At 43.0% G+C, this 119,896-nt stretch overlaps 2 protein-coding genes, 1 long non-coding RNA gene and 1 pseudogene across 8 annotated transcripts; 1 reads left to right on the top strand and 3 right to left on the bottom strand.

Annotated features, from left to right (window-relative positions):
• The first annotated feature begins 3,248 nt into the window (after positions 1 to 3,248).
• Positions 3,249 to 74,688, top strand: LOC125130009 (uncharacterized). Its single transcript, XR_007135623.1, has 3 exons — positions 3,249 to 3,406; positions 4,803 to 5,048; positions 73,620 to 74,688. It is a non-coding gene; the product is annotated as an uncharacterized LOC125130009 (long non-coding RNA).
• Positions 8,616 to 28,532, bottom strand: LOC125130003 (guanylate-binding protein 7-like). 4 transcript variants are annotated; one of them, XM_047785359.1, is made up of 12 exons: positions 28,424 to 28,529; positions 27,725 to 27,812; positions 24,032 to 24,227; positions 20,500 to 20,627; positions 18,547 to 18,656; positions 18,150 to 18,346; positions 16,325 to 16,570; positions 15,147 to 15,427; positions 13,749 to 13,961; positions 11,535 to 11,637; positions 11,027 to 11,220; positions 8,616 to 10,032 (listed from the first exon to the last, which is right to left on the bottom strand). In XM_047785359.1, exons 3-12 carry the CDS (start codon positions 24,219 to 24,221, stop codon positions 9,793 to 9,795), a joined length of 1,902 nt encoding a protein of 633 aa, XP_047641315.1. In that variant the 5' UTR covers positions 24,222 to 24,227; positions 27,725 to 27,812; positions 28,424 to 28,529; the 3' UTR covers positions 8,616 to 9,792. The 4 variants fall into 4 exon arrangements, with proteins under 4 accessions (XP_047641315.1, XP_047641311.1, XP_047641314.1 ...); XM_047785355.1 differs by having other exon boundaries at positions 27,725 to 27,838; positions 28,424 to 28,509; XM_047785358.1 differs by lacking the exon at positions 27,725 to 27,812 and having other exon boundaries at positions 28,424 to 28,532.
• LOC125130008 (guanylate-binding protein 2-like) lies at positions 41,055 to 58,770 on the bottom strand (annotated as a pseudogene).
• A 9,248-nt stretch (positions 74,689 to 83,936) lies between the features above and the next one.
• On the bottom strand, positions 83,937 to 97,013 carry LOC125130002 (guanylate-binding protein 5-like). 3 transcript variants are annotated; one of them, XM_047785353.1, is made up of 11 exons: positions 96,804 to 97,013; positions 93,198 to 93,444; positions 92,229 to 92,356; positions 90,969 to 91,078; positions 90,525 to 90,721; positions 89,914 to 90,156; positions 88,599 to 88,879; positions 86,906 to 87,118; positions 86,018 to 86,120; positions 85,555 to 85,736; positions 83,937 to 84,162 (listed from the first exon to the last, which is right to left on the bottom strand). In XM_047785353.1, exons 2-11 carry the CDS (start codon positions 93,385 to 93,387, stop codon positions 84,049 to 84,051), a joined length of 1,761 nt encoding a protein of 586 aa, XP_047641309.1. In that variant the 5' UTR covers positions 93,388 to 93,444; positions 96,804 to 97,013; the 3' UTR covers positions 83,937 to 84,048. The 3 variants fall into 3 exon arrangements, with proteins under 3 accessions (XP_047641309.1, XP_047641308.1, XP_047641310.1); XM_047785352.1 differs by having other exon boundaries at positions 93,198 to 93,406; positions 96,804 to 97,012; XM_047785354.1 differs by lacking the exons at positions 83,937 to 84,162; positions 85,555 to 85,736 and having other exon boundaries at positions 85,981 to 86,521; positions 93,198 to 93,406.
• Positions 97,014 to 119,896: the final 22,883 nt, after the last annotated feature.

Raw genomic sequence — 119,896 nt, 5'->3', positions numbered from 1 at the left:
GTATCTACTCATTCAGTTACTTAGTTATATCAGTATGAACTCAAGAGATGGTTAGTATTCTATCATTCATTTATTTATCTATGCTCAATTTGTCCTATAGGTCTTAATTCAGAGCTCTTTCAAGCTGGTTTCTGGGTCTTTTTTGCTATTCCCATCACATTCTGAGCAATTCTTTACTTTCTGGTGCCACGAGGTATCCCAGGCCCATCTTGAATTTGCCCTGCTTCAACGCAAAAATCAAGCATTTCTCCAGTATTGCCTGATTCTTTTCATTGAATAACCAACTTATTCATGAAGATATCACACTAGGTGATGCATTCCTTCTAGACTCTCCCAGAGGGCAGAGTTAGGAAAAAAATACATTTATCTATACTAACATACATGTAAATATCTCTATCTCTTTTTTTTTGTCTTTTTGTTGTTGTTGTTATTGTTGTTGTTGTTGCTATTTCTTGGGCCGCTCCCTCGGCATATGAAGGTTCCCAGGCTAGGGGTCCAATCGGACCTGTAGCCACCGGCCTACGCCAGAGCCACAGCAACGCGGGATCCGAGCCGCGTCTGCAACCTACACCACAGCTCACGGCAACGCCGGATCGTTCACCCACGGAGCAAGGGCAGGGACCGAACCCGAAACCTCATGGTTCCTAGTCGGATTCGTCAACCACTGCGCCACGACGGGAACTCCTCTTTTTTGTTCTTTTTACAGCTGCACCTGTAGCATATGGAAGTTCCTGGGTTTTGGGTCAAATCAGAGCTGCAGCTGCAGGCCTATGCCACAGTCATGGCAACACTGGATCCAAGTTGCATCTGTGACCTATGCTGTAGCTCGAGACAACGCCGGATCCTTAACCCACTGAGCAATGTCAGGGATTGAACCTGCATTCTCATGGACACTATGTTGGGTTCTTAACCTGATGATCCACAGTGGGAACTCCTATATTTATTTAACTATCCATTTCTACATATAACCTTGATTTCCTGCTGATATTTCCAATCCAATAAAACACCATAAGGTTTATTCAAGCTTTCTTCTTTCTTTATTTTTAATTCCTTTCTCTTGACTATGAGAAAACTGGCTCTCATTATCCATAATAATTGGCTTATATGTTTCATCTCGGTGTGTAGATTCATAAAGAAGTTTCAAAATTGTTGGTCCATGCCCTGTAATAAGTAAATGTATCCAGAGTACGTTAATAGCATACAGTTCGTTTTGTCTTATAAATATAGTCAAAACACTGTATTCCAAAGTTGCTTAGATAAGCTTTTGTCTTCTTCACTTTCTCCAATGTGGTTAAATTTTCATTTTGATAGGTTTTTGGAGTGACCTTTTTGCAGATAATAAAGTTGTAGCCTCTCTTACTTCTGGCGTCTGCCCCTCTTGTGGCTGAAGTTGGTGTGGGGGGTTGCTGTAGGCTTCCTGATGGGAGGGGCTGATGCCTGCCCACTGGTAGGTGGAGCTGATTCCTATCCCTCTGGTGGGTGGGGCTTAGTCTCTGGATGGGATTAGAGGCAGCTGTGTGCCTGAGGGGTCTTTAGGTGGCACGTTTACTGAGGGGCGGGGCTGTGATCCCACCTGGATTGTTGTTTGGTCTGGGGCTTCTCAGTGCTGACTGATGGGTGGGACCAGATTTTCCCAAAATGGCCCCCTCCAGAGAAAGGCAGCTGCTGGATATTCCCGAGAGCTTTGCCTTCAATGTCTTTCCCTTATGACAAGCCACATTCACCCCTGTTTTCCCAGGATGTCCTCCAAGAACTGCAGTCAGGTTTGACCCAGATTCCTATGGAGACTTTGCTTTGCCCTGAGACCCAGTACATGTGAAAATCTATGTATGCCTTTTAAGAATGGGGTCTCCTTTTCCCCCCGTCCCGTGGAGCTCCTGTGTACAAGCCCCACTGGCCTTCAATGACAGATGCTCCAGGGACTCTCTCTCCCAGTGCCAGATCCCCACACGTGGGGGTTTGATGTGGGGCTCAGAACTCTCACTCCTGTAGGTGAGTCTCTGTGAACCAGTTAGTTTCCAGTCTGTGGAGCCTCCCACCCCAGAGGTATGGGGTTGTTTATATCGCAAAATCACCCCTCCTACCTCTTGATGTGTCCTCCTCTTTGTCTTCTGGAGTAGGATATCTTTTTTAAGGTTTCCGGTCCATTTGGGTAAAGAATGCTCAGCCTTTAGTTGTGAATTCTGTTGTTTTTAGGCGAGAAGTTGAGCTTCAGTCCTTCCATTCCGCCATCTTAATCCCATCACCAATGTGGTTAAATTTTCGTTTATAATACAGTCAGGATCATTTGTTCCTGCTTGTGTTCCAGTTTGTCTTCCATTGCATTGATTGATTTGAAGGATAATTTGTATTCTGATATGTGAAACAGGGTTCTTAAGAGTCAGTGCTTCCGGGAGTTCCCATTGTGGTTCAGTATGTTGAGGACCTGATGTTGTCTCTCTGAGGATGTGGGTTGGATCCCTGGCCTCCCTCAGTGGGTTAAGGATCCAGCATTGTCACAAGCTGTGCCATAGTATGCAGATGCAATTTAGATCCGGTGTTGCCATGGCTGTGATGTAGGCCTCAGCTGCAGCTCTGATTTGACCCCTAGCCTGGGAACTCCCATATGCTGCAAGTGCAGTCATGAAAAGAAAAAATAAAGACTCATGCTTTCCACAAAGGTGTTCTCAGAGAAATTCCCCTTCTCCATTTGACTATTCTGTTCCAATCCCAACTTTCATTCTGTTCTGTCCGCATCATTTCCAATCATGCTGTACAGGTACCCAATCTTGTTAGTTTCCAGTTTATCCTTCTTGTATTTCCTTCCTACAAATGACCAGATACATGTATATTTTCTTATACACATCTTTCTAACACGAAATTCCTCATGGTATAGACATACAGAAATCTGTGAATATTGGAGTTTCTGTCGTGGCTCAGTGGAAATGAATCGGACTAGTATCCATGAAGACATAGGTTCGATCTCTGCCACTCAGTGGGTCAAGGATCAGGTGTTTCTGTGAGCCATGGTATAGGTCGCAGATGCAGCTCATATCTGGTGTTGCCATGGCTGTGATGGAGGCCTTGGCTGCAGCTCTGATTCAGTCCCTAGCATGGGAGCCTCCATATGCTGTGGGTAGAGCCCTAAAAAGACAATAATAATAGTAATAATAAATGAAAATGAAAATTTTAAAAATCTGAGAATATAAATTCAAAGAAAGCTTTTGTAGTTTTTGCAGCTGCTTCCACTGTTGTGTGTCTATGCCAGAGTTCATTTAACCACTTTTCTATGAGACCATTTTCAATACTTTGCAATTACAAACATGCTGCAATGAACAAATATACAAACCTTGTTATGTTTATTTTCCTTTTGTTGCAGCCATTTCTTCAGGATGGATTATCAGAAGTGGGATTGCTGAGTCAAAAGGTAAGAGCCTGTGGTTTTGTTAGATTTTTGACAAATTCCTCTCCGGAAGCGGGTACTGCACTGTATTCCTCTATGGATTTTTTGCATCTCATTCTCCAGAAATTGAATATTTTCGCTCAGTATCTCACATCTTCTGACTTCATCGCAAAACCCACTTTAGAAGCTCTACTTCTTCACATGCAGGTCTTTAGACTGAACAAAGCTGAGCTTTCCCAGGGATAATAATAGGCCCTTTATCTGAAGAAATGCTGTGTCAGACCTATTTCTGTGCTTCGAAGCACAGACCATCCTAACACAGCCTGGGTCCAGGTTTCTCTTGCGTCTACCTGGGCAGGGTCTGGGTCAGGTAGTTCAGACTCCCAGGGGCTTCTTCCTCTCCCTGGACAGCCTGCCCCTGGAGCCGCCAAGGCCCTCCTGTCTACTCACTCACTGGTTCTTAGTCTCTGTTCTGCACCTTCAGCCACATGCTTTTCACCCAGGCCTGATACCTCAATGTGACTCTTACTCTGTTAATTTTTTACTGAATGTTGTTTTTGGATTTTGACCTCCATGTGTTTTTTAATTTATTCTTTATCTTCTCCATATGTATTAGCTTGCATGTGGCTTTAAATTCATTCAGGTAGGAGTTCCCGTCGTGGCGCAGTGGTTAACGAATCCGACTAGGAACCATGAGGTTGCGGGTTCCGTCCCTGCCCTTGCTCCGTGGGTTAAGGATCCGGCGTTGCCGTGAGCTGTGGTGTAGGTTGCAGACGCGGCTCGGATCCCGCGTTGCTGTGGCTCTGGCGTAGGCCGGTGGCTACAGCTCTGATTCAACCCCTAGCCTGGGAACCTCCATATGCCGCAGGAGCAGCCCAAGAAATGGCAAAAAGACAAAAAAAAAAAAGAAAAAATTAAAAAAAAATAAATAAATTCATTCAGGTAATGAAGCTGCCTACCATCATGAAATACTCTCTGATGAGTCATGGCTTATTTTTTTTCCCTCTGACGTCTACTCTCCATTGTGTGTTTGTTGACACAACTGTAGGCGTGGCCTCTTTTACCAGGGCTGGATATTAGTGACTCTTGGTCTTGACACCTTGACGTGATCGTGATGTAACACGTATTAGTTCTTTGAGCCGGAAGTAAACAGAGCACAGGCACCCTAGGTTTTAGTGTTTCCTTATGAGGAAGAATGATTTGCTCTCATTGCAGAGTTGATAATTTCTGACTTGGTCACAGCGAGGTCTTGTTTCTAGTAGGGTGCCAACGCCATCTCCTATTTAGCTTCCCAACTCCTCAGAGGAAAATGATAAAAAAAAAAAAAAAGCCATTTTTCCCCCATGATCAAGACCTGTTTCCTCTTACAACAGACCTATGGGGTTTGCCGGACCAGTTAACAGTCTATTCAATTTTGTAGTGAGTCACCATAACATGGAAATCAGTCTGTGACTGACTCAGAAAACGTGGGCCAGACTCTGCTGCGTCGTGAAAGCCCAAGTGCTGAGAGTGGCCCCAGGCTTCCCTCCGCCCCGCTAAGGCCACAGACGTGTGGACGAGGCAGTGCAAGTTCCCGCAGCCCCTACCACTTCACCGCTAGAATGCAGCCACACAGGTGAGCCCAGGCAGGTCCAGGGAAGGAAAGACCCACTCAGCTCGCAACACGGTGAGAAATAAAGCAATTGCTGCTCTAATCTGGTGGGTTTTGTATGTTTGTGGAATCGACCAGTTGGGGGAACTGTTTGGCATTAGATACCAAAGTGTCACATAAGGACCCAGGGACTTGGCCATTTCAGTCTTAAAGATATTGCTGTCAGAAATGTGTGCACATGTGCACTGAAGAGATAAATATGATTTTCACAGCCGCAGAGCCTGTGATACTTCAGCAGCGGAAGAACCCAATTGGCCAACAGCAAATACATAAGTCAACTGCAGTACTGCAGTATATTTGTGCAATATTACTTGCAACTTGTGATTCCCAGAGGAAGACTTTGAGCATGAAAATGTCAAAATTACAGCTGTATCCAACAGCGTGGATGAATCCCCACTGGTAATATTGAGTGAAAGGAGCTGGACACAGTAGAATACATATTGTTTGATTCTGTTCATGTAAAGCTCATGAACGTGGTGTTAAAGGTCAGGCAGTAATTACTTATGGGCTGGAGGAGGGGTTTGGAGTTCCCGTTGTGACTCAGTGGGTTAAGAACCTGACATAGTGTGTTTAAGGATGTGGATTCGATCCCTGGCCTTGCTCAGTGGGCTAAGGATCCAGCGTTGCTGCAAGCTGCAGCATAGGTTACAGATGTGGCTCAGATCCAGTGTTGCTGTGGCTGTGGTGCAGGCTGGCAGCTTCTGCTCCGATTAGACCCCTAGCCTGAGAACGTCCATATGCTGCAGATGCAGCCATAAAAGGAAAAAAAAAGGAAGGGGGCATTGTTCAGAAGGGTTACAAGAAAAGTTCTGGGTTTGAGATTATTTTGATTTTGGATTGGATAGTAATTACTGGCCTGTGTTCATTTTGTGATATTTCAACCATTGTGCAATTTTGAGCTCAGTGTTTTTCTGTTCCTTTACTGTGTGTTAATTTAAAAAAGTTAAAATCTTTTGGGAGCAGTCCTTAGGCTAATGGAAAAGTCAGTTGAGGCTGCAAATTATCAATGCTTTTTCTCAAAAACAGAGAAAAATTAAAACATGCCTTGATCTGCTCTGTTATAGTCAGGTCAGGAATTTAGATTCTTTTGCAGAATCAGTGGACTGTAGAGGCTTGATCTAAAATTAATTTCTTACTGAAGCTTTCAAGCAAATAGTGTCAGATCCTCAAATGACAAGCGAATGTATCAACAGAGTTTAAGACTGAGAAAAATTGGGCAGGAATGCAAAAATTCTGCCTGTTTCCTCCTTTGCATTTCTTTTCTTGTCTTGTCTGGTTATTTTTTTTTAATGTTAAGGTCAAAAATTTATCCCCACCTTTCTTCGTGCGCATAAAGTGTAGGCTTTGCTGGTTTCAGAACAAAGTGTGAAATTTCCTTTGTGGTTAATATGAGTGAGATTGAAAATGAAAGTAGGAGGAGTTCCCGTCGTGGCGCAGTGGTTAACGAATCCGACTAGGAACCATGAGGTTGCGGGTTCCGTCCCTGCCCTTGCTCAGTGGGTTAACGATCCGGCGTTGCCGTGAGCTGTGGTGTAGGTTGCAGACGCGGCTCGGATTCGACCCCTAGCCTGGGAACCTCCATATGCCGTGGGAGCGGCCCAAGAAATAGCAACAACAAAAAAAGACAAAAGACAAAAAAAAAAGAAAATGAAAGTAGGACAGGACTACTTTGAAACAGGATTAATGCTAAGAAATCAGTTGCTTATTCTCCTGACCAATAAAAGTTATCGTCTATATCAGGGGACAAAAAATTGATTCCAAAGACAATTGAAACTTTTTGTGAATTGTGTACAATATAAAGATAAATAATGGTAGATTCTTTATACTTATAACCTGTGAAAAGGCCAATTTACCCATCTCCTTTTTGGAGGTTTTTTTTTCTTTTTTTTTGAGACAACGGACAAGAGTCCTTTCCCTCCTTTTCCTTTTATTATGTATTTCCTGTGTGCAGTAGTATAATTTGACACTGTATATTCTACAGAGCCATCACTATCACAGGTCTAGTTGCCGTCCACCACGGCCCTTCACTCATTTTAATTACCTCCCACCCCCCTTTCCCTGCGGTAACCACCGATCCTTCATTGTATCTATGAGATTGTTTGACTCTGTTTTGTTTGCTCATTTCCTTTCATTTATTTTTTTTTAGATTCCGCATGTGAGTGATAGCGTATAGTATTTATTTGTCCCTCGTCACCTGACCTCTTTCAGTTAGCGCGGTGAGTTCGAGGTCTAGCCACATTCTTGGAAAAGGGCAGAATTTCAATCTACTTTACGGCCAAGTACCTTTTATTTCATATATACACACACACTTTCTTTTTCCATTCATCCATCAATAGACACTTAGGTTGTTTCCCTACCTCAGCTGTTGCAAATCAGCCTGCAAAGAACATAGGGATGCATATAGCCTTTTGAATTAGTGTTTTCATGTTCAGAAATAGAATAGCCGGGTGGGGTGGGAGTTCTGTTTTCACTTGTAGAGGAAAGTCCATACTGTTTTGCACAGTGGCTGCACCCATTTACTTTCTCGAAAACATTTCCAGGGAGAGAAACTTGAGGCACTCAGGGCACAGGGCATGTCCAGTCTGTGTGAGAGCAGAGCGGCAGGTTCAGATGGGCCTGCGTGTGCTTGGGGCCGGGTCCCTCCAGGACGACTTCCTAAAACTGTCCTTTAAACTGAGACCCACAGGCAGCAGTTAATACAGCAAGGGAGTGGCAATCTGGGGCCCCTTTGGGTGGAAACGCATATATTTATTCACTTACATTTTTTGAACACCTGGGGCTTATGTGATGGGCTTTGTGGTGGGAGCTAAACATACCATGACGATCAAGCAGGCGGGACCAGGGGCAGGAGGAGAGACAAAATGTGCGGAGGTCGTTTCCCTCCCACAATGACGTGAGACGCCCGACAGGAGGGCAGCACAGTGCGAAGGCAGAACCGAGGGTGACACCCCTCCGGGCCTATTCAGAAATGGGAGAGGGTGAGGAGGACCAGACGGGAGCAGATACAGGGGACAGAGGGAGGGAGCCGGGCTGTCCCATGAAGCCTGTGTCCTGTGTGCACCCCGCCCCCCACCCCGCGCCCCCGATTCAGGCGCATGTGCTCAGCTGCAGTATAAGCAAGTGGTCCCCTCTCGCCACAGGGGTCTAGCATCGACAGCTCAGAAGAATTCCTAAAATGTTGAGTTGAAATGGAAGAAAAACTTTCCTTCAAATACCTCATCGTTATAAATGTGCGGCAGGAATCTGAAGACCATTCCAGCCCACATTCCAGTAGACTCTAGACCTAAACCTAACTGAAGGTCTAGAAGTTCGAAGCTTTAGTGAGAGTCCCAGGTGACAACAGAATGGGGATGGGCACTGGCTACTTTCCGATTCCCGCTGTGATACGTAGCTCCTTCCTGTCTAGCTGGCATGGTATTTCTCATGGTATCCAATAGCTCCGTCATGTCATGGGATTTTCCATTCCATGTATCATTGCTTCTGTTTTAGTTTCAGTGCTAATTGCGTTTATTTGTGTTTGAGTAGGTAATAACGCATACAAAATATAAAAGCCACAGAAGAGTGTGCATCATGCGAAAAAGCTCGTTTTCCTCTTAGGTTTTATTTCGAATGTGCAGATCCATTCCTGCGCATGCATGACCAGTTTATTTTGTATTTTCCAGAGATAGATGATAATACACGCCTATATGCATTACGTTTGAAATCAGTAATACAGCTATCCATATTTTCTGCATATTTATTTTTGTTCACTTTTGGTACACCCAAGGGATTTTCGCATAGTTAGCACGAGGGTTTCCCCTTTCATTTGAGTGACTGTAGAACATGCTTTTAAAGTGTGTTTCAGGGCTCTCCCGGGGTGGGAGTGGGGGTGAGGCTCAGCAGGTTGGGAATCCCACATTGTCACTGCTGTGGCACAGGTTCGATCCCCGGCCTGGGAATTTCCGTATGCCATGGGCGTGGCCAACAACCACCGAAAAGTGTGTCTCAGGGTTTATTGTACCAGAATGTGACAGAGGGACTTGAAAGCTGTTTCCAGTCCTTTAGAATCACAACAATCCCATAACAAATATACTCTTACATAGACCACTTTCCACTTGGGTAAATAAATCTGTAAGATAAGTTCCTAGGTGAGGACTTGCTGGATCAACAGGATTTGCATGTACATTTTGGCACAGAGTTGCACCAATTTGTACTTTCCTAGCCAGTGTCAACAGACTGCTAGTTTCCAGGAATTGTTGCCTGCTCGGTGTCCTGTCAAAACAGTTCTTTCTGGCCCATCTGAGAAGTGACAGGTCCCTTCTAATTTGACTTGGTACATCATCGCTAATCCATAAAGTTAGACTTTTTTATTCTTTTATATTTTTGCCCATTTAAAAGATGAGTTGCTCTTTTCCTCACTGATTTTATAAAGGCTCATTACAGCTTAAGGAAATGACTTCTCTGAATATGCATATTATAAATTTTGCAAATGTTCCTCCTCTTGAGGTTTGTTTTTTGTTTTTTTTTTGTTTTTTTGCTTTTCTTGAAATTGTCTACAATTAATCACTCTTGTGCCGCCTGTTTTCCGGTTCTTTTAATTCAAATGAAATGGTTTGTTTTTGGAGCATCAGGCCCTCGTAATAACTTTGGTAATCCCTGTGGTAATTCTTTGCCAATCATGTTTTAAAATTTTCTGGAACAAAACTACCAAGACATACATATTTCAAAAATGAGCTACAGTGTTACACACTTACAACCTAAGAAATCTTTCAGCATATGCTTAAACAGAATTATCAGTCTTTTTAAAAGCATCATTGAGAAGTTTAACTCCCATACCAACAACTTTATAAGGTCCAGGCAGTACTGCAACTAATGCAAGGCTAGCCACGTCAAGGATGCGCGAAACATTTAAAGAGCCTCCACTTTTAGTTACTTCGATGCTTTCTTTGAGTTCAGCTATCTCTTTATTTAACTCTTCAGCTTCCTTTTTAAATCCTTCTGTAAGTAGTTCTTCTTGCATCTGTAAAAAGGAGAGAATCCCTTTTAGAAAATACCCAATTAGCAGCATTTTGCATCTAACAACTGCAGCAGATAAGCAAGTAGGTAAGCGTCTCTGCTACCTTAGATGTTTCTGGATGTTTGTCCAACATTTGCAAACATTTAGACCTGGATAGGGAATGCATCCAGGGTTTATAGCTTCCCATGATCCCTTACCACCAACACCCTGGGTGGGGAGGGGTTGGGCCAAGGTCAGGCCTGAAGTCTACCCCAGTAAGGTGTTCCAGCCCTAAGAGTGCACTTTTGGAGGGAACGTAGGGCAAATCTAAATATTTGTCAGTTTCACTGAGGTAGGGGGACTATACACATGTCACAAATAATGGCACTGCTGATCTCTTTAGAAGTCTGACTGTCAAACTCCAGGATGGGACAAAGAATGCATTGACAGTAGGTGTATAAAATGCAGCCAGCAGTTCCCTGGTGGCCTTGTGGGTTAAGGATCTGGTGATGTCGCTGCTGTGGCTTGCGTTGCTGCTGTGGCATGGGTTCGATCCCTAGCCGAGGAACTTAGGCATGGCTCATGCGTGTGGCCAAGAAAAAATAAAAAGAATCAGGCAGATCTGGAAACAAACGCAGCAAATTTTAGCACTTTCAGCATCCTGGATTTCACACCGTGCACAATGGGATACTTTCAAGAGCAGATGGAACTGTTCCGGGTCTGTGATGGTTGTGCCAAAGGTTCTAAGGACTGCAGGGCTGTAGCCACTTGGGGGCAAATGTGGTCCTATAATCAGCACCTGGCCCGCCTTTCCTGTGCCCTCCAAACCCCAGCACTAGGGAAGGTGTGGAGTCTTACAGATGCAAGAGGTGTACGGATCCCCCTCTCTGACGTTACAGGGACTCATGTATCTTTGGATTTCGCTCTGGGATCTGACACAGGGTCAACTTTCGGTTCCTTTCTTCTTGAGGTGCTAGGGTTGTGTCCCTCACGTCCTGCCCAGGCCCATCGGACTCACCTTCATTTTGTGCTCCAGCATCATTTCCTGCTGCCTCAGATGGCTTTCTCTTTCCTTATCCATCTTCTCTTTCAGTTGGTCTATGTTTTCCTGGAGGCTTCTCTGTTGCGCCTCCATTTTTTGCTCCTCTTCTTTCTGTTTCTCTCTTAGCAGCTCCTGTTCCCTCTCTGCTGCCTGCGTCTTGGCACACTCAACTGTTTCGGGGGGTTTAAAGAGGGAAGAAAATAAGAGCTTTGCGGAGCTGTACCCACCTGAGCCCAGAGACCCAAACGACTCTAAAATGTCAGGGAGGAATTGACTATTCCTGCTAGACACAGAAAACGTGCTTCAGCCTGTGGCGGAAAAGCACTGAGCGGGTGTACATGCCACCCAGACTCCCTGGTTACTTTCAGGTATAGCAGAGAGATTCCACAGAAGAAGAGGAAGCTCTGGTGTCAGGAAGGTTGGCTCTAAACCTGCCGAAGAGCAGCCCAGGAGCCCCTTTCTCTTTGTCAGCTCTCCCCTGTACCTGCCATGGCCTTGTCTCCATCAGTGAGGGCTTTGTCTGCCTGCAGGATGGCCACCTCTATTTCTTCCTGCGACCGTAGGAAGCTCTGGAGGACCTCGGTTGCCTGAGGAAAATAACAAGAAGCAAAGACGTGTCCGGCAGCTAAGATAATCTAGTCTCCTGCTGGGGAAATTACTGGTTAGTAGAATTACAGGTTGGACCCTGAAAAGTCTCCATGCTTTGAAGGATCCCCAGATGGTTACTGACCCGGGAATTAGGTGCAGTCGTACACGCATCCATCCGATGTTGTTTGCAGCAGCAACATCAGTGCGTTGTTTTCCTTCTGACTAGTGCTTATCTATTCTTCCTTTATTAGGATATCATTTATGGATACGTCAACTTGTAGCTTCTACCTTCTCTTCCAGGAAGCTTTCCTAAGCTTTATTCTGAGTTCTGAGTAGCTGTCAAGAACTTAACGGTTGTCCTCTCAGCTCTACCACTTGATGGCTGTGTGATCTTATTAGGCAGCTTAGTAACATCTCCATACATTGTATTTCTCACTTTTCTAACGGGGGTGACAGCAATACCTATTTCGTAATTCTGAGGACTAAATTGATTGTCTAGGCAAAATGGTGGAGCAGAGGACTTCTTGCTGTGGCTCAGAGGGTTAAGGACACAACGCTGTCTCTGCGAAAATGCGGGTTTTATCCCTGGCCTCGCTCAATGGGTTAAGGACCTGGCATTGCTGCAAGCTGCAGATGCAGCTTGGATTTGGCGTTGCCGTGGCTGTGGTGTCATCTCAGCTGCAGCTCAGATTCGACCCCTAGCCTGGGAATCTCCATATGCTGCAGGTGCAGCCATATAAAGAAAAACAAATGGAGAGGTAGAAAAACCTGAAGTTCAGCTCCTCTCACAGGCACACCAAAGCCACAACTATTTGCAAAACAACCATCAAGGAAAATAACTGGAACCCCTCAGAAAAGATCTCCTACAAGTGAAGATAAAAGGAAGAACCACGACAAGATGGGCAGGAAGGGTGGAGTCTTGACATTGTCAAATTCTGTCGCCCTGGGTGGATTATTCACAATCCAGAGAATAATTACAACAGTAGGAGTTCTTCCAGGTTGTGAGAGGCCTGAGCTCCACAGAGGGCTCCCCAGCCTGGGGTCCTGTACCAGGAAGACCATTCTCCAGAGCACTTTGCTTCAAAAGCCAAACTTGAGGGTTTTCCAGAGGGCTGGAGAAGGAGAGTCTTCACTCTGGCGGGACACACACTAAACCTCATGGGCTCTGGGACCCAGGGCAGCAGCTGTCGTTTGATAGGAGCCTGGGTCAGACCTGCTGCTGCCCCTGGAGCGTCTCTCAGAGAGGCAGGACGCCACTGCAGCTCTCCCTGGGAACGCGGACACTGGAACCATCTGTTCTGGGGAGCTCGTTCTTCCACGTGGACACGGGTGCTGGCAATGGCCATTTTAGAATCTTCTCTCGGGCTCATTAGCCCCAGGATGCAGCCCCACCCTGGCCCAGGGTCTGCAGGGGCCTGTTCTGGGGTGCCTCAGGCCAAGCAACTGACTAGGCGTGGACACAGCCCCAGCCACCAGTAGACAGGCTGCCTTAAGACTGCCTAAGCCCACAGCCCCCTCTCCATGCCACGGAGAGGAGGCTTGCTCTCCAGAGCGCCAGGGTCCGGCCCCATGCACCAGTGCACAGGCACTAGACCTGAAATCCTCAGAGCACTCTGGCCAGAGAGCCCAGGACCCAGATCCACCCACCGATGGGAGACACCAGTTGCAGTAAGAACCCCTTAGCTGGTGGACCCCACCCACGCACCAGCAGGTCAGATCCTGCCCTGGGACCAGCTTGGCTCAAGCCTTCCCCAGTGGCAGGTCAACAGAAGCGTCAAGACGCCCCCGGCCAAGCAGCCAACTGTGTCAGGAACTGGCTCTACTCCACAGTGATCCAGCGTGTGCTCTGGGACTCCTGGGCCCTGCACCCAGACTCCTAGACTCAGCTCTCTGGACCTCACTCCACTCACCAGTAAGTGACCCAGAGCCTCTGGAATTGCACAGCCCTAGACCCAAAGCTCCCCAGAATTCCACAGTCAGCCTCCCGGTAACCTGGTCCCACCAACCAGTGGCCACCAAACTCTACACCAGGCGGGACCTGGCAATCAAGTGAACCAACAAGACCTTCTGACTCCAATCTGCTGTTCTCGCCCAACCCCTTACTCCTCACCTTAACTCCTTTCTTGGGCACTAGCTTATAGTCCTCTTCAACTTTGTTCTTTGCATTTAAGTAGAGACCGTGTCCTCCAGGGACGAAGAAAGTTCCTCTCGAAATACTTGTCATTAAGGGCTCTGAAAGCTTCTTAAGCTCAGCCTGACAGCATTTCAGAGATGTATCTTCATTCTTCAGCAAAAAATCTTCCTTTATTTTCTCAATCAGGACCTGTCAGAGGAATGTGGGGAAATCCAATAGAAAGAAACTGTCAGAGGAGAAGGCCACCTGTGATCCTCCTGAAGCAGCCTGAGGACATCAGGGTGACCTGAGACACAGAACAATGGACGTTCAGAATCAGGGGTCCAGTTTTAGTCCCAGTTCTGACTGATTCTTTGTGTGACTAGAGGGGATTCTCTTAACTCGCTTGGGCTCAGTCTCAACATCTGCGATGGGGTTGGCAGAGGCGAACTGCCCCTTTAACGGTAGTAGCATCACGATCCATCCATCAACAGTGAACAATGGAAGCTCAATTATGATTGCCTTGCCAGTAGGGTACCTGCGGCACACTCGGGTGGTATTGATAAAAATACATACATAGCCAATCAGCTGGCTACTAACGAATTAAGTATACACTGCAGAGAGTCTTGAACTCTTTGTGAATTCCTGCTTCATGGGGGATTTGAGTGTGTGAAAATATAGGAACAGAAATTTTTTGCTTGTACTTGTAAATTACAATTGATCTGGTTTTACTCTATATGAACGAAGAGATTTTCCTAACTTGTAGGATGGTCTAAGGTAGACTAAAGGCAAATTTTGGCGAAGATCCCAGTGGTAAGTTGACTTGTGGTGTCCACACGTTCTCTCCCCTGGTGTCCCCATGCCGTGGAGTCCCTGGACTTGTGGCTCTGATGAATGACAGTGCTGTGTTTAGATTAGATGACTGTATGAAATGGAGATGACCCAGGTGGGCCTTACCTACTCAAAAGCCCTTTGAAAGGAGTTTTCTCCAGTTGGTGACAGAAGAGGTGGAGAGATTAGGAAAACAGAGTGGGATACAATGACCCATTGCTGGTTTGAAGGTGGAGAGGGTTCCTCAGAGCCTCCATAGGAGCACCAAGCCCATCTGAATGAACCTTGTATCAGTTTGGTGCCCAGAGCGGAGCAGCCATATACTCTGTCCTGGGATCTGACCCGAAGAACTATATGCTAATACACATGCATTGTTTCAAGCCACTAAGCATGGGGTGATTTGTTTTGCCACAGGGATAGACGGTAGCCTGTAGAGCCCTGTCACTCACAAGAATCCAAGCCCTCTTATGATAAGAAGTGCATGAACCATGGAGTCAAAAGGAGCCAGCTAGGCCCCATCCTAGAAGAAAGGAAACAGGAAGGGCATATTCTAGGGCACATTACCACCAGCTTCTTCTGGAACTCCTGCTTGTCATCCTTGAAGGAGCGCTCCATGAAGGCCGCAATGGCCTCCTTCTCGCAGGCCGCGTGCACCTCCAGCAGCTCCAGGAATGTGTCTGTGGGGAGGCTCAGTAGCCGGGCCATCCGATCGCGGTAGAGGTCGGCTGCCTTCTGCACGGCCGCTGTGTTCTCACGTTCGGCCAGAGTTATCACCGCGTTCTCCAAACAAGGAACTTCTCCACTGTTGATGGCTTCTAGGTATGTCTCCACCAGAGTTGCCAGCCCTGAGGGACATACCGTATTTAGGAAAGAGAGTTTTCACTTGTTTAGCTAGCTTTAGAGATACGCAACCAGCATTCTAAAAATCATGAAAATGTTATTGAACTTGAAGTGTCTTTTAGTCTTTCTTCTCCTCACCTTCATCCTTTTTCCATCCTTGCATTATCTTCCTTTTTCTTTTATGACTCTATTTTTAAAATAACGTCGCTGTGTCTCCTAGTCACCCTGTCTTCCATGGTTCTCAAATTCATCACATCGCAACATCAACCGAATGATCTCAGACAATATGCTTAGGGTCTCCCAGAGCACTTCTCGCATTGTAATAACATAAAGAAGACGTACTATACATGGAAGCACATTACATAACTTGTGGGTACTATTTGTAAATGCAAATGTAGAGCTCCTTGTAAAATGTCATCAAGAATTTCAGGACAGTGACACAAACATGAAACAAAGCAGGGCTCATCTCAGCCCAGGACACTGTGGGACTGCCCAGTGCCAGGTGCATAAAGCCAGCCCTGTGCGTAACTTTGTACTTACATTTGTTGCTTAGACTCTCAATGAGCTTACATGGATTCGTGGCCTACTGTTTATTTTTTCATTTGTGTCAATTCACACACTGCCTTGCATAGCCTAACTTGAAGCACTTACCCCATCAGACAGCTCATTTCCACCCTGGACTCATATCTTTAGATTTATACTCTCGTGAGATTTGGTCGGCTTCAAAAGCACTCATACAGGGAAATTTTAATGATGAGACATGCATTTCCGTGTGAGGCATGAAGATGTGTCTTCCCGCATTGCACAGAGAAGGAGGCAGTTACTGACAAACCCAGAGAGCAAACACAGCTTCCTCACGTGCACTGAGCCCAGAGAGACAGGCTGTGACCGAAGAGACTCACCTCCCCCAGTGACAGTGATTCCGTTACTTAGGGTCTTGGTCTTTGCGTGGTCGAAGATGTAAGAACAGAAATTCTTTGACTGCTCTAGGAAATTCCTATCCAGTTGGTCGTCTGGCAGCTCTTCAATATGGAGCAACTGCTGTCTGTTGTTTGTAGGCCGGTCAAAGACAAAGCACTTCCGTTTCGGAAAAAACTTCCTGATACACTCTCTGGGCATGTTGGAATTTTGGATATTGGGATTCCAGCCTGAAGAAGTGGGAAAAGAGCAGTCACCGAAGGGACAGCCTTCAGGTAAAGGGGCTGAGGACTTTTGCTTCCAGGCATCGTTGCATCACCGTTATCGCCGGAATCATGCAAATCTCTTTAAGCTCGTCTATCTAGGGATGGAAAAGCCCCCTTTTTTTAGTGCAGAGCTGAGAGTGAAGGAAATACTTTCGAGGGGGAAAGGGAGGCATCCATTAGCCAGGGAAGACATTCTGATTGTTTTTCGTAATCTCCCATGGGGTTCAGGGGATCAGCTATTTACTAGATGTTTCTTGAATGAATGATAGATTTAGCCAAGAAATTGTCAGAAATGTTTTTCCGCTATTATAGTCGCCATGTCAGAAATGGCATGTGGGCTGAAGTAAATAAGGATCCTTAGGACACTGCTGGTGAAATAACATGTGGAGGACAAATGACCCAGGACGAGGAAGAAAAATTTTATAAAACCAGATAAAAAGAAATACACATTCTATGAACGTGTTTGGAGATACTTTAGCAGACACCATCCCAGGGTAAGTTTGGCCCGAATGAGACTTGGCGACCTCATCACTCCTCTGCATCGTTTTACCTTGGACGTGAAAATGCCACACAGAGTGATTCTGGGAATGTATCAGCAGCTCAGTAAATAGTGATTGAAAGGATAAATGAATGATCAAATTGAAAATGAACATTGCAGAGTTCCCAATGGGGCTCAGTGCTAACAAACCTAACTAATATCCATGAGGACGCAGGTTCAATCCCTGGCCCCGCTCAGTGGGTTAAGGATCTGGTGTTGCAGTGAGCTGTGGTGTAGGTCGCAGATGTGGCTTGGATCCCGTGTTGCTGTGGCTGTGGCATAGACCTGCATCTGTAGCTTCAATTCGACCCGTAGCCTGGGAACTTACAAATGCTGGGGGTTGGCCCTGAAAAAAATAAAATGAATATTGTTTCTAGGGACCACCCATCATCTGCTCTGCTAAATATAATCTGAGTAATTAACTTATATTAACATGACTATAAGGCTCTAGAATCAGGGGTGTGAAAATATGGGGAAAAGCATGGAAGGATCTGACAGTCTTACTGGAAGGAGATGGCAGTGCTTTTTTTCTGAACTCTTCAGTGTGTAAGTAGCCTGTGTACGAAGGATGTAGCTACACAGGCTAGTAAAATAACACTGCGTGAAAGGTATTTCAAAAATTAGTGCTTTTGTGTACCGACTGCGTGATTCTGTTTACCAATTTCCGATTTGATTGGACATACCTTCCTCAAACAGGAAAAGAGAAGCACTTAAACTGAATATGTAGTGTAAGTACGTGGGCTTTTCTTTTCCATGTATGAATTTTTCTAAAACCACTGGATCGAATATTGGGTTCTAAATTTCCTCTGTGAGCTTCGCTCCAGGCGCTGGAGTTTTTCCAGTAACAAGGATGACCGAGGCCATCACCACCCGTGGTTGACCAAGCGCCCTTAGCATGGCCTCAGCCCCATCTCAAATCGAGACTGACGTCAAGTTCTGAATGTTGAAGCTCTGTTGACCCCACGTCCTACTGAACCTTCCACCGCCCTGGCCGTGCTCTGATACCTGGAATCAGCTTCAAGGCATTCTCCAGGTACTCGTCTTCGGTGATGGGGTATCCATCCAACTCTAGCTCCAGCATGAAGTCCCGAACAGCCCAAACAAAGTCTGGGAAGAAACTCACGAACTTGGCTGAGTCCTCCGCTTCCCCAGAGATGGCAGAGGACGTTGTCCTGATGAGTTTTGTCAGTTCCGTCACGTAGCTGGGATCTGAGCTAAGGAATGAGAAGCGCTGTACGTCGCAATTTCCAGATCCCACCCCCGAAGTTCTATCACCATTCTCTTTGCCCCCTTTTCCCTTCCCATCAGCCCTGAGAAAGGAGTCATGGGAAAGAAGAAACCGTGTCAGTTGCCCTCCCCCCAGAGTCAATGAGACGTGGTGGCTGAGTTCCTGGCAGGATACTGCAGCTGCTCCAGGGCCTGGTGGTTGATGGTGTTCATGCTGTTGTAGACGAAGACGCTGCTCAGGAGCACGGCCAGGGCGAAGATCCACGAGTCGTTCTTAGGGTCGCCCTAGAAAGCACATCACCGCAGGGGGTTGAGGAGCCTTCGCATCCTCTCATTCACGTGTTCATTTACCCTAACAGCTGTCCTGTACCTCAGCCGTAAGGCAGACAGCATACATTTTCCAGACAATGCTGAATTCAAACCTTTCTGGTGTTGGCACTGACCCCTCTTGGGGCCTCGGTTTTATGCGCTGTTAACAGAGGTGAGTGACATCATAAATGTGTGTCATCTCTGTTTGACACAGTGCTTGGAGCACAGGATTTATGCAATAATAAGAGGGACATGACTCCTTGCAACTTTTTCCCTGATCATGAGCCATGTTAGGGACAAAAATACTATTCGGTTAAATTAATCAGCTATTCATTGTGCATTTAGCAAACAGCAGAGTCTGCATTTGCTTGTGCATTTGCAGCTGACAGTCCCTGCCCTAGAGAGATGGCTTTCTGGAGGGGCAGATGTACATGGGAACATGTAAATACAGCCAAGAAGATAAACGCCCAGGTGTGGAACCAAATGTTTTAGTGTAAAAGACACAGGGGCCGCGCCAAAACACAAGAAAAAGTCCCCTGTGAATTCGGAGCAAGATGTGAACCTGTCTGACAGGGACATGATGGCATTAGCTTTACAAGGGCTGGGCTGTAAAGAATTGAGAGGGTGTGGATGTGTGGAGCTGTGGGGGCCACACGGGAGGGCTCACCAAAGCTGATCACAACTGTCAGAGTGGGGCCGTAAAAAGGTATTAATTACATAGTCATTTTCTTTGACTGAAGCAGTGGTTACCCATGTGGTGGTAGATGATAATGCTGAAAATGAGACTTAGGGCAAGTCACAAGTGACTTTGGACTAGAATTAGAGACGACGCCAAAGCACCACATGCAGCAAGAGCAGCAAGATGTTCTGCGGCTCTCAGCGTACAGTCTGGCACGTTCGGGCTCCTCGACAAATGTGATTGCATCTAAGGGAGGTCATGCAAACGACAGTCTCATCGGAAGCAAGAGACCATCTTGGGTTACCACTGAGGTGGTCACTGAATACTTTAAATCTGGATTTTTAAATTCAGAATTTCTGAATTCAGGCTCCAAAGCTTTTCTGCAGTATCAAACGCCAAAGACTCACTGCGACTACTTGCAATTTAGACACAGACGAACACAGATAAGGAGAAAGGCTTGGGGACTGCAAGTAATACTGTGAAGACAGAATTTCTGAAGTTATCCCATTTATATTTTTTTGGCGGGTACATAGCTCATGTTTTTATAGAAGTCATTGACGAATTCCTCTTCTGAGCCCCAGAACTTGGAATAAGACGTCTCTGATATAGCTGAGCTTTTCTGGAGAATTTAAACATAGATTATTCACTGAACACCTGTTGGAATGGTTTCTACCTCCAGTCCCATCAACCCCACACACCTTAGCCTGTGGAGCCTCTTGAGTCCATGGATTATAGCTTCTGCCAGGCTCTCCCCGAACTAGAACAACTGGAGTGGGGTTTCAGTTTTTTCGTCCATGGTTCCCCGTACTGATTACACCTCTCATTTCTTATCTTCCTAACTAAGATCTGGGCTCATATCTCACTCACTGTGATATGTATTGCACTTACCACAAAGCCCTGGAATTCAGGTGCCCAATAAATATTTGTTAACTTATATCTTTCACCCCAATGTTAAAAATAAGAAGATCAATCCTTAATAACCAAAGTATTTATTGAGGAATAAATTCAAGGAAAGAGAATTTAGCCTCATTATCCATAACTGGCTTTGTCATTGACAGGAATCCATTGTAAAATTTGCATTGGGGTGGGAAACTGAAATGTAAGTGGAGCATCAAGATGAAAGACGATTCCGTGCCTTACCTTCTCCACATCGCCCAGGCCCTCGGTGTCCAGAAGGACCAGGATGTGGTCTGGCTTGGAGGGGTGGGGGACACACCACATCCAGATGCCCTTGGTTTCATATCGCACTGTAGAGCCCAGACGGAAACCTGCAAAGGAAGAGGAGAAAGCGACACATAGTAGGAGGAGACAGTTCAGGCTGCCCATGGGTTGCTTTGGGTAAACATGCCTGAAGATGAGCGCTTGCCCAGGGAGGAAGATGCTTCCATCACCAGTTAACCTAGACTGAGTGTGAATTTTGTTTGCTGTTCTTCCTGTGTTGGGACTGGGGTGGTGAGTCACAATTCAGGTGTTTTAACATTCAGAGAAGAGTTAACACCTATTCTTCTGAAACCCTTCCAAAAAATTGCAGAGGAATGGAGTTCCCACTGTGGCTCAGTGGTAATGAACCAGACTAGTAACGATGAGGATGCAGGTTTGATCCCGGGCCTCACTCAGTGGGTTAAGGATCTAGCACTGGTGTAGGTCACAGACGTGGCTCAGATATGGTGCTGATGTGGCTGTGGCATAGGCCAGCAGTTACAGCTCTGATTTGACCCCTAACCTGGAAACTTCCATATGCTACAGGTGCAGCCCAAAAAAGACACACACACACACACCCACACCCCCACACACACACAAACATGCAAAATTGCAGAGAAAGGAACACTCCCAAGCTCATTCTATGAAGCCACCATCACAATGATACCAAAACCAGACAAAGATACCACAAAAAAGGAAAATTACAAGCCAATATTACTGATGACATAGATGTAAAAACCTCAACAAATTATCAGCAAGTCAAATCCAACTATATATTAAAAGGATCATGCACCATGATCAAGTGGGATTTATCCCAGGGATGCAAGGATTCTTCAGTATCTGCAAAACTATCAATGTGATACCACATCAATAAACTGAAAAAGAAAAACCATATGATCATCTCAATAGATGCAGAAAAAGCTTTTAACAAAATTCACCACCCATTTCTAATTAAAACTCTCCACAGTGTGGGCACAGAGGGAACCCATAGCAACATAATGACAAAACCACAGCTAACATCTTTGTCAATGGTGAAAAACTGAAAGCATTTCTGCTAAGATCAGGAACAAGATGAGTATGTCCACTTTCACAACTATTATTTAATGTAGTTTTGGAAGTCTCCTTTCACAACTCTTATTTAATGTAGTTTTGGAAGTCCTAGCCACAGCAATCAGCGAAGAAAAAGAAATAAAAGGAATCCAAATTGAAAAAGAATAAGTAAAACTATCACTATTTGGAGATGATATCTTACTATACCTAGAAAAATCCTAAAGACATTGCCAGAAAACTGTTAGAGCTCATCAGTGAATTTGGTAAAGTTGCAGGATACAAAATTAATACACAGAAACCAATTGCATTTCTATATACTAACAATGAATGATCAGAAAGAGAAATTAGGGAAACTATCTCATTTACCATTGCATCAAAAAGAATAAAATGCCTAGGAATAAACATACCTAAAGAGACCAAAGACTTGTAGTCTGAAAACTATAAGATGCTGATGAAAGAAATCAAAGATGACACAAAAAGATGCAAAGATACACCACGTTTTTGGATTGGAAGAGTCAATATTGTCAAAATGAGTAGACTACCCAAAGTGATTTACATATTCAACACAATCCCTATCAAGTTACCAATGGCATTTTTTGCAGAACTAGATAAAAAAATTTAAATTTGTATGGAAAAACAAAAGACCCCAAATAACCAAAGCAATATTGAAAAAGAAAAACAGAACTGGAGGAATCAGGCTCCCTGACTTCAGACTCTACTACAAAGCTACAGTCATCAAAACAGTATGGCAATGGCCCAAAAATGGAAATATAGATCATGGAACAGGATAGAAAGCCCAGAATGAACCCAAGTACCTATGGTCAACTGATCCATGACAAAAATCAATAAGGACTAAGTCAGGCAACCTTGTAGAAAAAAACTTCTTGAAATAGAAAATGCAAATTGCAAATAAATATGTGAAAATGTGCTTAAACTTATTTGCTGTGAGACAAATAACATGCAATTATACAGACACCAGATCAGCAATAGCTAAATAGCATTTTTACCAAATTTTTATGAGGATGTGGAGAATTCTAAATTACTGCTAATAAACATATACATTGAATATAAAGCTTGAAAGGCTGTTTGATATTATTGAGAAAGGCTGAAGACTCAAAACCCCTTTATTCAGCGATTCTACTTCTTGGTATATCACAAGGAAGTTAGTGTACATGTGCACCAGGATATAGATACAAGAATATTCAAGACAGCACCAGTCATTAAAGAGAAACGTGACAAAGAATGCCAGTGTTCATCAACAACAAATGGATGAATAAATTGTGACAGCCTCTGTCAGCTGCAAAGTATAAAATAGTGAAAATAATTACAGACACCTATGACAAACTGGATGAGCCTCATAAACTTCTCATTGAGAATCTGAAGTAAGTTCTCGGCGAGGATCAGAATGTAACTCCCCGTATCAAGTTTCAGCTACTTTAAGAAATATATACATAGACTGTAAAAACGAGTTTACGAGTGAAAGAATGCACTATGAAAATCAAACATTGGTGAGCTCTAGTGGGATGTGATTTGGGCTTTTGGGTATTGGTGTTTGTATTTATTTATTTATTTATTTTTGTCTTTTGTCCTTTTGGGGTCATACCTGCGGCATATGGAGATTCCCAAGCTAGGGGTCTAATCGGAGCTGTTGCTGCCAGCCTGCACCACAGCCACAGCAACAAAGGATCCAAGCCATGTCTGCAACCTACACCACAGCTCACGACAACGCTAGGTCCTCAACCTACTGAGCGAGACCAGGGATTGAACCCGCAACCTCATGGTTCCTAGTCGGATTCCTTTCTGCTGAGCCACGATGGAAATTCCCAGTGTTTTATTTCTTGATCTGGGCAGTGACTGAATAGATCACCTTTATTATATATATATTTTTGTGCACTCTTCTGTATGTGTTATAGTTCACGTATTAGAAAAGACTAGTTAGAGAAAGAGAAGGGGATAGTTTATCAAAGTTTTGTTGTGAAATTAAGCCCCTCCGAATGGGCGGTAGCCCCACTGAAATGTGGGATATAGGGATTTTGCTGTCTCTTCTTCCTTCCACCCCTTTCAAAAATCAACACATGTTGAACAACATTTGCGTGCTACTTGAGATGACCCTGTAGTTTAGGGCAAAAATGCGGGAGGAGAAAGGAAGGGAGTAATTGTTGAAGATGAGCCCTGAGCAGATGGGAGTGGATGGGATCAGGGCCAAGGAGGTGGGTGTTCTGAAGGGGTTGGGAACTCTCTCCTACTGGACAGAAGCAAGAGAGAGGGATGAAGCTATAAATTTGGTGGTGCCAATCAGGACCTTTCCCCGGTGGGAGGGGTTAGGCTCCTCTTTCACGCGATTGGAGGGGAGGAGGATCAGCAGCCTGTGTTATGGCTACTTCCAAGCAAATGGTCCTGAACCACACTGGTCAACACTCACCATGGTTCTGTCCTGCCAGGCGGTTCATCAGGTAGGATTTTCCTGTCCGATACAGCCCTGCAATGGTCACCACCACCACAGGCTGACATATCTCGCCAAGAACCTTCAGTGCTTTGGGATTTACTGTCAGATGATTGTTCTGGTTCTTTACCAGACAGATGGGGTCCATCGTGGGGGCTCCAGATGCCATGGGAAGCTGTAACACAGAAGAACAACTCAGTAGAACGCAAGATGCCAAAGACGCCTCTCATGGTCACACAGTCACGTGCACATCAGCTTTCTGCTGGTGGAACATATATATCAATTTTCTCTGTTTTGTATGTTTCTAAAAGATGAGTATTTAGCCTAGTATGTCAAGGCCTGGAGCGATACTTCATTACATTCTCTTACTGATCCTTAATTGAACCCTAAAACCACCTTGCCCATGGGATGCATACATTGAGTAGAATGAGAAAACAAAGCACTGATGATGGAGCCTTAAGAACGTTAGCACTGCGGGGTAAAGAGGCAGAATGGGACACGCAGGAGAGGAGGAGGGACCAGAGAGGATTTCTAGAGCCCAGAATGAGTTGGTCTCTCATCAGCTGCGCAAATATTTAGTGAGAACTACCGCCTGCTGGCCGCGGTTCTAGGTGCTTCGCATCAAACAGTGAACAAAATTTCCTGCCTTTTCTATTCTCGGGAGAGACAGACACTCTAGAAGGTGAAGAATCAAAACACATAACGGCATCCCGGAGGATGGTGAATGCTCAGCTGGAAACAGGCAGGGAATGGTGGAGAGAGCGTCGGGGGGTAAACTGACAGAGAAGGTAGTGAGGGGCGACCCCAGCACCACAGGAAAAATGGTACCGCACAAAGCGTTGTGTGTAGGAATTAATTTATTAACTGAAATCGAAGGCTAGTTCTTATTTAAGCCAACAGAGAAGAAAGGCAAAAGCAACCAGGGTATTTTAAGGTCTTTTGGGGTCTCACGTCTGGGTGAGGCTCTACGTTTTTTTTTTTTTTTTAATGATTTTTATTTTCTCCATTGAAGTTGGTTTACAGTGTTCTGAAATGATTTCATCACAAGGATTAGATGTTTCATCACATCAAAAGACAGCCGTCCGCGAGCTTTGCCCGTCCCTTTCTTTTCTCAAAGACAACACTGCGCAAGCTTCACCAGCCTGTGCCCACTGGGAAGATTAACTTCTCCGTGCCTCGCTTTTCCTTCTGTAACGTGACAGCACTAAAAGTAAAAAATCTATTGGCCACTAGGAGGGTTACATATCTCGTGATGACTATAATGCTCTTAAAATGATGCTGGTACCTAGTAAATCCTACGTAGGTACCGTTTTAAAGTTGAATGTCTCTGAAGAGGGTCATTTCTGAATGAAAGTGGAGGATTTGGTTTGGGCCTGAAACAGCAGCCCTCGCCTCCCTGCTGTAAGCAAGTGGGAGAACGAACCCCCCCCCTCAGGGAAAACGGGGGGGCGGGCAGTGTTGCCCAGCAGAACGAGCCGAGAGAGAGGCAGCGATGGAGAAGCAAGCAGGCTGGAGGAACGCTGGGCTCCCCCGGGGTGTCCAAGTTCAGGTTCTGGAGGCTGGCTGTCAGGGTTCATACGAGGGTTCAAGTCACTCCTTGTCTGCCGAGACCTCAAAAAAGGGCCTTCCTTCTAAAGCCCCCATTTTCTTACCAGTTTATAGGTAAAACAACAATTCTTGCTTGGTTCATTATGGTGCAGCTGGTAACAGGCCCTTAGTTATGAAAATAAATTGTCCTGGATTCATGGACTAGTTCCATCATCAGCAATGAGACAAGACAAGGTGTTACAGTGTATCAAGGTGTTCTGTAAGCTGTGGGTCACCAAGAAATATTAGGTATCTGAAATCTTTTCATTAGAAAAATACATGAATTTATTTAACAGACTTCCTCTGTACAATTCCTTCCTTCCTTCCTTTTTTTGGTATAGTGCATTGGGAACAGAGATGGGGGATAAACCATGATCTATTACTGCTGTATTTTGTGCAAATGAAAAAAGGGCCACCTCACTCAAAGGCGCTGGGGGGCGGGAAGAGGGAACTCTCATACAGAAGGACTGAGGTCAGAGAAGGAATTGTCAATTACAGACCCCAAGGGCCGAATCACCAACAGGAAGGAATCACCAGTGACAGCCCCCAACAAGAAAAGGTGTGCACTGCAGCGCTTACAAGAATATGCTACTGGACAACTCAGCCAATGAGAACCACTCAGTACCCTGAACACAAACATTTTTTTTTTTTTTCCAAACCACCCTCCCCAGTGCTCTCCCTTTTTTTTTTTTTTTCCTATAAAATAATCTTTGTTGGACTTGTCTCTGGCTGTTTCTATAGTTTGCTTGTCCCAAATTGCAGTTCCTCTGCTCTCCGTGGATAAACCCATCGTTGCTGGTAAAATAATGGTTTGATTTTTAAGGTGAATAGCTATAAGCAAGAGAAACTGAAAATTTTATTTCTGAGACTGAATATTAACAAATCGTTCTTTGTGTAAGAGTCAATGAGTCTACAAAGATTTTTTTTTTAATTCAAAGTATCCTGAAGTATCAAAACGAAGAAATGTTTAAGCTCAGAACTAAATCAGTAGACTAGAAGAGCACTACTAGATGGTAGAATATGACCAGCGGTTTCCAAAGGTTACTGTTCAGGAGAATTATCTAAAGTGAGAGTTAAAAATACCCCACACCTTGTATTTTCAGCAAGTATCAGAAGTTACCTGATGCAGTTCGTGCACGGACCAGTCATTAAAAACAGTGCAGGAGTTCCCGTCGTGGCACAGTGGTTAACGAATCCGACTAGGAACCATGAGGTTGTGGGTTCCGTCCCTGCCCTTGCTCAGTGGGTTAAGGATCCGGCGTTGCCGTGAGCTGTGGTGTAGGTTGCAGACGCGGCTCGGATCCCGTGTTGCTGTGGCTCTGGTGTAGGCTGATGGCTGCAGCTCCGATTCGACCCCTAGCCTGGGAACCTCCATGTGCCGCGGGAGCGGCCCAAAGAAAAGACAAAAAGACAAAAAAAAATAATAATAAAAAGACAAATAATAATAATAATAATAATAATAATAATAATAATAATAATAAATAAAAACAGTGCATAATAGACAAACACGACCAGACCTTCCAGTTATTATTTACAGCTTTGTTTTTAGTGAGAGTGGGGTTGAATTAGTCCGTATAAAAACAGCTCTGTAGTATTGGGAACATCAAGTGTTAATACAAAAATAATCCATGGCGAATCTCCTAGGATTTAAATTCCCTGTCCAGGAGCATCTTTTCTGCTCCCTCAGTGCCCAGCAGGGGGCAGTCCGAGCTTGTCCGAGGAGGGGAGGAGGGGGCCGGGGAGGCACCCGACCCGGCGCCTCTGGGTGAGGGCGAGGATGGGTCCCCCAGTCCTAGAAAGGCCCTCAGCCCCTTTGCGTAGGTGAGGAAGGATGCACTCGTCCTCGCCCTTGCAGAGCCCTGTGCCGCAGCCCTGGACTGGCGTCCGGGGGACGAGGGCGAGTCTCGCAGCCCCGGGATCCCCACGGAAACGCTGAGCTGTCCAAGCCGCGCGCCTCGGGGGCGGCGCACCCTCCCACCGCGCGCTGCGCCCGCTGCCTCCCCTCCAGCCGGGTGGGTTCGGCGCTGCGGGATTTACTCGTGCTATTTAACGAAAATGAGTCTGGGAGGGGGTGAGCGAACTTACTTGGCGCGGATGCTGCAGCCTCGGACAGGTGCTCTGCGAGCCCGGCTGCTCAGGAAACTGACTCTTCTCTTTATAAGCTGAGGGCGACCTATTAAAGGAGCTCCACTAAGGGGTCTGGTTTATAGGAAAAGAAAGTGAAAATGAAAGGGAGCGGCTTTTTTTTTTTTCTTCTTCTCAGAGGCAGAAACCTAGATGAATTCAGGCAAAAACAGGGGTTCCTCCACTCATCCCCACCTAGCAATCTAAACCCAAGTGCGTCTCTCCTCCGCACGGGGCTTAGTGTCCTTGACCCCACGGTGAACCGTGAACCAAGTAAGGGTGGGATGAGAGCGAGCATTCCACAGCCTGTCTCTCAGGGGTACTTTTGTAAAGGAAGTGGTTTGTTTATGTTTCATAGGTTCATTTTCTTTCTTTTTCCTTTTTAAAAAAAGTATTTTTTTAACTCAATAGGTTTTTTTTTCTCTTAGCAATAGAAGTATGAGTGTGCATAAAATTCTAGATTTTGTAGCCCCGATACATTCACTATTACTTAGTTGCATATACTTAGAATTTTTTCCTTTTCCTTTACTAATGTGGATCCAGATTAGGGTTAGGGCTTGGGAGCTGAGGAGGGAGAACCGTATATAGATTGGGGGTGAATCCAGATTTGGTGGTTGGGAGTTGATTCAGATTTGGTATCCTTTAAATCATTGTACTTACCTGTAGGTTAACGGCTTGGCTGCTGCTGTTAGGGAGTCAGGTTCTTTTACTGGAGGAGCTGCAAACCAAAACGCTGAGACGCTGAGGTTTGCAGCCAAGCAAGAGTTTATTGGCAAAGCCACCAAATAAGGAGGCAGAAAAACGAGCCTTACGTCTGCCTCCCAGAAGGGGAGGAGCTTGGGGTAAAGGGGAGGGGATTGGTGTTCTGTGCAGGTGTTCCTAAGTTACATGCTTCTTCGCTGGGAGCATGCGTAAATTCAGGGGGAGTTGATATGAAACACGCTGGAGAATTCTGAACTGTGATGTCAACATGTCATCCGCGGGATAAACAAGTCTCTTCCGTGCAGACTCTCTACAATCATATTGGTTCTACCCATTTTCACCCAGTTTTTTAAGAAGAGAGTTTTTTGGGGTTTTTTTGTTGGTTTGTTTGTTTTAAATAAGCTGTTTCCTTACCTGCTGTTCTGTAAGATGAACTCAAGAATTCTGTTAGTTACCAGCTTCTGTTACAGGGTTTTAATCCTACAGGGCACAGAGTCACTACCACAGCTGTATTTCAGTTGGCAGTGAGGGACAAGAAGGACGGTAGAATATGATCTCAAAGTTCTAAGGCCAAGAATCACCAAGAGCAGGTGCTTTGGCACCTGTTCCCTCTGCAGCCTTGCCTAGCTGCTAGAAAAAAGTCCTTTGCCCGATTGCTAATAAGTTTATTTCGTTAGACAGAACGATACACTATTTGGAGCTGCAAAGCATGTGGTAACTCTAAAAAAGTATATGCATCCATGTTGCTGCAAATGGCATTATGTCATTCTTTTTTATGCCTGAGTAGTATTCCATTGTGTATATATACCACCTCTTCCGAATCCAATCATCTGTCGATGGACATTTGGGTTGTTTCCATGTCCTGGCTATTGTGAATAGTGCTGCAATGAACATGCGGGTGCACGTGTCTCTTTTAAGTAGAGTTTTGTCCGGATAGATGCCCAAGAGTGGGATTGCAGGGTCATATGGAAGTTCTATGTGTAGATTTCTAAGGTATCTCCAAACTGTTCTCCATAGTGGCTGTACCAGTTTACATTCCCACCAACAGTGCAGAAGGGTTCCCTTTTCTCCACAGCCCCTCCAGCACTTGTTATTTGTGGATTTATGAATGATGGCCATTCTGACTGGTGTGAGGTGATATCTCATGGTAGTTTTGATTTGCATTTCTCTTATAATCAGGGATGTTGAGCATTTTTTCATGTGCTTGTTGGCCATCTGTATATCTTCTTTGGAGAAATGTCTATTCATGTCTTTTGCCCATTTTTCCATTGATTGATTGGCTTTTTTGCTGTTGGGTTGTATAAGTTGTTTATATATTCTAGAGATTAAGCACTTGTCAGTTGCATCATTTGAAACTATTTTCTCCCATTCTGTAAGTTGTCTTTTTGTTTTCTTTTGGGTTTCCTTTGTTGTGCAAAAGCTTTTCAGTTTGATGAGGTCCCATGGGTTTATTTTTGCTCATATTTCTATTGCTTTGGGAGACTGCCCTGAGAAAATATTCATGATGTTGATGTCAGAGAGTGTTTTGCCTATGTTTTCTTCTAGGAGTTTGATGGTGTCCTGTCGTATATTTAAGTCTTTCAGCCATTTGGAGTGTATTTTTGTGCATGGTGTGAGGGTGTGTTCTAGTTTCATTGCTTTGCATGCAGCTGTCCAGGTTTCCCAGCAATGCTTGCTGAATAGACTTTCTTTTTCCCATTTTATGTTCTTGCCTCCCTTGTCAAAGATTAATTGACCATAGGTGTCAGGGTTTATTTCCGGATTCTCTATTCTGTTCCATTGGTCTTTCTGTCTGTTTTGGTACCAGTACCACACTGTTTTGATGACTGTGGCTTTGTAGTATTTCTTGAAGTCTGGGAGAGTTATGCCTCCTGCTTGGTTTTTGTTTCTCAGGATTGCTTTGGCGATTCTGGGTCTTTTGTTGTTCCATATAAATGTTTGGATTGTTTGTTCTAGTTCTGTGAAAAATGTCATGGGTAATTTGATAGGGATTGCATTGAATCTGTAGATTGCTTTGGGTAGTATGGCCATTTTTACAATATTGATTTTCCCAATCCAGGAACATGGAATATCTAGAGAATCTCATACTGAGTGAAATGAGCCAGAAAGACAAAGACAAATACCATATGTTATCACTTATAACTGGAATCTAATACCCAGCACAAATGAACATCTCCTCAGAAAAGAAAATCATGGACTTGGAGAAGAGACTTGTGGCTGCCTGATGGGAGGGGGAGGGAGTGGGAGGGATCGGGAGCTTGGGCTTATCAGACACAACTTAGAATAGATTTACAAGGAGATCCTGCTGAATAGCATTGAGAACTTTGTCTAGATACTCATGTTGCAACAGAAGAAAGGCTGGGGGAAAAATGTAATTGTAATGTATACATGTAAGGATAACCTGACCCCCTTGCTGTACAGTGGGGAAAAAAAAAAGTATATGCAACAATATCAGGGACAGATATTTCTAGAATCCTGAGGCTAACCTTGGCAGATTCAAGGCATGAACCCAAGCTGGGACAATTACCATGGCCCGGGAATTCCTGATCCGTGGAGATTGATTTAGGGGGAGACGGCACATGACCTAAAGCCAAATAAACTTAATCTGTGCTAAGTTACCTGGATTCAAGACATTTCTCTTTTTTCTCTCTCACTCTTGGTCTTGTACTGGCTGTCTTGTTCTCCTCTCTTGTGTTTTCGTTAACTTTTCGTTATTGTGAATAAAGATATGTGTTTTGAGATGAAGACAGTAGCACCACTTAGCTATGCCTGGCTCTAAACCATGACATATGTTATTATGTGCAAAGGGGGAACGTAAATTTGGAGTCTTACTTCCAGCTTGCATTGTTTGTAATTGCTTCAGGAGAAGTACTTTTAAAAAATTCTATTCCATAATTCTTACTCTGCAAGTGTAATATTAGAAAAGGATGAGTGATTAACATGGGTTCCTAACCTGAAGGTGGTCAACAAAGCTTGATTGAACCGAAGTGAACTTTTCTTCATTTCCTAATGATTTAACTCCAGAAAAAATGGTCTACCATCTAACTTCAGAAATTGTGCTTATGTGTCACCTAGTGTCCTCAGCTTCGGGTGTAATGAAAATTCTGAGAGGAAGAGTCTTAATTTTTACATCCTGCTACTCAGAGTTTGGTGAAAGCCTACAGCTGTGGATGGGTGAGCACTCTAAGCAGCTCACCCTTGAAGCACTTTCAGTTCAGAAATCTGAGTGCAGTTCTTCAGGAGAGGAATGTGTGGGTACAAAGGAATAATGGCCCAATAGGGATGAGATTCTTAGGTCTGGGAGCTTTGGAATTGGAGACAGTAGCCACTGCTCCAAAATGTGTGTAAAAACAAGGCAAAAGTCTTGGATAGGTGTTCCTGTCATGGCTCAGCAGTAATGAACCCAACTAGTATCCATGAGGATTTGGGTTCAATCCCTGGCCTCACTCAGTGGGTTCAGGATCCAGCGTTGCCGTGAGCTGTGCTATAGGCCAGCAGCTACAGCTCTGATTTGACCCCTAGTCTGGGAACCTCCACATGCCATGGGTGCGGCCCTAAAAAGACCAAAAAATAAATAAATTAATTAATTTAAAAAAGTAAAAGTGCCTTGGATATTTCTGAGCACAGAAATAAACAGGGAAAGGAGTTCCCGTCGTGGCACAGTGAAAATGAGTCTGACTAGGAACCGTGAGGTTGGGGGTTTGATCCCTGGCCTCACTCAGTGGGTTCAGGATCCAGCATTGCCATGAGCTGTGGTGTAGGTTGCAGATGCAGCTTGGGTCCTGCATTGCTGTGGCTGTCGAGTAGGGTGGCAGCTGTAGCTCTGATTGGACCCCTAGCCTGGGAAACTCCATGTGCTGCGGGTGCGGCCATAAAAAGCAAAAATAAATAAACAAACAAACAAACAACCCCCCCCAAACTTGTCAGCAGCAGTTTCTACTCCCTTCACCTCCAAGTAAGAAACAAGACAAAAAAAGGCAGCAGTTTACTGGATAGACATCTAAACCTCTTCTCATGCAGGCATTAGGTGAGCTAGTATTACGTAGTTTAAGATTTGCACTATAATCCTGTGATTATGATAAGACTATGAGGCTCCAATAGTCTTTCAAAGTAGTGAAAGCGAGTGAGAAAGTAAACACTCTTGGTGAAGTGTGTGTCAATCCAAAAAAATTAGGGGAGACAAATACACTGAATGAGACTCCATCACAATGGATGAATCCACAGACACCTGGAGCTTCCAAATTTTTTTTTCTCACATTATCATGCAAGTTGAACAGTGCAGACTGTTGCCTTTGGAATGGATTGGCAATGAGATCCTGCTGTGTAGCACTGGGGACTATGTCTGGTCACTTGTGATGGAGCATGATAATGTGAGAAAAAATAATGTATACATGTATGTGTAACTGGGTCACCTTGCTGTACAGTAGAAAATTGACAGGACACTGTAAACCAGCTATAATGGAAAAAATAAAAATCATTATATATATTAAAAAACTGCATTGAATTGATGCCCCTCATAATCATCATAACTGAAAAAAAGGTGTGCCATTTTTCAAATGTAAATATTATATCTAGGAGTTCCCATCGTGGCTCAGTGGTTAACAAATCCGACTAGGAACCATGAGGTTGCGGGTTCAATCCCTGACCTTGCTCAGTGGGTTAAGGATTTGGCATTGCCGTGAGCTGTGGTGTAGGTTGCAGATGCAGCTCAGATCTGGTGTTACTGTGGCTCTGGTATAGGACGGTGGCTACAGCTCTGATTTAACCCCTAATCTGGGGACCTCCATATGCCACGGGAGCAGCCCAAGAAATGGCAAAAAGACAAAAAAATTATGTCTAAATCTACTTTTTTTTTTACAATGCCAAACATACGATATAAATGGAGTCAAGCAAAAATAAATAAATAAATAAATAAATAAATAAACGTGTCTTACCAGTAATAGCGAACGTACAGTAAAGGTAGGGAATCATCTGCAAACAAATATGATATCTAAACCAGTAATCATGAGAGGAGGAGAATACAAATGCAGAATGTTTGAAATGCATTTGAAATTAATGATCAGCAACTTATTACACATACACACACATATACCCGACACACACACACAGAGACTACTATATCAAAAATGTAATTGTAATGTATGCATGTAAGGATAACCTGACCCCCTTGCTATACAGTGGGAAAATAAAAAAATTATTAAAAAAAAATCTCATGGTAATCACAAACCAAAGATCTACGATAGATACACACACACACACACACACACACACACAGGAATCCAAGGAGATTGGACAAGATGGCTGAGCAGAAGGACTTAAGCTCACCTTCTCTCAGAAAAACACAAAAATTACAACTAACTTGTGAACAATCATCAATAAATAGAATGGAAACTACCAAAGAAGATATCCTACACCCAAAGACAAAGAAGAAGCCACAATGAGAAATAAAAAATTAACCAGAAGGAACAAATAGCAGATTATAGGAGGCAGAAGAATAGGCAAGGTGGAAATCACTGATGTGGAAAAGAATAAAGAAAAAAGAATGAAAAGAAATGAGGAGAGTCTAAGAGAACTCTGGGACAACCTCAAAGGCAACCTTAAATACACCAACATTTGCATTATAGTGGTGTCAAAAGGAGAAGATAGAAAGTGGCAGAGAAAAATATTTGAAGAGATAACAGCCGAAAACTTCCCTAATGTGGGAAAGGAACCACTCACTCAAATCCAGGAAGCACAATGAGTAGCATATAAAATAAACCCAAGAAGGAACACACTGAGCACAAGTTAATCAAATTGACCATAATTAAAGACAGAGAGAAAATACTGAAAGCAGCTAGAGAAAAGGAACAAATGACATGCAATAAGATTGTCAACTGTCAGACCTACAGACCAATGGAACAGAACAGAAAATCCAGAAATAAACCCAGTCACCTGGGGTCAATTAATCTTCAACGAAAGAGGCAAGACTATAAAGTGGGAAAAAGACAGTCTCTTCAGCAAGTGGTGCTGGTAAAACTGGACAGCTGTATCTAAACCAATGAAACTAGAACACACCCTCACACCATGCAAAAAAATAAACTCAAAATCATTTAAAGACTTAAGCATAGGATAAGACACCATAAAACTTGCAGTAGAGCACATAGGCAAAACATTCTCTGACAGCAGCTGTGCACATGTTTTCTTAGGTCAGTCTCCCAAAGCAGTAGAAATAAAAACCAAAATGAACCAGTGGGACCTAATCCAACTTAAAAGCTTTTGCACAGCAAAGAATACCATAAAAGCAAAACAAAACAAAAAGACAAGCTATGGAATGGGAGAAAATAGTTTCAAATGATGCAACCAACAAGGGCTTAATCTCCAAAATATAAAAACAACTGATACAACTCAAAAGCAAAAAAAACCCAAACAAGCCAATTGAAATATAGGCAGAAGTCCTAAACAGACATTTCTCCAAAGAAGACATATGGATGGTCCACAGGCACATGAAAAAATGCTTAACATCACTGATTATTAGAGAAATGCAAATCAAAACTGCATTGAGGTACCACCTCACGCTGGTCAGATGGCCCTCATTAATAAGTCTACAAATGACAAATGCTGGAGAGGGTGTGGAGAACAGGGAACCCTCCTACACTGTTGGTCAGAATGTAAATTGGTACAACCACTATGGAAAATGGTATGGAGATACCTCAGAAAACTAAATACAGGACTACCACATGATCCAGCAATCCCACTCCTGGGTATTATCCAGGCAAAACTTTCCTTGAGAAAGCTAAATGCACCCCTGTGTTCATTGCAGCGCTATTCACAATAGCCAAGACATAGAAACAACCTAAATGTCCACTGTCAGATGAATGGATTAAGAAGATGTGGTATATATACACAATGAAATACTACTCAGCCATAAAAAAGAAGAAAGTAATGCCATTTGCAGCAACATGGACGGAACTATAGACTCTCATACTAAGTGAGGTAAGTCAGAAAGAGAAAGACAAATACCATATGATATCACTTATATCTGGAATCTAATATAAGGCACAAATGAACCTTTCCATAGAAAAGAAAATCATGGACATAGAGAACAGACTTGTGGTTGCCAAGGGGGAGGGGGAGGGATGGGCAGTGGGGTTAATAGATGCAAACTATTGCCTTTAGAATGGATAAGCAATGGGATCCTGCTATATAGCACTGGGAACTATGTCTGGTCACTTGTGATGGAGCATGATAACGTGAGAAATAAGAAAGCATACATGTATGTGTGACTGGGTAACCTTGCTGTACACAGAAAATTGACAGAACACTGTAAACCAGCTATAATGGAAAAAAATAAAGATCATTACAATAAAATAAACAAAAAATAAAAACAAAACAATATTGTATATGTATAGACTCCTATATCAAAACCTCATGGTAACTGCGAACCAAAAAACTCTAATAGATACACACACAAATAAGAAAAAGCAATCCATACACAACTCTAAAGATATTCATCAAACCATAAGAGAAGAGAATAAGAGAAGGGAAGAAAAAAGACCAATAACAACAAAACCAAACAATAACAAAATGGCAATAAGAACCTAACATATCAATAATAACCTTAAATGTAAATGGACAAAATACTCCAACCAGAAGACATAGACTGGCCAAATGGATACAGAAACAAGACCTTATACATGCTGTCTACAAGTTCTATCAAAAATTTAGAGAAGAGTTAATACCTACCATTTTGAAACTATTCCAAAAAATTGCAGAGGAAGGAATATTCCCAACCTCATTCTATGAGCCCAACAGTACTCTGATACTAAAACCAGACAAAGATATCACAAAATAGAAAATTACAGGCCAATATCACTGATGAACATAGATGCAAAAGTCCTCAACAAAATACTAGCAAACTGAATCCAGCAATACAAAAAAAGGATAATATACCATGATCAAAAGATTTATCCCAAGGACACAAGGATTTTTCATTATCCACCAATCAGTCAGTGTGATACACCACATTAACAAACTGAAGAATAAAAACCTTATGACCCTCTCAATAGATGCAGAAAAACTTTTGAAAAAATTCAACACCAATTACTGATAAAAACCATCCAGAAAGTGGGTATGGAGGGAACCTATCTCAACATAATAAATGTCACATAGGACAAAAGCTCAGCTAACAGCATTCTCAATGGCGAAACACTGAAAGAATTCCTGCTAAGATCAGGAACAAGATAAGGATGTCCACTTTCACCACTATGATTCAACATAGTTTTGGAAGTTCTAGCCATGACAATCAGAGAAGAAAAATAAAGAAATACAAATTGGAAGTTTGTATTGGAAGTACAAATACAAAATTGTATTGGAAATACAAAATGTATTGGAAATTCCAATACAAGTTGAGTTGCAAATACAAATTTGGAAATTCTAGCCATGACAAGCAGAGAAGAAAAAGAAATGAAAGAAATACAAATAGGAAAGGAAGAAGTAAAACTATCACTTTTTGCAGATGACATGGTACTATAACTAGAAAATCTTCAAGATGCTACCAGAAAACTGTTAGAGCTCATCAATGAATTTGGTAAAGTTGCAGGATACAAAATTAATACATAGAAACCAATTGCATTTCTATACACTAACAACAAATGATCAGAAAAAGAAATCAAGGAACCTATGCCATTTACCACTGCATCAAAAGAGAATAAAATATCCAGGAATAAATCTATCTAAAGAGGCAAAAGACCTGTATTCTGAAAACTATAAGATGGTGAAGAAAGAAATCAAAGATGATACAAAGAGATGGAAAGATATACCATGTTCTTGGATTAGAAGAATTAATATTTTCAAAATGGTATATTACCCAAAGCAATTTACAGATTCAACACAATCCCTATCAAATCACCAATGGCATTTTTCACAGAAAAAGATAAAAATATTTTAAATTTGTATGGAAACACTAAAGACCCTGGATGAACAATGAAACCCTGAAAAAGAAAAGTGGAGGTGGAGGAGTCAGGCTCCCTGACTTCATGCAATACTACAAAGCTGCAGACATCAATACAGTATGGTACTGGCACAAAAACAGAAATACATACTCAGTGGAACAGGATAGAAAGCCCATAAATAACCTATGTACCTACAGTCAATTAATCTATTACAAAGGAGGTAAGAATGTATAGTAGAGAAAAGATCACCTCTCCAATAAGTAGTGCTGGGAAAACTGGTCAGCTACATGGGAAAAAAAAATGAAATTGTAACATACACAAACATACATAAAAGTAAAATCAAAATGGATTGAAGAGCTAAATGTTAAACTGGGTACTGTAAACCTCCTAGAAGAAAACAGGCAGAACACTCTTTGACACCAATCGGAGTTATATCTTTTTGGGTCTGTCTTTTGAGAATAGAAATAGAACCCCAAATAAACAAATAGGGCCTAATTTGTTAACTAAATAAACTTAAAGAATTTTGCATAGAAACAGAAACAAACAAACAAACAAACAAACAAAATGAAAAGACAACCTACAGAATGGGAGAAAATATTTGCAAATGATGTGGTTGACAAGGGATTAATCTTCAAAATATACAAACAACCCAATAAAACAATGGGCAAAAGATTTAAATAGATATTTCTCCAAAGAAGACACACATGTGAACAAAAAACATGAGAAAAAATGCTCAACATTGCTGTTTATCAGAGAAATGGAAATCAAAACATCAATGAGATACCACCTTGAACTGGCCAGAATGGCCATCCTCAAAAGTCTACAAACAATAAATGCTGGAGAAGGTGCAGAGAAAAAGGAATGCTCCTACACTGTTGATGGGAATGGAAATTGTCCAATCACTATGGAGAACAATATGAAAGTTGCTTATTAAACTGCAAGTAGAATCACCATATGATCCAGCAGTTCCACTCCTGGGCATATATCTGGAGAAAACCTTAATTTGTGATGATACATGAACCTCAAATTACATGGCAGCACTATTTACAGTTGCCAAGTTGTGGAAGCAGCCTAAATGTTCATTGATAGAAGAACAGATAAAGAAAAAGGTAGTATGTATATAATTGAATATTACTTAGCCATGAAAAGGAAGAAATCATGCCATTTGCAGCAACATGGATGGACCTAAAGATTATCATATTTTGTGAAGTAAGCCCGGGAAAGATGAATATCATGTGATATTGCTTCTATGTGAAGTCTAAAAAAATATGATACAAATAAACCTATATACAAAATAGATATAGACCCAGAGACATAGAAAATAAACTTAGTTGCCAAAGGTGAAAGGGGGAGGGATAAATTAGGAGTTTGAGATTAGCACATATACACACTGTTATGTATAAAATAAATAACCAACAAGTACCTCCTTGGAAGTAGACTCAATATTTTGTAATAACCTATAAGGGGAAATAATCTTAAAAAGGTAATACACATGTATCTGAATTATTTGCTGTACACCTGAAACTAACACAACATTTTAAATCAGTTAAACTTCCATTAAAAATTGAAAATAAAATAGAAAAAAGTTCAGCTGACTGAATACGTGTAGATTTATTTCTGGGTTTTCCAATTTGTTCCATTCCATTGGTCTACAAGTTCTCTTTATGCCAGTACCATACTCTTTTGAACATTGTAGTTTTGTTAAGCACATTCTGAAATGAGGAGGTGTGTTTCATCCAGTTTTGTTTTTCTTTCTTAAGATTTTCTTTGACTGTTGGAGGTCTTTTGTGGTTCTATATGAATTATAGAATTGATCTTTCTTTCTTTCTTTCTTTCTTTCTTTCTTTTTTTTTTTTTTTTGCTTGTTAGGGCCACATTAATGGCATATGGCAGTTCCCAGGCTGGGGATCAAATCGGGGCTACAGCTGCTAGCCTGTGCCACAGCCACAGTAACGCTAGATCCAAGCTGTGTCTGTGATCTACACCACAGCTCACAGCAATGGCAGATCCTTTAGCCCACCGAGTGGGGCCAGGGATCCAACCCCCATCCTCATGGATACCAGTTGTGTTCGTTTCCACTGAGTCACAACATGAGCTCCTCCACTGGAATTTTGATAGAGGTTATATAGACTCTGTAGACCACTTTGAGTTGTATGGCTCTTTTAACAATATTAATCTTTCACCTCCTTGGTAACTGTTACTCCTAAGTATTTTATTCTTTTGCAGTTGTATAAGTGGGATTGTTTTTCTAATTTCCATTCATGTAAAACATAGTGCATGGAAATGCAACTAATTTTTTGATGTTTATTTTATTTTACTATTGTCTTTTATTTTATTTTATTTATTTTTCTTTTCTTTTCATGGCTGCACCTGCAGCATAAGGAAGTTTCTGGGATAGGGTCAAATTGGAGCTGCAGCTCCCGTCCCCCGCCACAGGCACAGTAAGGCAGGATCAGAACCACATCTGAGACCTATGCCGCAACTCGCGGCAACGCTGGAGACTTAAACCGCTGAGGGAGACCAGGGATGGAAGCCCCATCCTCACAGACACTATGTCAGGTTCTTAACACCCCAAGTAACAATGAGAACTTCAGGTTGATTTTATATCCTGCAGCTTATCTAATTCTTCTATCGGTTCTTTAAATTGAGTCTTTATGGAATTCTATGTATTAGATCATTTCTTCTGCCAACATGCATCATTTTTCTTCCTCCTTCCAATTTTGGATGCCTTCTATTTCTCTTTCTTGCCTAACTGCTCTGTCTAGGATGTCTAGTACAGTGTCGAGTGGACACAGTGAGCACTTTATTCCTCGTCAGGCCTGGCTTGGTATGAGAATAAATGGGATCTGAGGGGGAAGGTGGAAGAAAGAGGAGAAACTTTGAATCAAATTTAAGAGGGATATTTTAAAATTTAGATGAAGTTGAACTTTTATTTTGATAAAAGGACCATTCATTAATCTGAAAGTGAGTAATGAACTAATGGTGGGAATTGCCTTTGAAGAAGTTATACTTGGAACCGAGGGAGAAGGAAAACAAGTAAAAAGCAGGGTGGAAGAGGAGAGGCTGGGGGCCTGAAGATGGGGAAGAGGAATTCTCTAAGCAGTATTAGGGATCGAAATGGTTGGCCACCCACTCATAAGTCCTTTGCACAGGGACAAGCCCTTTCCCTGCCAGGGTCCAGGCGGCCTCTCAGTGCCCACAGACAATGCATTCTGCACCCCCTGGGGGACTAACTGCACATCGTCTGCACCCTGGAGGGAATGGTCCCAGGTCTCCTTTCCTGGAAGACATCCTGGGACCCAGTGCCCACTTGGCAGGAGTGATGCTTAACTGTGCTGCAGGGCTTTGTTCACGCCCAGAAGATTTTTCCTATGTTCGCAACACTCCAACTCCATCCCCGGACCAAAGTAAACCCTTGAGTAAGAGCGTATGTCTGAAGGTATCAGAAGGGTGGTGTGTGTGTGTGTGTGTGTTGGCGGGGAGCCTACTCTAAACAGAACCCGACTGACATCTACAAATTGGGTGTAAAATGCATCCCGAGTATACAATTAAAAGTTTCTCTAGAGTCATCATGCATCATTTCAAATACAGGATCCAGTTAGGGATCGTACTAATCACTAATGCTGTAATTAACCATGAATCGAATCACACTCTGCATGTGAAACATGTTGCCTTCACCGTTTATTTCATCCTTGCAGACTTTACAGGTCAACAAAAATGCAAGTCTCAAGATTTCAAGTTTAGTTGAGTGGCAATGGTTTGGCATCTTGAAATTGCTGGTTCACCTTGTTCTTAGCAGATGGAAGCTGGTTAGGAGGTTTTGTTCCTTGGATTTTTACAGAATGCTACACTTTAGGGATAATTCAGCCCTTCTCATCTTAATAATATGTATTTCTTTAAGAAGATTCATGCTTTCCTGAAGGAATCCCTCCTCGAGGAGTTGTTTCTGCTCCTAAAAGGGAAAGTGGAGACTGAACTCACACAATGCAGAACATTTCCCACATTTGCTAAATTATTTCATACCTATATGAGTCCCTCATGTGTTCTGAAACAATGAAAAAAATCTTTTTCTCCCTTAACTTCCATTAGATTATTCTTTCTTGAGTCTCCTATGCCTGTAAAAATTTTTCTGAGCTTTCTTTAGCTGTGGAAATGTTGTAGTCTTACAGTTTCTAAAATGTTAATGGCTCAGAATTATTTTTTTTTTCACCTCATTCACTTAGGTGCAACACAGTCTTTCTGGAAAAACTGTTTTTTCCCACTTCAACTCTGACTGACGAGGTGGGAACCTCCAAATACATATCTAAGGAAAGAAGAATGATGGGTGACCTCCTGTAGCAAGGTTACTGCATGATTCAGAATCACAGCAGATGTTTTATCGGGAAATTAAGTAGCAGTCTCCTAGATCTGGTGGCAGAGATGATAGGAATAAGCTGTGGGGATCAAGCCTGCCCTGGTCCACACTGTCTTTCTGGGTGGACATCCTGACTCAGCACAGACTGGGAGGAGGGCCTCGAGAACAGGAAGGTCCTGGCAGCCTGGGTGTTTAATTACGTGGTTGATGCATCGATGGCCACGAAGCCTTCCTACTCATGCAGGTGCCTCCAGAGATGGCGTCATACCACGTATGTTAGAAACAAAGTCACGGTCGACTCCAGCATGTGGGGAAAACAGGTCCGATATTTTTCCACAAGGGAGGACCCGGAGAAGTTACTCATCTCTCATGAAATTACACTTTCCTATTGGAAACGCAACACTCGAACATGTACCCGACACGTAACAGGAGGACAGGATTACCGAGTATCGGCAACGCCACCCTGCAGGGCCTGGCAGTGAACAGCCCTGGCTCATGAGTGATGTGATAATGAAGGACCCATGAGATTTCGTCCTGCCAGTAGACCTCCTTCAGCGACAGCGTGGACCAGGGGAAGGAGCAGTGAGAGCACGAAATGCCTGGTAGCGTTTGGGCTGGAGGAGCCCTTCCACTGACATAACGCTCCAACTTCTAAGCAGTGTTTTTGATTCAGCACAATGGAAGGTGACAGAAGGGAGGTGACACAGTTAAATACCCGATTTTTAAGTTTTAGAACGCTCTTTATCTCAGCCAGTAACTGAGACCTCTCCTCTTCTATTTTCTGAGTCAGTAGTTCCATTTGCTCCTTGTAACTCTTCTTTTTCTCTTCCATCATCTCCTCATTCTTCTTTTGCATTTCCTCTAACACTTTGTTTGCAACTTCTGCATATTCAGACATTACACGTTCCACTTAGGAAGAAAATCAATCAGAGAAATATGAGGATTAGATTGTTATCGTCTTATTTTGCCTCTCACTATTTTTGGCTTGTCTTTATTATTATTTCATGGAGAAACTTCTTGTTATCGTCTTATTTTGCCTCTCACCATTTTTGGCTTGTCTTTATTATTATTTCATGGAGAAACTTCTTGTGATGATTTTTGCACTGAGTAATCAGAAGACAGGTGATCGTCAATACTAGTTAAGGAAAAACATCCCCTAGAACTATGACCCATCCCTGCTATTCTTTGCTCTACAGCAATATTCCAGTGGACTGCTGGAACCAACATTAGCATGTCTTTTGTCTTTTTAGGGCCGCACCCAAGGCATATGGAGGTTCCCAGGTTAGGGGTCCAATCGGAACTACCGCTGCTGGCCTACACCACAGCCACAGCAACGTGGGATCAGAGCCACGTCTGTGACCTACACCACAGCTCACGGCAACACCGGAACCTTAACCCCTGAGCAAGGCCAGGGATCGAACCCACAACCTCACGGTTCCTCGTCAGATGCGTTTCTGCTGCGCCACATGGGAACTCCACCATTAGCATTTCAAGGGTTTTCCCACTGTCCAGTGTTTTCATCTGTTCTCACCTTCAATCTCTTTTTCTTCTTCTGTAAGTGACGGATCAGTCTGTAGAAGTTCCTCATCCAGTTCCATCCTGGAATCCAAATACTTCTTCAGGGTCTCCTCTGCCTAGTGATGCAGAGAAAGTTAAAATTAGGAACTAGAGCTAAGGGGTAAAGTAAAACCCAACAATGCATCTGTTAGTTTGACTTAATTTTATCACCCATTTTAGAATTCAAGTGCATTTCAAACCAAACTGGTTTAAAACCCAGCTCTGGATGCATCCTTAAAGTTGCTTCATTCCCAATCACCCCAATTTCAGTCATTTAAGTTCATAAATCCGGTCTTCTAACTGGATGGGTTCAAAGCCTTAGAGCTGCCTTCATGTCTTTTTTCTTCCCACGAATCCCACACACCGTCATCAGCTAAAGGCGTTTGCTCTGGCTGCAGCCTGACACCAAGCAGAGCCCGTCCCCGTCACCTGTGCCTCCCAAACACCTGGTCCAACAGCTCATCACCTCCTCCCTGGACCACGGCATGGGCTTCACACCTGGTCTCCCTGCTTCCTCCCACTCGCGCACCCCTAGAGGCTGTTTTCCTCAGAGCAGCTCGTGCTCTTATGTTCCTTCGAGAAAGATCACTTCGCTCGGATGCATGCAACCCTCTGCTGACTTTCCGACTCTTTCCAGTAAAACTGAAGCTCCTTTCAGGGGCCTCTAGGGCACTGCCTTGTTTACCCGTGGCCTCTGAACACCTTTCTCACTGGCCCGGCCACAGTTCCTGCCACGGCTCAAACATAAGCCACTTTAGCCTTCTGGGCCTGTCTGCTGCTTGAAATCTTCTGCTTCTGATGTCCGCTGGACCCCCTCCCGGCTTCTCCGAAGAGTCTGCTGAAGCTGCCTCATCAGAGAGGTCTTCTCCGAGTGCATATCGCACGGGTCACACGTCCTTCCTCTCCTGCGTCTGTCCCCGACGCGTGGCTTTAGTCACTGTGATCGTGATTTCTGGAGTCGCCCCAGCATTTTCTCCTCCTCTTCCTTCGCAAGAGACCTCTCCTGCTCCACCTGAGCCCACTGTGGGCTCATCGCAAGATGCTGCACATTCTCAGCCGCCTCCTTGGCAGCTGCGGTGACCCGATGATGACATTCTCGCCAATACCCCTTATACAGAGGGCACTGGGTGGTACTTTTTGGAGATCACGTTAAAGAGAGTCGACCCAGAGAGCTTTTACTCTTCTGCTTTATCGGGTTTATTGCAGCAGTAACATGGAAGAAATGAGTGAAACCCCAGCACACATCTTAGACCATTACTGACCTTGAGGGTGTTCCCCGGTAGCTCATTAGGTTAAGGATCTGGTGTTGCCACTATTGTGGCTTCACTGCTGTAGCTCAGGTTTGATCCCTGCCTTGGGACTTCTGCATGCAGTGAGTATGGACAAAAAGTGAAAACCATAAATTGACCTTGAAGATGGAGGCTGTGTGCTAAGTGCTGGCGAGGAATAAGGAAGGAGCTTGGAACAGGGTGATTGTGGAGTTGTCATAGCAACATGGACTCCGTTTGCCCTAAATCTCGTCTATAAGAGAGCAAGAATCTTTTGTCTTCTTAATCCGCACTTTTAAAAAACTTTGTTTAGTTTTTAAATAATGTGTACCCAAACCTAATTCTAACCGGTACAGTCTGAGCATAACAGCATAAACAGAGCACAGAATCTGCTACTACAGGGGCTCAATTCCAGCTGTACTACTAATTACCTGTACGTTTGGAGCTGAGTTATTTCACTTTCCCGTATCTCAATTTTCTTATTTAAAAAAATGGGAATATTAAAATATGTCCTTCAGACTGTTGTTATGAGGATTGAATGAGTTAAAAACATTCATTTCCTGAAACAAAATAAGCTTATTGCTGATGAGTACTATGAGAGAACTTAGTTTTTTGGTAGCCCTAACCCCAGACATTTGACAATATCTGGCATATAGTTAGGCCTGAGGAGATAACTGATGGATGACTGAATGTCCAAATTATTGAATAAATCCTACAATCCCTTTGGGGGCTCCATCTGCGCTTCCAAGGAGGAATCTGCGCGGTGTCCTATGGGAGTCTCTCCTGCTTCCCATTTTTCCTATGTCTTCACGGAAGAGAGGAGTGAAAGGCAGAGGCACCGTGAACCAGCCACACTTTGGTTGCTCCCACTCAGCAAGCCCCCAGAGATGGTACAGGAGGTGGTTTACCTGTATCCCCTTTCTGGGGACCTGATAGTACTTATTCTTTAGCTCCTGCCTCTTCCGAATAAAGAGACGAAAACCTCCTGGTTTGAAGAATGTTCCCTGCTTCACATCTTCATACAGAGGCCCAAAAATATCTTGAAGTAAAGTCATACAATAATCTGAGGAGGCTTTCATGTTCTGGTCACAAAAGTCAACTAGTTTTGCTTCTAACTCTTCCTGTGGAGTAAAAAAAAAAAAAAAAAAAAATTACATCCTGTTTGAGCCGTGACGAGGATGCTAACCACGCAGCGAAGACTGGGAAATGCTCCTGCTGCAGACACTGTTGCACAGAACCACGGCCAAGCCCTCCCCTGCTGGGAGAGTCCACAGTGCCCCCCAAACAGTGCTGCTGCTGGGTGTGATTAGCTGAAGCTTTTCTCCCGTATTATTCCGGCTTCAGAGAATGACACTCAAAGCACAGACACGGTCCTCCGTGAAACTTCTCAAGTCTCCCAGGTCAGAAAGAGCTTAGAGCACTCACGTCCAGCAAGGCAGGCCTGCAGGGTGTTCCTGGCTCCACCACTTTGTGACTTTGTGACACTCACCTTCCTGAAACGAGGTTCCTTCCTGGTGAACCGGGGGAAAGTGTACCTATCTCAGAGATTTCACGTCAGGATTATGTGCAGTGCTGCAAGGCATTAAGCCCCGGGACGCCTCTGTAGGTTCTTAAAAAGCGCCAGTGAGAGAGATGCATTCCTTAAGATGGCAGTTAGCATTTCTCTGTGAGACTAATGAAGGGGGTGGACACTGTACCCCAGGGTTTTCTGTGTTGCAAAAGACTCATAGCACATTTGCCAACGTTAAAGTCTTGACGAGAAATTGTACGTCAAGTTGTTTCAGTCTAGAAGGATGTCCACTGTCTGCCGCCCTTCCTTTGCCGTTTAGTTTCACCACAGCCTGTGAGGGCGGGAAGGTGTGATTTGCAAACGCCTGCCCTGCCAGCCACGGAAGGGCTGTCACCGTCGAGTGGTTATTCGTCAGCAACAATCCCTCCTCGACTTGGAAGGACCCAGACGTGTGTCCTCAAACAGCCTTCTTAGGACTGATTTCTCCTTCCTGTCTTTCTGAACGTTTTACTGGGGTCTTACATTAAGCACAAGACATTTTTAGGGTTTTCGAAAAGGAGTGAATCGTCCTGGATCACTAGCGGGGACCTGAACGCCCTGTGTCTTGACTAAATTTAAAAGAAAAAATAGGAGTTCCCGTGGTGGCGCAGTGGTTAACAAATCTGACTGGGAACCATGAGGTTGCAGGTTCGACCCCTGCCCTTGCTCAGTGGGTTAACAATCTGGCGTTGCCGTGAGCTGTGGTGTAGGTGGCAGACGCGGCTCGGATCTGGCGTTGCTGTGGCTGTGGTGTAGGCCAGTGGCTACAGCTGCGATTCGACCCCTAGCCTGGGAACCTCCATATGCCGCAGGAGCGGCCCAAGACATGGCAAAAAAAGACAAAAAAAAAAAAAGAAGAAGAAGAAAAGAAAAGAAAAGAAAAAGAAACTAAAATAATCTTATACCAGTACAGTTTCACGATTTACCAGTTTGCTTAAAATAGTGCACCCAGAGGTGGGGAAATTAACAGAAGCGAGTATTTGCAAACATCGTATTCAGTCACAGTCCTTCAGTTTCTAGGACTAAGGCTGGGAGCATTCTCTTCTTTTTGCAAAGACTTGCAAGTGAGTCCATATTACTGACTGCTGCTGACTTTGGGTCTAGGGTAGATAACTCTTATCAAGAAAGGCCCAGATGGTTCTGTCTGTCATGGATCTGAATACAAACGTACCATTAATTTCTTTTGGAACACTTGGTCCACATCCTTGAAAGACTTGGTCATGAAGACGTCAATGGCCTCCTTCTCGACTGTCCCTGTGCAGGTCCAGCAGCTCCTTCAGGGTCTCCGTGGGCAGCTGCAGCTTCTTCGGCCATCTGTTGCTCATAGTGGGCAATGGCCTTCTGCACGGCGGCCGAGTTCTCGATCTCAGCCAGGGCCAGGACTGCATTCTCCATGCAGGGCAGGTCCCCACTGCTGATGGCATTGACAAAGGTCAGTACCAGGGTCTCTAGACCTGCAGAGGGGAATTTTAAAAGAATAGTGAGTACTTCTCAGCCATAAAAGAGAATGAAATAATGTCATTTGCAAAAACATGGATGCAACTGGAGATTCTCAAACTAAGTTAAGCAAGTCAGAAAGAGAAAGACAGACGTTGTATGATAGCACTTGCATGTGGAATCTAAAATATGGCACAAATGAACCTATCTACAGGCCATAAACATACTCACAGAGGTGAAGAAGAGACTGTGGTTGCCACGAGAGTTGGGGAGCAAGAGGGATGGATGGGGAGTTTCAGGTTGGTAGATGCAAACTCTTTCATTTAGAATAGGATGCGCAGTGTAGTCCTGCTGTACAGCACAGGGAACTGCATCCCATCCCTTGGTATAGAACATTTGGAAGATAATCTGAGAAAAAAGTGTTTATATGTGTATGGCTGGGTCACTTCACTGTGCAGCAGAGATTGGCAGAGAAGTGTAAATCAACTATACTTTAGTACACAATAAAATTAAATTTAAAATGTAGTGACTCTCAGTTGGTGACAGAGAGGAGCAAACTGTATTCTGTTTAGTCCTGAGAACATAAATTTAATTTTTTGATTAAACAACTAGAGGGTTTTGCATGCTTTCTGAGTGTCACAAAGAGTACTTTTAAAGTTTTTTTGAGAAGAATAGTGATGGAATGTTTTGATAACCTCTAGGTTGAGAGGCGGTTGAAGCTTCCCTTTCCTCTGAGGTTGGCATGAATGGATTCGAATAAGGATACTAGGGACAACCTCTTTGATTGATCTTTTCTTGGCCTTCCTGTGTCTCCTGTTTTTTCTGAGCTCCCTTTTCCTCCTCACCTTTCATCTATGAAAAGCTCAAGGAGACAATTTAGTGCAGGAGTGTATGTGCACTCCCATGTGTGTGTGTGAGTGTCTGGGTGCACGTGGCACAGGCCACTAGTCCTCTGTCTGCCTCAATAGGAGGGTCTTCCTAGATACTCTGTCGTCGGAGCTCCATGCAGGGGGATCAAGTCATCCGGGTTTGCCAGGGATTTGCTGGCTTTAGTTCTGAAGGTATTATATACCAGGAAATTCCAGCCTCAGGTAAACTGGATGGTTGGTTGCGTTACCATTGGCAGCAATGAGGTATCTTCTCACACTGGAAAGAATGGCCATCATCAGAAAGTCTACACATAACACACGCTGGAGAGGGTGTGGAGAAAGTGGGACTCTCCTACACTATTGGTGGGAATATACCTTGGTGCGGCCACTATAGAAAACAGTGTGGAAATTCCTTAAAAACTCAAGTAGAACTGTCATATGATCCACCAATTCCACTCCTGGACATATATCCGGCAAAAACCTAATGCAACCCACTGTTCATAGTAGCAGTACTTACAATAGTCAAGATGTGGAAGCAACCTAAATATGCAGGAACAGATGAATGTATAAAAAAGGTGTGGTACCTAAATGCAATGGAATACTACTCTGCCATAAAAAGAATGAAGCAATGCTATTTTCAGCAACATGGATTGGCCTAGAGATTGTTATACTAATTGAAGTAAGACAAAGAAATATGGATGTGATACTGATGTCATTTAAATGAGGAGTCTTAAAAAATGATACAAGTGAACTTGTTTACAAAACCAAAATAGTGTCACAGAAATAGAAAATAAACTTATGTTTCCCAAAGGGGAAAGAAAAGGGTGGGATACATGAGGAATTTGGGATTGACAGCTACATACTTCTATATAATAAAGATCAACAGCAAAGACCTACTGTATAGAACAGGGATCTATATTCAAGACCTGTAAAAACATGTAATGGAAAATAATCTGAAGTGTGTGTGTGTGTGTGTATACATATATATATATATATGAATCAACACCTGAAACATTATAAGTCAACCATTCTTCAATTAAAAAAAAGACAACTGGCAGTTTTGGGAACTCAAGCTTGGATCTTCTCTTTCCATAGTTTTAAGGACCATGATATTTTAATTTCCTCCTTGACTTGATTATTAAGCTTTAGAGTTGTGTATTTAAATAACTGGATGATACTCTTTCTTGGAAACATCAGGGGAGTATCAGCTACTAAATAACCCAACTCTAAACAAGCTCATCTACTCCAAAAAGCTGTTCCTCCTCCAGGTATTCAGGCAGCTATTCAATCATTTGTTTAGGCTCCGAACCCTGGAGTTGGGCTTGACACTTCCTTTGAATTCCTTCCACACAGCCATATTCCCTCCATCATCAAAACGCATGGATTTGACTCTCGAAGCATGTGCGGATTCTGTCCACTCTGACGACCCTGACTGCTGTAGATGCAGCCCAGCCTAATCCCCATTTATTATTGGGATACGGCAAATACCATCCACGCTGTCACTGCCTCCTGTAAATCCCTCCACACGTTGGCTACAAAACACTCAGGACGAACTGTGTAACGTCGCCTCTCTGCCCCTGATTCTTCAGGATCCTCGCGTCGGACTCGAACTCTAATCCCCTGACATCACGCACCAGTCCCTGGAGGTACGGCTCCCTGCACACGTCCCCAGCCCCACCAGCCCGCGCACTCCCTCTGCGCTGCCTCAGGTCACACTGACGCTCTTTTATGACCTTGGAGGTCCAGAGATCTTTCCTGTCTCGGGCCGTCTCGGGTGATAAGGCTCTGTCTGCAGAGCTCTTCCAACGCTTCTTCTGGTCCACTGCTAACCATTGTTAGGGTCTCAGCTTACGTGTCCCTTTCAGAGACAAATATTCTCTGTCTCCAAACACAAATTATCTCCCACCTGCCTCCCGCGACCTCTTTCATGGGAGCCTCTTATTTCATGTATTATGCTTCTCGCTGTTACCATGATTGAATAGTCAAGCACCTTTTGCTCCCATCGTGCTGGAACCAGGGTAGAATTACAATGCTGTGATTTGCCAGTGGCTGGGCACCTGACATAGTTCTGAATCGATGCACAAAAGCCTCACATACAGGGAGGATTTGCCTCTCCCTGAGGTTGTCCATCTTCCCAGCTCTCCTGGGAGGAAATGTCATAAATAGGGAGCTGGCCAGTTGGGGGAGGGGTCTACTACACACAAGCTGGATCCCAGACATTTCTCTTTAGTCACCTTGCTCATGTGACGATTAGGTAACACCAGACCCAGTTCTAGTTCCCTGTGCAATTCACAGTGCGACCCTTGGTGTGTTTCCTTGTCATCATTAGCCTCTATTTATAGTCAGAAGGAACCCTTGTTGGTCCCTCGTCTATCGTCTATGGTGGGCAGTAGGAAGGTCCAGGTGGGGAGCAGGGAGGGAGAGGCACTCACGAGGCCCATTGACGGTGATGCCTCCTGAGAGAGTCTTGACCTTGGAATGGCTGAGGATGTAAGAGCAGAATTCTTCAACTTGTTCTCTGAATTCAGGATTCACTTCTTCTTCCGGTAGCTGCTCCAGGTGGACAAGGTACTTCCTCTGAGCAGGGCGGTCAAAGATGAAGCACTTCTTTTCTGGGAAGAACTTTCGAATACATAACCGAGTTTCATTAAAGCTTTTAGTTTTTTTATCGTTACCTGGAAGAATAAAAATGAGAGGTTTTTTTTTTTTAAATATAATGCCAACTGCTTCAAATAGATGACCCTTCAATTCATAATTGCACTAATCCTTTAAAAACAGGTAAAAATCAACTAATCATTGATCGCATAAAAAATTAAAGGTATAGAGAAATGAACGTTCTTTCCTTCTCGGAGAAGGCAGTCGTTTAACATTACGTCAAGTGGATTGATCCAGAATATGTTCATTTCCTCTTACAGAATAGGCTGGATCCCAAAGGTGTAAAATTATGATTTACAGCACCTACATACAGTGTTCATTCTGATATTAATTTCATTTTTAGTTACAATAATCAGTCCCAATAACCTTGCCTCAGCTTCAGTGAATTCTCCAGGTACTCATCAGCAATGATGGGTTCTGAGTTTGCTTCCAGCTCTAGGGAGAAATCTCTCAGCGTCCACACAAAGTCTGGAAAGAAGCTTACAAAGTCAGCTGAGTCTTTGACCTCATGTCTGCCAGATGAGGATTTTGCCCTGATGCAATCTGTCAGCTCTGTCACATAGCTGAGATGCTAACATAGGAAAACTGCAGAAAAGGAGTAGCACCAAAGTTTATCTCAAATAATTTTCCCTGATTAGTTCATTCCTTCATTCCACCAGCATTCATTGAGTGTGGGGAAACAGTATGAACATGGTAAAGACAGAACAAAGTCCAAAGGAACTCTTTAGAGAAGATGACAAGGATGAAGAGATTTGAGGAATGAGAGTATGATGCTAGAGGATGCTGAGGGTTTGACCATGGAGATTTGTTGGGAAGGTCATGAACCATGACTGCAGATATAATCCCTGAGTTGGACCCTGGCAAGTGAAGGCTGCTCCCCATCCCCCAGCCTTGGGATGTGCACTCCCCTAGCCTCCCCCCTGCTGGAAGCTGCCTAAGGACAACCAGGGACAGGAACGTGGTCCTGAGACCATCTGGACCGTGCACTGGCTGAGCCCAGTGGAAGCCTCTGTAGAAATTCTAAGATCGAGTGCGTGGGTCCAGAAATCTATGTGTTCTCCAGCCACCCAAGACAAGACTCCTCAGTCAATGCTCTCCTTTATTTAGCCTGCCTCCTGCCTTCTGAAGCGATCTGCCTTCTGCTTAGGTCTCTCCCTGCCCTCTGGGAACTAAGATGCGGTTCAGACTCCACACAGGAAGCTCCTGAGATCATTAAGTCAGACAGGGGGCTTAGCGAGCCTTGTGCAGCTGAGTGTCTAGGATCAGGCGGGACCAGAAATTCTTGGGCCTCTGGCGATGACCGGGGTAAACTGGATGCGGAGCATCACTGGCTTCATGGAGGAGGGGGCTCCTTAGTGAGTGCATTCTCCTCAGCTGCCCACATCTGCAACTGGTGACAAAGCGCAGCTGTTCTTTTCTAGACTTCCTGTTGTCTAGACCGCAAAAAGGATACTGCAGCTGGTCCATGGCCTGCTGGTTGATGGTCCCCACGCTGTTGTATATAAGGGTGCTGCTCAGGAGAACTGCCAGGGCAAAGAGCCAGGAGTCATTCTGGTTGTCTCCCTGGAAGTCATTGTAGAAGCACAAGAAGAGTGACTGCGAGCACAGGATTCTGATACAGGTGACAGAGCCTGAACCCAGCTGCCTCTAGTTAACTCTGGAAACTCAACCCCTGTGCAAAATTTTCCCCATCCACACGTGAATTTATAAACCTTAAATTCATGGTGTTGAGAAATTCAAATAAGGCATCGGCTCTAACTGCGTATGAGAGTGTAGAGCAAATGCGGCCTTGATGGTAGTGGCGAGTAGAATTCATCCACATCTCCTGACCTGAGAATGTGATCCTGTTCTGTTCCCATCAGATGTCATGGGGAGGAACCCTTCAGACCGTAGTTAAACTAGTCCCCTTTGACAAGCGTTTTTCAGAAGAGCAATGGTGCAGCTCCTTGATGAGCGAAGCTCTTGTCATCAGATCTCATCCTTGGCTTCTCTTCCGTAGCCCAGCTGTGGACCACCCCATTCCCACCCTCTTTCGGTTCCCAGTGTGAAACGTCAGACGTGTGTGTCGACTGTCCAGTCAGGTTTAGAGGCACCTTCGGCTGCCTCATCAAGACATTTTCCTATGATTTTAAAGGAAAATGACAAAAAAAACTTATTAGCCTTCACGGCTTGTAAGCCTATCAGTGGGCTTTCCTGACCACTCTCCATGCTTCCATGTGGCCGAGCTAGTCAACAATTCTTAAATTAGCCTGTTATTCTCATACTTTGGGTTGACTTTTCCCACTTGGGGCTTGCTCTGGTTTGCTTCACATTGGACCCAGGGTCAAACTGGACCACCACCAAGTACGTAAAATAAAGGAAAAGAATAATACATTAGTAGGATACATTTGAAGCATAAACCAAATTTTGGGAAGGAGGGACCGTGCTAGAAAGGCTCCTGCTCTGATGTAGGTAGGCTTTAAAAGACTTATTTTTACCTTCTCTACATCCCCCAGGCCCTCGGTGTCAAGCAGAACCAGGGTGTGGTCTGGATTCCTGGGGTGAGGCACACACCACATCCAGATGCCCTTCGTGTGAGGCTGCACCGTGGAGCCCAGAGAGAAGCCTGCGGGGGAACAAGACATTATGAGAGGTGGGGGTTTAACAGGAGATGTATCAGGAAACTGAGGTATTAGTTTACAAAATCAAGATTAAAAGAGATAAACGAGAAGATAGTCAGTGTTGATCTTAATGACACCCAGAAGGAGAGGGAAGGAAGAACATCCAGTACGAAGTGACATAATTATTTTACCTTAAATATCATCATAAGCTTAATGTCACTCTAAACACTTTTTAGTAAATATTTTGTTGTTTATTATTATTTATATTAATTTTCTTTATTACTACCTCACTCCTTCCCAAGAAGCACATTTACGGTTTAAAGAGAGAATTAAGGCAAAATGGGGAGAAAGCATTGACTCTTATCATCCACCATAAAGTGAATGTCAGAAGCCCACTCTTGGATTGAAAATCAGCTTTCGACATTCCTCCTCATCTCTGACGTCCCCTCCCGGCCTCCCGGTCCTGCCTGCTGGGAGTGCCGGTGCCCAGCAGGGGCTCAGCCCGGTTTGCTGGGGCCACTCACCCTTGTTCTTCCCAGCCAGCTTGTTCATCAGGTAGGATTTGCCTGTGCGGTACGGGCCCACGATAGCCACCACCACCAGGGGCTGCTCGATGGCAGACAGGAGCTTCAGCGCTTTCGGGTTCACCGCCAGTCGCCCATTGATGTTCTCAACGAGGCACTGTGGTTCGGGCATGTGCACCCCTGAGGCCATGTCTAGGGTGTCCCCTGATCTGCAAGGGAAGAGACTGGATGGAAAACAATGTTTAGTCACCTGAGGGAGAAAGTTACAGTTAGCGCTAAAATTTGGTTTTGTGTCCTTGAACTTTGTCCCTTGTATGTTTTCAAGAGTCCTGTGGCCTCTTTAAGCCTGTCCTATGGACTATTCCACTGGTTCTCTTTAAAGATAATTTTATTTTGAAGGAGCTTAACTGTACACAAGAGTTGTACAACAGGTACAGAAAATTTCTATATACCATTTCCCCTGGTTCTCCTAATGTTAATGATATCTTGTATTACAGAACAATGATTGAAACGGCTTTTCACATTGATATAATAGTATTATCTAAGCTATAAACCTTTTCCCCATGTCATCACTTTCCCCCTTAGTGACTATTTCTGATCCACAGTCCAATTCAGGGAACCTCATTACATTTAGTCACTAACTTTCCTTAGCCGTCTCTCATCATTATGGTCCCTACTTTTTATGTTGTCTTTCATGACCTTGAAATTGTAGAAATGTGCTGGTCTGTCATTTTGTGGAGTGGGTTTTTGTGACGGTTGCTCATGATTAGATTGAAATTCTGCATTTTGTCTGCTAGTGCAGTGGATGCCATGTTCTGCCAGGCTCAGAGCATCTCTGTCTTTTCATTTTGTATAGATTCTGTGGGGCCTCTTTTTTTCAGGTTCTAGTGTTATAGTCTCTCTTGCTTCTGACGTCTGCCCCCCTTGTGGATGAAGCTGGTACGGGGCTTGCTGTAGGCTGTCTGATGGGAGGGACAGGTGCCTGCCCACTGGTAGGTGGGGCTGAGTCTTGTCCCTCTGGTTGTTGTGACTTTGTCCCTGGGTGTGATTAGAGGCTGTGTTCTGAGGAGGACTTTGGCAGCCTGTTAGCTGACGGGTGGGGATGTGTTCTCAACCTGTTTGCTGTTTGGCCTGGGCTTCTCATCCCTGAGGAGTGGGGCCAGATTTTTCTAAAATGTCAGCCTCCAGGGGGCTCATGCTAATGACTATTCTGTGGACCTCAGTCTCCAAATGTGCTGCCCCCTTCTTTTTCGGAAGAAACTCCAAGATCCATCGGTATGTTGAACCCAGATTCTTGTGGGGTTCTTTCTTTGCCCTGGGACCCAGAGCACATGAAAACCTGTGTGCACCCTCCTGGAGTTGAGTCTCTGTTTCCTCCAGTCCTGTGGAGCATCTGGGCACAAGCCCCACTGGCCTTCCACACCAAAGTCTCCAGGGGCTCCTCCTCCCAATGCCAGACCCCCAGGCTGGGGAACATGACCTGGGGGTTGGAACTCTCGCTCATGAGGGAGACCCCCTCTGATAGTTACTTTCCAGTCTGTGGTCTCCCACCCGGTGGGTATGGGATTGCTTATATCTTGAAAGCACCCTCTTACCATCTTCATGTGGCTACTTCTTTGTCTTTGGCTGTAGGATATCTTTCTTGGTAGTTTCCAGTCAATTTTGGTGAAGGTTGTTCAGCAGTTAGTTGTAATGTGTGTGTTTTCATGAGAGAAGTTACGCCTAAGTCCTTCTTTTCCACCCTCTTGTCCTAAATCCCTGATTTCTCATTCTTTGTGATGGGTGGCTACTCCTGTAAGTGCTGTACCATGTTTATTTAACCACTCTCCTGCGTGTGGGCATTTAGATTACAATTTTTTTTCAATTACAAACAATGCTGCACTGAATAACCCTGTATATTCTGAATAGATTTCTGGAAATCACTGCTCAGTCCAAAGACAAGAGTGTATACTTGTGTTGTATATTGCCAAAGTCTTTTCCAGAAGGGTGTGCCAGATGGCATTTCCACCAGCTCATCTTGTCTCCCATTTTACAGGTAATGGAGAGTTTTCCTTGTGTCTCACATGTTCTGACTTGATTATAAATTTCCTTTCAATGCTTTTCACCTTCACATTTGGATCTTTGACTGAGCACCCTGAGCTTCCTGAGTCAGGCAGATAGAGCAGGCAGCCTGCATCTGGAGAATGTTGTGTCAGGCTTACTAATGTAATGTGACACGCAAACGCCAGGCTAACCCAGCCTTGTCTGGTTTCTCCCAAGTCTGTTCCTGGCAGGTCTGGGTCAGATGGAGGTCCTCGTGTCTTCCAGCTGCGCTGCCACAGCCCATCCTGTCTGCCCACCCCCTGCTCCCCTCATCCTTCATCTGCACCTGCATGCTCATGTTTTTCACCCAAGACTGACGTCTCAAATCTGAATCTTACTCTTGATGATGAACTATAATGAAGTTATCACAGTTCAGACAGACAAAACTGGAGTCAAGTGACCATTAAAGATCTAGTCTCAGACACATTCCTGCACCACAGAGAACTTGACTTTTCTCTGAACTGGATCCAACCTAAGGGCATCAGCTGCTGTATTTGGAACAACACCTGCCAGCAGTGTTTCGAGATTCCCTTTGAAAATATACGACCATGTCAAATCCCAAGCTATTCTGTTGTTTAAAAACGGCCCCTACTTTGCCAACTTCAATTATCCTTTTTTTTTTTTTTTGGTTTGTTTGTTTTTTAGGGCTGCACTCACGGCATACAGAGATTCCCTGGCTAGGGGTCGAATTGGAGCTACAACTGACAGCCTACACCACAGCTCACGCAGCGCCAGATCTTTAATCCATGGAGTGAGGCCAGGGATCGAACCCGAAACCTCATGGTTCCTAGTGGGATTTGTTTCCGCTGCGCCATGACGGGAACTCCTCAGTTATCATTCTTGACAAACAGCCTGTGCTCCTCACTGTGGTCTGATGATTTCGAACTTCACAAACTTCTTCGATTATGTCGTGCGGAGGAACACAGTTTAAGTGCTCCCTGAATCTGGGTCTCTCACATGTGCAGTCCTGACAAACCTTGAATAAATGCATCCTTATTTCAATCTGGCCATAGTTTCTGAGATTTTGGGTAACACTCAGTTTATTTTTCACTGAATTTGTTACCAGATCTTGACCTTCTTGTGTTTTAAGATTGATTCTTATTATTGCCACATATATTACCTTGTGTGTTGCTTTTAATTATCTCAGGTCATGAAACTCCCATTATGAAACATCATCTTATAAATCAAAGCTTGTTTTCTCTCTCAGCTCTGCTCTGTATATTTGTTACTATGATTTTAGGCATGACCTCTTTAACTAGGACTTGTTGATTTGAAGATTTTATAATTTCGTAACGTTAAAAGGAGTGAAGAGTCTTCTTTCAGTAATGTCTAAAAATTATCTTTTTAACTTCAGTGTCTCAATGTTTGTAACTTGAAGTGGTCATGATAAAACATATATTAACTTTTTGAAATACTAACAAATATAGACTATAGACCTGCCAATTAATTAATTTTTTTTTCTTTTTTCTTTTTTTTTTTTTTTTTTTTTGCCTTTTGGTGCCATATCCGCAGCATACAGAGGTTCCCAGGCTAGGGGTCTAATCAGAGCTACACTGCCGGCCTACACCACAGCCCACAGCAGCTCGGGATCTGAGCCGCATCTGCGACCTACACCACAGCTCACGGCAACACCAGATCCTAACCCACTGAGCAAGGTCAGGGATTGAACCCGCAACATCATGGTTCCTAGTCGGATTTGTTTCTGCTGTGCTACAATGGGAACTCCCAGTTTTATTTTTTTCTTATAAAAAACTGTGGGTTTGGAGTTCCCGTCGTGGCGCAGTGGTTAACGAATCCGACTAGGAACCATGAGGTGGCGGGTTCGGTCCCTGCCTTTGTTCCATGGGTTGAGGATCCGGCATTGCCGTGAGCTGTGGTGTAGGTTGCAGACGCGGCTCGGATCCTGTGTTGCTGTGGCTCTGGCGTAGGCCGGTGGCTGCAGCTCTGATCGACCCCTAGCCTGGGAACCTCCATATGCCGCAGGAGCAGCCCAAGAAATGGCAAAAAGAAAAAAAAAAAGAAAAAAGAAAGAAAGTGTCAAGAAAGAGAGAATCTTACAATATTCCAGGCTCTGGGTTTAGACTCTGCCTCTCCTGGAACGTTATCCGACGCAGAGCTGCAGCAGCGGGCACTTCCAGGGCCTTCTGCTGCCTGACTACGTTAGCATGTCATCTAGAGTCCTGTGCCAGATCAGGCTCAGCTGCAGCCTGTCTTGGGATGCTCATTTTAGAGAATATTTACTGCATTTTGTACACCTCTTCCCACCCAGCCTTCATCTTACCTGGAGCAGAGATCCTTCAGGGTGAGAAAAAAAAAAAGGACAGCTGCTTCAATGTGAGTTATAGTGTTTAACCTCTTCCTTTTCTTCTGAGTTGAGCTGCCCTGGTTTCTCGGTTCTCTCTCCCTGGCAGTTTAGGCTTTACTTTATTCCTTCCTGGGAATGTCCTGGCGTGGTCTGGGTTTTCTTCAGGACATAATGATAAGAAATACAAGCCAGCACGCAACGCCTGCAAAGAAATAGACTCAAAGAAAACTGAAAGCTGAGTCCAAGGCAATCACTCAGCAAAGGAACCAATGAGAGGTATGCTAGATTAGTCTTGCGTGATTTCTCAACTGGGATCTTTAAACTGTATTATTAGAAGATATCTTTGAGACTGCTTGCAGTAAAAAGTAAAGTCCACTGGATCAATTAAAATAAGCCTATTTATTTCATGATTGGGGCCAGTTTGAAAAGCATGGGGGTGAGGAACACTGACTATTTTCTGGGTCCGACTGCCCTAACTAGCAGGGCAGCTGGTTACTTCCTCATTTTAGCAAGTGAGGAATGTGAGTTGTCAGGGGGAGTGACCATGGCTCACACACGTTTGAATTCTCAGCACCTAAGCCCGGGACTGGCACTTAGTGCTTAAGAAATAATGAATCACAGTGAGGAGAGCTTCCATTTCTTGGCCCACTTGTTTCAGACTGAGTGACAAGTTCTTCACCTAGACTGTCCCCTCCTGGTCTTATTACAAATCCTCCTATCACAACAGCTTTGTGTAGCTACTTTTTCTGCGTCAGTCACTGATTGATTCCTATTTTATAAAAGTGTTATTTCTCATCAGGGAGATTTAATAACTTGTGAAAATCACAAGTGCTGAGTAAGATTTGAACTCAAAAAACCCTTGCTTCAAAACCCATGCTATCAACCACCTCACGTAATATCTCTGTTTACTGAGTTAACAATCATGATAATAATATTTCTTATTTATCAATTGCTTTCTAGTCCAGACTCTTTACATGTGTAGTTTAAGACTCATAAGGCTTTATGAGTCTTATTTATTTCATGATTGGGGCCAGTTTGAAAAGCATTGAACAATTATTACCCTCATTGTTCAATGAGGAGAAAGAGTCAGAATTTAAAAATATGTCGACATAAATATGCTTTGTGTAACTTAAAAATCATGTGCCCACAAATGCTGATTGGAGTGTTCTATGGATATTCACAGAACTGAATAGAAGTGAGAGGAATTCCTTTCTTCGTTTGTCATTCCATTCTCTATCTCTGTTTTTCCATCTGAGAATATAGACAAAATAAATATCTATATAATATAAATATGAGAAAACCAGTCTTATCTGAAGTAGAACTTACCACTTCATTGAAGAGAGACTTGCATAATAAACTACTAAAAAGCAAGATTAGAATCAGCGGAATGAGAAGGGTGAGTGTGGGCTGAAAAAAATTGTAATGCTAACGTTGTGGTGGACGCCCATCTAAAATATTATCCCAGACTTATAGCTAAATGCCAGCCTGATACGTCAACAAGGAGCAGGAAGGCTGGCCAGGGATCACTGAACACCGTTACAGGCAGAAACGACGACTTCGGAAATAAATGGTCCTGGGTCCAATTTTATGCATAAGGAAAAACAGGGAAAGGACTGCAACCACGTGCCATTCACAAAAAGCAACACAAGGAGGATTGCAGAACTATATGTAAAAGGTGAAACCGTCAAGTCTCTTGAAAATAATGTGGAAAAATACTGTGAAATATTAGAGAGTAGGGAAAGTACTTTAGGAAACAAAATACGCTAACTATATAGAAAAGATGAACAAATATGACAATATTAAATTGATATATTGTCAAAATACACCATCATCAAGAAAAAAGGCAATGAAGACTATGAGAAGACGTATGTAATTATAAATGACCCTTTTACAGACTATATAGGTAATTTCTACAAAAACAGGTACTCAATGGAAAAATGGACGTGATGCCCACGCACTTCATAAAGAAGATGCCCAAGTGATGACAAACGTTAGAACAGGGCCTAATATCATGAGTGACGAGAGAAAGACGACGTCACATCATGAAGACACTGCAGGGCACACCCACCCCAATGGCTTAAGTTAGCAAAGCACTGATAACTGCGAGTGTGAGGCAGGCTGTGGAGCCGCTGGGCTTCTCAGACCACACCCCCCGAGGACACTGAGCCCACGCACTGGGCTGGGTTTGTTATTGGTATTGACGGCATCAGGAGGTGCCTCCTGGCGCTTATGCCCTTGTCTGGTCCCGTCCACATCAAGTGCAGGGTTGGCCATGTGACTCCACGAGGATACGTCAGCAGACGGGGCACAGGGATGAGACGTCCTCCTGCGCGGGGCTTGGCTTCTGGAGCCCAGCCTCTACAAGGATTAGGCCAGACCACCGAGTGATGAAAATCGCACGTAAGGAGATTGGTCCCAGGCTTCCAAGCGTCCCCACCAAGACCCGACACGTGTGGATATGTCCATCTTACGTCCTCCACGTCCAGCTGGTCACTCGTACAGTGCGGCCCCATGAGAGAAGCCTGGCGCGCCAGCAGAACAAGGCACCCAACTCGCAAACGTGTGACGAAGAACAGAACTGCTGTTTTGAGTCAGCGGGATTGGAGTGTTTGTTACACGGCAACTGAAAATGGAGTCGCCCCCTCGGGAAAACTGTTTGGCGTCATGTGCAGTGACGCTAAAGCTACGTTCTCCACCGACCGGGCCGTTTCATTCCTCAGTACGGGATCATCAGAGTAAATGCACGTGTTTATCAGAGACATCCGCAGAATGACCATTTCAGCTGTGTTTATAATACCTCCAAACTGAAAACTATTCGAATGTAAATCAGCAGTAAGATGGATAAGTGGTCTGTCTGTCCATTGGGATGCGCCTTGGAGCCTTGAAACTGACCACGCCACCCTTAGACCCAGTGCTGGAGATGAGCCTCCTGGTTGTTAGAGAGAAAGGAGCTGGCCCCAATCATACAGGCTGCCTGCTTCATTCCATTGATGTGAAGTTCAGAAGCGAGCAAATCCAATCGCCGATGTCAAATGCCAGAAAGTGGTTATTCTGGAAGGGGGGGAGGGGAATGACCAGAAGGGGGTGGAGGAAGGCCTCCGGGGTTCTGGCGCAACCCCCGGATCAGGGTGGTCGTGCTCCCTTTGTGATGCCGCACCCGCTGCTGACTGTCAAGCTGAGCCGTTGTCCGTTCCCATCCTATAAATACACGGAATTTTTCAAAAATCTGGGAGACGTCTTTACCCGAAGAAATAAGCCAGCTGGGGCTTCATTTATGACTGTGGTTTCCCCACAACAAAGAAAAACGCAGTGAGTCCACCCTGCACTGCTGCTTCTCCAATGTCACAGTCCTCTGGTAATAGTTAGACGGCTTTGTGAAATAAGGAGAAAATGGCCAGCCAGATCCCAAATTAAGATAAAGTGGGCAACTGAACTTTCAGGAAAATAGGCTCAGGTCCTGAAATAACCAGTCACTGTGTCCACAGAGTTTGGGGCTGTATCACCTCTAATCTGAGGGAAACTGGGCAGGGACCCTCCAACCCTGCCTGTCTCACTTCTTCCCTTCTCTACCTTACTCTGATTAATATTTTGAAAACTATGAGGTCCATAGTTCATCCCTGTCTTGTTTATGACTGTAAACTTGTGTCAATTTAAGGACAAGGCACCTTTGTAACTTTAGTTCCTTTTAGTCAAAGTGAGACTGAAAGTGAAAGGAGGGCAGGGCTGCTTTGAAACAGAGTCAATGCTGAGAAATCAGCTGCTGCTTCTCCAGACCAATAGTCTGTTGTTTATCTGAAACCAAGAAACAGTTCCAGGAGCAGCTGACTCTTCTTGTGAATTTTGTGCGATGCAGGGTAAAAAAAAAAAAAAAAAAAGGTGAATTTCAGCTGCTTGTTTGCTGGAAAAAGCTCATTTCCCTACACCCTTTTCAGAGGGTTTCTTTAGAAATGAAGAGCCAGTGTTTTTTCTCTAAACTTCTGAATGTAAACAAAACTCCAGGGTCTAGGAATTAATCTAGGATTGTCCTAGATTCCATCCTGGCTGTAACCATGTTTTCTCAGGTAGATGAGACATTTTTATTATTCTTTCAGATGAGGGCAGTATCTAAACCATATCTACAGCAGTTTTCATGTGAGCATAGAGTGAGCTCTGTAAAGGATGGGAGAGGTAGCTCAGGACGTCACAGCAGATGTGCCCTCCAAGCCTCAGGGGAAAACAGGATACCATTGATCCAAGGAAACCTGTCACCTCCTGGCTAAAAACTGTACAAAAGGCTCTTACCTGCTTGGCTATAGAAAAACCGTGAAGGAGTTCCTGTTGTGGCTCAGTAGTAACCAACCCGACTAGTGTCTATGAGCATGTGTGTTTGATCCCTGGTCTCCCTCAGTGGGTTAAGGATCTGGCGTTGCTGTGAGCTGTGGTGTACGTTGCAGACATGGCTCAGATCTCATATTGCTGTGGCTGTGGTGTAGGCCGGCAGCTATAGCTTTGATTTGACCCCTAGCCTGGGAATCTCCATATGCAGCTGGTGCATCCCTAAGACAAAAAAAAAAAAAAAAAAAAAAAAAAAAAAGAAAAGAAAAGAAAAAGAAAAGGGTGAAATTTCACTTTGGGTCTACCTGCATGCATTTACTTGCTTCTCTTTACTCAACAATAATCAAAAAGTCCTTCTTTTCTAAGTTGTTATGGAGAGGGTATTCTTTGTTGATAAAAACTTTAATTTACCAACAACATGAAACCACCGAATTTGCTGTCTAACCCACAAACTCCTTTCCAGACAAACTAAAGTTGTTATTCACAATAAATTTTGACATGTTGATTGAGAAAATTCATTTTATGGTAGGTATAAAATTATTCTGCTTATCAAAAATATATAAATGATATATATTAATATAGAAAAGCCTGGAAGCATATATTACTCTCTGATACATTAATCTTATTCATCACTAATTGATGGAATAAGAGATTATTTTTTATTTTTGTGCTTTTCTGCATATTGTGAACTTTCTTCAATGACTATAAGTTATTTTATGATAGTAAAAAACATACACAATAAGAAAGTGATTTTCCTTTTTTTCTTCATGTTTAATCCATTTAATAGAAACCAAGTATCCATTAAAAAGATTGTTAAAGTGAAATAGTGACAGAAAACGATCAGTCATATATTAAGTCAAAACAAAAAGAATAAAAGGGCCTGTATCAGAGGATCTAATTTTTGTAAAATGTGTTGTATTAATTTCCTAGGGCCACCATAGCAGATTACCAATAATGAGTAACTTAAGCAATAGAATCTAGAGGATCGAAGCCCACAGTGCAGGTGTCCCCAGGGCCATGCTCCCTCCGAAGTCTTGAGGAGAGACTCCACCCCAGCCTCTTCTAGATTCTGGTGGTTATTGGCAATCCTTGGCTTGTGACAGCATAACTTCATTCTGTGCCTCTGACTCCTCATTTTTATGTGTTTCTATACCCAAGGTTTGCTATTTTATTTCATTTCATTTTATTTTAATAAGGACATCATTGGTTTTAGGGCCCGTCTCATTATGTCATGATCTCATCTTAAATGATTACATCTGCAAAGACCTTATTTCTTTTTAAAAATGCTTTTAGGGTTGATTTACAATGGTCTCAATTTCTGTTTTGCAGAAAAGTGATCCAGTTATACATATATATATACACACACACATTCTTTTTCTCATGTTATCCTCCTTCATATTCCATCACAAGTGACTAGATAGAGTTCCCTGTGCTATACAGCAGGACCTCATTGCTTATCCACTCCAAATGCGATAGTTTGTATCTATTAACCCCAAACTCCCCGTCCATCACACTCTCTCCCCTTCCCCCTTGACAACCACATGTCTATTCTTCAAGTCCATTAATTTGTTTCTCTTCGGTAAATAGGTTCATTTGTGCCGTATTTTAGATTTAGTGATATCATATGGTATTTGTCTTTCTATTTCTGACTTAGTATGAGAATCCATAGTTTCATCATCCATGTTGCTGCAAAAGGCATTATTTTTTCTTTTTATGGCTGAGTAGTATTCCATTGTGTGTATGTACCACATCTTCTTAATCCAATCACCTGTTGATGGACATTTGGGTTGTTTCCATGTCTTGACTATTGTGAATGTATCTTTTTCAAGGGACGTTTTGTCTGGACATGTGAGCAGGAGTGGGATTGCTGGGTCATATGGTAGTTATTTATTTAGTTTTCCGAGGTACCTCCACACTGTTTTCCACAGTGGTTGTACCAATTTACATTCTGACCAACAGTGTAGGAGGGTTCCCTTTTCTCCACACTCTCTCTGGCATTTGTTATTTGTAGTCTTATTAATGATGGTCATTCTGACCAGTGTGAGGTGGTACCACTTTGTTGCTTTGATTTGCATTTCTCTAATAATAAGTGATACTGAGCATTTTTCCATGTGCCTGTTGGCCATCCATTTGTCTTCTTTGGAGAAATGTCTATTTAGGTCTTCTGCCCAATTTTCAATTGGGTTGTTTGTTTTTTTTGCGTTTGAGTTGTATCAGTTGTTTTTATATTTTGGAGATTAGGCGCTTCTTGTTTGGATCATTTGCAGCTATTTTCTCCCATTCTGTAGGTCCTCTTTTTTTTTTTTTATAGTTTCCTTTGCTGTGCAAAAGCTAGTCACTTTGATTAGGTCCCATTGGTTTATTTTTGTTTTTATTTCTATTTCCTTGGGACATTTATCTAAGAAAATATTTGTACAGTTGATGTCAGAGAATGTTTTGCCTATGTTCTCTTCTAGGAGTTTGATGGTGTCTTGTCTTATGTTTAAATCCTTAAGCCATTTTGAGTTTATTTTTGTGCATGCTGTGAGGATGTACTCCAGTTTCACTGATTTACATGCAGCTGTCCAGGTTTCCCAGAAATACTTGCTGAAGAGACTGTCTTTCCCATTTTATATTCTTGCCTCCTTTGTCAAAGATTAATTCACCATAGATGTCTGGGTTTATTTCTGGGTTCTCTGTTCTGTTCCATTGATCCATGTGTCTGTTTTGGTACCAGTACCACACTGTCCTGATTAATGTGACTTCATAATATTGCCTGAAGTCTGGGAGAGTTATGCCTCCTGCTTGGTTTTTGTTCCTCAGGATTGCTTTGGCAATTCTGGGTCTTTTGTGGTTCCATATAAATTTTTGGATTGTTTGTTTTAGTTCTGTGAAAAATGTCCTAGGTAATTTGATGGGGATGGCATTGAATCTGTAGACTGCTTTGGGGTAGTATGGCCATTTTACGATACTAATTTTTCCAACCCAGGAGCATGGAGTAGCTTTCCATTTCTTTGAATCGTCTTTAATTTCCTTGATTAATGTTTTATAGTTTTCAGCACATAAGTCTTTCACCTCCTTGGTCAGGTTTATTCCTAGGTATTTAATTTTTTGGGTGCGATTTTAAAAGGTATTGTACTTCCGTATTCCTTTTCTAACATTTCATTGTTAGTATGCAGAAACGCAACTGATTTCTGAATGTTAATCTTGTATCCTGATGCTTCGCTGAGTTTGTTGATGAGTTTGAGTTGTTTTTGTGTGGAGTCCTTTGGGTTTTCTATATAAAGTATCATGTCATCTGCATATGTGAGCATTTTACCTCTTCTCTTCTAATTTGGATACATTTATTTCTTTTCTTGTCTGATTGCTGTGGCCAGGACTTCCAATGCTATGTTGAATAAAAGTGCTGAGAGTGGACATCCTTGTCTTGTTCCAGATTTTAGTGAGAAGGCTTTTAGCTTTTCTGCATTGAGTATTATATTTGCTGTAGGTTTTTCATAAATGGCTTTTATTATGTTATTTCCTTTTATAACCACTTTTGTAAGAGTTTTTTATCATGAATGGATGTTGGACTTTGTCAAGTGCTTTTTTTTGCATCTATTGAGATGATCATGTGGTTTTTGACTTCTCTTTTTAATGCGGTGTATGATGTTGATTGATTTATATATGATGAACTATCCTTGTGAACCCGGGATGAATCCCACTTGGTCGTGGTGTGTGAGCATTTTTATATGTTGTTAGATTCAGTTGGCTAAAATTTTGTTGAGAATTTCTTCATCTGTACTCATTGAAGATATTGGCCTATAATTTTCTTTTTTAGTAGTATCTTTGATTTTGGTATTAGGGCGGTGGCGGCTTCCTAGAATGTCTTTGGGAGTACTGTTTCTTCTTCAACCTTTTGGAAAAGTTTAAGGAGGAGGGGTACAAGTTCCTCTTTGTATCTTTGGTAGAATTCACTTGTGAAGCCATCTTCTCTTGGATTTTTTTGGTAGGGAGTATTTTTTTAAATTACATATTCAATTTAATTTCTTGTGATCTGTTCAATTGATCTATTTCTTCTCGATTCCATTTTGGCAGGTTGTATGTCTCTAGAAAGTTGTCCATTTCTTCTTGGTTGTTAAATTTGTTGGCATATAATCATTCATAGTGTTCTTTTATGGTTTTTGTATTTCTGCATTGTTTGTTGAGATTTCTCCTTTTTCGTTTCTTGAGTTATTTCTCTCTTCTTTTTAGTGAGTCTGGCCAGAGGTGTGTCAATTTTGTTTACCCTTTCAAAGAACCAACTCTTGATTTTATTGATTTTTTTCTATTCTTGTTTGAATCTCCATTTTATTGATTTCCTCTCTCATCTTGATGATTTCCTGCCTTCTGCTGACTTAGGTCTTGTTTGTTCTTCTTTTTCTAATTCTTTTGGGTGGTAAGTTAAGTTGTTAATTTGAGATTTTTCTTCTTTTTTGAGGAAGGCGTCTTTCATTCCCAGGGAAGTGAAAGCAACAAAAGGTGGGGCTTGTTTGCAGTGCCCTCCTCTGTGCCAACCCCTGAGATGTTTTGGGCTGCAGGTGGTGCCTGTTCATGGGCCTTGGTGGCAGGCCAAGCTAGCTGTGGTGTGCTGCTCCCTAGCCCTTCAGACTGTCTCCACACAGCCTAATTTTCTCCCCAGAACTAACCTCTGGAGTCTGAGTCTCAGTGCCCATCCCTCTGCTGATTATTTCAGGCTGTGGTGTCTGGGGGCAGTGGTACCAACGGTCTGTGCAGCTCTTTTCTCTCTGCTTTGCCCTCCGCAGTCCAGCTGCCGCACTTCTCTCTGAGGCTTTGAGGTTCTTCTACATCTTGTCTGATTTCCCCACCAGTTAGGTAGCCTCACAAAGTGAGGATTCCTTTCCGTTTTCCACAACTCCCTCTCAGGAGTGCTGGTCCCATCCTAATTCCTCCCCCTGCCCCTCTTTTTTTCCCCTTTTGTTCTACCCAGTTATGTGAAGGGTTTCTTGCCCTTTTTGGAGATTTAAAGTCTTCTGCCTGCATTCAGTAGTGTTCTGTGTGATTTATTCTACATGTAGATGGCTTTTTTTTTTTTGATGTGTTTGTGAGTGCCACGTCTTACTCCTCCACCATCTTGATCCCACTGTCTAGTTTACCTTTTGGAAAAAAAATCATTTATTCAAGAAATATTTTCTGCTAGGTACTGGGTATCACAATCCACTGGTCATTCCTGATAGGGATTAATTTCCAAATATACAAACATCTCATATAGCTTTATATCAAAAAACAATTGACCCAATTAAAAAATGGTCAGAAGCTCTGAACAGACATTTTTCCAAAGAAGACAGACAAATGGCCAAAGAACACATGAAAAGATATTCAACATTACTAATTATTAGAGAAATGCAAACCAAAATTATAATGAGGTATTATCTCACACCAGTCAGAATTTCCATCATCAAAAAGTAATGCTGGAGAGGGTGTGGAGAAAAGAAAATGCTCCTACAACTGGTGGTGGGAATGTAGACTGTTGCAACCATTATGGAGATAGAGAGAGTTTCCTTAAAACACAAAAATAGAACTATCACATGATCTAGCTATTGCACTCTTGGGCATATACCCAGATAAAACCGTAATTCAAAGAGATACATGCACCCCAATGTTCACTGCAGTGCTATCTACATTAGCCAAGGCATGGAAGCAACCAGAATGTGCAGCAACAGAGGACTGATAAAGAAGATGTGATAAGTATATGCAATGGAATATTACTTAGCCATAAATAGCATGAAATAATATCATTTGAAGCAATATGGATGGAGCTTGAAATTATCATACTAAGTGAGGTTAGTCAGATAAAGACAAATATCATATGATATCACTAATAGGTGGAATCCGATAATAATGATACAATAGAACTTATGAAACAGAAACAGATTCAAGGGTTTTGAAAGAAACCTTATGTTTACCAAACAGGAAAAGTGGGAGGAGGAGGGATAAGTTAGGGCCTGGGCTACTACATATAGAGTAGATGGGTAAAAGGGACCTGCTGTACAGCAGGGAGAAATTTACTCAGTGCTTTGCGGTAAACAATATGGGAAAAAATCTGAAAAAGAATAGATGTCTGTCTATCTATCTATCTATCTATCTATCTATCTATCTATCTATCTATCCATCTATTTATCTATATCTGATTTACTTTGCTGTACACCTGAAATTAAAACAACTTTGTAAATCACATATATTCCAATAAAATTAAAAACAAACAAAAAACAATCCATGGTCATTTGAGAGACAGGCATTTAATAAGCAATGATGGCATACTTTAGTGTTCAACTGTGTACAGACAGGCAGTTATATTAAGGTGGTCAGGTGGAAAGACGACTTGGAATGAGGCAGTGTCCTCATCCCTCTGGCCTGGACAGAAACCAGACACATTTGTATAGTTACAGCATCCAGCGTTTTAGCCTGGTGGGCAAACAGGAAGACAGATCATTATATTATCCATGGGGTAATTTACTTTAAAGCATTTAGGAAAAAGCAGCGTGCTTGGCGTACACCCAGTGTGCCTCCAGTTTAAACCCCTGGGGTCACTAACCAGCATGTGATGTGCCCTCATCTGGAACCATCCCTTTAAGAGCTGGTGATTTAGAACAAGTATTCTTTTCTGAACTAACAACAAGGAGCTGGTTAATTGGCATAAAAGTTGGCAGAAATGATGAAGTCATTCGTGTGGAAGTATGTGACAGCTGGGGTGAAGAGAACAGGACCAGACACCCTGCCAGCTGTGCATGGCCCAGGGCTAGAACCTGCGGTCCTGCCTCTCGCCCCAGAGAGAGGGTCCTGTCCCTGCCGCAGAATTGCATGGCACCCACCTTGGGATGAACTTTGCTGCACACAGAGGGACCCCTCCCCCAGGGGGCAGAGACTTTGTTTAAAGGCTCTTATCTTCTTGTTATATTCAAGGTACGTGCATGTGGAAGACTTTAATCGGAGAAGGAGGAGGACGCAGAGTCTACCTGACACTCTTGCCAGCTCTTCGAGTTTCCTTGAGCCCTTTCCTCTATTCTTGGAGAGAGGTCTCCTCTCTTTTTCTTTGCATTTCTAACAATTACCTGCCCCTAATCTCTATTTCAACACTCAAGTGTTCCCTTAAGAGATACACTGATTGAGGGCTATTTGAGACGGGGCTGACAGGTGAGAAAGACAACATCAGGGAGGCAAGCTGTAGACTAAATCTGAGGAAGCAGGGAGAGAATTCTAGAACTGGCCAAGCTGCTAGTGTATCAAAACCACACATGCAAGAATGGTTGTGATCTTGACTTCCAAAAAATTGTTGAAAAGGTACTTGAAATAGATCTTTCTTCCTTCAATGAGTCCATATTGTTTATTAGTTTTCAAGTATGTGGGAGGCCTTTTACCTGGAGCCTTTTCGTGGAGTGTGTGGCAACTGTAACAAATTACGCTTGAACTTCAAACTGGATAACTCGTCCTCTGACTCGGCTTTCTTGTCCTCCGACTCACCCTTGATCCCTTCCTGATGTACAAAGAGCACTAGTTCCACGTCGGCTTTCACGTGCTGAGTGCTTTGCATTCCATTTGCCGGTCCTCGTGCTGGGGAGACGGACAGAGCTTTTCCCTGCCCCTCATCCCTCTCCAGACCATCCAGACACGCTGTCTGCAGCACGTTTCTCTAGGGCATCCCAACGGGCTTCGGGACGGGCTTAGCTGCAGGACTTCTCATTGCAGGGCTGGTTGGAGAAACTGCAAGGTGTCTAAGAATTACCTCCCCCCCCCCCCCCACTCAGGAAGCAGAGCTGAGACATCAGGACTGGCTGCAGAGCTGCTGTCTCATGGTTCAGTGGACAGCGTGCACATTCCACCAGGCCGTCACCCTGTGGGCATCGTGTTAAGTGAGATACGGGTTCTCAGAAAAAGCCCGATTTCATTTCAGCAGAAGCACACTGAACACATTTTTTAAAAACCTGTGGTGGAACCAGGAGGAGCTTTCATGATTCTGGTAATTACTTTACCGTTTTGAGCCCGTGGCAATAGCTTAATTCCTTGCAATTGTCATGGGAGGAAGTTAGAGGCCACAGAGCACATGTGTTTCAGCCCCTCAGGTTCGGAGGGGCATGCTTGTCCTTTCAGCTTCAGGGAGTCCCTTCTGCACTAGTTCCTCAACCTTGTCCAGTGTTCTGAGAACCCTGGGAGAGCAGGGAATGATGTGAGGACATGGTGCACTGAACGGCAATTCCTGGATTTATTCAGCCAACATGAGTTTTTGATACGGTGAGTTCTGCACAAAGAACCAAAGGTATATGACGGTGACCAAATACTCAAGATCAAGGGACCGTAGGAGAGACTCAAGTACGTGGGTAATTTCGATGCCACAACTCTATGAGAGGTGCTATGGTAGCAGGGAGAGCATGCAAGGTACAACGGCAGCACACTGAAGGTCACCTCATCCAGTCTCAGAAAAATAGGAAACAGGACCCTGTCAGGAGGAACAGGGCTTCGAGAATAAGGAGAATCAGATGAGGAAGCAAAAGCGTCTTCTGTGCACCGCGTGCAGAGGCTGAGAGTTAAATCCAGCTTGTAGAACCACAAGCAGTTCATTCGAGCAGAGCAGAGTCCAAAGCAGCAGACAGCATAAAGCATGCCCCCAGGATGGAGCTGATTCAGAAGAAGAGACTCCTTCCACTTCACCAACTTGACCCATGTGGGGCTGGACTGTGGGCACCACCCCAGCCAGCCTCCCACGTGAGTTCATATCTGAAGAGACTGGGGAGCTGCATTTTAAAGCCTTGTTGAAAAACCAGATGCCGATGAGCCACAGTAGAAGCAAAGCCCCACACATACTGAGCCCAGAGGTAGCCTTAGGACAAAGGGACTCCTGGTTCCCAGTGACAGTGATGCCCTCTCTGGGGATCTTCGTCTTGGCAGGCGGTGAAGTAGGAACAGAGGCGTTTTTTCATGCGCCTGGAAATTACTACCCAGCTGGTCCTCTGGCAGGTTATCAATGTGGAGTAAGAGATTTTTTCCCCCTGTCGGCTGGTCAAGGACCAAACCCTTCCAGTTTAGAAAGAACCGCCTGATACACTCGGGGCCCGTTGGAACTGGGGATTTGGAGAATTCTTCCCTGCAGATGGGGAGAACTGGCGATCCCTGGAGGGGCAGCCTTTCGTCCACGGGGAGGAGGCCTTCTGTGTCCAGGACTCTGTGCATCACTGCAGCTCCCATGCCTTTAAATCTTCTTTAACCCAACCTAGCGCTACCTTGTTGCAAATCAAATTTGCACGAATCCTGCAAAGACAAGGAGCATCGTTTTCTGCACAGGCCCAGAGTGAAGGAAGTGGAAGGCGAGGCATGCAGCCCCAGTGAAGGTTGGTCTCTGACAGTAAGGACAGGACCTATTCGGTGAGGAGGAGGAGCAGGTGGCAGTGGACCACCAGCAAGGCGACTGGGAGGGCAGCAATGGAGGATGAGCCAGCTAAGAGGAGGCCAGAGCCACCTAGGATGCCACAGGACAGATTCTAGAGTCAGACTGTTGGGGTTCAAACCTAGCTTTAAATCACGTACAGCCTATGAAAAGCTTAGAAAAGGGTCTTACGTGTTTGAGCCTCCACGTTCTTAACAGTATACAGCTGAAACAGTGATTCCTTCTGGACTTACTACCTTGCAGGGTAATAACAAACAGCTGCCCAATAAACTACTTTTAATTTGCTGGGATTCATATACTATTTCTCCAATGAGCAAGTGAGGCCATGATTTCTTAGGTCAGGAAATCCTATAAGTTGTAAAATGTCAAGAAATCTAGGTTAACTGAAAATCTTTTGTTAGAAAAAAATATAGATTAGCTGAACAGACCTCCTCTGTACAATATATCCTAATTTATTTTATCTATTGGAAAGAAGTATGGAGGGAAACTTTTCTCGGTGTGTTATAACAGGAGAAGTTAAAGAATTATTTGATTAGCGTTAATATTTCAAAAAGTTTTGGGGAGGAGTAGATGAGTTTACAGTTGTGGGTTTGGGCAGTTTTGTTTGCTTGCTTTAATTTTTTTGTTTTTACTGCAAAGAGAACAGTTATCCAGGCAAAAAAGCTTTAAATTTCAAATTAAACAGGTAAAGTGAGATAATTCTGTTAGATTTTTGCAGATGATCAACTCTTTCCAAAAGTTACTCTCCATAAGAGTCATCTAGAGTGATGGTTAAGAATGACCCAAATCCCTATTTGCCACAAGTACCACAGTTAATTTTGATGTAATTTATACACGGACCACGCTTTTTATAAAATATATGTTTATATATATTATAAATATATATATTTATTTTGTCTTGTTAGGGCCACACCCCTGGCATACGGAGCTTCCCAGGCTAGGGAGCAAATAGCAGCTGGAGCTGCAGGCCTACACCACAGCCATAGCCACCACCACGCCAGATGGGAGCTGCCTCTGCAGCCTACACCACAGCTCACCACAACGCGGGATCGTAACCCCCTGGGCCAGGCTCTACTCAGGATGGGAACTCCCTGGACCATGCTTTAAAAACATGCGTGATACACAAAGGGGAGTAAACGTTACCGTTATTCTTAACAGTTGGTGCGTGGAAACGAGACTGAATTATTCCATGTAATACGGCTTTGTCGAATTTTTGAAATTCAGTACAGTTGCAACGAAAATAAGCAAGAAACAATTTTCTGGGATGCAAACCGCCTGAAGGTAAGGACCATCTTTTCCCTCTGCTTCTCCAGGGCCCGGCAGGGGGCAGTCAGGACATCTCCGAAGGAGGGAGGAGCGGGCAGGAGGAAGCCCCCCGCCGCAACACCTCGGCCAAGGGGCTGGATGGGGGGGACCTCAGACGACGGACTTCAGCCCCCTTGCCACGGGCAGGTAGGATGCCCTCGGCCCACGCCTTTGGAGGGCTTTCTCTGCGGCGCTGGACGGATGCCCGAGGAGGAGGGTGCGTTCCGGGGGCCTCCCAAGCTCAGCCCGAGGTCTGACCGCGGCGGGGCGGGTGCGCTGGGCGCTGGGGAGTTCCTCCCGGTTGCGTTTGGTTTCGGGGAAGCGCGGGGATGACCGCATTGGGGAGCGAGTGTGTGCGGCGAGGGCTGCAGCCGGGGGACCCGTTCTCCGTTCCCAGCCGCCTTTGCACTTCCTGCCCCGGCTCCCCCGGAAACCGTGGCTTTGCTGGAGAAGTTAAAATGCGAGCTGGGTGTGAGCGCCTCTGGGGAGATGGAGGAGATGAGCTGGGTGTGAACGCCCCTGGGGAGGTGGAGGAGATGCGAGAGGAGATGCGCTTATTTTGTGGCTTAACTGTTGTGGGTTTGAACCGTTGATGCTTAGTCAAGGTGGGAGCATCCCCTGGGGTGAGCTGGTTGCGGGGCCTCAGCACCTGGCTGGGAAGCCCCCGCCTGGGCCTCTGCGACTTGTGGCTCGGGTTTCCTGCGGAGCAGCAGGCATGAGTGTGAGCCGGTGACTGCAGGATGACACGGTTCAACTTCAACAGCCCATTTCTCTGGGCTGCTCTGGCAGGAAAGAGGTTTGGGGCGTTGTGTGACTGGGTTTGTGGTTTTCTGTTATTTTTTACGTAGGCATTTCTTGGTTTTCTCTTTGCTCTCTCTAGAGCTTTTAAAAAGAGGACTTTTTCCGGTTGACATGGACGCTATTCATGACAAGAAAAATACACACACGTATGCGCATGTAGAAATCCCCTAATACTGAAGTCTGGAGATAAGCACTACGATTTTGCTGCACAGCCTTCATTTTTTCTTTGCTTATACTAACGTATATCTTGGTTTTGATATCCTGAAGCTTATCAAATTTGGGGGTACTGCTTTAACTAGTTGGTTTTGAGATTTTATTTATTTTTTCCACTTGTACAGTGGGGACCAAGTTACACATACATGTATACATACTCTTTCCTCCCATTGTTGTGTTGTAAGTATCTAGACATAGTTCTCAATGCTACGCAGCAGGATCTCATTGTAAATCCATTCCAAGAGCAATAGATTGCATCTGTTAACCCCAAGCTCCCGATCCCTCCCACTCCCTCCCTCTCCCCACCTCTCCCCGCAGGCAGCCACAAGCCTCCAAGTCTATGATTTTCTTTTCTGTGGAAACATTCATTTGTGCTGTATATTAGATTCCAGTTAGAAGTGATATCATATGGTATTTGTCTTTCTCTTTCTCACTTACTTCACTCAGTATGAGTCTCTAGTTCCATCCATGTTGCCACAAATGGCATTATTTTGTTCTTTTTTATGGCTGAGTAGTATTCCATTGTGTACATATACCACATCTTCCTAATCCAATTGTCTGTTGACGGACATTTGGGTTGTTTCCATGGCTTGGCTATTGCGAATAGAGCTGCAATGAACATGTGGGTGCATGTGTCTTTTTCCAGGAAAGTTTTGTCTGGATATATGCCCAGGAGTGGGACTGCTGGGTCACATGGTAGTTCTATGTATAGATTTCTAAGGTACCTCCATACTGTCCTCCATAGTGGCGGTACCAGCTTACATTCCCACCAACCGTGCAGGAGGGTTCCCTTTTCTCCACACCCCCTCCAGCACTTGTTATTTGTGAACTTATTAATGATGGCCATTCTGACTGGTGTGAGGTGGTATCTCATTGTCGTTTTGATTTGCATTTCTCTAATAATCAGTGATGTTGAGCATTTTTTCATGTGCTTGTTGGCTCTCTGTACATCTTCCTTGGAGAACGGTCTATTCAGGTCTTTTGCCCATTTTCCATTGGGTGCTTGGCTTTTTTGCTGTTGTGTTGTATAAGTTGCTTGTATATCCTAGAGATTAAGCCCTTGTCCATTGCATCATTTGAAACTATTTTCTCCCATTCTGAAAGTTGTCTTTTTGTTTTCTTTTGGGTTTCCTTTGCTGTGCAAAAGCTTGTTAGTGTGATTAGGTCCCATGGGTTTATTTTTGCTCATATTTCTGTTGCCTTGGGAGAATGACCTGAGAAAATATTCATGAGGTTGATGTCAGAGAGTGTTTTGCCTATGTTCTCTTCTAGGTGTTTGATGGTATCTTGTCTTATATTTAAGTCTTTAAGCCATTTTGAGTTTATTTTTGTGCATGGTGTGAGGGTGTGTTCTAGTTTCATTGCTTTGCATGCAGCTGTCCAGGTTTCCCAGCAATGCTTGCTACATGGGCTTTCTTTTTCCCATTTTATGTTCTTGCCTCCCTTGTCAAAGATTAATTGACCAAAGGTGTCAGGGTTTATTTCTGGGTTCTCTATTCTGTTCCATTGGTCTGTCTGTCTGTCTGTTTTGATACCAGTACCACACTGTTTTGATGACTGTGGCTTTGTAGTATTTCTTGAAGTCTGGGAGAGTTATGCCTCCTGCTTGGTTTTTGTTTCTCAGGATTGCTTTGGCGATTCTGGGTCTTTTGTGGTTCCATATAAATGTTTGGATTGTTTGTTCTAGTTCTGTGAAAAATGGGTCATTTGATAGGGATTGCACTGAATCTGTAGATTGCTTTGGGTAGTATGGCCGTTTTTACAATAGTAATTTTTCCAATCCATGAACATGGAATATCTTTCCATTTCTTTGAATCCTCTTTAATTTCCTTGATTAATGTTTTATAGTTCTCAGCATATAAGTCCTTTACCTCCTTGGTCAGGTGTATTCCCAGGTATTTGATTTTTTGAGGTGCAATTTTAAAAGGTATCATATTTTTGTATTCCTTTTCTAACATTTCATTGTTAGTATATAGAAATGCAACTGATTTCTGAATGTTAATCTTATATCCTGATACTTTGCTGAATTTGTTAATTGGTTCAAGTAGTTTTGGGGTTGAGTCCTTAGGGTTTTCTATGTGTAGTATCATGTCATCTGCATACAGTGACAGTTTTATCTCTTCTCTTCCTATTTGGAGGACTTTTATTTCTTTTGTTTGTCTAATTGCTGTGGCTAGCACTTCCAAAACTATGTTGAAGAGCAGTGGTGAGAGTGGGCATCCCTGTCTTGTTCCAGATTTGAGTGAGAATTTTTATAATACTCAATTTTTCTCCACTGAGTATTATATTTGCTGTGGGTTTGTCATAAATTGCTTTGATTATGTTCAGGAATGTTCCCTATATACCCACTTTGGTGAGAGTTTTTATCACAAATGGATGTTGGACTTTGTCAAATGCTTTTTCTGCATCTATTGAGATGATCATATGGTTTTTGACTTTTCTTTTGTTAACATGGTGTATGACGTTGATTGATTTGCATATGTTGAACCATCCTTGTGAACCTGGGATGAACCCCACCTGGTCATGGTGTATGATCTTTTTGATATGTTGTTGGATTCAATTGGCTAAAATTTTGTTGAGAATTTTTGCGTCTATATTCATCAAAGATATTGGCCAATAGTTTTCTTTTTTGGTGGTATCTTTGTCTGGTTTTGGAATTAGGGTGATGGTGGCGTCATAGAATGTCTTTGGGAGTATTCCTTCTTCTTCAACCTTTTGAAAAAGTTTAAGGAGGAGGGGCACCAGATCCTCTTTGTAGGTTTGGTAGACTTCGCCTGTGAAGCCATCTGGTCCTGGGCTTTTATTTGTAGAGAGTGTTTTTATGATGTATTCAATTTCATTTCTAGTGATCGGTCTGTTCAGTTGGTCTATTTCTTCTTGATTCAGTTTTGGCAGGCTGTAAGATTCTAGAAAATTGGCCATTTCTTCCAGATTGTCAGATTTGTTGGCATATAGTTGTTCATAGTGTTCTCTTATGGTTTTTTGTATTTCTGCAGTATCCATTGTGATTTCTCCTTCTTCATTTCCTTTTTTTTTTGTCTTTTTTGTTGTTGTTGTTGTTGTTGCTATTTCTTGGGCCGCTCCCGCGGCATATGGAGGTTCCCAGGCTAGGGGTCTAATCGGAGCTGCAGCCACCAGCCTACGCCAGAGCCACAGCAACGAGGGATCCGAGCCACGTCTGCAACCTACACCACAGCTCACGGCAACGCCAGATCGTTAACCCACTGAGCAAGGGCAGGGACCAAACCCGCAACCTCATGGTTCCTAGTTGGATTCGTTAACCACTGCGCCACGACGGGAACTCCTCCTTCTTCATTTCTAATTTTGTTTATTTGGGTTCTTTCTCTCCTCTTCTTAGTGAGTCTAGCCAGGGGTTTGTCAATTTTGTTTACCTTTTCAAAGAACCAGCTCTTGGTTTTATTAATTTTCTCTATTGTTTTTTGAATCTCTATATTATTGATTTCCTCTTTGATCTTTATGATTTCCTTCCTTCTGCTGACTTTAGGTTTTGTTTGTTCTTTTTCTAATTCATTTTGGTGGTGGGTTAAGTTGTCAATTTGTGATTTTTCTTCTTTTTTGAGGAAGGCCTGTATTGCTATGAATTGCCCTCTGAGCACTGCTTTTGCGGCATCCCATAGATTTTGAGTGGTTGTGCCTTCATTATTGTTTGTCTCGAGGTATTGTTTAATTTCCTTCTTGATTTCCTCATTGACCCATTGGTTTTTTTAGTTGCATGTTGTTTAGTCTCCATGTAGTAGGTTTTTTCTCATTTCTTTTCCTGTGGTTGATTTCCAGTTTCATACCATGTGCTCAGAGAAGATACTTGAAATAATTTCTATCCTCCTAAATTTGCTGAGGTTAGCTTTGTGCCCCAATATGTGATCAATTCTTGAGAATGTTCCATGTACACTTGAGAAGAATGTGTATTCTGATTTTTTTTGCATGTAGTGTCCTGAAGATCTCAATTGAATCTAACTCTTCTATTGTTTTCTTTAGGATCTCTGTTGCTTTATTGGTTTACTGTCTAGAGGATCCATCCATTGATGTGAATGGGGTGTTAAAGTCTCCTACTATGATTGTATTCCCATCAATTTCTCCCTTTATGTCTGTTAATATTTGTTATATGTATCTGGGTACTCCTATGTTTGGGGCATATATGTTGATGATAGTGATATCCTCTTCTTGAGTGGATCCTTTAATCATTAGTGTCCTTCGTTGTCTTTCTTTATGGCCTTTGTTTTAAAGTCTATTTCATCTGATATGAGTATTGCAACTCCTGCTTTCCTGTCATGTCCATTGGCATGAAATATTTATTCCCACCCCCTCACTTTCAATCTATATGTGTCTTTTGTCCCAAGGTGAGTTTCCTGTAGACAGCAGATTGAAGGTTTTTGCTTTTTTATCCAATCAGCCACTCTGTGTCTTTTGATTGGAGCATTCATTCCATTGACATTTAAGGTGATGATTGATAGATGATTATTTATTGCCATTTTAAACCTCGTTTTCCAGTTGATTCTATGATTCTCCATTCTTCATTTCTTTTTTTGTTTGGATGATTTTCTGTTTGACTGTTTTTCTTTTCATTTTTTTGGTGAATGTAATGTTTGGTTTCGATTTGTGCTTGCCCTATTTTTTAAGTATGTTAACCCCTTCCTATAATTGTGTGTTTTAGCCTGATAGTCCTGTAGGTTCACACACTTCATTACCATACTAAAATTTAAAAAAATTATAAAAAGAATCTATTTATTTCCTTACTTCCCTTGCCTACATTTTATGATTTTGATGTCTCTTTTTTTCTTTTTAATTTTATTTTGTTTTAAACATCTTCATGATTAGATCTGTATGCTGGCTTATTTGAGTGACTGCTCTCTGATTGTGGTTTCCTCCATCCTAGTTCTTCCTTTTTTTTTTTTTTTGACTTAGAGAAGCCCTTTCAATATTTCTTTCAGAATGCATTTTGTATTGCTGTATTCTTTTAGCTTTTGTTTGTTGGAAAAAAATTTTTATTTCCCCTTCTATTTTAAATGATATTCTTGCTGGATAGAGTATTCTAGGTTGCATATTTTTTCCTTTCAGCGCTTTAAATATCTCTTGCCAATCTCTCCTGGCCTGTAGAGTTTCTGTAGAGAAATCAGCTGATAACCTTATGGGGGGTTCCCTTGCTTTTCTCTTACTGCCTTTAGGATCCTCTCTTTATCAACTTTTGCCATTTTTATTATAATGTGTCTTGGTGTGGATCTGTTTGGGTTCAACTTGTTTGGGGCCCTCTGTGCTTCTTGTATCTTGAAATCAGTATCCTTTTGATTTGGGAAGTTTCCAGTGATAATTTCCTCAAATATATTTTCCATCCCCTTATCTTTTTCTTCTCTTTCTGGAATTCCAGAAAGAATTGGCCCACTTTATATTATCCCGTAGGTCTCTTATATTGCTCTCATGTTTTATTTGGTTTTCTGTCTGCTGTCCTGTTTGGGCGATTTCCATTATTCTGTCTTCTGCATTACTAATTCATTCTTCTGCATTATTCATTCTGGCTTTTACTGCCTTTAGCTCAGTTTGTATCTCTGCAAATGAATGTTCTAGTTTTTCTTGGCTTCTCCTTATATTTTCTAGTTCCTTTCTGAGGGAGTCTGCATTACTGTTCATATCTTCTCTTAATTCCTTCAGTATTTTCACTGTCTCCCTTTTGAACTCCACGTCTGTCAGACTGCAGAGTTCTGTTTCATTGTTGACTGCTTTAGGTGAGTTCTCCTGTTGGTTTAACTGGGAATGATTTCTGAGCTTTTTCATCTTGCTTGTTATTTTCTTTTTCTTGATGGAGGTACACTCCCTGTGGCTGGGCAGGGTTTGCCCTGGCACTGCTGTGGAGTGTTTCCTGAGGGCTGGCGGTGTTGGCCAGTCTTCTTGGAGGCAGCAGGGCAGGTGGGGCTAGCTGGGCCACTGGGAGACAAAGGAGCACTTCCCCAGGACGGACAGGACTGGCAGGACTGCCCCACGATGGAGGCAGACTTCCCGTGGCCAGGCAAGTCTTGCCCCAGTGCTTCTGGGCCGCAGAGCTCTTCCAGAGGGCGAGCAGTGCTGGGCAGCTGCTCCATAGGAGTGCAGCGCCTCCTGAGGGTAGGGGGGGCTAGCCAGGCTGCTGGGAGACAAAGGAGCACTTCCCCAGGGCAGCCAGAACTGGCAGGATTGCCCTGCGATGGAGGCAGACTTCCCGTGGCCAGGCAGAGCTTGCCCTGGCATTTCTGGGCCCAGGAGCTCTTCCAGGGAGTGCTGCTCTGCAAGAGTGTAGCCCCTCCAGAGGGCGGGCAGGCCAGGCCAGAGAAAGTCCCAGAGGTAGTGGGCTTCCTGCGAGTGGTGAGGCCAGCCCTCTGGGATGGCAGGTGGCCTCAGGTCAGCCTCCTGTCCAGGGTAGGGGAAGCGGGGAGGCACTGGGAAGCACTGCTCTCTGCCAGCTGGTGGGCAAGCATGCTCTCTGGGGTGCAAGGAGTATTCTATGGCACCCGCCCCTCCTCCTCTCCCCTCCCCAACACTGGCGCCTTGTCTCTCCTGCAGATCCAGATCTAATCCCAGGTTCCACCTGTCATGGCTTTCCACTCCCTAGCCCTTAGCGTATTGCTCCCTCCACCCTCAGTGCACCGCTTCCTAATCCCCAGGCTGTCTCCACACCGCCAACCCCAGCCCACTCCCCGGGACTAAGCTCCAGAGCCGTGGTCTCCGTGCCCAGCCCCGCCCGAGCTTCTCAGCTTTTGGTGACTGTGACAGCACTTCTGTCCGGCTCTCTGCTTTTCGGATCTCAGACCTGCTGCTGTGCTCTTCTTGGTGTCTGGAGAGCCCTCTGGCTCGGTTGATCTTTCCATCGATTAGGACTTTCCATCGATTAGGACTTTCCAGGGTGTGGGTTTCTTTCCAGGAGTGCCAGTCCTGTCCTGATTCCCCTTCTCTCACGCTCCTCTTTCCTCTTGTTTTACCCAGTTATGTCACGAGATTCTTGCCATTATTGGAGGTCTAGGTTCTTCTGCCAGTGTTTAGTTGCTGTTCTGTGTGAGTTGTTTAACATGTAGATGTGTGTTTTTTGTTGTGTTTGTGGGAGAGGATGAGCGCGTCCCCTACTCTTCCACCATCTGGCCTCAAATCCCTGGTTTTAAGATTTTAAATAAACTGATAAGAAGAAAAATTCAAAAGTGAACATTTAAAATTAACAAATCGTAAGTAGCATTTTCTTCAAGTTGACAGTGCTACAAATTTTATCTCAACCTTGATTTTTTTCTTCTGTTCGAGGACTTCCTGTCATATTGAATTTCGGTGTGAGCATGTATGAAGTTGAAGCATATAGAAGAACCATTCCAATGCATTTTAAAATTTCATTCCATTCACCTGAGCAACAGAATAAGAATTATAATTATCTTTTTACTATAGCTGTTGTCTTCTGGATATAATTAGGAGCTATTTTGCTAGGATAGTGTGTTTTTCTGGTTGATGAGCTATCTTTCTATGTCCATTGTGTTCTGAGTGAATTGAGAAGACATTAAGAGCCTTTTCTAATTTCACCAGTACATTTTTGTGAAATTGGCTCCTTGTAGCAGAGTAAACACTAAGTGCTAAACTAACATTTAGGTGTTGAGATTTACTTTTTGGGTTCTCAGTATGGCAAACTTGTCTCACAGGTAATAGAATAAAGCAGTGTATAAATAGAACTTCATATTAAATTTTTTATTATTGAGTTATAATTGATATGCAGTATTTTTTACCTGTGTATGACAGTGATTCACGATTATTAAAGGATAGGTTCTATTTGTAGTTATTATAAAATATTGGCTGTGGTCCATGTGTTGTTCTCTGTGTCCTGCAGCTTATTTATCTAGCACATAGCAGTGTGGACCTCTCAGTCCCTTACCTCTGTTCTGCCCCTCTGCCCTTCCCTTTTCCCAGCGGTAACCATTCGTTTGTTCTTTATATATGCAAGAATCTTTTGTTGTTGTTGTTATCTTAACTAGTTGGTTTTATTTTTAAGATTTCACATATAAGTGATATACAGTAGTATATTTCTCTGACTTATTACACATAGCATAATACCCTCTCAGTCCATCCATGCTATTGCAAATGGCAAAATTTCATTCTTTTTTTTATTGCTGAGTATTATTCCTATCTTGGCAATTGGCAATTGTAAATACCACTGCTATGAACGTTGTGGTGCATGTATCTTTTTCAATGGGTGTTTTCATTTGTTTCAGATATACACCAAGGAGTGGAATTGCTGGGTCATATGATGGTTCTGTTTTTAGTTTTTTGAGAAATGTCCATACAGTTTTCCATAGTGACTGCATCAATTTACCTTCTGACCAACAGCATATAAGGGTTTCCTTTTTTCCACATCCTCATCAATATTTGTTATTTATGGTGTTTTTGATACTAGCCATTCTGAAAAGTGTGAGGTGATATCTTGTGGTTTTCAATTGCTTTTCTCTGATGATTAACCAAGTTGAACATCTACTCACAAGCCCATTGACCATTTATATGTCTTCTTGGGAAAAATGTCTTTTCAGATCTTTCGCCCATTTTTTAATTGGCTTGTTTTTTGATGTTGAATTCCCCCCCCCTTGTTTTAGGACTGCATTCATGGCACGTGGAAGTTCCCAGGCTAGGGGTCGAATTGGAGCTCCACCTGGTGGCCTATGCCACAGCCCCTGCAACACAGGATGCGAGCTATGTCTGCGACCTACACCACAGTTCACGGCAATGCTGGATCCTTAACATACTGAGCAGGGCCAGGGATGATCCAAGCCACACCTGTGACCTACACCACAGCTTGTGGCAATGCTGGATCCTTAACTCATTGAGCGAGGCCAGGGATTGAACCTGCATCCTCATGGACACTATGTTGGATTCTTAACCCACTGAGCTGCAGTGGGAACTCATTAAAGTCTTTTTTGAGTGATGTAAGTATTGCTACCCTAGCTTTCTTCTGCTTTTCATTTGCACAGAATACCTTTCCCATTCTCTCACTTTCAACCTATGTGTGTCATTTATCTGAAGTGAGTGTCTTATGGGCAGCATATACATGGCTCTTGTTTTTGTATCCATTCAGCTACTTTGTATCTTTTTTCATTACTCAATGAATTTTATTACATTTATAGTTGTACAGTGATCATCACAACAAAATCATAGCATTTCCATCTCAAACCCCCAGCACATCCCCCCACCCCCAAACCTGTCTCATTTGGCAACCGTAAGTTTTTCAAAGTTTGTGAGTCAGTATCTGTTCTGCAAAGAGGTTCATTGCATCCTTTTTTCAGATTCCACATGTAAGTTCAATATAATTATTGTGAAGTTTATTCAAATGGTGATTGTCTCAAGTTTTACAGTTTCATGTTCCCTTGTGTCTTCAGGGAAAGTGAACAAGAAAGGGAAGTTTTTGTGTTTAGCTCTTTAAAGTATGATACATTTATCATCATTTGAGTCATTTATCTGCAGATGCTCAAGCTCATCTTGAAGTCTCTTGTTCTCAGCTTGGGCTCTCTCCTGGATCCTTTTAGCTTCTTCCTAAAGAGTGGTAGAGAAAACCAAACGGCTTTAGAGTAAAGTAATATCCAAGTCATTGGTGGGAAGAGCCCAAATTATTGACTTTGTCTTACTTATTCTAACCTGTCAGTAACAAAAGGCTGTCCCCGAACCCCTCCTTTCCATTTGTGTCTGCTGTTCCTCTCATTCTGGGTTGCCTACTTGTGTAATTCCCTTTCTCAGGCTGCAGAAACAACACCATCTCTCAATCCCTGGGTTACAGAGGTCCTAAGAATTTCATCCCCAGGCTCCTTCACCCTTTTTCCTTAGGCATCCTGAGTCCCACCTTGGCTTCGGTCCTCATTTTTTCACGGAGGAATGCCAGACCTAGTTTTATAGGGAAAGGCTGATACCACAACTGGGTGTCTAGGTGATACCTACAATCTGGCAAGGAGTGTGGACCTCAGATGAGGGACTTTGTTCCAAGCTTCCACAGTCATGGCGCAAAAGCAGAAGGAAAGAGTGAGGAGATTGAGAACCCCAGGTTGAAATTACTCTGCTCCAGTGCAGGTCTGTAATCTCAAAATTGTCTTGGAGCAGTACCTTCCTGGAAAACATGGTAGATGGGCTGCCCTGGGGGGAGGGGTGTTCTCCTAAGGATGCGCACACGAGAATTTCATACTAGGTGTGCGGAAGCACATGCACTGCAGAACCCACTCACTAGGAAGGTGGTTTTGGTAACTTCCTGGTTTTGATGACTTGCTAGGCTGCGTAATATTGGCATTTAATTATCTCTTTGGAACATAATGTTTCTAATCAGAAAAATAGGGACATGATAGTTCTGCTCCACAGTGAACAGATTTGATGAGAGATTGCATGGAAAGTGCTTTGTACAGGGCTTGGTAAATAGGAACTACTAACTGATTGGACTGGATGGAACAAACTCTGCACAAGTTAAAGGCCTTCAGAACCAGGGGCAATTAAGGCAAGTACAGGGGTATAGACACAGTGATACGTCCGGCTTTAATTTAACAAATTGACAAAGTGGCCAAAGGAAAAACCTATCTAGAGCAAGTAACAAGAGGACGAAAAAGACTATAATTACTGTGGGTTAGAAATGTCCTTGGATTTTGCTTAACAAGTTACAGTACTTATGCTGTGCCCAGCACCATTCTAAATACAAATATTGAGTCACTGAAGTATCGAAGTAGCCCTATAAAGTAGTTATTATGGCCATCTCCAAACAGTAGCTTTAGTGAGAGATGGGGCTGGGATTCTTACCCAGGTTGTCTGATTCCAGATTCAGACTAGGTTTGCGGAAACAAAAGCATTCCTTATCCTGAGCCACAGTATTATGCTTCCTGTTCCGTGTTGTCGTCAGTACAGAGAGGAGAGAGAGGAGAAAAACCCAGAGATGAAATAATTGATGAATACCTGGAGATAACGTTCCTGGGCTCTCTGTTGCAATACCTGCTGGTGCAGTCTGTTTATTTCCATTCGCCTCACTTGTTCCTGATAGAATCTTTGCCGCCGCTCCATCATTTGGTGTTGCTGTGTTAGGATGGCTGCTAACACTTGTACGTTAAAGTTTACAGCCTCTGCTTGCAAACGTGCCTCTGAGATAGAAGAAAAGGACAAACCTCTCTAGAATGAAAGTACCCATCCTTCTCCCTCCCACTCGTATTTGTTATTGATGCTACTGTATGGTACCATCCTTCTGTCCAGGTAGTCATCATTGTAGCTGACGGTATATGCCATATTCATAGATGGACTGAGGAGCTAAGAATGGCACATCTTTGCTGTTCTTGCTCTAGTTTAATGATCCCAGGCAAACCAGGCCAATTTAATCTACAATGGGTAGTGTTTCTGTCTTGCACCTTTTCCATTTTCGCCTTACCTTCCATCTCCTTCTCCCTTTGTGTGAGAGCCAGATCTGTCTGGAAAATCGTAACATTCATAGACTCCTTGGACTGTAAATATTTCCGCAGAGCTTCTTCAGCCTGAAACCCCCAAAGTGTGGTAAGAGGTAGGAAGTGGTTAGAAATACTGAAAATCTCTTCATTTCTTTTCTTCCCATCATCTTTTCCTCCCTGGAAGTGCTCAGCCTATATTGAGGGGAGCTGTCAATCAAACCTCTCCTGTCAAGAGGTGGGCACAGGCTTAGGGCTGGCCTATGAGAATACCCAAGGCCACGTGATGCAAAAGATGTGGGTACAGGTGAGAAAATACTGCAAGTCAGGTGTTTTAAAGACTGATGTGGAACCTGGAAAGATGCTTTTCTCTTTTGTGAGACCGAGGGCACAAAAGACAAAATCTAGGAACTCTTGGTGTCATCTTTGCTGCCACCTGAGCTGAGCCTGCCTGAGAAGGAAGCCAATGGGTAGGAAAACAGTACAGAAAGCTGGAGTGAGGGTTGGAAAGACAAAGAAAGAAACGGGAAAACTGATTACATTGATACTTGCAATCGACTATTATAATAAACTCTTGACCATATCCGTTCTTACAACTAAATGTAAACATTTTACTTTTATGTGAGCCAATGAATGATTTTCTTCAGTTAGAGCAATTATGGGGATTCTATCCTGTGTAGCCAAAAAAAAAAAAAAAAAAAAAAACAGCCCCTTTGCTCCTTTGCTGCCAGGCATGTTGATGACTGATACGGAAGCCTGGCGATTACGGTGGTCGTTCAGTTTACTCCCCCAGCACTCCTTCCTATCTGTGATCGCTGATTTCTGGAAGAAGACCCCCAACAGTCCCCCCTAATTAAAGCATAAACTAGGTGTACCTGTAGCCCTTTCCAGGGCACCTGACGGTACACTGCCTTCAGCTCTTCTCTCCTCTGCATGAAGAGACGATGCCCCCCTGGTATTGAATAAAACCCCTGTTTCACTTCTTCTTCTAGAGGTTCAAAAATAACCTGAAGTAAAGATGAGCAACGGTCTAGTGATGTCTTCAAGTTCCTTTCATGAAGTTCATTCTGTTTGGCTTCTAGCAGGGTCTTCACAGGGACAAAGGCCAATGGAAAAGGTGTTAGCAACACAGCAGTATTTCTAGAACTGATTCACAAAACAAATTTTTCTGCATGTGTTTCTGGAAAAGTGAGGGCCACATTCGAGACTCTAGCCTCCCCACCAAACCTACAAAAGTTCCAAGGGTGAAACACCATAGAAAAATGACTTGACTTTTGGGTTTGAAATTTCCTGAAACCACTTTCTTTCGCCTTTTCTGCTTTAGATGTGATCTTCTGACTGCAGATCTGTCATCTCTTGCCCTAATTTTATTATTATTATTTTGTTTTAGGGCCGCTCCTATGGCATGTGGAAGTTCTCAGAGTAAGGGTTGAATCAGAGCTGCAATTGCCCGCCTATACCACAACCACAGCAATGCCAGATCCAAGCTGAGTCTGCAGCCTGCACCACAGCTCACAGCTGTGATGGATACTTAACCCACTGAACAAGGCCAGGGATCAAACCTGCATCCTCAGGGGTACTAGTCAGGTTCATTACAGCTGAGCCACAGCAGGAATGCCAATATCAGTTTTGTTTGGTTGTTTTTTCTTTTTGGGGACACACCTGTGCCATATGGAAATTCCCAGGCTAGGGGTCAAATCTGAGCTGCAGCTGCCGGCCCACACCACAGCTGGGGCAACTCTGGATCCTTAACCCACTCAGCGAGGACAGGAATTGAATCCACATCCTCATGGATACTAGTCGGGTTCTTAGTATCTGCTGAGCCATAAGGGGAACTCCTCTTGCCCTAATCTTAAATGCAACCTGCTGTTTTACAGCCATCTGAATGTCCGTATTATGCTAGGCCTGGGATTCCCAGTGAGGAGGTAGAATGGATAATTGGCCAGTATAATGAGTGTATGCGCTTAAACCTGGGGGCATAATCTTTTAATAGGTCCATTTGGCAATTCTGTATGGTTGATTGAAATAAAGGAAAGTTCATTAGTACTTTATGGATACAATTTTTAAAGGAATAAGATTGCTTAAAAAAATATTGTCCATGGGTGTGACATAGTGAGGTGAGTTGTCTGTGTGTGAAAGCTTCAGAATCTATAGGGTCCAGAGTAGTTTTATGTTTATCTGCTTGCTTTTTTGTTTGTTTATGTTCAGAATAATAGTGATGTCTTGATCCCATAAGTGGCAGTCACTATCTTTCAGTAAGAATTGCCTTTCTTTTTTCGTTTTCAGCCACACCCATGACGTATGGAAGTTCTGGTCCAGGGGTCAAATCTGAGCTGCAGGTACAACCTACACCACAGCTGTGGCAATGCTGGATCTTTAACCCACTGTGCTGGGCCAGGGATAGAGCCCATGTCACCTCAGAGACAACACCAGATCCTTAACCCCCTGTGCCACAACGGGAACCCCAAGAATTTCTTTCCTTAAGTCCTCCTTTTGCCTTTCATAGTAATGCTTTGCCTTGCATTGACCCTAAGCCCCATGAACTATAAGGAAAAAAACATCAATTACCTCTAATTTTTTCTGGAACCCGTGGTCCACATCCTTGAAAGAATTCATTACGAATACTTCGATGGCCACTTTCTTACAGATCCTGTGCAGGTCCAGCAGCTCCTGCAGGGTCTCTGTGGGCAGGTGCAGATTCTGGCCCATCTGCTGGTCATAGTGGGCAATGGCCTTTTTCATTGCAGCCGAGTTCTTAACCTGCGCCAAGGCCAGGACTGTGTTCTCCACACAGGGCAGGTCCCCACTGCTGATGGCTTTGACGTAGGTCAGCACCACTCTCTCTAGATCTTCACAGGAGGAAGGAAGGCTTGAATTAATTGCAGAGGAAAAAGGACATACTCTGCACTGAGTAATTCAGAGAGGGTTAAGCCTTCTACCCAGCGTTCAAGGGCCCCGAGGAGGCTCCTCTGGGAAATTACGTGACCATGAAGGCAGATCTTTCATCCTTTGAGAAAAGAACGTGTTCCAGTGGAACATTCGAGATGCATGTGACCAACCACATTTCACCGTTTTCTTACGGAGAAAGGAGGGGACGGTTGTACAACGTTGTGGGCAGTCATCTGGTTAGAACACTGGAGGCCTTTTGCCTCTTGACTCTTTGCTTTCTTTTTCTCTTCCTCAGGTTTCTGTTCCCTTCCCAGTCCCTTCTCTCCTCCCCTTCCACGTGTGAAGCCGGCATGCTTGTTACCTTCATCAGCAACAGCACAAAGATGGCAAACGAGACCACGTCAGCTGACTCCTTGTTGAAACTTTCTGTTGGACTTCCTTGTCCTTTACATATTTTTTATGCCCCCAACTTCCCTCTAGAGTGCAGCGATCGTTCACCAGGTTCCACGACATGTTTTGGAATAACTGGACCGAGATGTCTGCTTTGATTTCTTTAAGAGTTCTAGACAACTTGGGTGTGTGGTTTTTTTGTCTTTGTACCAGGATGTCCCATTTCTATGGAGAATGTATGTGTCTTCCTTATCTTCTGCCTAACTAAACCCGGGACACATGGCACATACCCGCTGTATGGGCGGAACAAGTATTTCTGACCCATGTGGGTTAGTTACTTCAACAGTGGACCATGTATAGAAAGGACATTTTCAACTTGACCTTTTCCTCAGGTTATCTCCCTCCTTTATTGTGCTTTGCAGGCATGACGAAAAAAGCCTAGAAATATTTTTGGTACTCACTGGAATCGGATACATATGATACTATGCTTTCTTGGCAGGGGCTGACTATGCATTTGCATCGTTGGCAGTGCAAGGAGAAAATTACAGCAGGGTCCCCAGCCTCTAGTTTGGACTAGAAGGAGAATCCCTAAGAAGGTACTCACGGGACCCATTGGCCTTGCTGCCTTCTGGAAGAATTTTAGATTTGGAGTGGCTGAAGATGTAGGAACAGAATTCCGCCACTTGTTGTACAAAGTCCGCTTCCAAGTCCTCATCATGTAGCATCTCAAGCTGGGCAAGCTTCTTCCGATGAGTGGGGGAGTCAAAAATAAAGCATTTCTTTGTTGGAAAGAATTTCTGTATACACTGACGGGGCAAATTAAAATTCTGAAGACTTTTATCAGTCCCTGAGGAAGGAAAAACAGGATTGATTTAGTATAGGGTTAACATTTATTTCAATGTATTTCCCATAAACGAATGTGCCTTCTTAGCTGATGTCATTTATTTTACGACATCTTCGCAAACCCCAAGCGAAAAGTTAAAAGGTAATCAGACAGGGAACGGAAGAGGGAAAAGTAACTTGCTCCAAGACCAGGGGAATACGACAAGTTAATATGAAATCTATTAGTTCACTGTAAATTAATAGTATCAAGTATTTTTGTGGTAGTTTGTCAGGTGAGTACAGGTAGGGAGCTACCAGTTTAGCCAGAAACACAGAAGAGATACTGTTTGTGTTAATGTTTCTCCCTCTTTCCAAAGCTGAAGGCCCTGTTACCTGGCTTTAGCCTCAGCGAATTCTCCAGATATTCATCTGCTGTGATGGGGTGTCCATTTACTTCCAGGTCAAGGTAGAAATCTCTCAGAGTCCACACTAAGTCTGGACAGTTGCTCACAGAGTCCTCTGGACCCGATGCCTCGTCAGCATCAGTTGAGGATACTGTTTGGAGCCATTTGGATAGTTCTGCCACGTAGCTGGGATGCACTTAAGGAAACAGAACTGAACCGAAGCCCTGCTTAATTCCCTGTCTTTCCACACCTTCACATCCATTGTATTGTAACCAGGTCCTCGTTTCCTTATAACTATAAAGACTCTTTCCTGTCCTTTTAGTGCTTACGATGCTTTCATTTTTGTGTTGGATTCACAAAGATTCATGAACATGGCTGGTGAACAGGGGTGCCCCTTCTGGCTTTGGTACCACCCTGCATCTCCAAAGGATACTGCAAGAGGTCGATTGCCCTCTGGTCAATTTTGTTCATGGTGTTGTATACAAAGGTACTGCTCAGTAACAGTGCCAGCACAAAGATCTGGGTGTCATTTTTCTTGTCGCCCTAGAAGTCAGAACACATTTCAGTCATGTCTCATGGCATTCCCAGACGAGCAGTTATTAAAAATTGACCCCTGACCTATAAATCCTAGACAAGAGAACCAAAAATGGGTGTGAGGAACACGTGAACTTGGACTAGTTCTGTCTTTTGCGTTGATAACTTTACACAAAACCGTATATTGTTAACTCATCAATCCCTCTTATAACGGGTTGGGGATTTGCAAATTGATAGTCAAAATTAGTGGGAGTAGCCAGAGTATTTAAAATTAGAATTTTCAATTGTGCAAAATACACTTGGCCTGCATACATAATACACACATCTGCTTTATCGAGTAGCTTTTATACACAGTGCCGTTCACATGACTGATCTTATCGAATACCCTGAACGATGCTGACTTGTGAACTACTGTTTCCATGTTAGAGATGAGGAAACGAAGGCAAAACTGGGTTAGACCATTTTGAATTGCAGTAACTTAAAAGCACAACGAAGACACAAAAACACAGGGGGAAGATCCGGTTTTGTGCTTGAGCCCGAGCCCCTCGGCTCACAGGAGCTGCTCGTGCACATCTTCTCCGCACGCTGAGTGTGGTGCTTCCCTGGGTGGCTTGGAGTCAGCTGTGATGCGAGTACCTAGAAGACTTACAAGTGCTGCAAATCTAGGCTTTATTTTTCCCCAGTGGGCTGGTGGTTGGACACTCACCAGCCTGCAAGTGATAAAGTCTCATGTATCTCCTGCTCAGATGGTGAAATGGATGAAACCAAAGGGGAATCAGAGGATTTAGGGAGACTTATTCTTGCTTTTGTTAAAGTCACAGCGACTGCCCAGTGCCAGGGCCTGGTTTGGACTCAAGTCCTGCTGCCCCGGAGCCCGTTGCTGATCTCTGTCCCCTGCCAGGTCACATTGCTGGCAGCGATGTTGTTTGTCCCATCTTTCTGCGGTTTGGCGAGCTGCCTGTTTCCACATTAGCACAGTCTCCTAGCTACGCTTCTAGTTTGCACATATTTTTTTTTCAGGTTTCCAAACTTGGACCATTAAAAATAGAAAGGGGAAAGAAAGTTATACCCTGATCAAGTGGAAGTATTAAAAAAAAAAAGTACCCTCTGTAAAAACTGTTCAGAGACGAGGAAGTTGATTAAAAAGCATCCTTGTTACCTTCTCCACATCCCCGAGTCCCTCGGTGTCCAGAAGGACCAGGGTGTGGTCTGGCTTCCTGGGGTGAGGCACGCACCACATCCAGATGCCCTTCGTGTGAGACTGCACCGTGGAGCCCACAGAGAAGCCTGTGAGGGGAGAGGAGAGGCTGAAACAGAGGGATCGGGAATGGGAGCTGCCCTTGGCGGTAGACTGTGGTTTAGGGAAAGCACGATGAGGAGACCGCAGAAAGGACAACCCTGTGCCGATCTGAGTTCCAACAGAGGCATGAGATGGCGGGAATGCCACGCACCAAAGGGTGGACATTTGATGTAGTTTTTATTCATAATTTTTAAAGGTTAAAGTATAGTTGATTTATAGTGTTGCACCAACTTCTGCGGGAGAGCGTGGTGACCCAGTCATTCATGTAAATGTGCATATACTATCGCCCATCTCAGTCGATCCCACGAGACTGGATGTAGTTTCCTGTGCTGTTCAGTAGGACCTCATTGCTTAGCCATCCCTAAATGTGAGCGTTTGCGTCTCCCAACCCCAAATTCCCCACCCATCCCACTCAAGTTGGATTAAAGACCTAAATGTAAGGCCAGAAGTTATAAACTCCTAGAGGAAAACGTAGACAGAATTCTCTTTGAGATAAATCATAGCAACATCTTGTTTTTTTGAACAAGAACATTAATGCCACGAAAATTTTAATCATTTAGAGTTTCATATGTAGAAGTTATTTCATTAATGTCTTCCTCCTTGTAATGGAAAAATAGTATGATTTTTTTTCTCAAGGAGATCCTAAGGGGAAAAAAAGAGGTGCTGTGTCAGAAACAGACCTCTCCTTTTTACCTCCCAGCTGTGACCCATACATCAGCTTTCGACATTCCTCCTCGCCTCTGACGTCCCCTCCCGGCCTCCCGGTCCTGCCTGCTGGGAGTGCCGGTGCCCAGCAGGGGCTCAGCCCGGTTTGCTGGGGCCACTCACCCTTGTTCTTCCCAGCCAGCTTGTTCATCAGGTAGGATTTGCCTGTGCGGTACAGGCCCACGATAGCCACCACCACCAGGGGCTGCTCGATGGCAGACAGGAGCTTCAGCGCTTTCGGGTTCACCGCCAGTCGCCCACTGATGTTCTCAACGAGGCACTGTGGTTCGGGCATGTGCACCCCTGAGGCCATGTCTAGGGTGTCCCCTGATCTGCAGGGGAAGAGATGGGATAGACTGGAACTTCTAGACTTTAAGCAGAGAAAAAATCATGTTGCTTCCTCAACCTGCAGATAGGCTCTTTCCTGGCATGGCCTGTGTTTCTGAAGAAATTAACCAACCAACCAAAAGAAGGTAGTAGAGGGAGTCATAGTGAGATAGTGCCAGGCGTCCCAGCATCCTACACAGGCCACCGCACGGGCTCCTGAATGCTTCGCGGGAATGTGGAAAACCGGTTTCTGAGTTGTCTGACTCTTCTCCACTGGTGTTTGGCTCTTGCTCATGTTTCTTAGTTTTTACCTTCCTGAATCCCCAGACTGAGTCTTTGTGATCACTGGTGGTTATATTAAACGTCTTGCTTTCACCTGGTATCAGCCTGCATTTCTCTAATTTAGGGCTCTGTCCAGTCAAAACATGTTATGCTAAATCCTGCCAGGTCATTGTGTAGCAGTACCGAACACATAATAGTTGTTCACTTCTTAAAGTTTTACTTTTTCTTTTTTTTTTTTTATTTAATGGCCGCCCCAGCGGCATATGGAAGTTCTCAGGCTAGGGGTCTAATTGGAGCTGTAGCTACTGGTCTACACCGCAGCTCACAGCAACGTGGGGTCCTTAACCCACTGAGCAAGGCCAGGGATCGAACCTGCGTCCTCGTGGATACTGGTTGAGTTCGTTACTGCTGAGCCACATTGGGAACTCCCTTAAAGCTTTACTTTTAAAGAATTCTTTATATAGCTTTTAATGTGTGTTTTTCAGTCAAAACCTTAGTAAGTGGTCATTTTATGAATGAGAAAGTGAGTGACAATACTTCCTTAAGTAATACTTAACCATTTATTTTCTGATTTCTGGACATCAATTCCTTTACCCTAAAGAACCCCTGATAAAACATTTTTAAGCTATCTGAGCTTTAAACAAATGCTTGCTTTTCTGCCTTGCCTTATCATAAAGAACAATTTTCTTCCATTTTAGAGGCATTTACAACAGAAGCTAAAAATCCACATCCGCTTGCCTTTAAAAAAAAAAAAACCCTGAAGTCTTGCAGTGCAAATATCCGGATTCCTTTGTTAGCTACCTATAAACGTTGCTTTTTTCCAAATTATAAGGGCCATTCTCCATGTTCCTTCATAGCCCATGCCCCAGAGATTAACCAGGGAACAGAGAAAAGAGAAAGTGCCTGGCCACAGTTAAGAGATCCACTGCAAATGGGTGGCACCATGCTAATGCACTTCCAATGCAATACTCGCATCCTCTGGTGGTTGAGTTCTTGCCTCAGATTTGTGTGTAGCAGGAGTCATAATCCTTTTTTGATTAGAGAGATGTAGGGACTCGGCAGTAACGGTCCCAGCAATTAGCTAGAAGAACGGAAGGCACACAATCTGTATCTCTTTGCAGAGCCTGGGACCTCACCAGCTCTTTCGCTTTGGAATGAAGTCACGAATGGGAAAGGAAAAGGATTTGTCTGAATTTTCACACCCCTTAATGAGTAATACTAGTGCTCTGCATCTATATTAATGCAAGTGTTATACAGATTGTCCCCAGATGTCATCTTGGTAACATCTTTCATACTTTTAGGGCAGCTCAGTCTCTAAAACCTCTTTGCGGAGTCAATGAGTTTGAGCCTTATACCTAACTATTGCTCTGCCGTCATAAATCAGTAATGTATGCTCTGAGATGCATTCTCCCAAACTCTGCTAGAGCCCCATAACCTGAAGCAAGACTGCATCAGCATATACACACAATACACGTTTCGGCTTTGATTTCTTTTTTTTCTTTTTTTCTTTTTAGGGCCGCACCCACGGCATATGGACGTTCCCAGGCTAGGGGTTGAATCGGAATGACAACTGCCGGCTACACCGCAGCCACAGCCACGCCAGATCCAAGCCGTGTCTGCAACTTACACTACAGCTCACGGCAACACCAGATCCTTAACCCACTGAGTGAGGCCAGGGATTGAACCCACATCCTCATGGATACTAGGTGGGTTCATTCCCACTGAGGCACAAGGGGAACGCCCTTGGCTGTGGTTTCTAATCTCAGACCTGCACTTGGCTATCTGAGTGACTTTGGCATTCCACTTAGTGCCCTCAGCTCATCTTCAAAAAAAGGAAGTGACTAAATGTTTCTTTATATCTGTATAACTGCTAGCCGAAAGGAGAGCGAGAGCTGTAAAAATATGTAAATAAGGAAAATGCCAAGAAATATAGGCAAAGAGGCTCAAAAGGGCTACTGATAGAGTTTCTAGGAAAACAAAAACAGAAACAAAACAACCCTCTGTTTTCAGCCATACAATCCTAGATGGGTTTTGTGTTATTTTTGTTATTGTTGGTTGCTTTCACTTTGTGTCTTTTATGGTTTGAGATTGCAAGGGAAGGAAAAAGCTCGTATGAAGGAGGAAAATGTAATTCAAACGAGGGATTTTGTGAAGTGTGCGCTGTAATAAGACCTTCAAAGGAGAAGAGAGCTCCACGGAGTAAACGAAATTGCCAGGGAGTATTGAGCGGTCAAGAGGACAAGCGTTGTGTTAAGTGATTTGTAAGAGTAAAGTCAGTAGAGTCATGAGAACAAAGACCACATAAGAGGCCGTAAGGAATGAGTGGGCGCCAAGAAATCAAATCTGGTTACTATTCAGGATTCTTTCTAAAGGGGGAAATCCATCTTCAAACAAAGTACAGGCCTGTGACTAAGATATACGGCTTTTTTTTTTGTCTTTTTTAGGGCGCACCTGCAGCATATGGACGTTCCCAGGCTAGAGGTTGAATCGGAGCTGTAGCTGCTGGCCTGTACCACAGCCACAGCAATGCTGGATCCTTAGCCCACCGAACAAGGCTGGGGACCGAACTTGCATCCTCAAGGAGAGTCGGGTTCGCTACCAGTGTGCCACCACGGGCACTTTGATATGTAGTCATTTCTATGACATGTCTTCATTGTCCACTGTGGATGTCAATTTTCCTTCTTTCTTTCTTTCTGCCCTTAACACTGTAAGCGAGCCCTTTACCTTTCATCTCACTCAGTGCTCTTTCTCATGAACATGGTACAGTCATCGTTCTTGAAAAGGTAAGGCTGCGGTTTGAAGGATCTTAATCAGATCTGTCAAAGACAAAGGTAGCTGAAGTGGCAGCCCAGGTCCCCATGGATCATAAGGCGGTAAAGGAAGAAAAACGGTGTGAAGACCCTTAATGCTCTTTGTCCCCACGTGTGCCTGTGTCTAGTTCACCATGAGCAAAGGAACTGGCATTTCACGAACCCTGCTTCCTGTCTGACGGCACCAAAAGTTAGCCTTTAACGAGGTCTGACTGTTCCCATCCAGCTCAGCTTCCTGAGGTCACGATTACACACTCTGTAAGGCGTCCTGAGCCCAGCAAACATTTTCCCACCCATGCCCCACTCTTACCTTAACTGTAAGGTCAGTGGCGGAGATCTTTTAGACCAAGGGAGGAAGCTGCCTCATGACAACTTGGTGAGACCTGTAACGCTGTCCCTTAGTTTAGCTGTGTTTGTTTCTGATACACTTTAAAGAAAAAAAAGCCTGTCCTGGGCATTTCCTTTCTCTCCACTGAGCTGCCTTCCACAAGGCAGAGGATTAGAATACAAAACAAAACCAAAAGTGGAAGTGTTTTTGAAACAACATCACTACAGGAAACTAAAAGCAGAAGCCATACTTGATGACGGGTTGATTTTCTGGTAGGAGGGCTGGAATGAGTTGGCCTGATGTCCTAGAAACTGCACGTTGTTCATGGAAGAGAACTTTGAAATCATTTGCATTATCTTCTGCTCCAAACTGCCCTTAGCATTGTGAGAAACCATAATTCTACAGTAACAGTGGGTGTAACCCCAAGGTATGTCTAAGTTATGTGACTGTGGCTTTTGTTTTTTGGGGTTTTTTTTTTGGTTGTTTTTCAGGAACCAGCCATCCCGAGCAATTGAGGTCATCTCTTGCTAAGCATTTAGGGATTTTGATAAAAATTTTTTTTCTGAGAAAACTTGAATTTGACAGACACAATAAACTGATGTATAACTTCCATGAAAAATATTAACTTCTGGAGTTCCCGTCGTGGCACAGTGGTTAACGAATCCGACTAGGAACCATGAGGTTGCAGGTTCGGTCCCTGCCCTTGCTCAGTGGGTTAACGATCCGGCGTTGCCGTGAGCTGTGGTGTAGGTTGCAGACACGGCTCAGATCCCGTGTTGCTGTGGCTCTGGCGTAGGCTGGTGGCTACAGCTCCGATTCAACCCCTGGCCTGGGAACCTCCATATGCCGCGGGAGCAGCCCAAGAAATAGCAATAGCAACAACAACAACAACAACAACAAAATATTAACTTCTGGGAGTTCCCTTTGCGGCTCAGCCATAATGAACCTGGGCTCGCTCACTGGGTTAAGGATCCAGCATCGCTGTGTGCTATGGCATAGGTCACAAATGAGGCCCAGTTCCTGCGTGGCTGTGGCTGTGACTGTGGCTGTGGCTGTGGCAGCTGCAGGTCCAATCCAACCTTAAGCCTGGGTACTTCTATATGCTGCAGGCTCGACCCTAAAAACCAAAAAAAGAACAAAATTTAACTTCCTAACAAAGATAAACCAGAGGCTCAACAATTTGAAAGAACTTAAAAAACATCAATCATTAAATGGTCAACAGATTTTTGTAACCTCATCTTTCATCAGTCAGGCAAGTCTTCAAAGCAAACATTTTGCAGACCTGCTACATACTGCAGCATTCAGAATGAAGCCTCTTCATCCCTGTGAGGAGATTTCAGTCTAGCCGAATGCAGGCTGCTGCGTCCCTCGCTTCCCCGAAATCCAGTTCTTCCAAACATACAAATATTTACTTGCTACGTCTTCCTTGTTTTCAGCCATTGTCTGGTAGTGTCGGCACATTGTTTTTCCAGAGCTTTCATGACAGCTCTGCTTAAATCTATCAACCACCCAAGATATCAATAACACAAAGCTCTCTATTTTTTTATTATTATTACTGAAATGTGATGCGTAACATTGTATTTTTTTAGGTATACAACACAATGCTTTGATATATTTACTATAAAAAGTGTCATTAACATCTACTACCACTCAGTTATATGTATTTTTTTCTTATGATGAGAACTTTTAAGATCTACTCTTTTAGTAACTTTCAAATATGCAGTACAGTTTTGTTATCTGCGGTCATCTTGCTGATATGTATATGGTCATCATCCCAGGGCTTATTTATACCTGGAAGCTTGTGCCTTTTGACCACCTGGGTATAGTCCACTGGCCTTCTGCTCACCTCTGGCAACCACTGACCTGTTCTGAGTTCGGTTTATTGTGTTTTTAAGATTCAGAATATAAGGAAGATCACACAGTATTTGCCTTTCTGTTTGACTTATTTCATTTAGCATACCACCTCAAGGTCCATCCATGTGGTCCTTTTTAATGACTGAGTAATATTCCATCACATCTACACACCACATTTTCTCTGTTGTTCATCCATTGATGGACATGTGGGTTGTTTCCACATCTTGGCTAGTGTGAATAATCCTGCAGTGAATAGGGAGATGAATATATCTCTTCAAGGGAGTGTGTTCATATCCTACAGAGATATATCTAGCACTGAAATTGCTAGGTCATGTGGTAGTAGTTCTGCTATTATTTTCTGAGAAACTACCATACTATTTTCTGTGGTAAATGTGTGAAACTTACATTCCCACCAACAGTGCCTAAGTGTTCCCTTTCTTCACATGTGTATCAGCACTTGTTACTTATTTTCTTTTTCATAATAGCAATTCTAACAGGTGTGAGGTGATATCCACTGTGGTTTGTATTTGCATTTCCGTAATAATTAGTGACATTGATCATTTTTTTTTTCATGTACCTGTTGGCGCTTTGTATGTCTTCTTTGGGAAAAAAATGTTAATGGTCCTGTGCCCAAAATTAATCATATTTTTTTCCTTTAGAGTTGTTTGAGTTCTTTACGTATATATTTTTTGTATTAACCCCATCTGATAGATGATTTACATGTATTGTTTCATTCTTAAGTTTCTTTTTCATTTTGTAAATGGTTTCCTTTGCTGTGCCCAGAAACTTTTTCAGTGTAGTCACATTTGTTTATTTTTGCTTTTGGTGTTAAATTAAAAAAAAATCTTTGCCAAGAACTTTGTCAAGGAGCTTATCCCCGTGTTTTATCTTAGGAGTTTTTTGATTTCAGGTCTTACCTTCAAGTCCTTAATCTCTTTTTAAGGATGATTAAAGACAGTGGTTGAAGTTCATTCTTTTGTGTATGGCTGCCTAGTGTTCCCGACACTATTTAATTTATTGAAGAGACTATTCCTTCTCTGTTGCATCTTTTGGCTCCTTTGTTATAAAATAACTGACCATATATGTATGTGTTTATTTTGGAGCCCTCAGTTCTGTTCTGTTGATGCATGTCTATTTTTAGGCCAATACCATACTGTTTTGATTACTGTAGCTTCATAATACAGTTTAAAAGCTAGGGGTATGAGGCCTCCAGTGTTGTTTTTCTTTATCAAGATTGCTTTGGAGTTTTTTGAAATTCTATACAAATTTTATTCTATTATTATGAAAAATGTCATCAGAAGTTTGATAAGGATTGCATTGAATCTGTAGATGCTTTGGTTAGTATGGACATTTTAACAATATTCATTTCCAATCCATGTGTATGGAATATCTTTCCATTTATTTGTGTCTTGTTTAATTTCTTTTATCAGAATCTTAGAGTGTTCAGTGTACAGGTCTTTCACTTGCATGAGATGACACTGTTGCCTCCCAACCACCACACCCCATCCCTGGGTAGGTTGGCCACTGCCTTCCAGCCTGCAGTAGGGGGTCTTTACTGGGGAAGTTAGTTGTTGTTAGTTAATGGGAAAGTGTAGGGATGACCACATTTGGGAGTGAATTTGTGTGGCAAGGGCTGCACCCGGGGGACCAGTTCTCAGTTCTCAGCCACCTTTGCTCACCCCTCATGCACTTCCTGCCCCTGGCTCCTCCGCAAACCAACTCTTTTCTTGAGAAGTTAAAATTTGAGCTGGGTGTTAAAGCCTCTGGGGATGAGGAGAACCAAAAGGAGATGTGCTTATTTTGTGGCTTTAACTATTGTGGGTTTGAACCGTTGTTGCATTTAATCAAGGTGGGAGAATGCCCCTGGGGTGAGGCTGGTTGCAGGTCCTTTCCACCTGACTTAGAAGCCCCTGCCTGGCCTTCTGTGACTTCTGGCTCAGGTTTCCTTGGCTCTGCAATAAATGTGGAGCAGCAGGTGTGAATGTGAGCCAGGTAACTGGAGGACAGAGGATGAGGCAGTTCAACCGTTCAGCAGCCTGTTTCTCTGGGCTGCTTTGTCAGGAAAGAGGTTGGGGGTTTTGTTTGTGTGACTGGTTTGTAGCTTTCGGTTAACGTCTACTTACGCATTTCTTGTTTTTCTCTTTGCTCTCTCTAGAGCTTTTAAAAAAGTACTTTTGTGGTTGACATGGACACTCTATTCATGACAATAAAAATACATATGTGTATGTTCATGTATAAATCCCCTTAATATTAAAGTCCGGAGATAATCACTATGATTTTGCTGCACATTCTTCCTCATTTTTTCTTTGCTTATATTAACGAAGACATTGATTTTGATATCCTGAAGTTTATGTAATTGGGGTACTGCTTTACATAAAATAATAAAAATAAAAATTCAAAAGTGAACATTAAAATTAACAAATGAATCCTAAGAAACATTTTCTTAAATTTGCATTGCTACAGAATTTTATCTCAGTTTTGATTTTTTTACTTCTGTTCGAGTACTTCCTTCCTATCATATTTGAATTTTGCTGTGAACAATACTTCTGGCCTATAAAGTTGAAGCATATAGCAAAGAACCATTTTAACACATTTTACAGTTTCATTCCATTACACTGAGCAACAGAATGAGAATTATAAGTAAATGATCTTTTTATTATAGCTGTTGTCTTCTGGAGAGATATAAGTAGGAGCTGTTTTGCTAGGACAGTGTGTTTTTCTGGTTGATGAGCTATCTTTCTATGTCCAGTGTGTTCTGAGTGAATCGAGAAGACATTAAGAGCCTTTTCTAATTTCACCAGTACATTTTTGTGAAATAGGCTCTTTGACAATAGCAGAGGTAAAAGTTAAGTACTAACATTTAGTTGTTAGAGATTCACCTTTCATAACTTTTATCAAGTTCCTACTATGGCAAACTTCTATCATGGGTAGTAGAATAAAGCAGCATATAAATAGAATTCCATATTGGACTTACTGTTAACGCATGGTGACAGATAATGATCCAGTTTCATTCTTTTGTATTTGGCTGTCTAGTGTTCCTGACACTATTTATTGAAGACTTTTCTTTCCTTGTTGCATCTTCTTGGCTCCTTTGTTGTAAAATAATTCACCAAATATGTTAATTTATTTTGGGCTCTCACCTGTGTCTGTGAGAGCCCAAAACATTTGATCTGTGCATCTGTTTTTATGCTAATACCATAATGTTTTGATACTATAGCTTCATAATATAGTTTAAAATCTAGAAGCATGATGCATCCAGCTTCGATCTTTCTGAAGATTGAATTAACTATATGGAGTTTTTTGAAATTCTATGCAAATGATTTTCTATTATGAAAAATGTCATTGGAATTTTGATAATGATTGAATCTGTAGATTTCTTTTGTTAGTATGGACCTTTTAACACTATTACTTTCCAATTCATGAGTGTGGAATATCTTTTCTGTATTTATATCTTCTTTACTTTCTTTTATCAGTATCTCATATTTTTTCAGTGTATAGGTTTTTCACTTTCCCGGTTAAATTTATTTCTAGGTATATTATTATTTTTGATGAAATCACCAATGGGGTTGTTTACTTAATTCTCTTTGTGCTTGTTTGATATTAGTGTATAGAAACACAGCTGCTATTGCATGACTGTAATTCTGAAATTTTATGTATTCATTAAATAGTTTTTTGGTGGAGTCTTTAGGGTTTTCTTTATATAATAGTGTGCCATCTATAACTAGAGACAGTTTTACTTCTTCCTTTCCTATCTGATTTCTTTTATTTCTCTTTCTTGCCTACTTTCTCTTGCTATGACTTCTAGTACTTACTGTTGAATAAAAGTTATGAGACTGAGCATCCTTGTCTTTTTCTGATCTTAGGGGAAAAAGCAGTGTTTCATCATCAAGTATGTTAGCTGTGGCCTATCATATATGACATTTATCATTTTGGGGTGCATGCCCTCTATACACATTTTATTGAGAGTTAATTAATGGGTGCTGAATTTTGTCAAGTGCTTTTTCTGCATCTGTTGAGAAGATCATATGATTTTATCCTTCATTTTGTTAATGTGGTATATCAGAATGATTGATTTATGGACGTTGAACCATTCTTGTATGCCAGGAATAAATAAAAAATTATCCCTTTAACATATATGATTCTTTTAATGTGTTGTTGTGCTGATTAAGCTTAGAACACTTTGAAGGAGCCTCTGTAACTGAGTGGTCCAAATGGAGAGAGCAACTGGACCAGATTGTGCTATGAGCTAAGCTGTGTTAGTATCTCTTGCAGCCCTTTAAACTTTTTATGGCCCCACCTCACACTCTAGGATCTGTTATTGCAACCAGTTCCACATGGGTAGGAGAGGCTTCTTGCTGATGAGCACTTTGCCCCTGGCCAGTACCCTGTGTCTTTGATTCCTGCCCTGAGGCTTTTCTAATGCTCTCCTGGATCTCCCATGAGAATATACTTAACACTCATACTTGCTTAAATTAGAAGAGAATGCCTTGTGCCACCTCCTTTGTCAATAAAGGATAGGTGCTGATGGATAAGTGCTTTCCTTTTTCAACTTCTTAAGGGAAAAAGTTCTGAAATGCCTTCTGTAATATTCCCCAAAGATCCAGTGGAATGAAACACCTCTATTATACAAGTGCCCAACTTGATAACCCACTCTTTTATTGAATTTCCTTCCTTCCCTATTTCACTGCCTCTCATTACTGCTCCCTGGGATCATATTCTTAATTAAAGCGCCTGTGAGTAGCCTAGGTTTCATTCTTCTTTTAGAGAAGCTAAATCTAAGACAATGTGAATTTATTGTTTTAGATATCTGAGAATACTACCATTAGATAAAGTTTACCAAACTGAGCTCAGAGAATTTTCTTACTTCTCTTTATTCCTCTCAACTTCTTTCACTTCTAGTAACAAGTCTGATATTCATATCAGACATCTATGTGCTTAACTTTATCTAGTGGTATATGTATAGGGAGTGATAATTCTATTTTTACAAAAGACTCAGAAACTGGCCAATTTTCCGCACCCTTCCTGTCTTTCCCCCGGTGTGTCCCACTGGAGGTTTCGGTGGAGATTATTGCAGGAAACTCCAGCAGGTTCACTCTTTGCTTACGCTCTTTCTCTCTTACCCTCTGTCAGCATTCAGTGTGATTCATTTTACAATGAAAGTCAGATACTATACTTTCATTACCCCAGTTTTCCCAGTAACTTCTTAAAACTCAATGCTTATATTTTCTCAGTAACATATGGCTCCATCTCTCTCTCACCTCAACCCACTGCTCACTGCTGCCTCCTTGCTGCTCCTTGAATGTGTCAAAAATGCTCCTGGTTCAGTATGTTGCACATGCTGTTCCTTTGCAGGCAGCACTCTTCCTTCAGAAACTGACATAGCTGTATTCCAACTTCAGTCAAACATCAACTGTCTATCATACTTCCTTGGGCTCTCTAATTGAATTTGCAAATATCTCTCCTCTCCTGACCTAAATTCTTACCTCTCTCCTCTTATTTTTTCCATAGCATTTATCATCGTCTAATATATTTTCCTAATTTGTTTACTTTTTCCTATCTCCCTTTATTAGAATATTCCATATGATAGGTCTCTGAACCTGCTTTGTTCACTGCTGTATCTCCAGCACTACAAATGACACACATCATAAAATGGGTACTTATAAATACTGATGAAATGAATGAACACATGGATAAATGAACAAATGACCTGTGGTATCTACAATATGTATAAAATGTGATACCAATTCAACTTGCACAGTTGACTCAATTACAGCTACTCATAGATCACTTCACCATGGGCCCCAGGTCACTGATACAATGGTGGGTCCCAGACTAAGCTAATTTAGAGGTGCTTCTTTGGTTAAGGATCAATGATCTGGACTTTGAATGACATTATGAAAAGCTAAAGCAACCAAACTTACAAATATAACTAGATACATATGGTAAATTAATAATTCAAAATGGCTTGATTAAGGATAAATAGTTAAAATTGAAAAAGAGAATGAGGCGAGCAGGACAGCAAGTTTAAAAATGCTAATTCATATTCTCAGTGCTAATGTGTGTACCTTTGTTCTAATTAAATGACAAGGCTCTCATGAAAAAAGGACCATCCTGTGACAAGAAGAGAGTCTCAAAATAAAAAGATGGAAATGTTGAGATATAAAGTCAAAAGAAGGTCTGAGTAAGAAGAGTGGATACTGCTCAAAACTGATCAATGATAAGAAAATCAAATCAAAAGAATTCTTGAAAGCAGAGCAAAAGAATAAAGACATACCATGAAAGAAAACACAGAGTGAGTCCACAAGGTACATTATAAGAGTTCCAGGGAATTCTCTGGTGGCCTAGTTGTTAAGGATTTAGCAGTGTCACTGCTATGGCTTTTGGGTTCAATCACCAGCCCAGGAACTTTTGCATGCCATGGGTGCCGCCAAAAAAAAAAAAAAAAGAAAAAAAAAGGTTCCATTTGGGCAGCAAAAGCAATCTACACAAAAAATACTGTAAGGCAAATAATCAGGTTTATCCTGAATCCCAAAGATAAAGAAACTAAAAGTTTTCTAATTGAATACTTCTCATCCATGACACTATAGAAAGCATTGTAAGGTGACTGAGAATTTTTTTTTTTTTTCTGTGCCTGGTATCAGGAAATTCCCAGGCCAGGGATTAAACCTGTGCTGGACAACACAGCACTGGATCCTTAACCACTAGGCCACCAGGGAACTCCAAAGGTGATCTAGAATTTTAAATCAAGAAAAAATACCACTCATACATATGTGCAAAAATAAAGACTTTTTGTAATAATGAAGAACTTAGAAAGTTTATGACACATAACTTTTTGTGGAGGAATTCAAAAGCGTGGTCATCATTGATAGCAGCAAAAATACCTTAAGATCTAAATGGCTCTTGATAATGTATCCATGAACCCTGCTGTAAATGCTAACACTGATGGCTGTGATGGAAAGGCTCTATTTCGTGTCACTGAGGAGATGGCACAAGGTGGTCTCTCTCGAAAGCCTTGTTCTGCCAGAACACAGGGCTGTCTTCTACCACCCAGCTTCCTGTAGCTCTGCCGGTTGGCCCCACTCTCGTTCTTAGGCTCACCCTTACTTCTCTGACCCTGACTTGAAGTAGAAAATACTTCCATCGCTGAAGACCAGCACCTTTCAGTGCTGCCAGAACCCAAGGTTGATCCCTCTGCCTCCTTCCTGAACTCCTATAACCCCCTCATTAGTGCGGGGCCGTGATTAGACATCCTTGTCCTCTGTTCGGAGTCCACGCATCTATCTCTTGATGCGCTGCCCTGGCCTTCGCACAGGTCTCCCGCCAAGGGGCTGGACTCCTGACCGTGACTTTTGTTCTGAGCTCGTTGCTCCGACTGCTGTGAAGACTTTCCACATGCTGAAGACCTGCCTTGACCCTGAGGCACTCTGCACAGACTGTCCACCAGTCCCTTGCCTAGAATGCAGACTTCTACTGCCATAATCCGTTGACTCGTTACTTGGTAAGCCGAACCAGCCTTTGTTCTCTACTCATTCTGTGATTGTCTTTTTGGCCCAGTCCGCTTTTAAATAACCAGGCGTCAACATGATAACCACAATTCTATACGAGCCATTCTTAGTAAATGGCTCTCCAACAATTACTAAATGAATAGCTGCGTTGCAGTACCTGAAAACATTCAGTGTCTCAGCAGTGTGTTTTAAAATGTGGTGGATTTTTTTTTTCAAAATTGAAGTATCTTCTCTGATTTTCAATTGTAAAGTAATTGACTATAACATAAACATATGCTCATTTTAAAAAAATAGAGAGACTCATAGAAGAATAATGGTTCACATCTAATGCTACCTAGAGTAGGATAATAGGTTCATAATATTTTTGTGCCTATCCTTCTGGCTCTTTTTTTATGTGTATTTAAACATTTTTTTTGGGGGGGGCTGTATCCATGGCATGTGGAAGTTCCTAGGCCAGGGATCAAACCCACGCCACAGCAATGACCCAAGCCAGTGCAGTGACAGCTCCCAGATCCTTAACCTGCTGTGCCACAAGGGAACTCCCTAATATTTTTGAAAGCGTTCACTGCCCTGTGCCCCTGCACTGTTCACATAGTATGAGAACTGGACAAAAATAGGTCAGTAATAGGATGTGGTGTCTGTAAAGTCACAGTTATTTTTGTTGTTGTAGTTTTCTGTCTTTTTAGGGCCGCATCTGCGGCATATGGAAGTTCCCAGGCTAAAGGTTAAGTCAAAGCTGTAGCTGCCAGCCTACCCCACAGCCACAGCGACTCTAGATCCCAGCTGCATCTGCAGCCTGTACCACAGTGCTCACAGCAACACTGGATCCTTAACCCACTGAGTGAGGCCAGGGATCGAACCCACATCCTTATGGATACTAGTTGGGTTCGTTCCTGCTGAGCCACGATGGGAACTCCCTAAAGCCATGGTTCTAATGATACATTTAAAGTGCTTTTATTTTACACAGAAGCAAAGCTCTACTGTGAGGTCTTTGTATATATACTCCAGTTTTTAAGAGAAATTTTACATGTGTGCATTAAGGTGTTAAAATAAGCAAATATTAATAACATACACATTATAATGCATTATTATAAGTTTTGTGTCCTAAAAGCTTTCCCAGAAGAAGCATATATTTAGCAAGTTCAGGGAAATATGTTCTGATTTTTTAGAGTTCATTAAAAGTTACCAATTTCAAATGATCACAATGAGGTTGATAGGTGATAAGCCTTTTCTGGACATCATCTCAGTTAAGCTTCGCCAATCATTATGAACTGGCTGTTAATGTGCCTGTTGCGAATATGGTGGAAGAGTCCTCGAAAACTCAAAGCTGAGGCGTGGCAGTTGGTTGGTTTACATGAGTGGTACCCGCAGCTTCCTCCCGTCCGGGTTCTGTTTTCCTCCACTTCATCTGGCAGAGCCAGACGGGAGGTAGATTAGATGCCCTTGTTCCTCATTAAGGTTTCCGGACCATTTATCCTTCTTCTACGGACCCCCAGGTCCTGCCCCCTCCCCCCATATATAAAAATACAAAACAACAACATCAACGGAGCACGCAGGTGTCTTTAAAGCACAGGTCATCAGACTGTACCACGCACCACTCCCTCTTGTTCCAGGGGGCCTGGATTTCCCGACCCTTCCGTTCCCTGTGGATCTCAGCCCGTGATTCTGGCCCTCTCGACCACTGATGCTGCCAGTCTTTGTGCCTGTATCAGCCAGCAGACAACCATCGGATACCCTGACCGCTCCGTTCCCAACGTCTTCTCTGTCTTCTCCCCGCACCCTGGAGACTTAGCTGCTGGGAGCTAAACCTCCTCCGTAATCTCGGCGTCCAGGGTACGGCTCAGTCCTTCTCGAGGCCTCCTTCCTGTTACCACCTCAAACGGCCCGCGCTCCTTCCTCTTCCTACTTTGTTTCAGAGCATTTGACCGAGATCACCATCCCTTTCTTCCTGAAACATTGCTTTTGTCTGGCTGCTGCCTTGTTTTCTTTTTCCCCCTAGCAATTGCTTTCAGTTTCCAATTCTGTATCCTCTGTATGTTTTATGCTATAAACATCGTATCTTCTCAGTGTCTAGTTTTTTCTCCCTTAATTCAGCCTCGTGGAAAAGCAAATATATATAAATGATGTCCAGATTTATATTTTCCAGCTATCTTCACTCTTGAACTTGAAGCTTTTAAATTAAGCTGCCTGTTTAGCATGCCTCCTCTATATCCAATACATTTCTCCAGTTCAACATATCCACACTAACACTCTTGATTTCCTCCTGGGATCCAGAACCTGTTCCTCCCGTAGTCTTTTTATATCAGTAAGTAATAACTCCTTTAGTCCTTCTTAAGTCTCATTTTTCTCTCTAGGCTTCAATTCAATCCAGCGACAAGTCTTGTCAGCCCTAAATGTGAAATACAGCCAGTGTCCAAGTCTGGGTCTGTATAACCACACCCGGACTGCAGCGGTCATCGCGTCATGTCTTGCTCTCCAAGATTCTATTCCAGGACTAGTGATAGTCACTGTTTCAAAAAAACTGAGATAAAATTCGTTTGTCACCCAAGTTCCATGTGTGCATCGTATTTCTACTTCTGTGTACAGCATAGCATGCTCCCCACCAAAAATTTAGATTCCACCTGTCACCATCTAGTTGATCCCCTTACCCGTGTCACTCTCCTCTGCTGGCTGACCCTTCCCCTCTGGTGACCACTACTTTGTTCTCAGGCCCTACAATTTGTGTGTATGTGTGTTCATTTACTTTGTTGTTTTTTTTTTTGCTTGTTTTTGTATTCCATGCATGAGTGAAGTCACATGGTAACTGTCTTTCTCCACCTGACATATTTCACTTTGCACAATACCCTCAAGTGACATCCACGTTGTCACACATAATAAATCAATAAGGCAAAGTTGCAGGTACAAAATTAACATACAAAAATATACTCCATTTCTCTATACTAATAAGATGCCAGCAGAAAGAAAAAGAAAATGATCCCATTTATAATAGCGACAAAAAGAATAAAATACCTTGAATAAATTTAACCAAGGAATTGAAAGACCTGTACACTACAAACTGTAAGACACTGATGAAAGAAATTGAAAAATATGCAAGTGAATAGGAAGATGTTTCTGCATCGCATAGGTTTTGGTGTGTTATGTTTTATGTTTTAATTTTCATTTGTCTTCAGGCATTTTTTTATTTCACCTTTGATTTCTTCGTTGGCACAACAGTTGTTCAGTAGCATGTTGTTTAGTCTCCACATATTTCTGAGTTTTTTCCAGTTTTTTTTCTTGTAGTTGACTTCTAGTTCCAAACCATTATGATTGGAAAAGATGCCCAATATGATTATAGTTTTTAAAAATGTATCGAGGCTTGTTTTGTTTACCAACACATGGTCTATGCTTGAGAATGTTCCATGTGCACGCGAGAAGAATGTATATTCTGCTGCATTTGGATGGAATGTTCTGTACAAATCTATAAATCTCTCTGTTCTAACGTATCGGTCAAGGACATTGTTTTCCTGTTGACTTTTGTGTAGATGATCGATCCATCGACGTAAGTGGGAGATTAACTTTCCCAACCAGTATTGCATTGCTTTCATTTCTCCGTTTAAGTCCATTAATAAGTGTTTATCTACTTTGCTGCTTCTATGTTAGGGGTATATTCATTGATCAGTTTTATGTCTTCTTAATGAATTATCTTCTTTATCATTAGTTAATGTTCATCTTTTTCTCTTGTTACCTTTGTTGGCTTGAAGTTTATTTTGTCCCAGATGAGAGTAGGCTACACCCATTTTCTTTTGGCTGATGAAAGAAATTGAAAAATATACAAGTGAATGGGAAGATGTTTCTGTATCTCACTGAATTTCTTTCAGTTTCTTTCTCTTTGCTCAAACCCTTCACTCTGAGCCTGTGTTCGCCTTTAGAGCTGGGGCAAGTCTCTTGGAAGCAGCAGACAGTTAGGTGTTACTGTTTTGGTCCATCGAGTCATTCTGTGTCTTCGAATGTGCCTTCAGTCCATTTCCAGTTAGGATGATTATTGATAAATGAAGACCTGGTACTGCCATTTTATCTCGTGTTTGCTGGTTGTTCTGTGTAACCACTGTTTCTTCGGCCTTGTATTTCTGTCTGCCATATTGGTTTGCTGGTTTTCTATGGTGTTTTTCTCAGTCTCCTCTTTTTTAAAGTTTCGTGTCTCTGCTCTAGATTTATGTTTTGTGGTTACCATTGGGTTTCTATAAAGTTGTCTCATAGATAAAATAGTCCTTTTTCTGCTAATAGCGTCTTATCTTCATTTGCTTATATGGGTTCTTTCCTTTACCTCTTCCCCTTTAGGGGTTTTTTGGTCTTAAATTATCTCTTTTTTTCTGTAATTCTAAACTTTTTTCCTTTCTTCGAAATTTTTTTAGCCCAAGAATCTCTATGCGTAACAAAAGCTGCTGGTGATTCTGATGTTCCTAAGCGAAATGTTTCTGCAAAACCGCTCGGTTTTGACTAGAGTATTTTTATCTCATAAATATCTATGAGGAGTTCCCACTGTGTCATAGTGGGTTAAGAACCTGACTGCAGCAGCTCGGTTGGTGCAGGTTTGAGAGGTGTGGGTTCAATCCCTAGCCCGGCACAGTGGGTTAAGGATCTGGCATTGCCACAGCTGTGTTGTAGGTGCAGCTGAGGCTTGGATTCAATCCCTGGCCCGGGAAACTTCCGTATGCCATGCATACAGCCATAAAAAAAGAAAAAAATCAAACAACAAAGATCTGTGATGTGGGACTGAATTCATTCTTCGCTGGTGATTTTCAGAGCCCTCACTGCAGAGCTCTATAAATACGAACAACCTCTTTCGATGATAATTGTCCGTAGGCTCCTGGATGCAGAGCACCCCTGTTCTCTGGATGTGCAAACCCCCACTTCTGGAAGGGATGCTGTTTGATCAAGGAGGTCCACAGAGAGAACTGAGCTTTCCCTTTTGAAAATCAGTTGGAAAATAAGTATGAAAGTACCTTTCCTCGGTTTGCTTAATTGTGGTAAAATGCATTAACACAGTATTTACCATCGAACCACTTTTAAGTAAGTAGTTCAGTAGCATTAAGAACATTCATATCGTGTGCAGTCCTCACCGCCATCCATCTCCAGAAGGGTTTCATCTATAAAACCGCAACTCTCTATCCAATAAACACTCACTCCCAAGCCCCCTCTTCCCAGCCCCTGGCAACCACCATTCTGTTTTCTGTCTCTCTGACTTTTACACAAAGTTCCTCCTGTAAGTGCAACAATACAGTATCTTTCTGTGACTGGCTTATTTCACGGAGCATAGTGTCTTGCAGATTCCCTCGAGTTGGGCTCTATGTCAGAATCTCCTTCGTTTCTAAGGCTCAATAATGTCCTATCGAGTGTCCAGACCACATCTTGCCTTGCCATTCATCCACCCATGAGCATTTTCTTAGGTCTCCGTTTACCTGTTGTGTGTGAGATGCTGCTGTGGAAATGCATTCACAGATATTTTGTTGAGACACGGCTTTCAGTTTGGGGGTCTGTATTCAGAATGAGACCTGCTAGATCACATGGAGGTTCTGTTTCGGATTTTTGTGGTGTATTTTTAGATTCCTATCAGTAGCACACAAGAGTTCCAGTTTCTCCTCACCCGCGACCTGGCTCGTACTGATTAGTTTCATGGATCTCTGCATTGTTTCTCTATTCTTTACAATATCCCTCCTTCTCTGTGGTTTTACTTTCCATGTTTTCAATTACCTACAGTCAGCTTCAGCACAGAGATACTAAATAGAATATTTCAGACGTAAACCATTCATAAGTTTTAAATCGCGCACCGTGCTGAGTAAGGGGATGTAATCGCGCGCCATCCTGCTCTGTCCTACCTGTGAATGAATCACGCCCTTGTCCAGTGTACCCGCTCGGTGTGTGTTACCTGCCTGTTAGTATAGGATCAAACAAAGTACACCTAAGGCTTGGTACTATCCAGGTTTTTGACACCCACTGGGGTCTTGGAACGTATTCCTGTGGATAAGGGGAGAATCCTGTATGTCATTTATCTTTCCTCTGACTTTTGTTATTTACTTGCTGGCTTTGGATTTAGTTTGCTCTTCTTTTACAAGTTTTTTTTTTTTAGGTCATAGAGTTATAATTTTGATATGAGGTCTTTTTTTGTTTGTTTGTTAATGTAAGCGTTTACACTATAAATTTCCTATCTGACACTGCTTTCGCTGGCTCTCATAAGTTTTGGCACATTGTATTATTGTTATCATTCCTCTTTAAGTATTTTTTAAAATTTCTCCTGTGATTTCCTCCTTGATCTATTGATAGTTTAAAAATGTGTTGTTTACTTCCTGCAAATTAATTAACTTTCCAGTTTTACTTTTTGGGGGGTAAGGGACACACCTGCAGCATATGGAAGGTCCCATGGAAGCGGTTTTGGAACTAGATAACAGAGTCTAGGAGAACTTTGAAGTACATGCAGGAAAAAGCCAATATTGCAATGAAGAGACCTAGAACAGTTATTCAGGTAAGAACTGTCAGGAATGAGGACCATACTATTGGAAACTGGAAGGAAGATAATCTGTTTTAAAAAGTGGCAAAGGAGCTGCCTGAATTTGTTCATGTTCTCGTATCTGGTAGAAGGTAGATAAAGCGATACATAGTTGAGGGGGTCTCTGAAAAGAATGTGCGAGACAGGCTTCATTCCTCCTAGCAAAATATGAGAAGAGAAAGTAATGGCAATGTAATCGTCCAGGAAAAAGGAATAGGAGCTGAAAGATTTGGAAACTTCTCAGGCTGACCGTGTGACAAAAACTAAGAAGGTGTGTTCAGGAGAGGCCAGTAAGAATGTCATGGCAGGACACCGTCAAGGAGATCAGTGTGGGTGTGAACCACAGATTTAATCAGCTATCTCAGCAAAAGACAAGAATACAGCCGGGACCATACCTGCAGAAACGCTACCAGCGGAAACTACAGGATCCTGAGAAAATAGTATGAAATAAAGAACTGTTGGACTTCTTAGACCAAACAGAATTGAACCAGAAAGCTATTCTGCTAATACATCCTATCCTTTAAGACAAGGGAAGAAGAACCCAAATGCAATTCAGATCATCAGGGCTGCCACTTCCCCCATAAACCCAGAGGTCATGGAATTGGGTGATGGGGGTCCAAGGTTGCCTCTGTGTTGATTTCAAAGACTGGAGGACATGCCCAGCAGAGGATTGGTAGCAGCAGGGCCTCTGCCCCACAAGCCACAGGCACATAACCCCCGCCGCCACGCAGAGCCTCAACCACAGAATCCTTATGGAATATCCATTAAGGATTAGGTCCCCACAGGCAGAACTGGGGAGGCAGGACTGATGCCCCCGGGGGTTCTGAGGCAGGACTCTTCCCCCAGAAATGCAGAGGGCAGAGCATTGAGAACAAGAGGATTATTCTTGAGCCTTAAGATACAGCATCTGTCTTGCTGGGTTTTAGAGTCGCTTGGGACATTCAGTCCCTCCTTCTTTCCTATTTCTCCCTCTAGGACCAGGATGTTTATCCTTACGCTGCCTGTTCAAGTTCCACCATTGTCGTTTGGAAGCATATAAATTGTCTGTGAGAGCACAGGTGCACAGCTGGAGAATTTGTCTTGGGATGATTCTTACCTCAATCACCCACATTTGATTTAGACCATACTTAGGGTGACATTTAGAGTTTAGATTTTAGAGTTAATGCTGGAATGAGTTAAGCCTTTTGAGGTTTTCGAGATAGAAAGAATGAATGCTGCATGTGAAAATGGCATGAATTTGTGGGAAGTGGAAGGTGGAATGCGATGAACTTAATGTTTCTTTCCCTCCAAATTCACACGTTAAAGCTTAAATTCCCAATATGATGATATTTGGAGTTGGGATATTTGGGGAAGTAATTAGATCATAGGAGTGGAACCTTTGTAAATGGAACTTACGCCCTTATCAAAAGAGGATAAACGTAAGATAGCTCCCTGCTCTCTGCCACATGAGGATGCAATGAGAATACAGTTATGTACAAACCACACATTGGACTCTCACCAGACATAGGTTCTGCCAGCAACTTGATCTAGGACTTTTCAGAACTGAGAGAAAAAATTCTGTTAAGCCACCCAGTCTGTAATATTTTTATAGCATCTCTGTGTAAGACTCCTAGTATCTAAATCCTTGGTCTGTTTTAACAAGAATCCTAATAAGCCATTGGTATTGGAGACATAGAGCAATGTTTCTATAAGAAAAAGGGCTGAAAAGCTCTTGAGTCATTTGAACCTAGTTTACTTTATTCGAGATGAAAAGATCACGTTGAGTCTTAGTCGGGAACCCTCGTCCTGCCTCGCTCTGGAACTCTGGGTTCGAGCTAGAAAGCATAAATCCTGTTCTGTGAGCGTCTGCACATTGCACTGCTTCCCCTGATCCAGCAATCGGGGGCTTTCCGTCAGTTCAGTGACGTAATCCTTCCACCTGAGCACCTGTCTGTGGTTTGGGTCCATCAGATCCAAGGACACGACAAGCTCAGCAAAAGACTTTCCTATTTAGTGAGGGTAATAGGAGGGATATTTATTACCCCTTGAAATGATAAGCAAATATCACACATTTCCAGTCATCCAACTTTCAACTCTGTATTCATTTCTTGAATCAGTGTGAACCCTGGGTTTGACCAGGCTTTAATATTATCATATTTGGTCCTTAGGATGCAATAATGTACAATTATATTCCCAGGCGAGAGGGATTAGACTGAAGCAAAACTTGACTGTTTTATTTCTTCTGAGTTTTAATGATTATCTAGATAAGACATATAATTGCAGTTTTTATTGCTGCCTAAATAATGTTATGTCAGCTCCCTATGGGGTGTAAGTTGCAGGAGGACAATATCTTTACTTTTCTCTCTTTACATTATCGAGAACAATGGCGGAGAGGGCACGAGAATTTAGCAAAAACTGTCAATAATTGTGAATAGTTATTCTTTACTGTATATTAAACCACATGTGTGAACTAATTGTTAACTACTTTTGAAAGCTTTTTTCTTTTTTTAAGTAATCAGCACAAGTTGGTTTTATTATTTTTATTGAAAGGAAATAAAAAGTATTAATTCAAAGGTACATCTGTACTCATATTTACTGCAGCACTAGTCGCAATAGCAAAGATATGAAAACGATAAATGCCCATCAACAGATGAATGGATAAAAAAGAAGTGGTCCATATACACAATGGAATATATTCAACTATTCAACTATAAGGAAGGCGTATATCCTTCCATTTGCAGCAACGTGATTGGACCTTGAGCACATTATACCAACTTAGTAAGTCAGACAGAGAAAGACAAGGACTATATGATGTCGCTTGTATGTCAGATCCAAAAAAGTCAAGTCTTTTTCCTTCCTATCAGGAGGTCTCTAGTCTTAAGGTTGGGATATCTACTCTTTGGAGTTCTCAATGAAAACAGATACTCAGATATTTCTATAGAATAATTTGCTTTTTTGTTAAACTTTACCATTTATTGGCCACGTAGTCACTATTACACAGATTCTTTCTTAAAAGGCAAAGCCATTCTTCCCTCTGAATACTTGAAGCCACAGCTAGATAAGTCCTTTAAAATCTCCAGAGAGATATGTTAACATCCTTGCAGAGGCACAGACTGTGATACAGGAGGTCACAGAAGAGGAGACTATACAAAAAAAAAAAAAAGTTTATTTTGTTCTACTGGCCTTTAAACCACCTTAGAGACCTTAGTCTAGTGTCTGAAATCCAAACCACTTAATACCTCAGACCTTTGGTGTGTTGATGGACATCTGGCAATAGAAAACCGTCACGCGTGGGTCAGCCTTTTCATTTTTGCCGGCAGGCTCTTATTTAGTACACTCTGTGCCTAAACATGCTTCATGAAGATACATAGAAAAATATGCAGTGGTTTCTGTCCTTAGATGAACTTTACTTTTACTGCAAAACAAACACTAGACCAAGTCATCTGCACCTGGGCTGGGACTGCATCTATTACCAGCATCCCATGTGCCTCTACTTTAGCAGGGACACTGTGGCATCTTTTTAGAATCTGGGTAGCGCTGCTAACCTGGATCCTGATTGAAAGAGTCCTGAAAACATTTGGGCATTCCCAATTCCCAGCACACAGGTACCAACTTAATGTCCGAGGTCCCCTAGAAGGGGGACGGGGAAGGTCGTTGTCATTTGACCTTGTCCTGGCATTTCAGGATGCTTTGTCTTGGGATCCTGCCCTCCCCTCAGGAGATATATTCATGGTCTGAAACTGGCTTAGACCAAGTCTAGGGCTTGTGACTTTGTTATTGAGGCCACCTCTCAGCCTCCTGATAAACGTCCTAGATTCCACTTGATTGTTTCCTCCCCATCCCTTTGGAATCGACAGACACCTTGTTCAATTTGCCGTCTTCAGAATCTTCTCCAGCCAGGTCCGGCGGGCTGCCACGCCAACCATGTTATGGACTGAGAGGCTGTGTTCTCCAAAATTTGTCTGAGGAAACTCTCACTCCCAGTGTCCCGATGTACTTGGGAGTGGGGCTTTGGGGAGGAAATTAGGTAATGAGTGTGGGGCCTTCATGACTCTGATTAGTGCCCTTATAACAAAGAATCAAGAGACTCTTCCTCTCCACCCCCCCCCCATGTATGAAGACCCGTTAGGAAAGGTGCCCTCTGTAAAACTGCAAAAGCACCCTTACCAAGAACCCAGCAATGTTGGCACACAGCTTTTGGACTCATAGCCTCCAGAACTGGGAGAAACAAATGTTTGTGAAGCCACCCGGTCTATGCTGATTGGATGCAGCAGCCTGAGCTTAGGCTGTGATTCGCATCACTGTCATGTGCGGACTTGGCTTCTGAGGTTTAAAGGCCAACGTCTGGCCTCAATGTGTCAGGGTTTCTCATCTCCAATACTATCAGGGCCTCTGACTCTGCAGTGGTACATTGCCACTCTGTGCTTGCCTGCGGCATAGAGGCCACCACTGAATTTCTAAGGACTGTTGGATTCCTCTCATGAGTGCATTTTCTTGACGTTCAGAAATTTGCTTCTAACACCTGAAAAGTATAATTCAAAGATAGTATACAATGGCTACTCCAGCTGAGATTCAAAGTGTAACAGGAAAGTTTGTACCTTATTTTAGAAGCAAATATAATGGCTTAAAAACCAAAGCCAAAATAAAAATAAGATTGTGATGCAGATTTTATGTTTTCTAGTATTCTGATCCAACTTATTGAACAGGCTAATGTCATTTCTAGAGGCAAGGAGCAGTTTCATCATTGAATAGTCAATTTCACATTCCATTTATTTTTCATAATTTATTATACGTTATGTTTTCTTTATTGGGAAATGGTAATACAAGTGGTTCTTTACAAAATTGAAAAGATAGTGGATGTAATGAAAAGCATGTCTTCTTTCCATCTCTGAGGACAAGCTGTCCTTTCCAGAAAGAACCAATGATATCAGTTCCTAATCAATCTTCCAGAGTTATTCTAGGTATATACATATGAGTGCATATAATAATTGCAGTTTTATGGTAAACACATTACACAAATTGTTTCGTACTTCATTTTTCTTTACACTCCACAATGTATCTTCAAGATTATCCTACATGTACACAAATAGATCTCCACCACCAATTTACTGGCTGGCTACATAGTATTCAAGTATATGAACATAAAAAATATAGATTACTAATTTATATAAATAGATTTTTAAGTAAGTTTTCAATCTTTTGCTATTAAAAGTGATATCCTCAAGTAGCCTTTTTTATATTCAAAAGTTTGTTGATTCAAAGTGAATCAACACCTGAAATAGGACAGATCATATGTCTATTATATATCCATTTTCTCAATAAATAATGGCAAATTCTTATAATATATATTGAGAGACAGGATAAAGATGGTGGAAGAGTAAGATGTGGCGCTCACCTTCTCTCACAACAGATTAAAAAAATGTCTACATGTACAGTGAGTCATGCAGAATATCTACTGAACACTGGCAGAAGACCTTAAACCTCAAAAAAGGCCCAGAAACCCTCCACATAACTGGATAGAACAATAGGGGGGAAAAAAAGAGAGGGCGAGAGAGAGAGAAGAGAAAATACAAGAAATCAGGACAGGACCAGCACTCCTGAGAGGGAGTTGTGAAAGAGGAAAGGAATCCACAGCCTGGGGTGTCACCAAACTGATGGGGAGGTCGGCTGAGATGGAGGGGAACCTCAAAACCTTGGGGAAAAAGTGCAACAGCCAGGCTGAGGAGGGAAAAGATGAGAGAGAGCCCCACAGACCATTGGTACCTCTGGCCCAGAAACCACAGCCTGAGACATGTGGGAGGGGGCTGGGCTCTGAGACTCAGACTTCAGAGGTCAGTTCCAGGGAGAGGACTAAGGCTGGCTGTGTGGGGACAGCCTGAGGGGCGAGGAAGGCAGTGCACGACAGGAGGGGGAACAGAGCATCACAGCCTAGGAAGCGAGTATTGGAAGAGGCCGAGGTCCACAGGAGAAGAAAGGTGCCTTTTTGGGGAAGGACAAGAGGAGGAGGAGTAGGACCTCCAAAGGAATATATTTCTCTGTGCACGTGTAGGCTCTCAGATGCAGGGCATCGCTTGTGTGGGCTATGGGTGGCAGGGGTAAACTGCCACAGCCATCTCAGACTCCAGAGGTGGGCCTAGTCTGTCACTACTAGGGGTCTGTGAACAGGCACCACCTATGGCCCCAGTCACCTCAGGGGTTGCCACAGAGGACAGCACTGCAACAAAGCATAAACTGTTGTTGCTCTCACACCTCTGGGAATGCACAAGCCCTCCTGTTGCCACAGCCAAAGGTTCCGGGCCCTGCAACAAGGAGTAGCCTGTGCCACCTCCTCAGGGGTCCTCACCACTGTCAAAGGCCCAGCAACCAAGCATGGCTACAGGTCCTGCCAATTGCCTCCATCTCCCTGGAAGCACATGCACGCCATGCACTAGCACACCCCCTATCAAGGGTATAACAGCCTGCACATGCTAAAGAAAGAGATATCAAAGCATCTAAACCAAAAGCAGCCCTCACACCAAAACAAAAAGAAAAAGAAAAATTAAGCCATCACAAATTAGCCAAGGACACTCTCACATATAAATAGCCCAGTAAGACTACAGTAGTTGTATTCCCTAAACTAACAGAATAAGAAAAACATAAGCCAAATGAAGAAGCCCAGGAACCATTCTCAGTTAAAAAGAACAGGAGAATTTCCCTCAAGAGGCAAACAATGAAACAGACCTCTGCAGTCTAACAGACACTGAGTTCAAAAAGGAGATAGTGAGAACTCTGAAGGATTTAAGAGCAATTATAGAACAGTAATGCAGATTACTTTAGCAAGTAAATTGAAAATATATGGAGGAGCCAAGAAAATTTTAAAAATTCATTTGCTGAAACACAAGCTGAGTTAGAGGCATTGAAGAGCAGAATGAATAATGCAGAGGAACAGATAAGTGACTTGTAAGATAGAATAATGGAAATCCCCAATCAGGGCAGCAGACAGAAAACCAAATGAAAAATCATGAAAGCCATATGAGATCTATGGGATAATATAAAGTGGACCAATCTTTGCATAATAGAGGTGAAGAAAAAGAAAAGAGGCTTGAAAATATATTTGAAGAAATTATGCCTGAAAATTTTCCAAATATAAAGGAAACAGATATCAAGATACAGGAAGCACAGAGGGCTCCAAACGAGTTAAACCCAAACAGACCCACCCCAAGACATATTATTTA

Source organism: Phacochoerus africanus, chromosome 6 (assembly GCF_016906955.1).
Source record: "Phacochoerus africanus isolate WHEZ1 chromosome 6, ROS_Pafr_v1, whole genome shotgun sequence".
Lineage (NCBI taxonomy): Eukaryota > Metazoa > Chordata > Mammalia > Artiodactyla > Suidae > Phacochoerus > Phacochoerus africanus.
This window is presented reverse-complemented; position numbering and strand designations above follow the sequence as displayed.

Coding starts and splice junctions, on each gene's coding strand:
- LOC125130003 (XM_047785358.1), bottom strand. CDS start 24,221: ATGGCATCTGGAGCCCCCACGATGGACCCCATCTGTCTGGTAAAGAAC. Junction 18,657..20,499: donor GCCTGGGCGATGTGGAGAAG/GTAAGGCACGGA, acceptor TGTGCTTTCTAG/GGCGACCCTAAGAACGACTC. Junction 13,962..15,146: donor AGTTCCAGAAGAAGCTGGTG/GTAATGTGCCCT, acceptor TTCCTCTGACAG/GTCCTGATTGAGAAAATAAA.
- LOC125130002 (XM_047785353.1), bottom strand. CDS start 93,387: ATGGCCTCAGGGGTGCACATGCCCGAACCACAGTGCCTCGTTGAGAAC. Junction 90,722..90,968: donor AGGGCAATCGACCTCTTGCA/GTATCCTTTGGA, acceptor AGTGCATCCCAG/CTACGTGGCAGAACTATCCA. Junction 90,157..90,524: donor TTCGCTGAGGCTAAAGCCAG/GTAACAGGGCCT, acceptor TTCCTTCCTCAG/GGACTGATAAAAGTCTTCAG.